General features: G+C 43.4%; 2 protein-coding genes across 2 annotated transcripts in view; both read left to right on the plus strand.

The window, feature by feature from the left end:
• LOC106573119 (caveolin-1) overlaps nucleotides 1–11,096 on the plus strand; it is a 15,255-nt gene extending 4,159 nt beyond the window's left edge. The window contains exon 3 of the mRNA XM_014147828.2: nucleotides 9,053–11,096. Within this exon, the coding sequence (XP_014003303.1) occupies nucleotides 9,053–9,394 (342 nt within the window). The 3' untranslated portion in view covers nucleotides 9,395–11,096. The remainder of the gene's footprint in view (nucleotides 1–9,052) is intronic.
• A 31,694-nt stretch (nucleotides 11,097–42,790) lies between these two features.
• On the plus strand, nucleotides 42,791–121,611 carry LOC106573120 (hepatocyte growth factor receptor). Its single transcript, XM_014147829.2, has 21 exons — nucleotides 42,791–43,102; nucleotides 46,915–48,157; nucleotides 68,944–69,135; nucleotides 72,908–73,069; nucleotides 74,677–74,853; nucleotides 75,962–76,122; nucleotides 76,713–76,818; nucleotides 77,102–77,238; nucleotides 79,014–79,178; nucleotides 80,664–80,766; nucleotides 102,687–102,905; nucleotides 105,452–105,601; nucleotides 106,706–106,862; nucleotides 107,308–107,448; nucleotides 108,244–108,510; nucleotides 111,208–111,288; nucleotides 112,767–112,948; nucleotides 113,141–113,250; nucleotides 113,497–113,662; nucleotides 117,256–117,392; nucleotides 119,372–121,611. The coding sequence occupies exons 2-21, from the start codon at nucleotides 46,916–46,918 to the stop codon at nucleotides 119,607–119,609; spliced, it is 4,293 nt and encodes a 1,430-aa protein (XP_014003304.1). The 5' UTR covers nucleotides 42,791–43,102; nucleotide 46,915; the 3' UTR covers nucleotides 119,610–121,611.
• Nucleotides 121,612–121,896: the final 285 nt, after the last annotated feature.

Here is a 121,896-nt window from a genome sequence, read left to right on the forward strand (position 1 = left end):
GAGTTTTTCAGGATAAAAAAACTAACAGAATAGAGCTAAGCACAGGGAAAAAAACTGATTAAGTCAGCTTTCCACCAGACACTCAGATGAATTCACCTTTCAGCAGGACAATAACCTATAACACGATGCCAAATCTACACTGGAGTTGCTTACCAAGAAGACCGTGAATGTCCCTGAGTGGCCGAGTTACAGTTTTGATTTAAATTTACTTGAAAATCTATGGTAAGACCTGAAAATTATTTTCTAGCAATGATCCATAACCAATTTGACAGAGCTTGAACATTTTTGAAAAGAATAATGGGCAAATGTTGCACAATCCATGTGTGGAAAGCTCGTAAAGACTTATCCAGAAGCTGTAATCGCTGCCAAATGTGCTTCTACAAAGTATTGACTCAGGGGTGTGAATACTTATATAAATTACATATTTCTGTATTTAATTTTCAATAAATATGCAAACAATTCTAAAAACATTTTTTTCACTTTGTCATTTTGGGGTATTGTATGTAGATGGATGAGAGAAAAAATCTATTTAATCCATTATGAATTCAGGCAGTAAGTCAAGGGGTATGACTATTTTGTGAAGGCACTGTATGTAACAGATTTGTTTGTTTAGAGAAAGCTTGGATGAAAGAGCGCTGATGTAGGCTATAGCTAAACCACCTGTCGTGTGTGGTGGGAACAGAACAGCAGCTGCCACAAAGACAGAGGTTGCTACCCAAATGGCACCCTATTCCCTATGGCCCTGGTCAAAAGTAGTGCACTGAATAGGGAATAAGGTGCCATTTTGGATGCAGTCACAGCCCATGTCCATCGCCATGTCCAGCTGGGTTATTTATTCATATGTAAGGGGTCACCATCCACTGGGAGAGGGTCAGGCATTTGAAGTAGTGAACTTTGATTCATAAAACATGAAAACACCCACATAGGTGAGGGATCTTATAGAGCTGAGGGATCTTCAGCATGCTTATAGAGAAGGGAACTCAACATGTACTGTACTGCATAGACACAAATGACGGATGATTGGTTGAAAGAAATTGATAATAAGAAGACGGGAGCTGTACTGTTATATTTCAGTGCAGCCTTTGATATTATTGACCCTATCCTGTTGTTGAGATCTTATGCGTTATGGCTTTTCAACCTCTGCCATATCATGGATTCAGCGCTATCTATCTAATAGAACTCAGAGGGTTTTCATTAATGGAAGCTTCTCTAATGTCAAACATGTAAAGTGTGGTGTACCGTAGGGCAGATCTCTAGGCCCTCTACTCTTTTCTATTTTTACCAATGACCTGCCGCTGGCATTAAACAAAGCATGATTCAACCATATACGCATCAGCAACCACAGCTAATAGTGGTGTAATGGACCGTAGTTGATCCGTGATCCGTACGGATCACCCCCCATGGTTCGGCATGCATGTGAACCGCGGATCAATTGTAAAGTTTAACCATCATAGTGTGAAATACAGTTTTACTGCCGCTGTTACTTTTTAAAGTAATAATTCCATAAATCTCGATGCAGAGTTGCAGTGAAAAGATAAAGACAAGACAGATGCGTGCTGTGTTTTACTCTGAAGCCTGAAGGTTGATTTGATAATTTTTTTAAAGCAGTTGTGTGTACTGTTCATGTGAACGGGCATGTTGAATCAATCCTGGATGCTCGCGTTGCAAAAAACAAAGAAGAAAAAAGAGCAGTGACAGCCATGGCTAGCTGAGGAGCTGAACAACTGGAAAAGCCTCCCGCTTCATTTAAGTCTCATGTATGGGAGCATTTTGGCTTCCCTGTCAAATATGATGAAGGTGGACAACACCATTACTGTGTGTAGGCATTGTGCCTCAAGAAATCCGTATGATCATGGAAATACATGGAGCATGACCGCACATTTAAAGCGTCATCACCCTGGTGTGTCAGTAACGAGAGCCAACTCAGCCAAGAGTTTCACGACTTCCACCGAAGTCGGTCCCTCTCCTTGTTCGGGCGGCGTTCGGCGGTCGACGTCACCGGCTTTCTAGCCACCGCCGATCCACTTTTCATTTTCCATTTGTTCTGTCTTTGTCTTATTACACCTGGCTTCACTCAACCAATTACTTGTTTATTATTTAACCCTCTGTTCCCCATGTTGTATTTGTGAGTGATTGTTATTTGTTACGTGGATATTTGTCAGGCACTGCACTTTTGTTTTAGACCGTGTTTTGGCACTAGTATGTGTTATGTGCTGTCATTTGTTAACCGGTATTAAAGTGCGCCTGTTTATTATACTCCATTCTCCTGCACTTGACTTCGCCTCCCATATACACGCATTACAAAGAGACACCAACTTCTCACCGCGGCATTTAAGCAGCCCTTTGCTGCAGAATCAGATCGGGCTAAAGCCATCACCAAATCTATTGGGATGTTTATCGCTGCAGACATGAGGCCATACTCTGTTGTGGAAAACAAAGGGTTTCAAAATATGGTGAAAGTGCTTGAGCCACGCTACGAAATCCCCTCGCGCACCCACTTCAGTATGAAGGTCGTGCCAGATCTTTATGAACAGGAAAAGATCAAAATTGTCGACTAATTATCCAAGCCATCCTCTGTTGCCCTCACCACATACGGGTGGACCTCCAGGGAAACGGAAAGCTATGTGACTGTGACTGCTCACTACACCACAGAGGAGTGGGAGATACGAAGTTCGGTGCTACAGACACGCCACCTCTATGAGAGTCACACAGGCACAAGTCTGGCGCAGGTACTGCTAGGAGCAGTAGCAGAGTGGAAGCTAGAGGCCCAAAAGCAATATCCCAATCACCACAGATAATGCCAAGTAAATGAAGTGATAGAAGCTGGACTGGGGCCACAGATAGCTTGCTTTGCACATGGGATCAATTTAGCATCCCAAAGGGGAATCTCAGTGAACCAGATGGACCGCCTCCTTGGGAGGATCAGGAAGGTAGTTTGCTTTTTCCACCGAAGCCCAACAGTCGCTCATGTGCTTAAGACCAAGCAAGAAATGTTACAGCTACCGACCCACAAGCTCATAAACCATGTCACAACAAGATGGAACTCCACTTATGACATGTTGGAGAGCTATCTTGAGCAGCATGCAGCTGTATACTCTGCACTGACAGCCAAGACCCTGAAAAAATATAAAGACATCATCACCTTGTCTGATGATGACGTGAAAGTGGCAGAGGAGGTCCTCCAGGTGCTAAAACCCCTCAAAACGGTTACAACCCTATTGAGCACTGAAACTGCACCGTCTGTGTCCGTGATCCTACCTCTGAAAACAAGGATTCTACAATCCATGGCCCCAAGTGAGGAAGACAGAACCATCACTAGAGATGTCAAGGCTGCCATTAGAGAGGACTTGAACCCCAGATACCCCCATAATGTACAGGACTACCTTCATAGATCTACTGCACTGGATCCAAGGTTCACCTAGACCCTGCCCTACGCCGGAGGACATACAGTGATCTCACCACTGACATTGTGGCCACTGAAGAGGTAAAAAAATAAATAACAGTGAATTACTTAAATAATAAATATACTGCAGTCTAATCTTAGTCTATGCTATTGCTATTAGAATCATCCATTTTTTTATTGCCACAATTATAGTTCTATGAAATATGAAAATAAATAATTAGTTTAATAGATCAAGTAATTTTTTCTGCAGGATCAAGCCACAGAGCTGACAGGAGCAGACTCAGAGGCATCTCCTCCACAAAATCATTTGGCCATGAAGGAGCTTTTCGGGGAGAGCTTTGCGAGCAAGGACACAGAGAAAACTTACACACAGCACTGACACACACACACTTAACCCACCAGACATGCCACCAAGGGTCTTTTCACAGTCCCCAGGTCCAGAACAAATTCAAGGAAGTATAGTATTATACACAGCCATGAGAGCACGGATCTCCCTTCCATCTTATACAGCACAAGTGAACAACAAACCTGGTTTCAGAAAACAAATAAAGCAACACCTCACAGCACAAACCCTCTTCCTCAGCGGACCTACTTGTTGTGTGTAAGAACTGACATGCACACTACTGGTCAAAAGTTTTAGAACACCTACTGATTCAAGGTTTTTTTTTGTAGAATAATAGTGAAGACGTCAAAACTATGAAATAACACATATGGAATCATGTAGTAACCAAAAGTGTTAAACAAATCAAAATATATTTTATACTTGAGATTCTTCAAGTAGCCACCCTTTGCCTTGATGACAGCTTTGCACACTTTGGCACCACACACACACACACACACACACACACACACACACACACACACACACACACACACACACACACACACACACACACACACACACATTCATGTTTTTAAATGTATGTCTATTGTAAAGTCTTTTGTCTGTAATGTCTTTTTCATTATGTGTCGGACCCCAGTAAGACTAGCTGTCGCCATTGGCGTCGGCTAATGGGGATCCTAATAAATCAAATCAAAACCCTCTCTCCTACTAGTCTTATGCCTTGTGTGCAGTATTTTCTATTTTATTACAATGGGTTCAGTCATATGAAAATAGAATCATATGGAAATATTATAACAGGGAACCCAACTCATGTGAGGAGAATAACATTATTCCAACCGTGGAGTTTTCTTACATGTGAACCTGCAAATTAGATTTTCACATGATTGATTTTCAAAGTTTTTCACATGTGAAACCGCACATTTGTGAAACTGCAATTCACATGTGAGGTGAAAACATGTTATTCTGCTCACGTGAAAAGGTGATGTTAACATGTTAATTCTAAATTAAATACACGTGAAAATATGGTTTCACGTGTGAAAGTTAAGCTCAACATGTGAAAACAGCTATTTCACATGTTTTTTTTTGTAAGGGACACACACACACACCAGACCTGCATACATACATACAGACATACAGTCACAAACACACACAACACACACAAACAACATACACTACTCTCTCTCTTTCTGCAGAACCAGTAGACTGTTGACTTTCTTTAGCAGTGATCTTATAGTTAGAATTTCAACAGCTGCATTCAATTGGCCACATCAGAGAATCAACATCCATGCAGAGTTTGCCTTGTGAATATATTTTCCTCTTGTAAAGCTGAGTTCTTTATATAGCCCAGTCAGTGGAGTGGAATGGCTCTAGCAGTGGCCCCAAAGCCACGCAGCCTTCTGTTAAACCACAATGGAGCTAAACTGGGCAGAGTAGACACACCCACAGCCACGCCGCATGGGCATCACAGCAGTGATCGGCTCGCTAACTAGCCGCTAGCTAACATCTCTCTACCAAATGCTCCAGTATCCTGGGAGGCGGGAGGCACATTATAGTAGGAAATTAATATGTTCAGGCTCAATGGAGTAGCTGAGGCAGGGATTCCCTTAACTTGTCCAGGCGGGGTGCAAACAAAGGCCCCAAATCAACATGATTTATTAAGTAACAAATTCAATTAAATAAATGAAAGACACATGAAACCCCTTTAGGTGGGAGGAAACAGAGCTAGGCAGGGGTTGTCCGCCACACCTATACAATAGTACAGGAAACACTGGACTGAGGCATTCTGCAATCTAGGGACAAAATGAAAAAAAATACATTACAGTTGTCACTCCAGATTGAAGCCAACCAGACTGGTCACATGTTGAACCTGAGAATGGGTAATGTTTGTTTTACTGTATGTCCAATCCCTAAAGGGGCGACAGGTACTGAGACGTACAGTTGAAGTCGGAAGTTTACATACACCTTAGCCAAATACATTTAAACTTAGTTTTTCACAATTCCTTACATTTAATCCTAGTAAACATTCCCTGTCTTAGGTCAGTTAGGATCACCACTTTATTTTAAGAATGTGAAATGTCAGAATAATAGTAGAGAGAATTATTTATTTTAGCTTTTATTTCTTTCATCACATTCCCAGTGGGTCAGAAGTTTACATGCACTCAATTAGTATTTGGTAACATTGCCTTTAAATTGTTTAACTTGGGTCAAACTTTTCGGGTAGCCTTCCACAAGCTTCCCACAATAAGTTGGGTGAATTTTGGCCCATTCCTCCTGACAGAGCTGGTGTAACAGTCAGGTTTGTAGGCCTCCTTGCTCGCACACGCTTTTACAGTTCTGCCCACAAATTGTCTATAGGATTGAGGTCAGGGCTTTGTGATGGCCACTCCAATACCTTGACTTTGTTGTCCTTAAGCCATTTTGCCACAACTTTGGAAGTAAGCTTGGGGTCATTGTCGATTTGGAAGACCCATTTGCAACCAAGCTTTAACTTCTTGACTGATGTCTTGAGATGTTGCTTCAATATATCCACAAAATTTTCCTACCTAATGATGCAATCTATTTTGTGAAGTGCACCAGTCCCTTCTGCAGCAAAGCACCCCCACAACATGATGCTGCCATCCCCGGTGCTTCACGGTTGGGATGGGGTTCTTCGGCTTGCAAGCCTCCCACTTTTTCCTCCAAACATAAAGATGGTCATTATGGTCAAACAGTTCTATTTTTGTGCCATCTTTGAAATGTAAGAGAAAGGCCATAATGTATTATTCCAGCCCAAGCGCAATTTCGATTTTGGCCACTACATGGCAGCAGTGTATGTGCAAAGTTTTAGACTGATCCAATGAACCATTGTATTTCTGTTCAAAATGTTGTATCAAGACTGCTCAAATGTCCCTAATTGGTTTATTAATACATTTTCAAGTTCATAATTGTGCACTGTCCTCAAATAATAGCATTGTATTATTTCATTGTAATAGCTACTGTGTGGCTCAGTTGGTAGAACATGGTGTTTGCAATGCCAGGGTTGTGGGTTCGATTCCCACGGGGGACCAGTACATAAAAAAACGTATGAAATGTATGCATTCACTACTGTAAGTCGCTCTGGATGAGAGCGTCTGCTAAATGACTAAAATGTCAAATGTAAATTAGACAGTGCAGTAAGATTAACAAGAATTTAAGCTTTCTGCCCATATCAGATATGTCCTGGGAATTCTTTTTTGTTACTTATAACCTCATGCCAATCACGTTAGCTCAAATTTTTAAAAGTTAACTCAAGTTAACTGATTAACTCTGACAGCTCTAATTCAAAATAATCTCTTTGTAGAAAAGAAAAGTATCTGTTTACATTCATTCCAATAGCAAACACATTTACATATTTTCAAATACATGAAAACACTTTTTTTTGGGGGGGGGGCTGTGTATTAAATGTAACAAAAACCAATGGACAGCTAACAATAAGAGAAACTAAAAATAGCTAGCTAGGACAAAATGGAAGGCTAGCTATCGCCTATCATTAAGCTAGCTAGCGATTTAGCAATTGTCATGCGAACATTAGATACAAATTTCATAAAAAGTAACCTTCTAAAATACATACCATTAATGTGGTTCATATCTACATGTAAATACACTTGATATGAGCCGTTGTTTGCAAAAATGAAACTATTTAATAGCCAAAACATTTATAACGGAAATAAAAAAAATCTTACAAAACGCCATCTTGTTCTCATTGACTTGTATACTTAGCTTGGATACAGTCATGTAAATGGTAAAATCTCACTTGTTTTTCACTCAGTCAAAACAATTAAATTATTCATCAAAATAACCCAAAAAACAAAACAGTTTAGTTAAACTGTTATCTCTAGGGTTTGAAAATGTAACCATGTGTACAACCTGGAAAAAAATATACAATTAAGGAGACATAAAGAGCTAGCTTCTCTGTTCTTTTCAATGGGCTTCTTCCAACAGTCACGGAGCGACATACAAAGAAGAGAGGCACGCGTCTGCAGCAGTAACACTCTGAATGCCTCCACCTAGTAGTAGTGCCAAGTATGCATATATGTCAATGCAACACCATAATAATGGAGTGGATGGCTCATAAATAATACATAATTATTTTTAACACACTTCAATTATCATACTCAGGTAGTCTAAGTAACCTTTTTGAAAACAACCATTTCACATGTGAAACTGCAACAAAAAAATTGTAAGGGTACATACAGCACTGTACTCAAGATGTACGCCTCTGGAAAATTAAATGGACGTTACTGGGTTTTGTGGCTTAAAATAATAATATGATTTATATTACAGGGCTGTACCACCAACTTTTATTTTATGCTATAAGTTTAGCATGTTCAGTTTAGGAACCCTTTTGTGTACACAATAAGAGCTGGTAGGAATGTCTTCTGAATAAAACGTTCAATTTGATATCAAAAATGCACTTTTACTCTGCACTAGATACAGGTGTTGTTAAACCCTCTGAGAGCAACACGTCTCTCGCAGACAAAACACACACGCAATTAAGTAACTGTTAAATAAATATTTGCTCTATCATGGGCCTGGTAGCGAAGGGGAGAGTGAAAGGGAAAGAGAGGTAGCGAGAGAGGGGTAGTGAGGTTGCGAGAGAGAGCAAGCGTGCTAGCATGCGTGTGTTTTTCCACTTCAGTCTGCACTAAAATGTCTATGTGGTCATGGGTACTTTGGAGGCACGTAGGAAACCCATCGATCACCTGAGAAGTCTTTTTTACACTGAAAATAAATACATTTCATCGTTTACCTGTGGCCCATCCGGCAACTCTTGACTAGTCTTCATGTAAAGATGTAGGATCTTCATTTGATCACCCTGTTGAGGCAGGACATTTCTTGATTTGATTTGAAAATGATCAACCCCTATAAAAATGTCCATGATTTATAATCCACACAATAATTCACATTTCCTTTTATTAATTTCCTGCAGTGAGAAATTGGTTAGTGTTGCACCATCTTGGGAATATGGCGCTGCCTATTTGCCCTCTGACTCAGACATTTCTGGCACTGTGGCTCTGTCTTTTGTATCAGCTCTGTCTGTCAGGAATTGTGAAAAGATAGTTTAGGAGGGTAGAGAGAGTACGGAGGATAAGGAGAGCATCAATAAAATGTTTGCTGGTTTGACCTTCCGTACCAGTCACTATGAAGAGACATAAATCTCTTGTAATACTTGTACCTTATGAACTCAAATGCACATTTTTAGAAATAGGTTATATTCTTTATCTATGTTAGTTGCTTTGGCTGTCTAATGAACCATTATTGATTCAGTGATTCTCTTCTCCCGTCAGGTGGAATTCGAGGATGTGATCGCGGAGCCTCCAGGGACATACAGCTTCGACGGCGTGTGGAAGGCTAGCTTCACCACCTTCACGGTGACCAAGTACTGGTGCTACCGTCTCCTTACCGCCCTGGTGGGAATCCCGCTGGCACTGGTCTGGGGCATCTTCTTCGCCATCCTGTCCTTCATCCACATCTGGGCGGTGGTGCCGTGCATCAAGAGCTATCTGATCGAGATCCACTGTGTCAGCCGTGTTTACTCCATCTGCATCCACACCTTCTGCGATCCTCTGTTTGAAGCCATGGGCAAGTGCTTCAGCAGCGTCCACATCAGCACCGCCAAGGGGGTGTAGAAAAGAGGAGGAAGAAGAGGAAAATTAATGGAGGATGAGGGGAGGATGGTGGGAATGAGGTGAGGGCTGGAAACCATAACCGATTTTAAAGGGAGAGAAGACACCTGAAGAAACTGAAAGAAAAGAGAGGGAGCAACCTTTTTTGATGAAAGAAGAGGTGAGACATTTCTAGAGCTGTGGGCGGGATGTTGGCGGTGAGGGGGCGGAGACACAGAGAGTACCTTGCCCCGCCTCTCTTTCTCCGTCTCCCTCGACGACAATCGTTTCTCTCTCCAGTGCTGGTTTAACCAACAGGGGCACATGATTATGTCAAGTCATTCCTTGGGGTCTTTGATTTTATTTTTTGTTAGTGTTGTTTATCATTGCAGGAGCACCACCACGCTAGCCTCCCTACCCCCACTCCCACTCCATTATTCCTAACATTGTCCCGAAATGTTGTGTGATCCTCTCTCTGATTATAGCTTGTTGAATGAAGGGTATGATTGATTGAATTATTGATTGATTGATTAGTTAGTTAATTGATTGACAGGCTCATATGATAGATGTTGGTCTCCTCTCTGCTGGGTTTGTGTTCCTCTTTTTGGGAGGGTAATGCTTTGGGTGCGGGGAAGGGATATCCCTGTGCCTGTCCCATTGCGTTGTTTGGAGAGAGTTGACAAATCCCAGCTGACACAGCACAAAATCCGAGAGCCAAAACCCTCTCAACACCCGTCTCAGTCCCACTACCCCCACCTGACCCCCTCACACACCCTCCACCCCACTATGCCTGCCATGACTCCTAGTCTGAAACACTGAACCTGCCCTTGTTTCTGCATGCACCACCACCTCTACAAAGCCACCGAGCCAACCAACACGCTGCTGTCAGTCTGCATGCCTTGACAGACAGACAGACAGACAGGCAGACACACAGGTATAAGACAACCACATGATGACATAATCACTCTGTCCATCAACACTCTGTTTTGTTCCAGCTCCAATCCAAGCAAGAGAGATGAAATTCTATGACAACAACCAAGTCTACGAACAATACAGCCTTCATGGTATATACCATTTTTCTATGTGACAGAGAATGTTTTTTTATGTTTGCCTTTGAATCTCAAAAAAATATCACTTGAACTTTGTCTCATTACATTCACACCTAGGGATCTTCTTTTAGACCATTTGAGGTCTCTTCCCTGTAGAGGGAGGATGTTGATGCACATTTGCTGTAGCCGTAGCTAAATAACCATGCTTTTTCTACACTTTATGAAGATGAAGAACTTTTGTTTTGAGCTTTGTTTGCCCAATGTATGCAACTTTTGAGTTGCATTGTCTTTTTATTTTAAATTTTTTTACTCCCCAATGAGTTTTGAGTTTATTCCCTGATTGAATAGTTTGGTCTGGTGTAGAGTTCTGCTTATTGACTGTCGACCACAGGAGGCTGCTTAGGGGAGGACAGCTCATAATGGCTGGAATGGAGTAAATGGAATGGTATCAAACACATGGAAACCATGTGTTTAATGTGTTCGATACCATTTAATCCGTTCCAGCCATTACTATGAGCCCGTCCTCCCTAATTAAAGTGCCACCAGCCACCTGTGCTGTCGGTAGCTCCAACCAAGGACTATCAGCTAATACAGTCCCCTCGGAAAGTATTCAGACCTCTTAACTTTTTCCACATTTTGTTACATTACAGCATTATTCTAAAATGGATTAAATTATTTAAAAAACCTCATCAATCATCAAAATGTCCTCATCAATCAACACAAAATACCCCATAAGGACAAAGCGAATACAGGTTGTTTGACATTTTTGCAAATGTATTAAAAATAAAAAACAGAAACACCTTATTTAAATAAGTATTCAGACCCTTTGCTATGAGACTCGAAATTGAGCTCAGGTGCATCCTGTTTCCATTGATCATCCTTGAGATGTTTCTACAACTTGATTGGAGTCCACCTGTGGTAAATTCAATTGATTGGACACGATTTGGAAAGGCACACACCTGTATATATAAGTTCCCACAGTTGACAGTGCATGTCAGAGCAAAAACCAAGCCATGAGGTTGAAGGAATTGTCCTTAGAGCTCCGAGACAGGATTGTATCGAGGCACAGATCTGGGAAGGGCACCAAATCATTTCTACAGCATTGAAGGTCACCAAGAACACAGTGACCTCCATCATTCTTAAAGGGAAGAAGTTTGGAACCAGCAAGACTCTTCCTAGAGCTGGCCGCCCAGCCAAACTGAGCCATCGGGGGAGAAGGGTCTTGGTCAGCGAGGTGACCAAGAACCCGATCGTCACTCTGACAGAGCTCCAGAGTTCCACTGTGGAGATGGGAGGACAACCATCTCTGCAGCACTCCACCTATCAGGCCTTTATGGTAGAGTGGCCAGATGGAAGCCACTCCTCAGTAAAAGGCACATGACCGTCCTCTTGGAGTTTGCCAAAAGACACCTAAATACTCTCAGACCAAACAAGATTCTCTGGTCTGATGAAAGCAAGATTGAACTCTTTGGCCTGAATGCCAAGCATCATGTCTGGAGGAAACTTGGCACCATCCCTACGGTGAAGCATGGTGGTGGTAGCATCATGCTGTGGGGATGTTTTTCAGCAACAGGGACTGTGGGAGACTAGTCAGGATTGATGGAAAGATGAATGGAGCAAAGTACAGAGATCTTTGATGAAATCCTGCTCCAGAGTGCTCAGGACTCTGGAGCAGGGGCGAAGGTTCACCTTCCAACAGGACAACGACCCTAAGCACACAGCCAAGACAATGCAGAAGTGGCTTTGGGACAAGTATTTGGATGTCCTTGAGTGGCCCAGCCAGAGGCACTTCTAGTACCCAAACGAACATCTCTGGAGAGACCTGAAAATAGCTGTGCAGCGACGCTTCCCATCCAACCTGACAGATCTTGTGGATCTGCAGAGAAGAATGGGAGGATCTCCCCAAATACAGGTGTGCCAAGCTTGTAGCGGCATACCCAAGAAGACTCGACACTGTAATCACTGCCTAAGGTGCTTCAACAAAGACCTGAGTAAAGTGTCTAAATACTTATGTGAATGTGATAATTAATTTTGATTGTATTTTTTATAAATTAGCAAAAATTTATAAAAAACTGTTTTTGCTTGGTCATTATGGGTGTGTAGATTGATGAGGGGAACAAACTATTTAATAAATCTTATAATAACGCTGTAACAATAACAAAATGTGGAAAAAGTCAAGTGGTCTGAATACTTTCCGAATGCACTGTAGGTCTCCCACCCCTGAAATCACTGCTGTTTGATAGCGAATGGGGGCATGTTTTTTAATATACTGACACGAAGCACACATTTTGTCTGTGTCCCAAATGCCCCCTATTCCCTATAAGCACATTCTGACTGTCACCTTTTTCCTACCTGCTCTCTGTGAGGATGGTAAATATTAGCACGTTGCTTGATTGAATGAAAAAGGTCATATGTATTTTTATATTAAAATGACATTTTCCTTCCCTTGCTTTTACTGTACAATCTCACATCACGCTGTGCACATTAAAATGTAATATAATCCCATCTGCTAGTGATGCTTGCTTGTTAGGTTTGTTTTGGTTTGGTTTGTAAATCAGTCTCTCATTTGGGAGAGGTGATTTGTTGTCATATGACTCTGACCTTCATTTGTCCATAGATAGAATGTGATATTTAGACTACATTGTGCAAATGCACCTACACTACCGTTCAAAAGTTGTGTCACTTAGAAATGTTCTTGTTTTTGAAAGAAAAGCACCTTCTTTTGTCCATTAAAATAACATCAAATTCATCAGAAATACAGTGTAGACATTGTTAATGTTGTAAACGACTATTGTAGCTGGAAAGGGATCATTTTTTATGGAATATCTACATAGGCGTACAGAGGCCCATTATCATCAACCATCACTCCTGTGTTCCAATGCCACGTTGTGTTAGCTAATCCAAGTTTATGATTTTAAAAGACTACTTGATCATTAGAAAACCCTTTTGCAATTATGTTAGCACAACTGAAAACTATTGTTCTGATTAAAGAAGCAATAAAACTGGCCTTCTTTAGACTAGTTGAGTATCTGGAGCATCATAATTTGTGGGTTCGATAACAGGCTTAATATGGCCAGAAACAAATAACTTTCTCCTGAAACTCATCAGTCTATTCTTGTTCTGAGAAATGAAAGCTATTCCAAGCGAGAAATTGTCAAGAAACTGAAGATCTCATACAACGCTGTGTACTGTGTACTCCCTTCACAGAACAGCGCAAAGTGGCTCGAACAAGAATATAAAGAGGAGTGGGAGGCCCCGGTGCACAACTGAGCAAGAGGACAAGTACATTAGTTTCTAGTTTGAGAAACCGACGCCTCACAAGTCCTCAACTGGCAGCTTCATTAAATAGTATCCGCAAAACACCAGTCTCAATGTCAACAGGGAAGCGGCGACTCCGGGATACTGGCCTTCTAGGCAGAGTTCCTCTGTCCTCTGTCCAGTGTCTGTGTTCTTTTGCCCATCTTAATATTTTATTTGTATTGGCCAGTCTGAGATATGGCTTTTTCTTTGCAGCTCTGTCTAGAAGGCCAGCATCCCGTAGTCGCCTCTTCACTGTTGACGTTGAGACTGGTGTTTTGCGGGTACTTTTAAAAAGACAACCATTTTATGTAGACCTCCTTGCTGCTCAAACTTGCAGACTGTTCCAAAGAGGAGCTTTGTCTGGGTCAGAAGACTATCCCTAAGGTAAAAACAATGGATGTTGAGGTTACCAGTGGCAGACTTACCATCAGGGGCCTCATGAACTGGGCATGATTTTTTAAATAATACAAGGGATGCATGGATGGAGTACTTCCAGCTAGATGGGGAGGCGTTCACCCGCATTGCCATGATGACCCAAAACCATAACCCAGTGAAATTGGGAATCAGCTCAGACCAAGGGCTGCACACTAAGTACACAGACTGGCCTCTGCCTGGGGCCTCCAAGTCACTAAGTGCTGTTGTAGCCTGGCTACAACATAATTCTTCACCTGTACTGTAAGATTGAGCAGTGTTTATGAATAGGATATACACACAGACTTCCACTCTATCACCCCACTTGTGTTGACAATACCTTTCAAAAAGCTGCAGTATTTGGCCATTTACTGACCTTTGCATTGACAGATATGTTTTGTAAAGAGGATGTTAGTCAGTCATACATCAATTACGTTAAAAAAAGTTTGCAAACAGGGAGACACCTCTCACACAGAAGCATAGAAAAATGTCTAACAGGCCCCTTGGGGACAGGCCCTTTATATTCTAATCTGACAGTACCTAATGTTCTGTAAAGACCAGTCCGAGAGGCTGGGAGGAAGACACAACATCAGCGTCCGGTTACAGAATAACACAGTGTCACAGATACATTATCAGCATGCCCTCAGCTCAGTGTGGCGTCAAACTTTAACCATAACATTCAACACTGGCAGACATTGACGCTGGCAATTAAACACATCAAAGGTAGGAACATCAGTACTTAGTTACATTAAATCAAATACAGGAGAGGAATCAATCAAATAATTCCCTATTACAGTACCTCATTATGGTTATTTTACATACCCATCAAAAGTGGCATGCAAATGACCATGTATCTATGCATTTTAAAATCTAAGATTACAACAAATTTCAGTGTGTAGACCGTTTAAAAAAGGTATAAGACACCGTGTTAAAAAAATTGGCAAGCCCAAATCAACTAATAGGATCTAAAAACATTGTTGAAAAAAGTACAAAAAGTTTGGATGCCATCTTATTCTCTTTTCTTACATATAAACCATTAGCAACCTAGCGAACCTCCATTACTTACAATGGGGAAAATACAACCCAGTTTCTCACTCGGTTAAAACTCCCTTCGATTGCCTTCAAACATCACCAAACTCATGTACTATGTAGTTAACCATGTTATCTCAATATTTTGTGAGTCATATTGCACTTTTGCATATTACATACCTGAATTAACAGGGTGGAATGATGAGACGGAGAAAAGTTAGCTAGTAGTGTTCAGTATTAGGCATTCTCCATGATTGAAGAAGCAACATAAAAGACCTCACGATCCCACTAACACTCCCCATTGATGTCACAGCTCCCCCTAGCGGCAGTAATCATATACATTACTTTCAATGCAAATACCTGGGAGGCCTAGATAATGACACAAGGGATAGCTCCATAAAATAACAAACAAAATAAAACATAAAAAAATTGACCATACATACAGTATTTGTGTCCGTCACATAGACATAGAAGACAGAGAAAAGCCAACCCCGATATGATTTGGGATTCTTTTAAGGCGTACATTAGGGGAATGATAATCTCATACTCAGCAAAAGTTAAATCTGAGTTAGTGATTTATTTGTATTTATTTATCTTAGAAAAAGAAAAATCTTTACAAGGTTAAGAAGAAAATACAATCCCTGAGTTTAAGAAGGAATATGATCTTTTACTTTTGAAGAGCCAACAAATACAGGTTAAACTCAACTAAAGCATACTACTTAATGGCAAATAAACCTGGTAAACATCTCGCAGTCCTCACAAAATGAATACACGTCAAAACAGTTATCATTTTTTAAAGATAAAGACACAAATGCGTTAATTAGAAACAACGCAATTATCAACCCTGAAGCAATTATCAGCAGACAAAAAAAATAACTAAAAAAAGAGATCACCAAAAAAGAAATGTTAGACACTGGTAAAACATTAGCACAGAGAAAGGCACCAGGAATGGACGGCCTTCCCATAGAATTCTATTTAACATTTTGGGACAAAGTATCACCCCTATTTATACAAATGACAACACACATCACTCAATTCAGTGCTTCCTAGTTCCATGTATCAAATAGTGATTTCAGTTATATTAAAACCAGGAAAATCTGGAGAGTCCCCTGCTGACTACAGACACATATGTTTAATAAATTGTGACAATAAAATAATAATAAAGCTCATAAGCAATGTCATTGCAAAAGTCTTACCAGACTTGACACATATCAATCATATAAAAATAGACACTTACAAGAACATGTTTCAGTTTAATACAATATGCTAAAAAACAAGATATGGATTTATCAATAATGGCTGTTGATGCCGAAAAGGCTTCAAATCATCTTGAATGGTCTTTTCTATTCAAAACTTTGGAAGCTTTCAACTTTCCAGTTGAAGTAATACATTTAATAAAAAACGTATATAAATGTCCTAAAGCAAACAATATACACAAGTAATACATTAACTGATGAAATTGCTTTAGAATAGGGGCACAAGACAGGAATGTCCTCTCTGCCACCTCCTGTTTGCACTGGCAATTGAACCGCTTGCAGAAAGAATTAGACAAGACCCAAACGTAACAGGTTTGGTAAACATGAATAGAAACTAAACTTATTTGCATACGATCTCCTGATATACCTAACCAATATTGAAAACTAAATGCTCTACTTGCTGAAAGTATTTTCCAAATACTCTAAAATCTCAGGATATACAATTAAAGTGGTAAAAAATTTAATAATGGCAATACAGTAACTCCTGATCTACAGCAATCAATAAAGTGGACCACAAAAAAAAACTTAGGATGTTTAATCAGTGACAACAACAAAAATATATAAAGATAACTTGATCCCATTACTCAACAATATGAAAGCAGATCTAATTAAATGGAACAAACATCCCAGAAATCTTACAGATGGAATAAACCTCTTCAGAATGGGATGGCTCCCAAAGTTTGTATATTTATTCTCTGTAATACCAATTACAGAGAATAATACACCGTAAGTAATACACCGAAGACATTCTTTAAAAAAGTATGCTCGGTCATAACAGACTTTATATGGGCAAATAAAACGTACAAGATAAAAAGAAAAGTTTTACATCTTCCTAAATCTGAGGGTGGTTTGAACCTTCCAGACTTGGAATTGTATCAACTCGCCACCTAAGGCCTTCACTTGCGACATATACAGTAATTAAATGCGCTAAAGAGGAACATTTTACATTTTAGTAATTTAGCAGACGCTCTTATCCAGAGCAACTTACAGTAGTGAATGCATACATTTCATATTTTTAATTTTTTTTTTTTTCCTACAATGGAACAATGGGAACATTTTGAAGATGCACATGTTCATCCCCAGAATCTTTTCACGTGGCTATTTTCAAAGGATAAAGCTAAGAACATTAACAACTTCGTAGTTCCAAACACTGTAACAATATGGAAGAAAATGAAATGTATTCTACAAGAACCAATATCACTCCCTAAAAACACAATCCTATGAAACAATCCTTGGATAACTTTTCAGAATTCACAGATAAATTGGTGCACATGTAAAACGAAAGGCATAGAAACCGTAAATGACTTGGTAATAGGAAATACATTTATTTCCATGTGTCACGTCCTGGCCAGTATAAGGGTTAATTGTTATTGTAGTTTGGTCAGGACGTGGCAGAGGGTATTTGTTTTATGTGGTTCAGGGTGGTGTGTTGGTAAGAGGGCGTTTGATTTAGTATTTCCGGGTTTTGGTTTATGATCTATGTTTATGTAATTCTATGTTGAGTCTAGTGTGTCTGTTTCTATGTTTGGGTTCATTGGGGTTGGGACTCTCAATTGAAGGCAGGTGTTGTCTATTTGCCTTTGATTGAGAGTCCCATATATGAGGGTGTGTTTGTGTTTGTCTGTTGTGGGAGATTGTTCTTGGATTGCTGTGGTGCCTTCAAGGCTGTCATTTTGTCGTTCATCGTTTTGTTTATTTTTGTATACGTGTTTGTTTGTTTTTTTCCTTCTTTTCCGGTAAATAAAGAAGATGAGTATACACATACCTGCTGCGTTTTGGTCCTCCATTTCTAACGACGAACGTGACAGAATCTCCCACCAACTAAGGACCAAGCAGCAGAAGAAAGGGGACTTCGAGTTGGACTGGCGGGAGAAATGGACCTGGGAGGAAGTTCTGGACGGGGCTGGACCTTGGCACCAGGCTGGGGATTATCGCCGCCCGCAGTGGGAAATTGAGGCAGCCAAGGCAGAGAGGCGGAGGTACGAGGCCATGGACGCGCTGAGGGAGAAGCACGAGAGGCACCCCCAATAATTTTTTTGGGGGGGCACACGGGTAGTTTGGCTAGGCCTAGGAAGAGCCGGAAGCCAGCTACCCGTGGTTATATGGAGGAGCGTATGAGGTGGAGAGCGCCATGTTTCGCTGAGGAGCGCACTATCTCACCCATACGCACGCACAGTCCGGTGCGCGTTATTCCAGCCCCTCGCAGGTGCCATGCTAGAGCGGGCATCCAGCCTGGTAGGAGGATGCCTGCGCAGCGCATCTGGTCGCCGGTACGCCTCCGAGGACCAGGCTACCCAACTCCCGCTCTACGCACGGCTACCATCAGGCCCCTGCACAGCCCAGTCTGCCCTGTACAAGCACCCCGCTCGTACAGGGCTACTAGTTCCATCCAGCCAAGACGGGTTGTGCAGGAGGTAAGATCAAGACCGACTGTGCGCCTCCATAGCCCTGGGTTTCCAACTCCTGTCTCTCGTGCGGACCCGGAAGTGCATCAACCCAGTCCGACTCGTCCTGTTCCCGCTCCCCGCACTAGCCCGGAGGTGCGTGTTCACAATCTGGTACGCCCAGTACCAGCACCACGCACCAGGCTTCAAGTGCGTAAACCCAGCCTCGCCAGTCAACAGTCACCAGAGCTGCCCGCCAGTCAACAGTCGCCGGAGCTGCCCGCCAGTCAACAGTCGCCGGAGCTGCCCGCCAGTCAACAGTCGCCGGAGCTGCCCGCCAGTCAACAGTCGCCGGAGCTGCCCGCCAGTCAACAGTCGCCGGAGCTGCCCGCCAGTCAACAGTCGCCGGAGCTGCCCGACCGCCCTGAACTGCCGGAGCAGCCCGACCGCCCTGATCTGCCGGAGCGGCCAGACCGCCCTGAACTGCCGGAGCGGCCAGACCGCCCTGAACTGCCGGAGCGGCCAGACCGCCCTGAACTGCCGGAGCGGCCAGACCGCCCTGAACTGCCGGAGCGGCCAGACCGCCCTGAACTGCCCCGAACTGCCAGTCCGCCCTGAACTGCCCCGATCGGCCAGTCTGCCCTGAACTGCCCCGAGCAGCCAGTCTGCCCAGAACTGCCCAGAGCGGCCAGTCTGCCCAGAACTGCCCCGAGCGGCCAGTCTGCCCTGAACTGCCCCGAGCGGCCAGTCTGCCCTGAACTGCCGGAGTGGCCAGTCTGCCCTGAACTGCCGGAGTGGCCAGTCTGCCCTGAACTGCCGGAGTGGCCAGTCTGCCCTGAACTGCCGGAGTGGCCAGTCTGCCCTGAACTGCCAGACTGGCCAGACTGCCCCGAGCTGCTAGAGTGGCCCGACTGCCTGGAACGGCCAGAACCGGAGCCACCTCCTGATATAGGTGGGTTGGGGAGGAGGGGTGTAGCACAGTGCCGTCGTTGACGGCAGCCACCCTCCCTTCCCTCCCTTTTAGTAGAGGGGAAATTTTGTTTTGTTGTTTGGGGTTATGTTTTTTTTTTTTTAAGGTGCTTCAAGGGTTAGCACCTTTAAGGGGGGGGGTACTGTCATGTCCTGGCCAGTATAAGGGTTCATTGTTATTGTAGTTTGGTCAGGACGTGGCAGAGGGTATTTGTTTTATGTGGTTCAGGGTGGTGTGTTGGTAAGAGGGCGTTTGATTTAGTATTTCCGGGTTTTGGTTTATGATCTATGTTTATGTAATTCTATGTTGAGTCTAGTGTGTCTGTTTCTATGTTTGGGTTCATTGGGGTTGGGGCTCTCAATTGAAGGCAGGTGTTGTCTATTTGCCTTTGATTGAGAGTCCCATATATGAGGGTGTGTTTGTGTTTGTCTGTTGTGGGAGATTGTTCTTGGATTGCTGTGGTGCCTTCATTTTGTCGTTCATCGTTTTGTTTATTTTTGTATACGTGTTTGTTTGGTTTTTTCCTTCTTTTCCGGTAAATAAAGAAAATGAGTATACACATATCTGCTGCGTTTTTGGTCCTCCATTTCTAACGACGAACGTGACACCATGAAAGAATCAAAAAGCAATTTTGGACTGAACAATGTACTGTAGATATTTTCAAATACATGCAACGTAAAATTTTCATATCACAAGATTTCAATTTGAAATATGCCCTTCACAAAGAAAAGAGAACACTCCCTGGGGCTCCTGCTAACTTCTCCGGGATCGGTCGCGTTACCGCACTGGATGCCTCGCGGCGCCCGTCTCCGCCAGCCCGTGGACATTCTGAAATTGGTTTGAGGTCAGTAGGTCACATGACCAAGGAGCTATTGAAATTGGAAAGTTAAAAAATGTATGTAAAAACGTGTGATGAAAATGGACAAACTAAAGGGTGTGCAATATAGAAGGCTAGTCAGTGAACATTCTGAGCCTTGTTTGAGGTCAGTAGGTCACATGGCCAAGGAGCTACTGAAATTAGAAACATTGAAAACATAGAAAATTCATGTAAAATTGTGTGAGACGAAAATTGACAAACTAAAGGGTGTGTATGTGTAGGCCCACTGAGTGTACATTCTGAACCTTGTTTGAAGCCAGTAGGTTACATGACCAAAGAGCTATTGCATTTTGAAAGTTTGAAAAATCATGTAAAAATGTGTGAGATGAAAATGGACACATTAAAGAGTGTTCAATGTATATGGCCACTGGTTGTACATTCTGAAAATGTTTGAAGTCAGTAGATTACATGACCAAGGAGCTATTTAAATTCAAAATAATAATTTAATATAGTGCAAGAAGTAAATCGACAAAAAAAAGTGTGTGCAATGTGTGTCTATGCCATCGGGTTAGCTAGAACCAGTTTTGAAAGTTTTAACAGTAATGGTTAAAGAGCTATTGAAATTTGAAAAATTTGATTTGTCACTATGTTGATGGTCCCTAACTGCTGTTGGTGGACGTAAGGAAAACTACAGGTGAATATTCGTTGAATATCTAACCTGAATCTGTCTTTACCTCGGTTCAACTCTCACACTCATTGTGTGACCACATTTTAAACATTAGTTTCAAATGACTAAGGAATGCATTAAGACCATCGATTTGTCGCGCACACATAGAGTTGAGAGCTCTATGTATTTCAATTATTTTACAAGCGTTTGCTTGGCTTCAGAATGATTTACCTTTTAAAAGTAGAGACTTCTCTAAAAAAGAAATTGTCCTTGGTATGTAATCCATTTGTACTTTTAAAGTAGAGTCCTTCCACAGCAATATCGAACTGTTTATTTTCATAAATTATTTATCAAGACACCCATTTAAAGATATACCGTATTTGTATTAAGAACTATACCGTCAACACTCTTGCCAAAAGTTTTGGGGTTAGCAATTACTAACTAAACTTCCAAAGTGTATTTTCAAAACGTCAACTGATGGACAATGAGTACCTTGAATCATGTCTCTATAAAAACATTTAGCTAGACATTTTTCTGGGCTATACGCCTTAGTCTTTTTTTACCAACCTAAGCTAAAGAAAGGAGACCATTTCACAGCTGTTGTATCTTATCTCTACGTTTGATATTATTGATTTGCTTTTTCCCCTGATTTAGAACCAGCTTAAACCCCCTTTTCATTAGATGTTGTATTTGTATATCTACTTCAGGATTACACTATGGACCATACAGTGGGGGAAAAAAAGTATTTGATCCCCTGCTGATTTTGTTCGTTTGCCCACTTACAAAGAAATGATCAGTCTATAATTTTAATGGTAGGTTTATTTGAACAGTGAGAGACAGAATAACAACAACAAAAATCCAGAAAAACGCATGTCAAAAATGTTATAAAATGATTTGCATTTTAATGAGGGAAATAAGTATTTGACCCCTCTGCAAAACATGACTTAGTACTTGGAGGCAAAACCCTTGTTGGCAATCACAGAGGTCAGACGTTTCTTGTAGTTGGCCACCAGGTTTGCACACATCTCAGGAGGGATTTTGTCCCACTCCTCTTTGCAGATCTTCTCCAAGTCATTAAGGTTTCGAGGCTGACGTTTGGCAACTTGAACCTTCATCTCCCTCCACAGATTTTCTATGGGATTAAGGTCTGGAGACTGGCTAGGCCACTCCAGGACCTTAATGTGCGTCTTCTTGAGCCACTCCTTTGTTGCCTTGGCCGTGTGTTTTGGGTCATTGTCATGCTGGAATACCCATCCACGACCCATTTTCAATGCCCTGGCTGAGGGAAGGAGGTTCTCACCCAAGATTTGACGGCACATGGCCCCGTCAAATGATGCGGTGAAGTTGTCCTGTCCCCTTAGCAGAAAAACACCCCCAAAGCATAATGTTTCCACCTCCATGTTTGACGGTGGAGATGGTGTTCTTGGGGTCATAGGCAGCATTCCTCCTCCTCCAAACACGGCGAGTTGAGTTGATGTCAAAGAGCTCCATTTTGGTCTCATCTGACCACAACAATTTCACCAGTTGTCCTCTGAATCATTCAGATGTTCATTGGCAAACTTCAAATGGGCATGTATATGTATTCTTGAGCAGGGGGACCTTGCGGGCGCTGCAGGATTTCAGTCCTTCACTGCGTAGTGTGTTACCAATTGTTTTCTTGGTGACTATGGTCCCAGTTGCCTTGAGATCATTGACAAGATCCTCCCGTGTAGTTCTGGGCTGATTCCTCACTGTTCTCATGATCATTGCAACTCCACGAGGTGAGATCTTGCATGGAGACCCAGGCCGAGGGATATTGACAGTTCTTTTGTGTTTCTTCCATTTGCGAATAATCGCACCAAATGTTGTCACTTTCTCACCAAGCTGCTTGGCGATGGTCTTGTAGCCCATTCCAGCCTTGTGTAGGTCTACAATCTTGTCCCTGACATCATTGGAGAGCTCTTTGGTCTTGGCCATGGTGGAGAGTTTGGAATCTGATTGAGTGATTGATTACTTCTGTGGACAGGTGTCTTTTATACAGGTAACAAGCTGTGGTTAGGAGCACTCCCTTTAAGAGTGTGCTCCTGATCTCAGCTCATTACCTGTATAAAAGACACCTGGGAGCCTGTCACGGCTGTCGTATTGTAGAGAGGACCAAGGCGCAGCGGGTTGCATGTTCATCATTATATTTTATTAAATAAATGTGAACACAGAAAAAACAAAGAACGACAGACCGACAGTTTCACAGGCTAATACTCACAGCAGTGCGAAATACAACTACCCACCAACTACAAACAAACACATACCTATATATAGGACTCTCAATCAGAGGCAACTAAAAACACCTGCCTCCAATTGAGAGTCCAACACCCAATTACCTAGACATAGAAATACAAAGAACTAGAATGAACCTAGAAATACAAAACATAGAACATAAACCAAAACCCGGAAATAATAAATCAACCACCCCATACTGACACAACCAGCCCGAACCACATAAAACAAATACCCTCTGCCACGTCCTGACCAAACTACAATAACAAATAACCCCTATGACTGGTCAGGACGTGACAAAGCCAGAAATCTTTCTGATTGAGAGGGGGTCAAATACTTATTTCCCTCATTAAAATGCAAATCAATTTATAACATTTTTAACATGCGTTTTTCTGGATTTTTTTGTTGTTATTCTGTCTCTCACTGTTCAAATAAACCTAACATTAGAATTATAGACTGATCATTTCTTTGTCAGTGGGCAAACATACAAAATCAGCAGGGGATTAAATACTTTTTTCCCTCACTGTATATTACCCTTTAAGTATGCAGCGCTGAGCTGTCATCTGTATTTTACCAAACAAAAAGTATTATCTACAATCCTGGCTTTGATATGTTTCAAAACTTGATCAAAACTGTAGGCTACTTTGATTTAATTATCGATATTCTTAAAAGATTAAACATTCCGTACCCCAGGATTGTAACGCGGGTCGTATAAAGGGGACCAAGGCGCAGTGTGTATAGTGCTCATATTCACTTTTATTATGAAGACACTAGAACAAAACAACCGACAACAGTTCCGTCAGGTGACATACACTAAACAGAAAACAACTACCCACAAAACCCAGGAAGAAAAAACCCTACTTAAATATGATCTCTAATCAGAGGCAACGAGGATCAGCTGCCTCCAATTAGAGATCAACCCAAACAATCCCAACATAGAAATAGAAAAACTAGAACTTAAACATAGAAATAGAAAACATAGAAAAGCACAGAAACACCCTGTCACGCCCTGACCTACTCTACTATAGAAAATGACATCTTACTAGGATCAGGACGTGACAAGGATTATCCAATCAGTGTTTCAAATTACACATACTCCTATTTTTATTTATTCTATAATGTGGAGCCCCAAGTGTGGCTCCCCCAAATTGTTATCTTATTTTTTAACAAAAATTATACTTTCTCCTTATTGGAAGGCATCGTTTGTTTTTTAGTCTTACTCTAAAGTTGTACTATATTTATTACTAATCTCCGTTGGATATTCTTAACTTGCTTTACGCTCCTTAATGTCTATTATTTTAAGATTAATATGTAATGTGTCCAAATTATGAAATACATTTGCCTTATACCAATGATCACGAAATTAAAACATAGTAACTGTATTGCTTGAACTACTCCATATAACTTTTCAAAACCAATCACAGTCATGCAATTTGTCAGACAACTCAAGAGCTTCACATTAAAAACAGCCAAGAGCATTGCGCTGTCAAATAAATTTCACATATCAACAGGATGCCTTCTTATTCTTTTGACCAAAAGCTTCAGCCATTCGCCCAGCTGGCCATTCACATCCCACTGTCCTTTCTCCATTTTGGCATATGTGTAAGTCGTGTTTTTCTACCGTGCCAAAAGGAGCAGACATCTAATACGGAAGACTGAGAGGCAATTCACAAATATAGTACCATAGTTACAAAAATAGACAGACCAACAAAAGCATGACACAGGCACAAATGAGGACAACATGAACAAACACAACACAGGCTCTACCCACCAAAGGTTATTCCTGACTTGTTCAATCTGAACAAGTTTTCACCACCCTGTTATACACAATACACACAGTAACACTATTGTATATAGCGGTATCAACAAGAAGATCCGGGGTTGGTAATCCCTGGTCCTGGAGAGCGAAAGTCACCGAATTCACAATTGTGACCCTCATTCATGAGATTAGAGAAAGAACCCAGCAGAGATTCCAGCTCTAGAGATGTAAATTAGTTGTGGGTAATCACAATTCTACCTTGCTCAGTGCTGGTGCTCCCCCTCGTCTGGTTTCACAGAACCAGATCGAGTGGTCGCGCCGCCCCGGGGCTTCTAAACCTTAGTCACAAAGTGAACCAACAGCATGACACTCAACAAAGGCTCTACCCACCAGAGGTTTATGCCTTACTTGTTCAAACTAATCTGAACAAGATTTCACTACCCTGCTACACACTGGTATATAAAAAAAAATGAAATGGGTTGCTAATCCCTGGTCCGGAGAGCTCCCACAATTGTGTGGTAAGTAATACAGTTTACTTACTACACTGGCCCGGTGTCGACCAGGTGGTTACTTTTCCACCTAGCCAAAACCGCCGAAGCAGATGCCACTCGAGATTTGATTTTATATGGTCTTAACTGGGAGCACACGTGCCTCAACTATGCTGTCGTACAGCTTTACAAGTACCTGATACCATGCAGACCCCGTATCGACAGACTACACTGCTGTACAGCTTTACAAGTACCTGATACCATGCAGACCCCGTATCGACAGACTACACTGCTGTACAGCTTTACAAGTACCTGATACCATGCAGACCCCGTATCGACAGACTACACTGCTGTACAGCTTTACAAGTACCTGATACCATGCAGACCCCGTATCGACAGACTACACTGCTGTACAGCTTTACAAGTGCTTGACACTGCAGATCCCTTACAGACAGGCTCGCCCGAATGCACACTTAGCGCCTCTCAAAATATGGACCACACACACAGCTGACTTGACTCTCCCTGAGAGACATGCTTTTCCCACCCCGCAGGCACCGTATTCACAGGCCAGGCTGTTGTACTGACTCAGAAGTGGCATATACTAGTATCCCATTTTATTATGTTGACCACAATGCAACCAAGATGGATCTGTTGACAATACAGCAACGCTCCTTTCACCAAAACACGTGGTAATCTTTAGATACCAAGGGAAGGCAACCTCTCAGTGAGAGAAACCACAGAAGGCTCCCCAACAGAGGAGTACACACGTTTGTTTGCCTCACCTCCAGAGAGATGATTCTGAAAGCTTCGCTCAACGAACACGGCTGAAAACCTTAGCACCCCGTCCTCGTTGCCAAACTGTGAAGGGGTTTTTCATGGGGAACAAAAGAGCAGAGCAGTAAATACCAGCCCGAGAGGCTGGGAGGAAGACATAACATCCTCGGTTGGTTACAGAATAACACAGTGTCACAGATACATTATCAGCATGCCCTTCGGCTCAGTGTGGCTGCAAACTCTAACCATAACATTCAACACGGGCAGAAATTACAGAGGAGGAATGAATCAAATAATTCCCCATTACAAGATTTTACTCACAAAGAATCCTAATATTTAGTTTTCATCATCATTGTAATAAAAAAAAAATCCAGACATGAACCGTCCTCATTCAGTTTGTTTGCATTCAAAGACATACCATGCTTTTCAGAACTATGATTTCAGATATCTATTCATAATAATCACGGCAAAGCAATTCATATTGGGGCTGGCCTCACTGCTTACATCTTATGTAACCACTGACAGTTCTAGGAACAACACTGACATTACTAGGAATCAGAAATTGTCAACAACAATGCATACAGAGGTTCACTTCAAATGGCTGGATGCCAGAGACTAATTGAACATGATGCATATATATGCTGAGCTGTTCCTGGCCCTCTCTCTGATACAACTCAGCCATATTGGACAGGAAAGTACTGGGAATAGAGATGTTCAAGTATAGTAGCTATGTGCTGGGGTCATTATGCACTCAAAGAATTCTGCCTCTCTCTCTCTCTGATCTATCTCTACCTTTCAATCCTTCACAATAAAGCAATAGCCCTTTCCTGCAGTGAAATTACCAAAAACTTGCAGAAAATCTGGTCCTTCTGTCAAATGGTTTTGCTATATTTCAGTATTTTGTGATGTACACTACCATTCAAAAGTTTGGGGTCACTTAGAAATGTCCTTGTTTTTGAAAGAAAAGCACATTTTTTGTCCATTAAAATAACATCAAATTGATCAGAAATACAGTGTAGACATTGTTAATGTTGTAAATGACTATTGTAGCTGGAAACGGCAGATTTTTTATGGAATATCTACATAGGTGTATTGAGGCCCATTATCAGCAACCGTCACTCCTGTGTTCCAATGGCACGTTGTGTTAGCTAATCCAAGTTTATCATTTTAAAAGGCTAACTGATCATTAGAAAACCCTTTTGCAATTATGTTAGCACAGCTGAAAACTGTTGTACTGATTAAGGAAGCAATAAAACTGGCCTTCTTTAGACTAGTTGAGTATCTGGAGCATCAGAAATTGTGGGTTCAATAACAGGCTCAAAATGGCCAGAAACAAACCTTTCTTCTGAAACTTGTCAGTCTATTCTTGTTTTGAGCAATGAAGGCTATTCCATGTGAGAAATTGCCAAGGAACTGAAGATCTCGTACAACACTGTGTACTACTCCCTTCACAGAACAGCGCAAACTGGCTCTAAACAGAATAGAAAGAGAAGTGGGAGGCCCCGGTGCACAACTGAGCAAGAGGACAAGTACATTAGAGTGTCTAGTTTGAGAAACAGACCCCTCACAAGTCCTCAACTGGCAGCTTCATTAAATAGTACCCGCAAAACACCAGTCTCAACGTCAACAGTGAAGAGACGACTACGGGATGCCGGCCTTCTAGGCAGAGTTCCTCTGTCCAGTGTCTGTGTTCTTTTGCCCATTTTAATATTTTATTTTTATTGGCCAGTCTTAGATATGGCTTTTTCTTTGCAACTCTGCCTAGAAGTCCAGCATCCCAGAGTCAGTTGCCTCTTCACTGTTGACATTGAGACAGGTGTTTTGCGGGTACATTTAATGAAGTTGCCAGTTGAGGACTTGTGACGCATCTGTTTCTCAAACTAGACACTCTAATGTACTTGTCCTCTTGCACAGTTGTGCACCGGGGCCTCCCATTTGTTTAACACTTTTTTGGTTATGTCACGACTTCCGCCGAAGTTGGTCCCTCTCCTTGTTCGGGCGGCGTTCGGCGGTCAACGTCACAGGTCTTCTAGCCATTGCCGATCCACTTTTCATTTTCCTTTTGTTTTGTCTTTGTTTTACACACCTGGTTTCAATTCCCCAATTACATGTTCATTATTTAACCCTCTGTTTTCCCCATGGTTTTTGTGCGTGTTTGTTCATTGTTAAGTGGTCAAGATTTCTGTGAGCTGGTGTGTTCTCCCTGCGTGGAATGATTTTGTTGTTTTATTCGAGTAAAGGACGTTTTTTACTCAGTTCTGTGTCCTGCGCCTGACTCCCTCCTACCCGCTGCACACTGACACTTGACAGAAACACGCACCTAATTATGGAGTCAGCAGGTGCACCCAGTCCTCCATTGCCGGTGGAGGACATCCTGGACCCGTCGTTACTGCAGGAATTTCACCATCTTCACCCGGGTCGTCCTGCCCCTCGTCCTCCGGGTCGTCCCCGAGGCCGGTGTCGGCGCACTGCTGGAGCCGCGCATTCTGTGTCCTGCTCCAGACTCCGTCCTACCTGCTGCACACTGACACTTGACAGGTTACTACATGATTCCATATGTGTTATTTAATAGTTTTGATGTCTTCACTATTATTCTACAATGTAGAAAATAGTAAAAATAAAGAAAAACCATTGAATGAGGTGTTCTAAAACTTTTGACCAGTAGTGTAGCTAGTCTAAGTTTCTGCACAATCAAATCAAATCAAATTGTATTTGTCACCTGCGCTGAACACAACAGACCTTACATACAAGCCCTAAACCAACAATGCAGTTTTAAGAAAAAATAAGTGTTAAGGAAAAAATAGATAACTAACAAATTTAAAATTCAAGTAACAAATAATTAAAGAGGGGTTATTGGTTATGGTAGTTTGGTCAGGACGTGGCAGAGGGTATTTGTTTTATATGGTTCGGGGCTTATGTGTATGTAGAGGGGTATTGTATTTATGTGTTCCGGGGTTTTTGGTGTATGTTCTTGTTTTGGGTTTCGACGTTTTCTAGGTTTTGTATTTTGCACTGCTGTTATTATAGCCTGTGAAACTGTCGGTCTGTTGTTCTTTGTTTCTTGTTTTCGTGTTCACTTTAATTAAATAAAATAATGATGAGCACGCAACCCGCTGCGCCTTGGTCCCCTTCTCTCTTCAACGACGGCCGTTACAGCGCAGCAGTAAAATAACAAAAGCAAGGCTATATATATGGGGTCTATATACACAGAGTCAATGTGTGGGGGCACCGGTTTGTCAAGGAAATTGAGGTAATATGTACATGTAGGTAGAGTTAAAGTGGCTATGCAAAGATAATAACAGAGAGTAGCAGCAGCGTAAAAGAGGGGAGGGAGGACAATGCAAATAGTCTGGGTAGCCATTTGATTAGCTGTTCAGGAGTATTTTGGACCTAGACTTGGTGCTCCGGTACCACTCGCCAGAGAGAACAGTCTATGACTAGGGTCACTGGAGTCTTTGACAATTTTTAGGGCCTTCCTCTGACACCGCCTGGTATAGAGGTCCTGGATGGCAGGAAGCTTGGACCCAGTGATGTACTGGACTGAGCCATACACACTACCCTCTGTAGTGCCTTGCGGTCGGAGGCCGATCAGTCATACTAGGCAGTGATGCAACCAGTCAGGATGCTCTCGATGGTGCAGCTGTATAACTTTTTGAGGATCTGAGGACCCATGACAAATCTTTTCAGTCTCCTGAGGTGGAATAGGCTTTGTCGTGCCCCCTTCACCACTCTCTTGCTGTTTTTGGACCATGATAGTTTTTGGTGATTTGGACACCAAGAAACTTGAAGCTCTCAACCTGCTCCACCACAGCCCCATCAATGAGAATGGGGGCGTGCTTGGTCCTCCTTTTCCTGTAGTCCACAATCATCTCCTTTGTCTTGATCACGCCGAGGGAGAGATTGTTGTTCTGGCACAACACGGCCAGCTCTCTGACCTCCTCCCTATAGGCTGTCTCATCGTTGTCGGTGATCAGGCCTACCACTGTTGTGTCATAGGCAAACTTAACGATGGTGTTGGAGACATGCCTGGCCATGCAGTCATGAGTGAACAAGGAGTACAGGAGGGGACTGAGCACACACCCCTGAGGGGCCCGTGTTGAGGATGGATCAGCGTGGGGGATGTGTTGTTTTCTACCCTTACCACCTGGGGGCAGCCCATTAGGAAGTCCAGGATCCAGTTGCAGAGGGAGGTGTTTAGTCCCAGGGTCCTTAGCTTAGTGATGAGCTTTGAGGGCACTATGGTGTTGAACGCTGAGCTGTAGTGAATGAATAGCATTCTCAAATAGATGTTTATTTTGTCCAGGTGGAAACGGGCGGTGTGGAGTGCAATAGAGATTGCATCATCTGTGGATCTATTGGGGCGGTATGCAAATTGGAGTGGGTCTAGGGTTTCTGGGATAATGGTGTTGATGTGAGCCATGACCAGCCTTTGAAATCACTTCATGGCTACAGACGTGAGTGCTACGGGTCGGTAGTCATTTGGCAGGTTCTCTTAGTGTTCTTGGGCACAGGGACTATGGTGGTCTACTTGAAACCTGTTGGTATTACAGACTCAGTCAGGAACAGGTTGAAAATGTCAGTGAAGACACTTGTCAGCGCATGCTCGGAGTACACGTCATGGTAATCCGTCTGGCCCTGCGGCCTTGTGAATGTTGACCTGTTCTTACTCACATCGGCTACGGAGAGCGTGATCACACAGTCGTCCGGAACAGCTGATGCTGTCATGCATGTTTCAGTGTTACTTGCCTGGAAGCAAGCATAGAAGTAATTTAGCTCGTCTGGTAGGCTTGTGTCACTGGGCAGCTCGCGGCTGTGCTTCCCTGTGTAGTCTGTAATAGTTTGCAAGCCCTGCCACATCTGACAAGCGTCGGAGCCCGTATAGTACGACTCAATCTTTGTCATGTATTGATGCTTTGCCTGTTTGATAGTTTGTCAGAGGGCATAGCGGGATTTCTTATAAGCTTCCGGGAAAGTGGCAGCTCTACCCTTTAGCTCAGTGTGGATGTTGCCTGTAATCCATGGTTTCTGGTGGGGTTATGTACGTACAGTCACTGCGGGGACGACATCATCGATGCATTTATTGATGAAGCCAGTTACTGATGTGGTATACTCCTCAATGCCATCGGAAGAATCCCGGGACATATTCCAGTCTGTGCTAGCAAAATAGTCCTGTAGCTTAGCATCTGCTTCATCTGACCACTTTTTTTTGACCGAGTCACTGGTGCTTCCTGCTTTAGTTTTTGCTTGTAAGCAGGAATCAAGAGGATAGAGTTATGGTCAGATTTGCCAAATGGAGGGCGAGGGAGAGCTTTGTACGTGTTTGTGTGTGGAGTAAAGGTGGTCTAGAGTTTTTTCCCTCTGGTTGCACATTTAACACTCTGGTCGAAATTAGGTTAAAAGGATTTAGGTTTCCCTGCATTAAAGTTTTCAGCCACTAGGAGCGGTGCCTCTGGATGAGCGTCTTCCTGTTTGCTTATGGCTGTATACAGCTCATTGAGTGCGGTCTTATAAGCATCGGTTTGTGGAGGTAAATAGACAGCTATGAAGAATATAGATGTAAACTCTCTTGGTAAATAGTGTGGTATACAGCTTATCATGAGATACTCTACATCAGGTGAGCAAAACCTCTAGACTTCATTAGATTTCGTGCACCAGCTTTTGTTTACAAATATACATAGACCCTCACCCCTTGTCTTACCAGAGGGGTTCTATCCTGCCGAAAAAGTGTAAATCCCGCCAGCTGTACAGTATGTTATTCATGTCGTTGTTCAGCCTCGACTCGGTGAAACATAAGATATTACAGTTTTTAATGTTCGTTGGTAGGATATACGTGCTCATAGTTCGTCTATTTTATTATCCAATGATTGCACGTTGGCTAATAGGACCGATGGTAAGGGCAGATTACCCACTCGCCGTCGGATCCTTACAAGGCACCCAGACCTACATCCCTGATATCTCCAACTCTTTCTCCTATGAATGACGGGGATGAGGGCCTTGTCGGGTGTCTGGAGTAAATCCTTAGTGTCCAACTTGTTAAAGAAAAAATCTTCTTCCACTATGGGATTAGCAATCGCTGTCCTAATATCTATAATGCAAAAAAAAACACACAATAGCACAATTGGTTAGGGGACCGTAAAATGGCAGCCATCTCCTCCGGCGCCATTATTAGAATCCTTCCTATTCAAGGTGTCCAAGCTGAAAATGTGAGGTGTATACTTTTGCTTCAAAGTAGATTTGTTTAAGACTACCAAGAAACCCTCTGTGTGACCCTGATTTAACCCACTGCAGTAGAAGGTTAAATCATACGAAAAGCTAAGGGAATTCCATTCTACTATTTAACGAGAGTAGACAGGAGAGTAAACATTTTTGCCACAGTGCCATCTGTCTCCACCCTGACTTGAATGTGGTAAGCAGTCATACTATATTACAAGCGTTATTTATCAATGAGGCCTTATGCCCATCTCTTCAACGTTGCTTATTTTTCCCCTGTAGGTTGCACAACATCACCATGGTAACCAGAAACAGTGAAACAAACAGTTGAGTAATACACTATAATGTTTGAGAAAACAGGATCTATCTCAGTCTTGATTTATACAAAAAACACGTAATTTACAGTAATTACAGGTTGAGGCAAGCAACTCCATACGCACTATATATACAAAAGTATGTGGACACCCCTTTGTGGAGGAGGAATAATGGTCAGTGGTTGTTTTTCATGGTTCTAGCTAGGCACCTTAGTTCCAGTGAAGGGAAATCTAATTGCTACATCGGTGTGGAAGAACTTGACTGGTCTGCACAGAGCTCTGACCTCAACCCCATCGAACACCTTTGGGATGAATTGGAACGCAGACTGCAAGTCAGGCCTAATTGTCCAACATCTGTGCCCGACCTCACTAATGCTCATGTGGCTGAATGGAAGCAAGTCCCCACAGCAATGTTCCAACATCTAATGGAAAGCCTTCCCAGAAGAGTGGAGGCTGTTATAGTAGCATAGTGGGGGAGGGCAACTCCATATTAACACCCATGATTTTGGAATGAGATGTTTGACAAGCAGGTGTCCACATACTTTTGGTCATGTAGTGTATCTGTTTAAACAGTATCTTGATTCACTGCCTCAATATCAGTAGCCTAATTACAGTTTAAAGGGATTTAAAGTTGCACTAAGGCTAGCTTCCTCTTTCACATTGTCCATCATGCTTATTGTCTGTTAGTTGCCAAATCCGCTAAGCAACCATTAGAATGACTAGAACACACAGACATTCACATTCAATGCAACGTTCTGTGATAGTGTGGTCTGTCCCTTCTAGCGATTCTAATTCTATGGCCAGGACAAGCCAACGGACCTCCCTGGACCTTTCAGAGAGGGTGTGGAACCACTGAAGCACACACAGCATAAACACAGCAGGCCAGGCCTGACTGGACCATGGTCCATTAAGCACAACACTGTCATTTTCACTAGGCACCAAACGGAAGACAACTGAATGAAACAGGGAGGAACTACTTGAACATGTCCAATAAGAAATGCTCATTTTCCATTTCCATTGCAAAACGTTTTATTACGTCTTGCTACGGTGTGACCTAATGAATACACGACCCAGAAAACTACTACTAGAGCTGTGGAGAGGTGGAGAAGGCTTCAGTCGGTCCAGACTCCAAGCCGCAGGTAGGTTACAGTAGTGAGGGGGAAAACCTCTCAGACTCCTCCAGGGGGGAAATTTCCATCCAGAGCTTCACACAGCAAGCCCAAAGGAGATATAACAGGAGGATGACAGAACACAAAGACATCAGTGTTACCTTGGCACAATGACCAACAGTCCTCACGCCATAGCCCTCTGGCATACATAGAGAATCAGACATCTAGTACTAGAGTTTGGATAAAGTTAAGAAAATGTGACGTTAAACACATTTTTCTGTTGGAGTGACTGTTAGGTGATTGGTCATGTAGCCTACCAATGAAACAGTACAGTGGCGCCATCAGGTGATAATAGATTAAACCTGCATAGAGTACACACATCTCTCCTTGGCTACAAATGGTTTCTGAGTAAATCCACTCAACTCAATGACATATTCCATTTCTGGGGAAAAAAATACTTGTTACGTCCTCATTTCATTGAACAAGACAATAAGTTGGTGCCTTGGAGGTGTCCTTCCTTCTCCCTGGGATGATTCATCCAATGATGGATTAGTCATCATACACAATGGAAAGATAAGGTAAGGTGACATAGACCTGTTTCCATTTTATTCTCTTTTTCTCTCTCTCTTTTTTCTCTTCCTCTCTTCTACACCTCTACAATGGGTCAGGGAGAACAGGTCTTGGACCCATGCTTTTTGGGGGCACAGTCCAGTCTAGATATCTTGGCTTGATCCACCATGAATAGTGATGATGGTGATGACACTGACATCACACAGGAAGACTGGCGGTGGGCCATCTCCTCCAGCCCCAGTGTCTAAGAACTACACCCCTTACAGATGTTCCCTGTAGCACACCAGGTTTCTCTTCTCCACACCACCAGTCATCCTCTCACATAGCTATTTGTCTTTAAGCGTTCCAGTTTTGTCTTTTTGACAACACAATTTTACTGCATGGTGGAAAACGAGTCAGGAAAGATATATATTCAGAGAAGTACTGACGTCCACATGTTCAATTGTACATACTGTATGTATGGATTTGTCATCCATTAAACAGAGCAGTCCTCCTCTCTATAACATATATGCTGTTAATCCACAGCTTGGGGAGAGAAGCCAGAAAGGAAGGAGGAAGAGTTCCATACCTTACAAATATGAAATTCTCATTGCAGGCAGGTCCTGAATTGTTACGGTCGTGCCCAGTCCCCTCTAGCCGCCCTGTAATCCGAACCATGACCTGGCTTCTCCCAGATGGGCAAGTGAGCCGGTAGAATAGTACTAGAGCTGCTCTGAGTCTGAAGAACCAGGCTCCACTTGAGCGTGATTTGTTTTGTGTCCGCTTCCTCGGGTAAACAAGCCAAGAGGATTTTTAATAGCTCTTTCAAGAAACCATGTAAACGTTTTAACTAGACTTGAGAGCATTCCGCTAAAAAATGTAATTTAAAATTCAACATATTGTAGTAAATGTTTTAATTTGGGACGGTTGATTAGAGAATGGGAATCTGGATCTATTGCTCCCCCTGAAACAAATTCAAGAAAAGTTTAAGAGAAGGTTTTATTTAAACGCTAAGTGAGGATTTATCTACCACAGCTAAATGTTATAGTATGCCTTTCTGAATTTGGATTCAGTTCATGTTTCCAATATTCCACAGATGACACCATTTTGTTTCATATTGCTTTTGTTACAGACGCTGTGCCGCAAATATGAACAATGACAATGAGATTTCATCCGATAATGGCCACACAAGGAGAGATTAGAGGATGCCAGAGTCTTATTGATTGACACTTTTTCACTCTCAGATGTAGTTATCTTATAGTACAACTCCCAGATTGGGATCTTTTGATTTCCTATTTTATTACGATCACGCTGATGACGCTACAAACAGACTGTCTCTGAGACGAGCACGTCCACCTGACCCTCACTCATCTTGACACAATGTACTCTTCCTCTGACCTCCATCTTGTGATATGACACATTTATGTCTCTCTTGTTACCAACCAAACATTGTGTTTTTATCGCCAAGATGGTTTATTATTGGACATGACTCTCGGTCACTGGCCTACAGGCCTCCATCTCCATCCAATTCATTGAGGATATGTGGTTAGTGACTGATTGATTGAGAGGAGAGGGGATCACTAAATCCCTGTCTATCGGTTTGTCTGTTACAGTGATCAACTTATGGAGCGACCCCCCCCCCTCCCCCAGCCCAGGCCACAGCAGGGTCAGGGCCACAGCAGGGTCAAGCATCAATCAGAGTTTACAGTAACAGAATGGAGGATAGATCTCTATGGTCCGCGGTTACTTCAGGTTTCTATTGACCTGCCAGGTGATAAATACACTATCTCTACTGGACTTACCACTGCTTGATGACTTGGGGACTGCTAAATGAAGATTGAGGAGATGAGGATTATCACTGTTCCACTCTCCACTCCACTCCACTCTGTGAGGTAAAAAAAGAGTCATGGTGGCTCAGAGGATTAAGTCAAGTAAGTCACTCTCTCTGTTTATTTCTCCCGTTTTTTTTTGTTTTGCCTTTCTCTTTTCTGCCTGTCATTCATTAGCCTCGGTTTATTCTGACTGCCACAATCTCTGTTCAAATTCCAGGAGGAAACAGTGCCTAGTTGTTCAAACTCTTCTCCACTAGATGGCAACAACAGTTATAGAACATTCATGGAACAGTCAAGCCTACGCTGGTCCGGATTACTTTTGGGACACATTATGTTCAATGAACGTAAAATGTTTATGCCGTAACCCATGAAATCTGTGGAAATCGGATCATTGCTATACATACAGGACGGCACTACAAATATCTCTGTTTATCAGAACTGTGGTGTAGTGGTGGATGAAGATCATTCTTGTAGCGAGTCATACAGTGAGTTTTTCACATACCAACAACAACAGTGACTACAGCGCGAGGATGTAAGCTTAACCAACCCGACCACCACCCAACTGAACTTTCCCTCCTCAGCTGCTGTTGAGGAAAAATGCCCCAGTTGGAATGGAGTCCACCGCCACAAGAGCCACGAGCCACCACCTCCACCCTTCAGGCACACACACACACACACCGTTCTGTCAGAGCAGACGCACCCCTTGGTTACTGCATTAGACATACTGTAGATGCCCTGAGGTACTGCAAAACAGAGCAAACAGACATGAGACACGCACTATAAAACCAACCAGGGAGGAGTAACAGGCGAGGATCCTCCACACTACGTAACGGTTGTTGACAGAATAAGGGTAGAGCTTTGACTCACAGAAACATGAGCAGGATCTATGTGCACTTGAACAGAACACTCTCAAATAGGCTACAACCAGATAATGTCTCTTGTGACAGATTATTACAACCACTGTTGCCAAGTGGGTTACTATGGTAAGGGTGCACATCGCCCAAACACATGGCACCTGATTCGCATGTTACATTCACCAGTTCACCAGTCGCTAGATTCAAGTCATACGAAGGGCACTTATGTTACTTGTTCTCGCGTACTGTTGTCACTTGTTCCAACTCACTCAACAGTCTCAAAGAAGTCTACCTCCCTCAGAATTCAAAGGTTACAGTCACTTTTGCAGTCACTGTAGAAAGTGAATAGTCTCCTACTGACCAGCGTGCCTGCTCATTTTATGTTCTCCAACGTTACACTATTATCTTGATTTCCAACTCCCTTTCACTTCAATAGCCTGGTTTCAGGAAGTGGGACAAAGTGATTATTGTGCTGAACACTGTGATTCATAGGTGACACACTCAGCTGGGTTAGGACCAGTTTGAAATTTACTGTGGTGGGGGGGGAGTCCAAAATAGGGGAGAGTTGTGTGGTGTTTTATTGGGCACAAGGGAGGGTAGTGTGTTTTATCCCTGTTTTACATTTGCTCTTTTGCAGGTTTTACTATATAATTTCTTTCATCCTAGCCACATTTCCTCAACTGCTTGAATGTGCCTCCCCATTATAAATGTGTTTTGTTACTTCCCTTACGCACTACGCTTTTCCATGTGCTAACTATACCACAGGTATATATATAGTAGAGTCTACCAGTCTAACTGTCTAACCTGTCCTCTATCCACCATTCATAGTGACAATAGTGGTGGGTGGATAGTTTGTACAGATCTTAGGCTAACTAAGAATCATATCACACATAAAACCATTCAAATGAGCATTCATTTTCAATATGAATCCACAAGAACCAATAGGACAGGCTGATAGGCAGCAGAGAAGCCAGGTGCATCATTGCTCATGAAAGAACAGTGAAAACATGAGGCACTCAGCTTAAAAAGCTCCCCTCTTGATCTTATTTAGGGACAATACAATTATCTACCTAAACTAGCCTACAACACCACAACGCAATGAATAATTGCGTTATTGTTTTCAAGTGAGTACAACATTCTATCCTAGGCTGCAGTGAAAGTGTCATTTGAATAATGGCGAAAAAGTGATTTGTGCCCTGTGATTTGAATGTTTCATTCCATTTGGATCAGTTGTGGATCCACTCTCAACAGTTTATAAGGTCTAGAAAAGCACAGTAGCAGGCCAGTCTGGCTGTAATTTTACGTCTGATACTGAGATGCGCTTTCTGTTGCATTTTATCATTCTCCCAAATCGTCCTATAATAATGGAGCCACATATGCTCTCGGCAGGCCCAGGTATTCAGGAAAGCTTAACATGCTCTGCCTCCTCTCCAATCCGAGCGGCAAGGAACGCTTCAATATAGCCTAAATATTTGTCATTTAACTTTAAAATTACCTTTTATATGTCACAATGGTTTGAATCTGATTAGGCTACTTCTAAAGTATCCTGTAGGCATTCACACGTTTGCCGAAAATAGAATTCCAGCATCCTCAAAATGGCTTGACATTAACCATGTTTCCATCCGACCTTTTTATGCGAGTAAAGATACATGTTGGGTAAAAAAATTACATGACATCATGGCAAAGCATTTACTTTATTAGGCCAGATGAAATATGTTATGATGAACTTCACAGGGTGGTGAAAGTGCACAGTGATGAGCTTGATGGTCCTTTCAATACATTCTGAGGGTCTTATTCTGGTGACATGACGATCAATACTTGGCTGCCGTTTGACAAATAAAAATACTCTCTCGCTTTTTGTCCATAATAATCTCATCGTGTAGGCTATACCTTGACTGTATCTCCAAGCATTTGGCTAGAGCGCAAGTACCAATACCAGAGTGCACTAATTCGCTATGCCTAGCAAATGTTTTTTGTGACAAAACCATCAGTAGGCCTAGAGTTGAAAATGAATGGAAACCCATTTAACTATGTATTTACGTATTTTACCCATAGAATTTGATGGAAACACAACTCTGACGGGAAAATGCGCATTTTGTTTTTATGCAGTTTTTTATATTTGCATGAAAATCTGGCAATTGGATGGAAACCTAGCTATAGACACCCTAAGGACTCTGGCAAGTGCGCTAGTCCAGTGTCACCTTGATTATGCCTGCACATCATGGTTCACCAGAAGCCCAAAGCATCGAAAGAATAAGCTACAGACCAGCTTATGAGAATTGTACTTAAATTTCCCCTTGCATACTCGTCTAGAGGTCGAGCATTTTAAGCAGCTAGCCTTGCTATCTTTGGAAAATATAGTCATATTAATTCAACTTAGTCTGGTCCACAGAATTATCACGGACTCAGCCCCCAGGTACCTATCCAACAATTTTTCATTTGTTTAAGATGTCCACCAGCATAATACCAGAGCCAGAGACTCTAATATTCACTGTTTTAAATATGAGTCTATCTGGTAAGAACACATTTTTACAGTACCAGTCAAAAGCTTGGACACACCTACTCATTGCAGGGTTTTTCTTTATTTTTAATATTTTCTACATTGTAGAATAATAGTGAATACATCAACACTATGAAACAACACATATGGAATCATGTAGTAGGTAAAAAAAGTGATAAATAAATATAAATATATTTTATGTTTGACATTCTTCAAAGTAGCCACCCTTTGCCTTGACGACAGCGTTGCACACTCTTGGCATTCTCTCAACCAGCTTCATGAGGTAACCTGGAATGCATTTCAATTAACAGGTGTGCCTTGTTAAAAGTTCTTTGTGGAATTTCTTTCCTTCTTAATGCATTTGAGACAGTCAGTTGTGTTGTGACAAGGTAGTGGTGGTATACAGAAGACAGCCCTATTTGGTAAAAGACCAAGTCCATATTATGGCAAGAACAGCTCAAACAAGCAAAGAGAAACAACTGTCCATCATTACTTTAAGACATGAAGGTCAGTCAATACGGAACATATCAATAACTTTTTTCTTCAAGTGCAGTCGCAAAAACCATCAACCGCTATGATGAAACTGACTCTCATGAGGACCGCCACAGGAAAGGAAGACCCAGAGTTACCTCTGCTGCAGAGGATAAATTCATGAGAGTTAACTGCACGTCAGATTGCAGCCCAAATAAATGCTTCACAGAGTTCAAGTAACAGACACATCTCAACATCAACTGTTCAGAGAAGACTGTGTGAATCAGCCCTTCATGGTTGAATTGCTGCAAAGAAACCACTACTAAAGGACACAAATAAGAAGGAGAGACTTGATTGGGACAAGAAGCACGAGCAATGGACACATTTGAGATTTTAAGTTCCAACCACCGTGTCTTAGTGAGACGCAGAGTAGTTGAACGGATGATCTCTGCATGTGTGGTTCCCACCGTGAAGCATGGAGGAGGATGGGTCTGTATCTATGTAATGTGTCTGTATCTATGTAATGTGTCTGTATCTATGTAATGTGTCTGTATCTATATAATGTGTCTGTATTTCTGTAATGTGTCTGTATCTCTGTAATGTGTCTGTATCTATGTAATCTGTCTCTATCTATGTAATGTGTCTGTATCTATGTAATGTGTCTCTATCTATGTAATGTGTCTGTATCTATGTAATGTGTCTGTATCTATGTAATGTGTCTGTTTCTATGTAATGTGTCTGTATCTATGTAATGTGTCTGTATCTATGTAATGTGTCTGTATCTATGTAATGTGTCTCTATCTATGTTATTGTATCTGTATCTATGTAATGTGTCTGTATCTCTGTAATGTGTCTGTATCTATATAATGTGTCTATGTCTCTGTAATGTGTCTGTTTCTATGTAATGTGTCTGTATCTATGTAATGTGTCTGTATCTATGTAATGTGTCTGTATCTATGTAATGTGTCTGTATCTCTGTAATGTGTCTATATCTCTGTAATGTGTCTGTATCTATGTAATGTGTCTGTATCTATGTAATGTCTCTGTATCTATGTAATGTGTCTGTTTCTATGTAATGTGTCTGTAGCTATGTAATGTGTCTGTATCTATGTAATGTGTCTGTATCTATATAATGTGTCTATATCTCTGTAATGTGTCTGTTTCTATGTAATGTCTCTGTATCTATGTAATGTCTCTGTATCTATGTAATGTGTCTGTTTCTATGTAATGTGTCTGTACCTATGTAATGTGTCTGTATCTATGTAATGTGTCTGTATCTATGTAATGTGTCTGTTTCTATGTAATGTGTCTGTACCTATGTAATGTGTCTGTATCTATGTAATGTGTCTGTACCTATGTAATGTGTCTGTATCTATGTAATGTGTCTGTTTCTATGTAATGTGTCTGTACCTATGTAATGTGTCTGTATCTATGTAATGTGTCTGTATCTATGTAATGTGTCTGTATCTCTGTAATGTGTCTGTATCTATGTAATGTGTCTGTATCTCTGTAATGTGTCTGTATCTATGTAATGTGTCTGTATCTATGTAATGTGTCTGTACCTATGTAATGTGTCTGTATCTATGTAATGTGTCTGTATCTATGTAATGTGTCTGTATCTCTGTAATGTGTCTGTATCTCTGTAATGTGTCTGTATCTATGTAATGTGTCTGTATCTATGTAATGTGTCTGTATCTATGTAATCATAAATCTATTTATGTAAAAAAAAAAAAATAGAGACCACAATGGAAATAAGTCCCCAACTTTATTGTGCGATCCCAGTCACTTTAAAACATCTTTGCACAAATGTCTTTACATCCCTGTTAGTGAGCATTTCTCCTTTGCCAAAATAATGAATCCACCTGACAGGTGTAGCATATCAAGAAGCCGATTAAACAGCATGATCATTACACAGGTGCCCCTTGTGCTGAGGACAATAAAAGGCCACTCTAAAATGTGCAGTTTTGTCACACAACACAATGCTACAGATGTCTCAAGTTTTGAAGGAGTGTGCAACTGGCATGTTGACTGCAGGAATGTCCACCAGAGCTGTTGCTAGAACTTGCCTCTTTATTTATGGCTAAGGGAGCCTTTTTAACTTGACAACCAATAATTAAGAATATACTGAGTCAGTGGTCTTTCTTGGGGGAAGTCAGGTGGAATGTTGGATAGTTTTTCTAGTGTGAAGGAAAGGTGCTTCTATAGCGAGTTATAGGCTATTTCATTTACTTGTTATGACACAGATAATTTTGAATTAACATTCAATGTTGGGACTAAGCTAAAGACTGAACGATACTGATAAAGGTTAGCGTTGCTATCGATGAAACCTGTAAACTCACCTGAGTGTAATCGCGCGCCTTCCAACCTCCCGCAGTACAGTAGTCGAGAGGAGGAGCGCTGCGCGCTAAAGGGGACAAACATACGCAGGGGGTTTGAATGCCAGTGTGTGTGACCTACACATCTACAGTGTCTCCTGAGTCACACAGGTCCGCAGCTTGTGAATCGGAGTCAGAAAGAGTCGAACTTTGTATGAGAAACGGGAAAACGGCTGTGTTCTTTGTGAAAAGAAAGGGAAAACGTCCGATAAGAGTATTCAAAGTCAAACATCTTCTGCGCATCAATTTGTTCTTTAGCCGTCAAACGTTGATGCATGCGTGAGGAATCCTGAGTTTTGTAGGCTACTATGATTTGAAAGAAGAAACCAAAACATAACTGAGATAGTTGCCTAACTGACAGGTAAGTTCTATTTTTGCCTTTCTATTATTTATGTTTGCTTTACTTTGAATGACTTTGTAGCCTTTGACTCATTCACGAAACACTCGTCAATGCTTTATAGGTCGTTTTCAGTACAACGTCGCAATAAGGTGTAGAGCGTTCGATTTACCTTCTTTGGGGCAAGACCCACAGCTCCGCTAATACCATTGACACCATTGCGTGCCGTTTTCAAGGGATTGATAAATAAATGGTTATTTGGTTATTTGGTTGAAATATCATCACCTCTTGTAGAGCATAATCAGACCTACACATGTCAGATTTTTCCATGCAAAAACAAAACAATTGCGCACAATGGCCATTGCTGAATACTTTCAATGATTAAAGAAAATAAGATTGTCCAAATAGCCTATGTTTTGCAATACATGCATTATAATATGCTAAGAATTTATAGCCTACGTTAACCAAAATCTCCAGAATAGTCTCACAGAAATGTCCGCGTGTTTCCGTCACAGAGCAATTTCTCCCATGAGTCATTTCCCTCTCTTTAAATCAAAATATATCGTCAAGTATTCTGTTTCTCAAAGCTGTATTTACTTAGGATAAGTAATTGTTCCTTGCAATAACACCTCTTATAGGGGATGAATTAGACTGGAGCAGGTGCGTGGTAGAATGGGGAGTCAAGAAAATGTGTTTTTGTTCCTCACTCTTACTCATCATTTTAAGTAAAAAACAAACTAGTCACTTGACCAGAATGCACACCTGCCACTTTGGCTCCCATCCATCCTTGAAAATAGTATAGTAGTCAGAACTGGACTGGTGATGGTCCATGTTAATTGCTTAATTTTGCACTTCCCACTGATTTATTTAGATTGTAATTTGCACGACTATGGCTGACCCCGTAAAACAACATATTTCACTGCACCTATCTGGTGTATGTGACAAGAAAACATTATTATTGTTTCGTTTTTTTACAATCTTGTAATGATTCTATGTTTTAGGGCAGTTAATATCCTAAAGAAATCCCAGAGGGTTAACCAATAACTTGTTTGCAGTAATTAAGCACATACTGTATCATTCATCATATAATAGAAACATCATTTCCATAGCCCATTACATGATGTCTGGGGAATCAACCATTTTATATGACAATGAGTTGGATAAATTGTCTGAAAATATCAACAACATAACTTTCTATACCAGTTACATTTATTAGGTTTTCTGAGAATCGACAATATAAGCTAAAAAAAAATAGTACTCTGAGGACATTAAGTGAATGCTGAGGGGTTCTGTTGGGCTTTCTCTCCTGCTGTTTTTGTTGTCTTGTTAAAAATGTGCTGAACCACCATCTCAGATATGATATGGATCATACTTGCAAATGATCTGATGACTATCATGCATGGGGTCTAAAATCTCTCTCTATTTCTCTCTCTATATTTCTCTCTCTCCATTTCTCTCTCTCTCTCTCTTCCACACTCCCTCTTTCTCTGACACTCTGACAGACCCTAAAAGCATTCCCCAGTGGATTGCCATTTAAGTGGCCTGCACCAACTATTTATCATTTTGTACAGCGCACCACTCACAGTCCCCCTGCATTGTTTTAATTGAGTTCTATCTACCACTCCCTTGGAGGCATTTTCTAAACTTAGCGCCGTGGTTGGTTGCATCGCCCTGCAGAGAGGGAGGGCTGCTGTGTCCACGACTCCACCATGATTCACCATGTTGGGTCGCACTGTGGATGGAATTTGGAACCACAGAAGTGGTGTTCAACAGTGTTTGGTGGTGCTCGGTCAACACAGCAGCACGCTACTTCAATAGCCTACAACTTTATTGTCCCTCAGTCAGCACATCAGCAACAATACTCCAGTCCCTCATGAGTGTCACTGATTGGCTTGTTCACAATAATAACGAGTCATAGTAGAAGTGCTGATGTGTTTGATATTGAAATGGGGCTCTGTAATGCTCCTATATCAGCTTTCAGCAACAGTGATATTACTAATGTGATGCTGTGGTGGAGTGAGTAAACCATGGCTTTAAACCCCAACACATAGTTCCATATGTATGCCGAGCTGGCAAGCAATTTGTCCCTCTCTCTTGTGTTTCTAATGGTCTCTATTTTTAGCAAGAGAATGGTCCTTTTTCTCCATATACAGTTGAAGTCAGAAGTTGACATACACCTTTGCCAAACACATTTGAACTCAGTTTTTCACAATTCCTGACATTTAATCCTAGTAAAAATTCCCTGTCTTAGGTCAGTTAGCATCACCACTTTATTTTAATAATGTGAGATGTCAGAATAATAGTAGAGAGAATGATTTATTTCAGCTTTTATTTCTTTCAGCACATTCCCAGTGGGTCAGAAGTTTACATACACTCAATTAGTATTTGGTAACATTGTCTTTAAATTGTTTACCTTGGGTCAAACTTTTCGGGTAGCCTTCCACAAACTTCCCACAATAAGTTGGGTGGATTTTGGCCCATTCCTCCAGACAGAGCTGGTGTAACTGAGTCAGGTTTGTAGGCCTCCTTGCTCGCACACGCTTTTTCAGTTCTGCCCACAAATCTTCTATAGGATTGAGGTCAGGGCTTTGTGATGGCCACTCCAATACCTTGACTTTGTTGTCCTTAAGCCATTTTGCCACAACTTTGGAAGTATGCTTGGGGTCATTGTCCATTTGGAAGACCCATTTGCGACCAAGCTTTAACTTCCTGACTGATGTCTTGAGATGTTGCTTCAATATATCCACATAATTTTCCATCCTCCTGATGCCATCTATTTGGTGAAGTGCATCAGTCCCTCCTGCAGCAAAGGTGTTCTTTTCCTTCAAACATAACGATGGTCATAATGGCCAAACAGTTCTATTTTTGTTTCATCAGACCAGAGGACATTTCTCCAAAAAGTACGATATTTGTCACGATGTGCAGTTGCAAACCGTAGTCTGGCTTTTCTATGGCGGTTTTGGAGCAGTGGCTTCTTCCTTGTTGAGCAGCCTTTCAGGTTATGTCGATATAGGACTTGTTTTACTGTGGAAATAGATACTTTTGTACCTGTTTCCTCCAGCATCTTCACAAGGTCCTTTGCTGTTGTTCTGGGATTGATTTTCACTTTTAGCACCAGAGTACGTTCATCTCTAGGAGACAGAACGAATCTCCTTCCTGAGCGGTATGATGGCTGCGTGGTTCCATGGTGTTTATACTTGCGTACTATTGTTTGTACAGATGAACGTGGTACCTTCAGGCGTTTGGAAATTGCTCCCAAGGATGAACCAGACTTTTCTTTCTGAGGTCTTGGCTGATTTCTTTTGATTTTCCCATGATGTCAAGCAAAGAGGCACTGCGTTTGAAGATAGGCCTTGAAATACATCCACAGGTACACCTCCAATTGACTCAAATGATGTCAATTAGCCTATCAGAAGCTTCTAAAGCCATGACATCATTTTCTGGAATTTTCCAAGCTGTTTAAAGGCACAGTCAACTTAGTGTATGTAAACTTCTGACCCACTGGAATTGTGATACAGTGCATTATAAGTGAAGTAATCTGTCTGTAAACAATTGTTGGAAAAACTACTTGTGCCATGCACAAAGTAGATGTCCTAACCGACTTGTCAAAACTATAGTTTGTTAATGAGAAATTTGTGGAGTGGTTGAAAAACGAGTTTTAATGACTCCAACCTAATTGTATGTAAATGTCCGACTTCAACTGTAGCTCTGTCTGATCAAGTATGGCAATCGAGGAAGACATTTAAAAAATGGATGGTGTTTTCTTTGTGTTAGTGACTGTTCTGAATAAGTCATTCCTAATTTTTAACTCATTGTTTTACTTATTTTTGGAACAGGATGAAGAATATCTGCTTGTTGGACATCGCTCATATTGTGATCATCGGCTGGGCTCTGTGTTTCTCTGGGTCAATGGTGATGGGTCAGTGTAATGAGGCAGCTGAGAACTCCAAGCTCAACCTGTCTGTGACCTACGACCTGCCCAGCTTTGAGGCCAACTCCGCCATTCAGAACCTGGTAACCTTCGAGGGGACCGTCTACATTGGTGCCGTGAACCGAATCTACGCGCTGTCAGAGAACCTGACCAAGCTGTCAGAGTACCGGACCGGGCCCGTGACTGAAGACGCTGTCAGAAGGCGGTGTGGTCCTAGTTGTCAGCATGGAGCCTGTGGTAAGACCAACGCTGTGGTGGACAACTATAACATGGCCCTGCTAGTGGAGCGTTATTATGATGATGAGCTGTTCAGCTGCGGCTCAGCGGATGCCGGTGTCTGCCGTCGCCACCTGCTGGAGGAGAGAAAGAAGGTGGATGGGGAGGTACAGTGCATGTATTCACCCAAGACAGATAATGGAGGACGGCACGGCTGCCCCGACTGCGTGACTAGCCCCCTGGGGTCCCGTGTGCTCAACGTGGAGAGCGGAGGCGTGGTGCGATTCTTCGTAGGAAACTCGGAGATCCCTGGAAGCCCATCCCGGATGATCTCCAGCCCCCAGGCCCAGCAGCCACAATACCACACCATCTCAGTGCGTCAGATGAAAGAAACCCAAGATGGTTTCCGCTTCTTCTCCGACCAGTCCTACATGAATTTGGCCCCGGCCCTCCGCGGCGACCACCACCTCCAGTATGTCTATTCCTTCCAGAGTGGCTACCACGCCTACTTCCTCACCGTGCAGCGCGAGGGCCACAGCTCGCAGGTTTACCACACCCGCATCGTCCGCATGTGCGGCACGGATCCGGAGCTGCGGCGCTATGTGGAGATGCCATTCGAGTGCATCCTGACGGAGAGGAGGAGGCGGCGGCGCTCAGCCAGCATCGAGGTGTTTAATGTCCTCCAGGCAGCCCATGTGGCCAAGGCGGGCCGCGAGCTGAGGCAGGAGATGGGGCTGAAGGAAGGGGAGGACGTGCTGTTCGCCGCCTTTGCCCGGTCCAAGCCAGACTCCCCGGAACCCAGTACAAACTCGGCCGTCTGCGTCATCTCACTGGCAGATGTCAACAACTTCTTCAAGGACTTCATCCAGAAGTGCCACACCAAGCAGCCATACCATTTCACCGGCTCCGAGGAGAAGCGCTGCTACAACGGGGTAAGAACTGAACAACAATGCACTATAAAAGTTCCGTGTTATAGAACTGACTGCACTGTAGATGTAGTGAGAGTACTCTTCAAGGGTATTACAGTTATTAGGTTATTTTCGGGATTTTAGAGTTAGAGAATTAGCTACTGCAGTAAATATGGTATGAAGTTGACTTGAATTAAACATGGATTAAGGAGATCTAGCGAGGCACAATAATTCAGGGATAAATCATTATGGGAGGGAGTCAACTGTCTGGCCTCACTGGCCTCACGCCTCTCCTCTTCTCTGTCTTCTCCATCCATCCGTCATCATTGATGGGATCAATCGGTTAAATCATCTGATCAATAGTGACATGAGTTTAACTGCTGACGACCTCTCCAGAGGTCCTGTCCATAGTCCTGTCAATATATGTAGCAGCACTAAAAATCCTCCCTTGACTTCATCAATACCTGGGTTCAAATACAATTTAAAAGAATTGCTTAAGCAAACATTCAATGTATATTTGAAAGATTTCAAGTAGTATTTGATTCCAGGTAGGCCTGACTGAATCATTACCTAACCTGCAGCCATATAACCTATAGGTCTGGTCACCATGTAATGTTGCGTCAGTATATAACTCAGGTCCACTCCCACAGAATAAGGATGTTAATAGGTTTTAACGATTATGTAGCTACAGTGCAGATACAGAGGGAGGAGAGAAGGGGAGGGGGCTGCAGAGAAGAATGCAGAGGGGACAAATGGAATCATGGAATGCATTTCTGACTCTTAGTGAGCCACGATGAATCTGTGGTAGAATAACAGGGTCTCAGCAGCTGCTGGGAGGAAGAGGATCCCATCCCTATGCCTGTCAGAGCAGAGGCAGCTAATGAGAATCTCTCTCTCTCTTTCTCTCTCTCACTCGCTCTTGAAAATAGTTTTGCATGAGGGTAAATTTCCTCTCCATCACAAGGATTGTATCTATTTTTCTGTGATACCCCCAAGTGTCTTAAAATAGAGAATCAGAACTCTGGACTACTGATGGTCAATGTTATCTCTTTGCTTTCCCTTTACATGCCCACCTACATCTGATTCCATCTGTGGGAAAGAGAAAACTGTGTTAGTCTAGATATAGCATGAAGCCAATCAATAACAGTGCACATCAAGCTACTTCTAAAGTTATATTTCTATTCTATTCTACACTGAAACACAACCCCGCCAAGCCGCACTGCTTCTTGACACAATGCACGCTTAACCCGGAAGCCAGCCGCACCAATGTGTCGGAGGAAACACAGTACACCTGGCGACTGTGTCAGCGTGCATGCGTCCGGCCCGCCACAGGAGTCGCTAGAGCGCGATGAGACAAGGACTTCCCGGCCGGCCGGCCAACCCCCCCACCCTAGACGACTCTGGCCAATTGTGCGTTGCCTCATGGGTCTCCCGGTCTCAGCCGGCTGCAACACAGCCCGGTATCTGCCCCTGGTATCGAACCAGGATCTGTAGTAATGCAGCTAGCACTGCGGTGCACAATCTTATCAGATAATATTTTTCCTTGACTAAGTACACTACTGACAGACAAGAGAGCGACGTCAGATGCCTTGAGGTGCAGGGTTCTCTACACTTATAAAGTGTAATAATGTGTAACACCTTTTAATAATTCCACAGTCAGAAGTAAGTAGGCTACATTTTTATAGCCTACATCATCTTTCTTGGCAGCTGTTGCGTGTCAGAAACCCCATTATTATTGTTTTGGGTTTAGTGGTGTACAGTCTCCCCTGCTCTTGTTCTCAGTCTCTCTTTCACTGACTCTGAACACTCTCAAACATTCATCACTCAAATCTGCTATTTCAAATATTTTGGTTTTGTGCGTGTATCTGCTTCAGACAATGTCATACAGTTGAATCCATCTAGTCGATTATCAAATGTTGTGTTGATTTGCTGCAGCCAAAAGAGCTTTTAACGTTACGCGACAGGTAAACGCTAAAAGGGTTTCTCTTTTTACGTATGACTTTAACAGTCATTCAAACATATTCCGTTGTGCTTTCGAGTCTAAACAACGAGTCATTTAAACTTTAAAGCACCACATTTTTTTTTATCTCGGGAAAGGCAGTAAAGAACTAATGAGCATGAACGTACAATAAATGACCAACCGTCCCAATGTTTTACCCTGTTTTTGTTTTAAAGCCTGAAGAAGGATCTCATCCCAGTTGTTGTCTAATGAATGTGTGGGTCGTATTCAGTGGCATATGTCAAGTAGGCCCTCTCTCTTATCGCATAGTTAGAGAACCAGATAATCTAGGCCATAAAACTACAGTAAAAAGTTGTAAACGTATGAGGCATGCTTCAGCGCACTTTACATAATTCTTTATCATCTGGTCAACTAAACTCCTGTAGTTCACCTGGAATATGAATTTAAAGGAGGGTTGGAGAAGTGAGCCGATGCAAGAGCATGTTTGATGATGTAAATGGTGGTTGTCAATTCCACCGAGCCTCTTAACTCCTGGCTATGGGCCCATAGGGCTCTGGTCAAAAGTAGTGGACTATGTAGGGCATAGGGGGCCATTTAGGATGTGCCCAAGTAGTGTAGGGAGCCAGATATGATAAATGATACAATGGTGTCTCTGTCGTCTCGTTCATGTGCTATAGGCTAGAGCCAGTCTCTTTTCAGTAGCTGCTCATTGCCTCTCTCACTGCAGGCTTATTATGGGTCTCATGGGGGCCGTTTGTTAGTTACCAGAAACACAAATCATCTAGAATACTAATGAAAGACTAATAACTTGTCCCCTCAATAGACTTACTGTATACACACAAAGTTCAACGAGCCTCTGGAAACTATTGATTGGATTAGACAGGAGATTTTGGCTTGACAATGTTATTGGCAACAAAAAGAAACACTACACATTTTGCTGTGTAATGGAAGAGAGTGAGAGATGGTTCAGACTTGGAACGTCACCAACAGGCTTTGTGACCATTATCATAAGTTGAGTCGAGAGAGAGAGAAAGAGAGAGAGAGAAAGAGAGAGAGAGAGAGAGAGGCAAGGGGGACAATTGGGCTCTAAAAATAACAAACAGCCACATTTAAAGTCAAAATTATTATTAGATTACCATTGATCTGTGAAAACCCACCCGACGCTGATTGCTTTTAAATTTAATCTGAAGCCTGATTGATTGTACGTATGTAATATAATTCCAATGGAAGAGCCTTTTGATTGACAGTCATTGTAATTAGCAGTACTGTTTAAATGAACAGGTTTTAAAGGGTGGCCTTAAGAACAAAAAATAAATAATAATTTCTGATTATGAAATGCAACAAGGATATATGTCCTTATATATCCAGCATTGAACACATCACTATATACTTTTAAAAAGTGTCCATTCAACAGTTGAGTGAGTGCTACGGTAAGGGGCTCCTGCTGCTGTTTGAGATGCACGCACTGTGTTTCCACACAGAATTTGGAATTAGAATACTAGAATGGCCATTAACCTTCTTATGATTGTATAAAGGTCAGCCATTTTGTTCAGGGAGTTGGTCAACCATTGTTTGCCAGTGCTGTCATAAGATATGGTGTAAAATAATGAATTTGAAGAATTTATCTGAACTGTATGTTTGTTTGCCTGGAAACCAGTCTCTTTAGCTAACCCACTCCATGTACTCCATGTTGTGTGCCAAAGAGACTGGCCTTTCCTCTTCAAATATGAACATTCTATCATTAAGGTGCTTAAGGATAATAGTGGATTTGATCCTTATTCGATCACCCTCACAGCTATCCTCTACTCACAACGATTATGCACATTTTGGGACTTTTTTCACTCCACAACCATTTTTTGTTTGTCCGGACGAAACCAGTCTGTCAAAAGTTGCTACCTCACCTCTACATTTTTAAATGTAATACATACTCCAATTCCAACCCCCAAATATCTTAGTCTTTCTTATAGATTCTAATTCTATTTTCGAGAAGGCACATATAAAATGTTTTCCACACACATACAGTTGAAGTTTGAAGTTTACATTCACCTTGGCCAAATACATTTAAATTCAGTTTTTCACAATTCCTGACATTGAATCCTAGTAAAAAGCCTTCCACAAGCTTCCCACAATAAGTTGGGTGAATTTTGGCCCATTCCTCCTGACAGAGCTGGTGTAACTGAGTCAGGTTTGTAGGCCTCCTTGCTCGCACACGCTTTTTCAGTTTTGCCCACAAATTTTCTATAGGATTGAAGTCAGGGATTTGTGTTGGCCACTCCAATACCTTGACTTTGAGGTCCTTAAGTAATTTTGCCACAACTTTGGAAGTATGCATGGGGTCATTGTCCATTTGGAAAACCCATTTGCGACCAAGGTTTAACTTCCTGACTGATGTCTTGAGATGTTGCTTCAATATATCCACATAATCTTCCCCCCTCATGGTACCATCTATTTTGTGAAGTGCACCAGTCCCTCCTGCAGCAAAGCACCCTCACAACATGATGCTGCCACCCCCCATGCTTCACGGTTGGGATGGTGTTCTTTGGCTTGCAAGCATCCCCCCTTTTCTTCCAAACATAACAATGGTCATTATGGCCAAACAGTTCTATTTTTGTTTCATCAGACCAGAGGACATTTCTCCAAAAGTATGATCTTTGTCCCTATGTGCAGTTGCAAACCGTAGTCTGGCTTTCTTATGGCGGTTTTGGAGCAGTGGCTTCTTCCTTGCTGAGCGGCCTTTAAGGTTATGTCGATATAGGACTCGTTTTACTGTGGATATAGATACTTTTGTCCCTGTTACCTCCAGCATCTTCACAAGGTCCTTTGCTGTTGTTCTGGGATTGATTTTCACTTTTTGTACCAAAGTACGTTCATCACTAGGAGACTGACGGCTGCGTGGTCCCATGGTGTTTATACTTGCGTACTATTGTTTGTACAGATGAACGTGGTACTCCCAAGGACCACGTCCCAAGGATGAACCAGACTTGTGGAGGTCTACAATATTTTTTCTGAGGTCTTGGCTGATTTCTTTTGATTTTCCCATGATGTCAAGCAAAGAGGCACTGCATTTGGAGGTAGGCCTTGAAATACATCCACAGGTACATCTCCAATTGACTCAAATTATGTCAATTAGCCTATCAGAAGCTTCTGAAATCATTTTCTGGAATTTTCCAAGCTGTTTAAAGGCACAGTCAACTTAGTGTATGTAAACTTCTGACTCACTGGAATTGTGATACAGTGAATTATAAGTGAAATAATCTGTCTGTAAACAATTGTTGGAAAAATTACTTGTGTCATGCACAAAGTAGATGTCCTAACCAACTTGCCAAAACTATAGTTTGTTAACAAGAAATTTGTGGAGTGGTTGAAAAACAAGTTTTAATGACTCCAACATAAGTGTATGTAAACTTCCGACTTCAACTGTAGCTAGCTACGTGTACCCTACTTGGACACCGGCTCCCCACAATTTCTCACTCTCCCACGCCAAATAGCCATTAAGCTAGGGCTCTTCGTAGGTCGCATTGTTTTTACCTGGTTGTAATAGCACTCACAGCTTTCTAAGAAAACTAACATTTGGACTTTTATGGTCTGTTTACATATATGTTATAGGCTATTTATACAGTAAATGCGTATAAAACCTGTATAAACTGTATTTAATTTAATAGGATCTCAATGGTCCCACGTGCCAGAGCATGTTGGTGCCCTGCCTGCCTGCTGTCACTAGGATGTTGTGGTAGAACCAACCCAGGGTTGTATTCACCAGACACCAAACAGAAGAAAACGGACCAAAACATTGAGGGACTAACCAAAATTGTCCAATAAGAATTTCTAGTTTTTGTTGCAAATCTCTAGTTTTTGTTGCAAAATGTTTTCCATTTTAACTACTGAATATGCCCCGGTGTTTTAGGTCACAGCTCGCCTGGTGGGAGGGAGAGGCTCAACATCACTTTACTGGTGAAATGAACAAAATAATGAAATACAGGATTGTTCCTGCCCTGTCCTGTTCAAATCCATAATAATCTCACAATATTGGGTTTTGATAAGGTAGGATAGGTGTGTATGCCTGCTGTATGTGTGAGTGTGCTAGTGATAGTAAGAGGAACTGAGAAAGGTATCAGATAAGTCAAGAACTGTGTGAGGTTTAGCTTGAGATTTTGTGGTTGTTTTCCTCAACCTGCATCTGTTTCACAAAACCACACACACTCACCAGCCTAACCCCTATGAATATGTGGTAAGAGTTGGGTGAGAGACCTTGCAGCTGCATACTCTCTCAGGCACCTCCACCTCCACCCCCTCAGCTCAGTGACTCCATCCCAGTATGAGCTCAGACCAGTACAGTGTGTCATGAATTGTCCGTGCCCAGACAGGCTCCATGCTTGAGGAAAGGCTGAGCAACAGCAGCTAGATACCACCAGGCACCAGAGACTGACTGACTGGCACGCTGGCCACCTGGCATCCAGCTGCTGACTGATTGCCTTCAGCACTTGTCTGTGGGGTAGAATAAATGTTATAGAAATAGAGAAGAAAATAATAGAAACAAAATAGAAACACTATGTCACGTAAACACTATGTTATAATGGCACAGTTCACTATTTCACATGATGTATTAGGTCCTTGCCCATAGAAAGTAATGGAAAACCTTACTTACTTTACCAGGCTGTAGGCTTATAAACTTGCATTGACCAACACTAACTGTGCAATATACAGAGAAGAGCAGTGGGTCAATATTCTGCGACTGAGTCGTGATTACATAAGATTGTCCTTTTGGTCAATCGATGATGACATTATCAAACTGGACTTTGATTCTCAATGAATGAAAACAGATATGTTTAAAAAGCTGATTATTTAAGACATTCTTCAAGGCGGGTATGTTTTCTGTTAGTTAGAAATTCTCCAAAGCTGGTGTGTTTGCAGTTTGCAGCATTGTCCGTTGATTGGTGAATACCTGGGGCGTGAGATAGTTGGAGTTGTCAACAAAGCAGCATGACAGAAACTACCGGTAGTTTCTTTGAGAATATATATAAAGCGATCTGTGCATTTGAACAACAGCATAAATACACCTTTGTCACTTTTGCATGTCAAAAACCAAATGACCAATGCTGCACATGCTGCCTCTGTTTTGAGCAGATCAGATTCTACTATTTAGAATAAGCAGCCAGCTCATGAACGAACAAGTGCACCAGGAAGAATGCAACAAACATACAAATGCAATAAGTGAAAACACATGATCTAACTGAGGATAGCTGGCTAACATAATGTGACAAAGTATGATGTGCTAGCTAGTAAACGTTCATTCTGAAATAACTTCATATTTCCGAGTAAGTCAGATATGAGTTTAGAAAGACTTGAAATTGGCATGGGAGCTAACTAGCTAGCAGGCACCCAGCTAGCTATATCAAAAGGTAGATAACTGGTTAGTTTTAGCTAAAAATGTACCAATCTATTTCTCAACGTTTCTCAAAATTACTGTACCTGGCTAAATAATTTGATCATGCTTTGTGATACACCCGGTTTTATGCTGTTTTAGTCCACACAACATGTCGCCCTGTCACCTAAAATAGAACCTGATAAACAACATTAGGGGCAAACAATCAAATTGCCCACGCTTTTATGTCCTACCAGATCCGCGATGAGAAGGTTCTAGCTAGTGTATCCCTCTGTCCTTCAACTCTTGTTGGATATAGTTGTCCGGTTTATCAGGTCCCAGGCTCCTGTGACTGTTACGATTATTTATTTGCAAGTTAATTACAATTAGCTTTTTACTTTAGAGCCATCTGTACCTGATAGAGAAGTTCTACTGTAGTCTCACAAGCTGTCTGGCGCAAGATACTTTTTGGGAGGAGGAGACTAGAGCAGACCCAGAAGATCTGACTGAACGGACGCACATTTGAACACCCCAGGACGGTCTATTTACTTTGTGCTGTTATAATTCATGCTATGAAATCCTTCTATTTCATTGGGGCTGTTCCCCCTCATAGAAAATAGCTGGCAACACAATCCAAGCAATGTTCGCACAATGTTGGCAGTCACTGTGGGGCAAGTAACTGAACATCTCGTTTTTAACAATATACTTTTGAAACAGGCAAATTACACATTTACTGCACTTTTATGAGCATTTAAAACATAATCCATATAAGGTCTTTTTTTGACCAATCACAAGTGTGGCGCTGCCCCTAACTCCCTAATGGGCGAGCCGCCTCCGGCTGTTTGTTCAAAATTTGCCAGGGTTAGCGTGTTTGCTGTTTGTTAGAAATTCTCCAGGGCTGGTGTGTTTTCTCAGTTTACATATGCAGGTATTTCCTGGTAATAATCGGGTTGTTTTCTATGGTAAATGATAGTTTATATTTTGCATTAAGTTAATCATTAGTGAGGGGTCTCCAGTCCCAGTTCTCTGGGAAAAAACAACATTGCGTAGTATAGGTGTGTGCTTCTTGTCTGTTTGTGAGGTTGGAATTGTGTGCACACCTTACCTTATCTAAGAGCAGTAACTAGTGGAAACGTCTCCCTCCGCTTGCAACCTGTCTGTCTCCCAGAGGGAAAGCACATACTGGAATTGCCATAGCCCTGACACTGATCTCTGCTGTCCACCGCTCCTGTCCTCGTCAATTTCTCTTTTCGACATGCTGTTACAAATTATATACATTCTCTTCAAATCACATATCTTCCATTTTGTCTTCCACACATCTAAGCAGGGATTTTACAAAAACTTGGCTACTTTAATGCTTCTAAGAGGTCTTTGCCAATAGTCCCTAAGACTCCACATGATACACTTGTTTAGTGTGTGATGTGGAGTAAAGGAGCTTTGCTCAGTTGAGCTTAGTTATGAGTCAAGGGCCCAGAGCGGTTTTCTAATCAGTCACTTGCCGTTCCCCCTACTCCTTTACTTCTCTGCCTCGACCTCCACACAGTGACATCCTGCTTCCTGGTGGAATAGGTGCTATGTGTACACACTCGTCTTTCAGCATGCACACACATACACGAGGCACCCTCCTGACCAGTGCCCTTACCTCAAACCCCCCCCCGCCTCCCCCCTCATCCCTTCTTAAAGCGTTGTCTCGCTACCAGTCTGAGCTGGCTTCATGGATGGCCCAGGTTTTAATCAACAAGGTCAGTGTAGGGGTGGAGCAGTGGAGCAGAAACAACCCTATGTGTTAGGCCAGCCGGTCTACTCCACCCTGTGGACACGGGAGCCCAGGCCAGCGCCCCAGCATGGACCTCAGACAGACTAACATGGTGGACTCTACAGACCTATGGACTTCTGGACTTCGCCATGCAGTTGCATATGTCTCTAGCACTTGATTTTAGGGGTCCGTAATAAACCATTTATAAAGGCATTTAGAAATTGTTTGTTCACCATTTATTAATAATAACTCCCACATTTAAAAAACATTCACTAAGTCTTTTTGCAGTCCCCAGTCTAAAGTGAGCACTATTTATACTTTATACATGTTTTGAGTGAGCAGTAAACAATAACAGTGAACAATACAATAACAGTGAACAATAAAGTATATACTTTATACTTTATACATGTTTTGAGTAAAAGAATAAGCGTGCCACGCAGTATGTGGAAATATATTAGGTTCTGGGAATTGCCAGGGACCTCCTGATACGATATTATCACAATACTTAGGAGCCAATACAATATGTATTGCAATTCTCACGATTCTACATGTATTGTGAGTCGATACTCAGATTTTATTGCGATTTCATGTTCCAAAAATATTTCTCACTTATATGTCTCCTCCAGAGAGAGAAGAAATGTCTGCTCCAGAGAAACACGTTGGCTCACTATTTAAAAAGAAGATGGAGAACAAGCTATAGGATGAACAATACCAGAGTTTTGGCGCAGTTACAACCAACTAGCACTAGCTAACACTACCTAGCAACAAAAAATCTCTCCATATATTTTTTTGGTACCTTTTACTGCAGACGACTAAATCAGGGTCACACAGAGTGTTTCATGGAAGTCTTAAATACATTTAATTAGAAACAAATGTATACACCTCACACACATAGTTATGCAACCTGGTCTCAGAGCATTTCGTATTATTCCGTACATAAATCCAAGACGACCCATCCACCATCCACCCCGACCAACCACCCTACTTTTTTTTTTTTTTTTTGTCTTAAGTAACCATCTGTCTTATGTAACCATACAAAACGTAACATTGGACTGCAGGAAAGCGCTACCAAGTCTAAACTACTAGTCAAGGTATCAATATCCAGTGCCTTAAGAAAGTATTCATACTCTTTGAGATATTGTGTTACAGCCTGAATTCAAAATGGAATTAAATAGATGTCACCCATCTACACACAATATCCCATAATGAGTGACAACATGTTTTTTGGTTTTGTTATAATTTTTTGGAAAATGAAAATGAAATATCTTATTTACATAATTATTCACACCCCTGAGTCAATACATGTTAGAATCACCTTTGGCAGTGATTACAGCTGTGAGTCTTTCTGGGTGTCTCTAAGAGTTTTTACACACCTGGATTGTACAGTGTTTGCTATTTTTTTATTGTTTTATTCTCCAAGATCTGTCAAGTTGGTTGTTGGTCATTGCTAGACAGACATTTTCAAGTCTTGCCATTTATTTTCAAGCCGATTTAAGTCAAAACTGTAAGTAGGCCACTTACCACAAAGAACATTCAATGTCGTTGTGGTAAGCAACTCCAGTGTAGATCTGGCCTTTATCAGCAATCGAGGTAAGACTCAAGTGCAGCCCGTGTGAAGTAACAATGTTTTAATGTAACAACGGGGGCAGGCAAACGACAGGTCAAGGCAGGCAGGGGTCGATAATCCAGAGTCGGAGCAAAGGTACAGGACGGCAGGCAGGCTCAGGGTCAGGGAGAGGCAGAGTTCAGTAATCCAGAGGTGGAGCAAAGGTACAGGATGGCAGGCAGGCTCAGGATCAGGGACAGGCAGAGTGGTCAGATGGGCGGGTACAGGGTCAGGACAGGCAAGGGTCAAAAACCAGGAGGACGAGAAAAAGAGAGGCTGGGAAAAGAGCTGACATGACAAACGCTGGTAAGCTTGACAAACAAGACGAACTGGCACAGACAGACAGAAAACACAGGTATAAATACCCAGAGGATAAGTGGGGAAGATGGACGACACCTGGAGGGGATGGAGACAAGCACAAGGACAGGTGAAACAGATCAGGGCTGATACTTGTGTTTTAGGTTATTGTCCTGCTGAAGTTGAATTTGTCTCCCAGTGTCTGTTGGAAAGCAGACTGAACCAGGTTTTCCTCTAGGATCTTTCCTGTACTTTATTTTTATCCTTCCCTGTAGCTCAGTTGGTAGCGTATGGTGTGTGCAACGCCAGGGTTGTGGGTTTGATTCCCATGGGGGGCCAGCACAGAAAAAAAAATATGTATGAAATGTATGCATTCACTAGTGTAAGTCGCTCTGGATAAGAGCGTCTGCTAAATGACTAAAATGTAAATGTAAAAAAAAAAATCCCTAGTCCTTGCTGATGGCAAGCATACACATAACATGATGCAGCCACCCCCATGCTTGAAAATATGAGGAGTGGTACTCAGTGTGAATAAATAGCTTACTAACATTTACAAATATGGGAATAAGGATTAATAAATGGTGAGCAAACTGTTTGTAAATGCATTATAAATGCCTTATAAAAGGTTTGTGTCCGTATAGTTGGTCCTGCCGTTAGCCATATGGACAAAAGCAGGCCTTGAGCCAGTCCACCATGCAGAGGATAAATTGACAGAAGTGTCCATGCACATCCAGACCGGTCAACAGTGAACTGATGATACATTGACAGAATGTGAGAGATTTTCTGTTTCAGGGTTAGGTTTAGATGAATCTTGAATACATCTAAACCTTAGTTGAGATAACTTGATGAAGTGGAAGGGGATTTAAAGTCCTTCCGGGCCAAGGCATGATCTGACTCTGGCATCAGCTGATGCTAAACCCCCGGCCATTCCATTCGGCTATACTAAGGCACACACAATGGAGCCAAGAGATTGTGTCTGAATGTGTACTCAAGTATGGAGGGGATAGAATAGAAAGACACCCCCCACCCTCCTACTCCAACGTCTCAATCCCTATCCTCTCAACGCTTGTGTGGTTTTTATCACCCTGTCGCGCTCCCATACAATGCACCAACAAACAGAGACCTAGGCTATCTAGCCAAATCCCCAGGACACCATTCAGATTGGGGCAGAAGGCTTTGATGTTATCCACCCCACTGGGGATTGGTGATCTCTGGCTGAATCATATTGTTGTCGGAGGAGGAAAAGGAAGGGAGGGCAAGCTCACACCTGAGTGAGCATGAGCTGTTTTTCTTGGAATTGAATGGTGTATTTTACGGTCAGAAAGCCCAGTATTTGGCCATGCAATCTAATGGACTATCCCAATTCACTGCCAAGGAAACTTAGTCTTTGTGCATCAGGGATTGTGTCAAAAGAGAAAGATTTTGTTTTTAAAGTTGGCTCCCGTGTTAGGGTTTGGCCGGGGTAGGCCGTCGTTGTAAATAAGAATTAGTTCTTAACAGACTTGCCTAGTTAAATAAAGGTTAAATAACAAATAAAAACAACCAGCAATGACTGGCTTGATGTATCCTACAATATTCTCCGACAATGAACCCTTGAGCTTTTTTTTGGCAGTCGTCATACCGGGACTGTGACAATGTTCAGTCATGTTTCAGAAGAAGAGTAAGAAGGTAGGTGATTCATTACACACAATTTCCTGTTTATATGTTGCTATAATACATTTACAGTCTAATACAAAAACCTATCCTGTTTGAAGATTTCTCCTCTGGCATTAACAGTACTGCCGGTCACAAAGTGTCCCAGAGAAGTGCTGATTTAGGATCACGTCCCCCCTTATTCATTATGATTCAAGGCAAAACGGATCCAAGATCAGCATTAACTGTGTTCCTGGATCTGTGCCCTGGAGAAATCAACCAGATGTACAGTATTTAGATCATCATGAATTATTCTCACATAATCTGTGTGTGTGTGTGTGTGTGTGTGTGTGTGTGTGTGTGTGTGTGTGTGTGTGTGTGTGTGTGTGTGTGTGTGTGTGTGTGTGTGTGTGTGTGTGTGTGTGTGTGTGTGTGTGGAGATGCCAACTTCCAGGAGTTTATGAGTGCGAAAAGGCAGTACAATGATGCATTGTTGCACTGCCGCCCATTTCTCTGGACTGGGGCTATGCCCATTGTTAGTTTGCCTTTTGTTGTGTGTTTTTTGTTTTACAGACGTTATAGTATTCAGCTGGTGCAGAAATCGTTACAACAAAAAAATACTAAAAGCCACCACCACCTGCAAGTTGTCATGAAATATATCGGAATATCATACGTATGATAAGGTTGTGTTTCTTCTCTCCAAGTTTGTGTTGATTTTTAAACCTGCGTTCTCGTTAAAACAAAAGTACACTATATATACAAAAGTATGTCAACACCCCTTCAAATGAGTGGATTCGGGCTATTTCAGCCACACCCGTTGCTGACAGGTGTATAAAATTGAGCACACAGCCATGCAATCTCCATAGACAAACATTGGCAGTCTTACTGAAGAGCTCAGTGACTTTCAAAGTGGCACTGTCATTGGATGTCACCTTTCCAACAAGTCAGTTTGTCAAATTTCTGCCCTGCTAGAGCTGCTCCTGTCAACTGTAAGTGCTGTTATTGTGAAGTGGAAACATCTAGGAGCAACAATGGCTCAGCCGCAAAGTGGTAGGCCACACAAGCTCACAGAAGGGAACCGCCGAGTGCTGAAGCACGTAGCGCGTAAAAATCGTCTGTCCTCGGTTGCAACACTCACTACCGAGTTCCAAACTGCCTCAGGAAGCAACGTCAGCACAAGAACTGTTCATCTGGAGTTTCATGAAATTGGTTTCCATGGTCAAGCAGCCACACACAAGCCTAAGATCACCATGCACAATGCCACGCGTATGCTGGAGTGGTGCAAAGCACGCCACAACTGGACGCTGGAGCAGTGGAAACACGTTCTATGGAGTGATGAATCACGCTTCACCATCTGGCAGTACGACAGACGAAAGAAGGGAAGAACTAGCTATGTTCAGATCCTGTGTCAATTAAGAAAACAAAGGTGATATGCACATCCCATACTTAAGATAAGATAACCAATGCTGGGAAAAAATAATACTTTAAAGGTCCAATGCAGATGTTTTTTTTAAATCTCAATATCAAATCATTTCTTGGTAACAATTAAGTACCTTACTGTGATTGTTTTCAATTAAAATGGTAAAATTAGAAACAAAAATAGCTTCTTAGCTAAGAGCAATTTCTCAAGCAAGAATTTTGTTATGACTGTCTGGGAGTGGTCTGAGTGGGGAGCAGAAAAAACATTTATTAGCTGTTATTAGCAGAGAGGTTTCAAACTCATTCTTATTGGTCTATTAACTAATGTATTGCATGGTGATGTCACCATGGAAGGCCAAAGCTCCATCCCACCAAAACAGCCTGACATTTCAGCCATTCTTTTCAAACAGCTCTTACACTAAAAGGGCATTATCATAATTTTTATAATTTCACAGTATTATTCCAACCTCATAGTGTGGAAAAACATGTTTTTGAGTCCACTGGGCCTTTAAGATAAATAAATTAGGCATGCACACAGAATATTGATGCTCCCCAGTGCTCCCCAGGCCCTGCGTCAATGTACACTGATAAGCAACGCTGTCAGACCCAGAGCCAAGATACAGTGTATAGTTTCCTGGCCCTGTTTACAACCTTTGGTTATCTGGTTCATCTAAAAGTCCCTACTGTTGGAACTGCTACTGGTACTGTGGTCCTTCTGTGTTTCCCCACCTTGTCTCATATACAGTTAGCTAAGGTCTTAATGGTTCGGTGTGTGGAAAATCCTTCTCCCTTTGCTCTGCGTTGGTCCTCCAAAAAAATAAAAAGAGAGAGCGAGAGAGACCAGACAGACAGACACACACTGAGAGCCCTAAACACACCATGCAAGTGGTAGCGGAATGGCCTGAAGGAAGGAGCAGGATTTCAGACTTTTAACTTCACTCACTGTGAAGTCGTCACTAAAAAGGCTCTGCCAAAGGTTTTGCTGCTCGCTGGCCCGGGTGGAATTGATTAGTCCAGACTACTACTGACTGAGAACCAGGAATTCCGTTTCAATTAGTTTGGCAGGAAAGGGCTTTAAAGCATGTCAGTTTGGATCTTGGATCTTTGAAAAGCAGTTACGCTCCTTTGGAATCGTGCATGTTCCCTATTCCAAGTTGGATATGTTTCCTTATTACTCATCAGGGAGCATTGGCCATTGACAACTCCTCTCCAGTGCACTCTGCTCTGGGCATTTCCTTTTCCTTATACCAGAGTCCATTACTGTAATGTAGTAGGAGACAGGGGGGTGGTTCATGGTGGAAAGGATTCCCCCTCGAAGCCCCTTCTGTCTGTCGGTGGTTGGTAATGAATACGAGTGGATAAGCGGTAATGCTAATAATGCATGGCGGGTAAATGATGGGCGCTAACTCCGCACGTCCCGCTGCCCCAACACTAAATTATCCTCAATTTGCGTTGGTCTGTTTGGTCTAATTGAATTAACATGCTAAGCTGGCGGCTGCCTGCCATGCAACAGTAAATATGTTGTATGGACTGGCTGGACTATCGGTCACAGAAAAGAGAAAGTCTTGGGCTAGTGAAGAATGTTCTATAGGTCCATGATGTTCCCTGTTTCCCTCCCATCGTCAGATATCAGTCATTGTTTAGATGATGGAGCGTAGCTACGTGCTGGAAAAAGAGCTCTGAGGATAGAAGTTCATCACAGTACGACCACAAATAATATCTTTGGCCCAAACTCTCTACATCTCTACACTGCACTCCTCTTGCTATACGAGATCAAGCTTAAGGAGCAAATTATTAGTAACTGCATTCTTCAGCTTAGGGAGAGCGGGAGAGAGGTGCTGGGTCATCGTTCACTCATCATTCATTCAGCCAGTGTGTTGTGTGTGACTATATAGAGTGTGGTACCCAAGGGTAGCTGCATTGTTCCCCAGCAGGATTCACAAAGGCCCCCACAGCTGCCCGGTCTGCGTTGACAGATCATTTGACTATTCAAATGAGCCACAGACACCAAGTTGTGCCTCAGTGACAGAGAGATAGAGAGAGGAAGAGAAAGAGAGAGAAAGAAAGAAAGAAAGAAAGAAAGAGAGAAGGGTGAGTGAGTGAGTGAGTGAGTGAGTGAGTGAGTGAGTGAGTGAGTGAGTGAGTGAGTGAGTGAGTGAGTGAGTGAGTGAGTGAGTGAGTGAGTGAGTGAGTGAGTGAGTGAGTGAGTGAGTGAGTGAGTGAGTGAGTGGAATGAGAGGAGAGAGAGAAGGGAAGGGAAGGGTGACAGGTGGAGAAGAGTGTGGACAGGGAGCGAGAGGGGAGGAAGAAACAATGGGAATGTTAAGGGTGAAGAGAGTGGGGAGAGACTGACGGGAAAGAGGAGGGGGGGTGAGAGAGGGAGGAAGGGAAAGAGGAAAGCGGGGTAAAGGGAGAGAGGGTTAGAGAGAAGTTTAGAGTGGGCCCTCTTACCAACAGGGGCTTTTAGACCCTGTACTTTTCTCCCTCAATGAACTGAAACGCTCGTTCCCAACGAAGGGTGGGTTTACACTCCGAAACAGAGGTGAATATTATTCAGCCTGACTGAGTTCCTCTGGCGTCTGTTTATATGACGTGTGAAGCTGTTATCTGTCCGTGCTCAATGCACCCATGCCAGCCTGGGTCACCATACCTAACCCATACACACACACTCACACACTAACCCCTAACTCTGCCTGGCATCTGGAGGGCACGCGTCGCCCCCAGACCAGCTGCCCTCGGAGCGCCAGGGTCTAATCCAACATTATTGTCAGCTTCTCTAATTCCCCTGACACACACACACATACCCATACACACATACACAAACACACACACGTGCCTTCCCTTAGCCCAGGTGTCCTCCGTGGGACTCTCAGAACATAAGTATGTGCCCCTACCCCATGCATACAAATATAATATAAACAAGCTACGTATATTGTGTGGGGGGCCTCCACACACACACAAACACACATATACGTACATGCGTAATTACTCGCACATAACCCATCAACACCCCTTCCAGACTCTACAAAACATACATATACACACACCCCCATTACAACCCAACCACACTTGCTCCCTAATAAGTACACACACAAGCAACAGTCAGTGCAAGCTGTCAGTGGGCAGAGTTGTGCTATTCTAGTAAAAGGCCAGCTGACTTTGTGGAGAGCTTTGCTGCCCCACTCAAGAAATCAGCAATAACAAAGTCTGTGTGTGTGTGTGTGTGTGTGTGTGTGTGTGTGTGTGTGTGTGTGTGTGTGTGTGTGTGTGTGTGTGTGTGTGTGTGTGTGTGTGTGTGTGTGTGTCTCTGCCTACTCTAAGCAGTAGCCCCCAGTGTATTTTAATGACTGAGTGAAGTAAGTGTGTAGGTGTGTGTCTACTATTAATAGTAACACAGCCCTGGGCCTCCCGAGTGGCGCAGCGGTCTGAGGCACTGCATCCCTGTACTTGCTGCATTACTACAGATCCGAGTTCGATACCGGGCTATGTCTCAGCCGGCCGCGTTAGGGAGACCCATGAGGCGACGCACAATTGACCCAGCGTCTTTCCGGGTTAGGGGAGGATTTGGCCGGCCGGGATGTCCTTGTCCCATCGCGGCCGGGCGCATGCACGCTGACACGGTTGACAGGTGTACGGTGTTTCCTCCGACACATTGGTGCGGCTGGCTTCCGGGTTAAGTGTGCATTGTATCAAGAAGCAGTGCGGCTTGGCGGGGTTGTGTTTCAGAGGACGATCGGCTCTCGACCTTCGCCTCTCCCGAGTACCTACGGGAGTTGCGGCGATGGGACAAGACTGTAACTACCAATTGGATATTACGAAAAAGGGGATACATTTTTTTAAATAATAAACTAAAATAATAAATAGTAACACAGCCCCAGCCCAGTGGTTTTGTGTTGCTAGAGCCACCGGTGTGTCTACTCTATGGGAGCGTGGCCCGAGGGTCAGAGTAGGAGTATGAAAAGGACATTGGACCTCTCTCTGCACCTTGTCTGTACCCAGCATGCAGATTACACACCCCTCTTGACTCTGGCAGGCCTCACACACACATACACACTCATGTAGACACACACACACTCACATGGGTCGCTAGCGGGCCCCGCGGAGCAGCTAAACACTGAGCCGCTGCTGCCATAGTAACTCTATCGCCTGGCCGTTGTGTTGCAGACAATGGCCGGTGGTTAAGTGTGGGGGGGGGGGGGAAAGGTGTACAGTGTCTCACATATCCCCTCGGCTTCTGTTTTACTGGACAAAAACATCTTCCTAAAACTTGGGAAAAGTTTGGAGACCAGAAACCAGTTGGGAGTTCACCTACCTTTTAAAATGTCTCTTTCAATTTCAAATCAGAGCAACAAAAAAAACGAGAGCTAGAGAGAGAGTAGAGAACATAGTTAACCTCGCTAAGGAAATGGTTTGCCATGACAACAGCGTGACTATTCTTCAAGACTGTCTTACTGTGTGCCAAAGAAAATCCCTAGTTCTCTAGGATAATAGCAATGGGGCTTCAAACACGACTTGTCAAAACACCCTTCCACTGTCCAATTACGTCCCCTTGATCCTCAGCGTTACCTTCACAGAGTTCCATGGAATGCTCCAGAACCCTTTCTCTTTCTTCGTCTCTCCTTCCTCCCGCTCAGCGTTGCTTTTACAAACACTCCATAGGACCCTGTTTGTTTGCTATCAAAATAATCTCCCCTGGACCTGTTTTTGCAGCGGTTCTGTGGTAATCTCCATAGTATCCTGGCTTGATGACACCTCAATCTCGGGGAATAGTAAGAGAGAGAGGTCCCAGACTTCGGACCACTTCCCATGGACTGTATCTCATGTGGTTTACTTGCGTGAGACTCGTATCTAGAGGTGCGGACAGCGGGAGTTATGATGGATCAAAGTTGTTGGCCTGGAGATTCCGGGCAAAAGTAAACACACACACACACACACACACACACTGTAGACACATGAAAGACGGTCCATCCGTCATCTGTGTCCCCCCCCCACACACACACACGCACACTATATCTTACCCAGCTGATCTATTTTCACTCTAGGTATTCAGTCCTCTCTCCTTCTCAGACGTCAGATATTATTCTTCTCTTCTGAAAGAAAGATGAGGTTCTTGTAGAGTGAATCAACTCCGGCATGACAGCTCAGCACCGCTGGCCCTCTGCAGTACAGCTGTGGCTTTTGGCATTACGTACATCCAGAGATGTTGGCCAGCCTGAGCCTTGAAGATTTTGTGGGGTTTTTTACCCTGGATTTCCCTCTGTAGTTGTCTCTCTATCTATTCTACCCTTGCTATAGCCTTGGAGCTAGTTGTAGCCAGTCCAACCTGGTTTGGCTTATGATACATACAGGTATATCGTAGCTTTGAAGCTGTACTATTATTTGTTTGTCTACCAGCCAGGACTGTCTTTTCACCTTGGAGCTAAACCTTGGTCTACTCTACTTTGTCTGTAATGGCTGCTAGAGAAAAGCTGCTTGCTTGATTTATTACTCTCCCATTGTTCTCCTCAGCTTCAAAGCTCACCTTTGAGGTTTACCCCAGACATTTCAGTGTTACACATCGCAAGCAAGTCACCCTGACATAGTCCTCACATGTAGTACTTCATTTACAGAGAGTCTCTCTTTGGGTGCTTAGTTAGTTGGCTATCCCTCCCTGATACACAGCTACCATCAGTCAGTGTGGTGAGTCAGTTGACACTAATTCCAACCAGGTTTTAAGATCATTTGAAAATAAATGACCCTCTTGACCTGCATCATTGTATACACTACTCTCTCTCTCTCTCTCCCTCTCTCTCATTCTCTCTCTCTTCCTCTCCCTCTCCTCCCATATGGGTTTTGGGCCAGTGTTGTGTTCCTTACTGAGTGTTGTGTCTGGGCCCTTTGGAGCGTACAGTGAAACAGTAGATGCTGCCAGGCCCGGCCAAGTGGAGTTAGTGTTAGGGGCCCCAGCCTGGATCTCTTAATCAGTAACCCTCTGCCTCTGTAGTCTGTAGCTGGCACCCTAAACTCTGTAGCTGGCCCCGCCTGTTTAGTCACGGCCCCCGCCTGCCAGCCTCGGGTTTCATAAACTATTGATGACCGACTGGGGGGAGCTTGTCTAGCTTGACCACTCCATCCCCTCTCACCCTACCCCAAGCTTTTTCCACTTTAATGGCTGGTGACCTCTTCTAATGGTTTAATGATGACGACTTAGGTTACTTTCAAAGCAGAGAGTAGGGTGGCCAAGTGAACACCTGCACAGGGTTGCCATTGCCAGACAGTGGTTCTGGAGAGTGGCCGAGTGAAAATAGGCCAGGCGAAAACACACTTACAGGGTGGACTTTTACTCTATTACTAATGGAGAAGACTCTTGCATGCCTATTGGGCGAGCTAGAGAGAGGGAGACAAATAGGGAGAGAGAAAAGCAAAAGGAGAGAGAGAGAGAGAGAGAGCAGGGAGCGTGTGTAACGTTATGGCAGCCACACTGGCATGCATTCCCAATGTGTTTCCCATGAATTCCTGCCACGCACACAAACACACACACACACTGTGCCAGCCACAACTCAGCTCTCCATTACGAGCAGGGTCCGATGAAAGAGCAGATGAGGAGGCTTAGGGAGCCCTGCTCTCCATCCCTCTCCCTCCCATTTACCCTCATCTGACAGGGGCATTGGGGGAGGTTAGGGGTCTTGGGAAGTACTGTGACATTCTGAATGTAATAAGTTAAAAACCACTGGCTGTATATGACGTATTTCATGTGATCCACATATCTTATGTTGTATGTGTTTTCCTCCTCGTGTAGAGTTCGTCAGACGACTCGTTTGGCTGTGGGAAGCATGAGGAGGGCTACCGTCTGGAGGTGACCAGTACCATGGCCAGACTAGACTACTTCAGCGGTCAGTTCAGCAACGTCCTGCTCACCTCCATTGTCGTGGCGACCGCACAGGAGCAGACCGTGGCCAGCCTGGGCACCGCAGACGGACGCCTCATACAGGTAGGGGGACAGGGGGCAAGAGGGAGTACTGGCAAAGAAAGGGGAACTGTAACACTTTACTTAAACCGTCTTACGAGAGGGAGAGCAGTGTGAGTGTGAAATCACACACTCACTCAATGCAAAGGAGGGAGCATGAATGAGCCCTTTTAGTCCAAAAAGTTCCATGAACAGCAAAGGGTTGGTGCTGTAACCTGCTTACCCAAGAAAAAGGAAGAGGAAGAAACCAAACCTAACTTTGAATTATTCATAAACAAAAAGTCAATTGAGCTCCTGAGTGTATACAGAAGGCTCAAACCTGCAAAACTGCCTGTTGGTGCCGTGGCCAGGCAGCACAGTCTCCCTTTCTTATTGTGCATGTAAATGGGGCAGGATGTTGGTACGTGACCAGTAAAACCAGACATTTTGGGAACACAAGGAGCCGAGACACAGGTGGCAACCAGTACAGGGGCAGGTTAGGAAACACCACAGCTGGGAGGAGGGCGGCTTCCTTCCTATTTGCTCAACACATGACCCCTGACCTTGCCTCGCCATGCTTCCACAAACCCTCCTGCTGCGTTCCGCCGTATGTACCATCTGAGCAAACAAACCACGTCTGGTTTTGCCTATCAATGACAAGTACAGCCAATGGTGGATTTCACTTTCCGCTTCCCATTTGTGTTTGTAGGCCCTCAGCAGCGGTCTCACTGTCTCCTATAGAGACAGGATTTACTCAGGAGATGGCTCAGTCTAGCCTGGTCCCAGATCAGCCAACATCCTGCCCAATTACATGCATAATGCATAACCGATCTTGGACCAGGCTAGGTTGAGTCAGGTCAGGTGGAAGTGGAACACTGACGGATAAGAGCTTTTGAGTGTTGCTCTGTCTTGCATGTCCCTGTAAAGGAAGCTCTGTTTGGCCTCAAACTCTCTCTGATGTTTTATGAGTACTTTCAGAAAAACTGTGTTAAAAAAGTCACGGAAGAACGATGGGAATGGGCGAAAAGGCGACGACAGCTGCGCGGAAGCAGGGTTATGAGCCGAACTGCCCGTTAATGGCAAGCGCCGAGCTTCGATGACACGTTCCCTCACACAGCATTTCTCTCTCTCTCTCTCCACCGAGTCCCCGCAGCTGTTGGCATGTTTTTTTTCTCACTCTTTTTTTGTTGGTGGTGAAATTTCTAACCTCATTGTCTCGGGATGGGGGTCTGGGAAGGAGAGAGCAGGAGACCAGCTGTCCTGAGAGAGGGATGCAGTGGACCTCATGGGGGGAGAGAGAGAGAGAGAGAGAGAGACTAAGAGACAAGGTGAAGGTAGGGAAAGATTGGTAGAATGGAAGAGTTGTAGCATGAGAGAGAAATATGGAACCGAGTGTAGAAAAAAGAGGGAGGGAGAGAGGTTGTAAGGTTGAACGATTGCTTCTAGCTTATTAGAATCCTAGGAAAGGCCTCTGTCAACTGCCTTTCTTTCTGTTTACCCTTTGTTCCCAAGGAAAAATGCTCTTAGCCCCAATGGAGAGAACAAAAGAGAGAGGATAGGAGAAAGAAAGAGAACGCTGTGCTGTGTTGTGCTGTGTCCCCGTGGTCTCTCCATTCTGGCTCAGGAAATCTCTCCCAATGGTTCAATATCACTGAGAATATAGCACAGTGGCTGTGTTTATAGGCTAACTTCCCCTGTCTAATACAATAAGCTGTAATTCACACCACTATTACCTCTGGAGAAAGAGACTAGGCCATTCAGTCTTTGGTTGTAGCTGAAGAGTGGAGCAGGAAATAGTGTTCCCTATGAGAAAGGAGACATGCCATTCATTGACTGGCTGAAGTCTGTCACAAAGAAGACATTGGTTTTCAGCGTCAGTGTTTCAATGCTCCAAGGTGCCTTGTCAACAAAGGACCTTGAAAGCAGGCGTTAGTGTCCTCATCTGACTATCTGACATTACTTAAGACTAAGAGGGTAGCAGCCCCCCTCATACTCTTTACGGAAATGCAATGGTCATTTAAAGTGAGTAAAGCTGACACGCATGTACACACCTTGCAGTCACATACCTGGCGGAGGACCATAGTCAATGAAGAGATAAGGGGAGATAGAAGGAGGGGTGGGTGGGTGATACAGTGGATGATATAACCAAAGTGTTCCTATGTCCACCAGGACATAACCACGCTCTATTACAGCCCACTGTTATGTTTCACCCCAACCCAACCGGTTCTGAGCTCCAAGCCTGTAATTGCAGCGTAACCACCGATGATGTATGTTACTCCAGGCGTGCGCTGCACTGCGTCTGTGTGTAGGAGTGTGTATGTCCGTGCATGCGTTTATGTGTGTGTATGTGTGTGCGTACGCGCGTGTGTGTGTATGTGTATGAATGCGTGCCTACGTCGGCGTGTGTGTGTGTGTGTGTGTGTGTGTGTGTGTGTGTGTGTGTGTGTGTGTGTGTGTGTGTGTGTGTGTGTGTGTGTGTGTGTGTGTGTGTGTGAATAAAACTTCTGAAACACCTCCTGACATGTCCAGGTACAAGATGCTCTCTTGCTGCTCTTTCTGCCTGCGGGCAATGTCTTTTGTCTCACTGTAGCTCCCTCCACCTCAATGGTGGTTAAGCTCTAATCTGCCAATCTGTCATCTCACTCTCAATATAGCAGCATTATTACCCTCCACACAGTAGTGGGAGTGGCTCGCCGGGCCCATACAATGCCAATGGAAAAAAACACACTTTGCATGTGAAGTGAGATATAGTTCAGTGTTACTGTGTTAATAGTCCCTTTTCACAACTAGATAACCTGGTCTGCAGCACGAGATTCCAGGACGTTACCGTATTCTATTCTATTGCAACCTTCAATCTTGTACGGCACCCGATTAGTAGAAACAACAGAAGATTGACTCAGCACTAAAAGGTCCTACGAAATCACCATGTCCAAGTTCATGTCAAGTTTTTTTCTGGATCAAAAAGGCTTGGAAGGGGCCGTGGTAGGGTCTGTAGTAGGGGCGCGGTCGGCCTGGCAGCCTGGCTGAATTTCAGATAACATTTTAGAGGCCGTTATCTTGGTGGTGTAGAGACGTTTTCGAATTTTTAAGCCAATTTCCTGCAATTTTACTAATTTCTCCATGGAGCTGAGAGAAATGTTTGCAGTTTGAAAGCTAATTTCCTGCAATTCTACACATTCTGCTGTGCTGCTGAGAGAAAATGTCTGCCTGTTTTGGTGGGATGGAGTTTTAGCCTGCCTGAGGACATCACCAGGTGGTAGATTAGTTAATTGACCAAAAAGAAAGAGAGTTCCAAACCTCTCCCAATAACAGATACTTTTCAGTTTTCCCCTCCCCACTCAGACCACTCCCAGACAGTCCTATCAACATTCTTGCTTTCAAAACTGCTCTTAGCTAACAAGCTATGTTTGTTTATTTTTGACAATTTTGATTGAAAACAATCACAGTAAGGTACTTCAGTGTTACCCAGAAATGATTTGATATTGAGATAAAAACTTCTGCGTTGGACCTTCAAAAATATCTAGGTCCATTATCTTTTCTACTTACTTTATATTTGGTTTTCGCCGTTTAAGTTTACACTGACAGAGTTTTTCACGAAAATGTCTTTCTACACTCTATGGACTTACGCAACCCGAAGAAACGCTTAGGCAGTCTGCCCAAGTACAGCACCCCACAGTGCCTTTCGACATTATTACATTGCTTTCTTAATAACTGAGGTATGTGTGGCATCTCCGGTAGACAGGGATGTGTTTTTTTCTTCTATTAAATGGTTTAACTCTGTGTTTTACTGAGCTGGCCAGGCCTCTGTCATACCCAGGTGGTAGTTTCCCGTTCCAAACGCAGCACGCCCCATGTGGACTTCCGTCTGGATGACTCGCGCCCCGTGTCCCCCGAGGTGGCTCTCCTGTCCCCCCAGCGCCACGACGGCTCCCCCCAGCGCAGCCAGGACGGCTCACTATTGTTGGTGACAGGAAATAAGGTGGGTAGACAGTAGACACAGGGGAGGGAGTATCAAAAGACATGAAGAAACACACACACACACACACACACACACACACACACACACACACACACACACACAAAGACACACAGTGTGTAATGATACACTCAAAGACACACACACACACACACACACACAAAGACACACAGTGTGTAATGATACACTCAAAGACACACACACACGCACACTGTATCGACACACACATACTTTATATTCATAGCAGACATTCTTTACATTACTGGTTTGATGGAAACAACAGCCCCCTGGCACTAAGACACAGTGTTCAACACTGACCAGAGCCAACAAATAGTTGGAAACGATGTCCTGAAAGCTTGACATCAATGTCCCACAACAGTTCAGCCAACAGTTGAAAATAAATGTTTTCCCCGTATTCCCACATTGATCAGAGAAATAAAAAAATGGATTTCATTTAGATTTTTTTTGTCACTGGCCTACGTACAATACCCCATAATGTGAAAGTGGAATTCTCTTTCTTTCAACGTTTTTACAATTATTATTTTTTTTTAAATGAAAAGCTGAAATGTCTCGAGTCAATAAGTATTGCCCTTTGTTATGGCAAGCCTAAATACTCTCAGGAGTAAAACATTGCTTAACAAGTCACATAATAAGTAGCATGGACATCCGCATATGTCGGCCTTCCACATCTGCGGTGTTTGTCAGACCTTGAAATTCCGAAAATAGTTATTCTTATGAAAATGTCTGTAGCTTCCGAATGGTTTAGCCTACAAACGAGTATGACCCCACTGTGGAAAGGGTAGACTCTCACGAACATGATGTTCTCTGTTTTGGATGTAGTTTTGTGCCACCAAAAATAAGAGGATAAATATTTGTCAAAAAAATATATATATATTTCCTGAGCTTTCTTCTATCTCGTAGATATAAGACAGATACTTCATAACCTTATTCTCTATTGTTTATTTTTTAACTATTTGACTTTTTTTTTACATTTATGAATGTGTTATTCAATGTGTTTCTATGGGCTATAGTAGTAAAGGCCAAATAAAAATAATATTAATTGATACCTAAAGGGGTCCTAAAATTCTAAATCAAATAGCTAAATGATCCATGGTAAGACCATCTTAAAACAATTCCATATGTCCGTTTAGTAGATATAAATAATGTACAATCCAGGTGTGCAAAGCTCTTAGAGACATGCAGAAAGACTCACAGCTGTAATCGCTACCAAAGATGGTTCTAATATGTATTGATTTGCAACATTTTTCAAAAAACATGTTTTCACTTTGTCATTGTGTAGATAGGTGAGAAAAAAATTACTTAATCAATGTTGAATTCAGGCTGTAACACAACACAATGTGGAATAAGTCAAGGGTACGAATACTTCCCGAAGGCACTGTACAGTATGATGTTTTTACAATGAAGTAATGCATAACTATATAATATTATAATAGTAATGATATGGTATTTTAGCTTAGCAGATGCTTTTATCCAAAGTGTCATATTGTTATGTGATCAATGCAGGAATCAAACCCACAGCATTCTTATGTACAAAACAAACTTATTTTTGTTTAGTCTGTATTCTGATTGGCTGTCATGTGTACGCCCAGATCACCAAGGTCCCTCTGATTGGTCCTGGCTGTGAGCAGCAGTGGATGTGTAGTTCCTGCCTGCTGGCGCCAGGTTTTATGGGATGTGGCTGGTGTGACGGTCGCTGCACCAGGGCAGCCCAGTGTCACCCAGCATCCCTCTGGACCCAGGACTCCTGCCCTCCCGTCATCACCACGGTAACTAGCCAGTTCAAGTTAAAAAAAAGCTTTGTTGTCCACAAGCACAACATTTCACAACACCCCCTATGTCACTCCCTCTGACCAAAATACTGGGACTGTGTTGTTGTTTTGGTCTTTATTGCGATACTGTGAGAGTGTATACATAAACAAAGACAAGCTGCTAGTGACTAGTGTCATCTGAGGCCATACCTTTAACTCCCAAAATAAAGGAAACACCAACATAAAGTGTCTTAATAGGGCGTTGGGCCACCAATTGCCAAAACAGCTTCAATGCACTTTGGCACAGATTCTACAAGTGTCTGGAAATCTATTGGAGGGATGCAACACCATTCTTCCACAATAAATTCCATAATTTGGTGTTTTGTTGATGGTAGTAGAAAACGCTGTCTGAGGCACCGCTTCAGAATCTCCGATAAGTGTTCAATTTGGTTGAGATCTGGTGACTGAGACAGCCTTGGCATGTGGTTTACATCGTTTTCATGCTAATCAAACCATTCAGTGACCCTGTGGATGAGCGCATTGTCATCCTATGGGGGCATAGCCATGGTAACCAGAATAATGTCAAAAATAATGGCCTATGCAGCGTTTTTAGACATGACCCTAAGCATTATGGGATGTTACTTGCTTAATTAACTCAGGAACCACACCTGTGTGGAAGCACCTACTTTCAATATACTTTGTATCCCTCATTTACACAAATTTGTACAATTATTTTGGCAGTTACCTGTAGCTAATTGTACAGTATACTATATGCCATATACCCTTTTGGCAAGTATGGAAACAAAGCTCCCACCAGTAACCTGGATACATTACACAGTGACAGAGTGGGATTTGGCTGTGAACAAGCTAGTCATGTTTTTACTGGAGAGCTTGTAAGCGACTCCTCCATTGTTGTTTAAAGGTTGTCTAAGGATAGTTTAAAGGTTGTCTGTATGGTCGCCTGTCGTTTCTCGTGTGTGGTTTTTACACTTGTTTTTGGATACTAGTTGTCTCTGCTAAAACCAGCACCTGAAACTAGAAGTACAGGGTTTTCTCTGTCTTTGTTATCTGATTAGTTTGGAGGTTGTTTGAAGGTTGTCTTCGGGTTGTTATTGTGTTCGTGTAGATCTCCCCAGCCAACGGCCCCCTGGGAGGGAGCACCAAGGTGACGGTGTGTGGGAGGAACTTTGGCTTCAACAAGACGGAGAGGTTTGACCACACGCTCATCAGCCTGGACGTGGCCGGAGCACCCTGTAAACTACTGAAACGAGAGAGCAACAGCAACAGGTGAGGGAGGACGAACTGGGATTGGGGTGTGTGTGTAGGCGGGGGGGAATAGTGCATGCATGCTTGTGGTTGAGTCAGTGGGTGGGGGTGTGGGGTTGTGTTTGTGTGTGTACTGTTTAATCATGCGTTGGGATAAGGGTGAGAGGGTTAGACAGTTGAATGAAGAATGTTAAGGAAATGGCGCCATAGAATGAGGACTCCAAGTGCCGGGGCGCATTCGCACATTGCATTGCATTCTGCTCATGATTTCACTAAGTGTTAAATTGGTGGGAGAATGGCTGTGTACAGAATTTCACTCTTTCCAATCCAAGAGGCCATGCCAGACAGCAGCGTTTAACTCAAAAGCCCATGTTACCAAACATCCCCCCCTCTTATAGTCAACTCATTGTGTAGAAGATTGAACCCCCCGAAAGATGGCCTCTTTGTGCTTTTCTGCAGCGTAGTAAAGTCATCATCAAATTAGGTTAACCTCTTGCTTACCCCAACAAGAGCGAGCACACAATGTTTGTTGTTGGTGTTCTTGTGCCTCTCTTGTGGGATAAATCATGTTTTATTGAATTGTGTGTGTGTACACGTCTCTGTGTGTGTAGGTTGGTGTGTGTTCCGGCGTCTCCTGTGAACTCGTCTCTGGCTAGTAGTGTGGTGAAGGTCCACAGTGGCAAGGAGATGTCCCAAGCACAGGGATTCACCTTTGTGGTAAGAACTGAATGCTGTCTCCACTCACAATCACAATATGAACTCAGTAGACAGTAGTCATTAACCCTGGTCCTGGAGAGCTAAAAATGCAGGCTTTGGTTCTCTCTCTAGCTCTCCACGACTACAGTTGGTGCCCACTGTCATAGGCACTGTAGGTACAGTATGTCAGATGGATGGACAGATTGATTACTTACAGTAACTGACTGATTTACATATGAACTGTAATTGTGGTTGTTGTTGGGTTTGAAGTGGTTTCTACTCCCCTCCTGCCTCGCTCACACAGATCCCAGTAATCAGGGAGATCTTCCCTGCATTCGGTCCTAAGTCAGGAGGCACCGTGCTCACCATCAGAGGCTCTTTCTTAGACAGTGGCAACACCAGACAGGTCACTGTTGGGAACGCAACCTGTGAGATCCTGAGGTGAGTACATAATGTTTCTGCTTCGAGTAAAAATGCTTGTGTGTGTGTGTGTACAGTGGGGGGAAAAAGTATTTGATCCCCTGCTGATTTTGTACGTTTGCCCACTTACAAAGAAATGATCAGTCTATAATTTTAATGGTAGGTTAATTTGAACAGTGAGAGACAGAATAACAACAAAAAAATCCAGAAAAACGCATGTCAAAAATGTTATAAAATGATTTGCATTTTAATGAGGGAAATAAGTATTTGACCCCTCTGCAAAACATGACTTAGTACTTGGTGGCAAAACCCTTGTTGGCAATCACAGAGGTCAGACGTTTCTTGTAGTTGGCCACCAGGTTTGCACACATCTCAGGAGGGATTTTGTCCCACTCCTCTTTGCAGATCTTCTCCAAGTCATTAAGGTTTCAAGGCTGACGTTTGGCAACTCGAACCTTCAGCTCCCTCCACAGATTTTCTACGGGATTAAGGTCTGGAGACTGGCTAGGCCACTCCAGGACCTTAATGTGCTTCTTCTTGAGCCACTCCTTTGTTGCCTTGACTGTGTGTTTGGGGTCATTGTCATGCTGGAATACCCATCCACAACCCATTTTCAATGCCCTGGCTGAGGGAAGGATGTTCTCACCCAAGATTTGACGGTACATGGCCCCGTCCATTATCCCTTTGATGCGGTGAAGTTGTCCTGTCCCCTTAGCAGAAAAATGCCCGCAAAGCATAATGTTTCCACCTCCATATTTGACGGTGGAGATGGTGTTCTTGGGGTCATAGGCAGCATTCCTCCTCCTCCAAACACGGCGAGTTGAGTTGATGCCAAGGAGCTCCATTTTGGTCTCATCTGACCACAACACTTTCACCAGTTGTCCTCTGAATCATTCAGATGTTCATTGGCAAACTTCAGATGGGCATGTAAATGTATTCTTGAGCCTTGGGACCTTGCAGGCGCTGCAGGATTTCAGTCCTTCACGGCGTAGTGTGTTACCAATTATTTTCTTGGTGACTATGGTCCCATCTGCCTTCAGATCATTGACAAGATCCTCCTGTGTAGTTCTCGGCTGATTCCTCACCGTTCTCATGATCATTGCAACCCCACGAGGTGAGAACTTGCATGGAGCCCCAGGCCGAGGGATATTGACAGTTCTTTTGTGTTTCTTCCATTTGCGAATAATCACACCAAATGTTGTCACTTTCTCACCAAGCTGCTTGGCGTTGGTCTTGTAGCCCATTCCAGCCTTGTGTAGGTCTACAATCTTGTCCCTGACATCCTTGGAGAGCTCTTTGGTCTTGGCCATGGTGGAGAGTTTGGAATCTGATTGATTGATTGCTTCTGTGGACAGATGTCTTTTTTACAGGTAACAAGCTGCGGTTAGGAGCACTCCCTTTAAGAGTGTGCTCCTAATCTCAGCTCCTTACCTGTATAAAAGACACCTGGGAGCCAGAAATCTTTCTGATTAAGAGGGGGTCAAGTACTTATTTCCCTCATTAAAATGCAAATCAATTTATAACATTTTTGACATGCGTTTTTCTGGATTTTTTGTTGTTATTCTGGCTCTCACTGTTCAAATAAACCTACCATTAAAATTATAGACTGATCCTTTCTTTATCAGTGGGCAAACGTACAAAATCAGCAGGGGATCAAATACTTTTTCCCCCCACTGTACATGCGGACAATACACACTGTATTTAACATGTTTGGGTAATTATCCAAATGTGAGGAATTGTGTTGTGTGTGTGTGTACTCTCATTAATATGCCGATGTGTATTCTGTCTCTCTCCAGTATGTCAGTTACCATGCTGATGTGCAGAACCCCTCCCCAGTCGGCCCCGTCCCTCCAGGCGGTGTATGTGAGGGTGGACTCTGTGGTCCGAGAGGCTCCTGTACTCTTCACCTACAACGAGGACCCTCTCATCTCCAGCATCCAGCCCACACGATCCTTCATCAGGTACTTGATATTCGTTTGCTAGTTCGTCCGTTAGTTAGGAGGAAGGCAGGCCGTAGAGCAATAACAGGAGTAATAAGGAGGTGTCGACAGAGGCAGCTAGGGAAATAGATATCGCTATTATTATCCATAGGAAGAGGTTCCATAGGACACAGGTGTCAGAGAAGAGAATGAAAGATTGTAGGGGGAGTTTATGGAAACAGAGAAGTCACAGAGAGAAAGAACAAGTAGCAGTGTGTGGTATATAGAGGAGAAGAGAAAGTGAGAGAGACATTCATAAAAGATAAGTGGGTGAAGAGGGACACATTAAATAAAAATCTGTTTGGCTGCTGGTGGGCAAAGAGACCCCCAGCTCCGCTAAAACCATTGACAACTATGTTTCGTTGTCAAGGTATTGTTAAATAAATGTTCTAACTATTTGGTTGGAATATCATCACCTCTCGAAGAGCATAGTCAGAACTACACATTTCCGATTATTCCACATCAATCATCAGAGTTATACAGTAAGTAACTGCATACTTTTTATGATCAGAAAACATCGATTGAGCGTGTATTTTCAGACAGGTGAGGGTAGCCTATCGATTTGGCATGTAGCTAGCTAAGCAAACAACATGTGCCATTTAGCTTGCTTCGTCAGAGACTAGGCTTTTGGAAAGAGCTTGACATCGGCATTTCTTTGACTTAGTAACATTGTCAGTCGGATTACTATCATCACCAGTATAGCAAGCAAATCAAACAATATTTGGATAGAGCCTTCTAGCTTTGTTAACTGTTATTAGCTAGCTAGCCAATTTGACGTGGTCCATCAATAAATGGAGCCTAAAATGTCTGTCAGCAGCAATCGTGATTAAACACTCTTAAAAACAAAATTGAAAAGGGGATCTTGTTAGCTAACTTCACTAGGAAGGCCTACGTTGGTTGGGGGGGAAAAGTACATTAGGTCTACTTACGTCTATGTCTAGCCAACCTTTACAGTTTATATCGTCAAATACGCCCTTCTGCTGCTTGACAGGCAGATCTCACAAAAGATGGGAAATGAACGTAAAACACTCATAGCCTACTTGTCACTTATACATTAGTTCACTTTTATTTGACTGTATATCACTCAAATATCCAATTAATGGTGGCCAATATTACAGGATGAATTGATTTTTAATGATCATTAAAAGCATGCAGGTACTTGCTGTATAACGCTGATTATAGAGCCAAATGTGCGCAATTGTTTTGCATGGAATACTAATGCATTTGTAGTTATGACTGTGTTCTTCAAGAGGTGATGATTTTTGTAGGACAGTTAACATTTATTTAACAATCCCTTGAAAACGGCATGCAGTTGAAAATTGTTTTAGATGTTTGCAGCAGGCAAATCTAACACTCTGCGCCTTATTGTGATGTTTTATTGATAGTGACTAATCCCTAGCATCCATTTTTTCCATGGAGACCACACTTTGTCATTATTCATGCCTACTTTCTCTGTGTCACCAATAGTGGAGGCAGCACGGTGGTGGCCCAGGGCTTCTACCTTCACTCGGCTTCCCCGCCTCAGATGGTGCTCATCCCCACAGCCCAGGACGGCAAGGTCTTCACTGTGGTGAGTGTCTGAACCTTTATTGAACTAGGATTGAGGTTTAGGAAGACCTCTTTCCCACTGAGTGTCTGTCCGTCTGTTGAGGCGACCAACCGGAGATCTTCCAGCCTGTGCAAAAACGAAATACCTCCAGGCGCCCGTCACACAAACCGTGTGGCTGTTATTGTCATTAAGCCCCCCTGAAAAGAGGAGAAATAAGTGAAATATTAGGGGAACAGTGCTAGATAGATTTGTACGAATGGATGGAGGGGAAATGGAAAATCTACGCTCCATATGCGATAGAGTCATCACCTCTGAGTCACACAGTAATGTTACGGTAGCTGACTTGGTTTATTATCTGGCTTCAATCTGCTCAATCTGGGTTGATTATCTTTTCTGCATCCCAAATAGCACCATAATCCCTATTTAGTGCACTACTTTTGACCAAAACTCTATGGGACACAACCATGGTTTATTATGCACTACAAAGGGAATAGGGTAACATTTGGGACACAACCATTGCCTCAATCTCTTCAATCTGTGTTGATTCTCCTTATTCTAAGAAAGCTGTGGTGCATACACATGTATTCAGGCACTATCATGGTTACCACAGCACTAAAGAAACCCTGACCTGACTCTCCGTTCGTTCCACTTTTATAAGGAACCCTTGATAACTAGATAGAAATGTAGGTTTCATTGCAGTTGTTTTTTAATGTTACCCTCTGTCTTGAAACAAACTGGTACACCTTAGTGTTGGGGTTGGTGGTTGCTTGACTTTGAGTTGGCCCACATTGTGACATGTTGTTCCCAAATCAAATCAAATGTTATTGGTCACATACACATGGTTAGCAGATGATATTGCGAGTGTAGAGATATGCTTGTGCTTCTAGGTCCGACAGTGCAGCAGTATGTAACAGGTAATACAGTATGTAACAATTCCATAACAAAACCAAAACAGACACAATCTAGTAAAGGAATGGGATGAGAATATATAAGTATAAAATATATGGATGAGCAGTGACAGAGCGGCTAAGATGCAATAGATAAAGAATAGATGGTGAAGGATACAGTATACAGTATATACATATGAGATGAGTAATGCGAGATGTAAACATTCTTAAAGTGGCATTATTAAAGTGATTAGGGTTCCATTTATTAAAGTGGCCAATGATATCAAGTCTGTAGGTAGGCAGCCGCCTCTCTGTGATAGTGGTGGCTGTTTAACAATCTGATGTTCTTGAGATAGAAGCTGTTTTTCAATCTCTTTGTCTCAGCTTTGATGCACCTGTACTGACCTCGCCTTCTGGATGGAAGTCAGGTGAACAGGTAGTGGCTTGGGTGGTTATTGTCCTTGATTATCTTTTTTGCCTTCCTGTGACATCGGGTTCTGTAGGTGTCCTGGAGGGCAGGTAGTTTGCCCCCGATGATGCGTTGTGCAGACCGTACCACCCTCTGGAGATACTTACGGTTATGGGTGGTGCAGTTGCCGTACCAGGCGGCGATACAGCCCGACAGGATGCTCTCAATTGTGCACCTGTAAAAATTAGTGAGGGTTTTGGTGACAAGCCAAATTGTTTCAGCCTCCTGAGGTTGAAGAGGCGCTGTTGCGCCTTCTTCACCACACTGTCTGTGTGCGTGGACCATTTTCAGTTTGTCGGTGATATGTACACAGAGGAACTTAAAACATTCCACTTTCTACACTGCTGGCCCGTCGATGTGGATAGGGGGGTGCTCCCTTTGCTGTTTCCTGAAGTCCACGATAATCTCTTTTGTTTTGCTGACATTGAGTGAGAGGTTATTTTCCTGACACCACACTCCGAGGGCCCTCACCTCCTCCCTGTAGGCTGTCTCGTCAATGTTGATAATCAAGCCTACCACTGTAGTGTCGTCTGCAAACTTGATGATTGAGTTGGAGGCATGCGTGGCCACTCAGTCATGGGTGAACAGGGAGTACAGGAGAGGGCTGAGAACGCACTCTTGTGGGGCCTCAGTGTTGAGGATCAGCAGAGTGGAGATGTTTCATACCTGTGATGGTGATTGCCTCATCTGTGGACCTATTGGGGCTGTAAGCAAATTTAAGTTGGACTAGGATAACAGGTAGGGTGGAGGCGATATGTTCCTGGACTAGTCTCTTAAAGCACTTCATGATGACAGAAGTGAGTGCTACAGGGCGATAGTCATTTTGTTCAGTTACCTTAGCTTTCTTGGGAACAGGAACAATGGTGGCCATCTTGAAGCATGTGGGGACAGCAGACTGGAATAGGGTTTGATTGAATATGTCTATAAACACACCAGCCAGCTGGTCTGCGCATGCTCTGAGGACGCGGCAAGGGATGCCGTCTGGGCCGGCAGCCTTGCGAGGGTTAACACGTTTAAATGTTTTACTCACGTCAGCCATGGAGAAGGAGATCCCACAGTCTTTGGTAGCGGGCTGTGTCGGTGGCACTGTATTGTCCCCAAAGCGTGCAAAGAAGTTGTTTAATTTGTCTGGGAGCAAGGCGTCAATGTTCGCGATGGGGCTGGTTTTCTTTTTGTAATGCGTGATTGTCTGTAGACCCTGCCACATATGTCTCGTGTTTTAGCCATTGATTTGCGATTCCACTTTGTCTCTACACTGATGCTTTGCTTGTTTGATTGCCTTACGCAGGGAATAACTACACTGTTTGTATTTGGTCTTGTTTCCAGTCGCCTTGTCATGATTAAATGCAGTGGTACGTGCTTTCAGTTTTGCGCGAATGCTGCCATCAATCCACGGTTTCTGGTTAGGGAAGGTTTTAATAGTCACAGTAGGTACAACATCTCCTATACACTTCCTTATAAACTTGCTCACCGAGTCAGCGTATATGTCAATGTTATTGTCTGAGGCTACCCGGAACATATCCCAGTCCACTTGATCAAAGCAATCTTAAAGCGTGGAATCCGATTGGTCAGACCAGCGTTGGATAGACCTAAGCACGGGCACTTCCTGTTTTAGTTTCTGCCTATAGGAGGGGAGCAACAAGATGGAGTCATGGTCAGATTTGCCAAAAGGAGTGTGGGGGAGGGCCTTGTATGCATCGCGGAAGTTAGAGTAGCAGTGGTCGAGTGTGTTACTCGCTCGTGTACTGCAATCGATATGCTGATAGAATTGAAGTAGCCTTGTTCTCAGATTAGCTTAGTTAAAATCCCTAGCTACAATAAATGCAGCCTCAGGATATATGGTTTCCAGTGTGCATAAAGATACCAAGACAGCCTTGATGGCTATCTTGGTATCCGCTTGCGGGGGGATACACACGGCTGTGACAATAACCCAAGGAGAGTTCCCTTGGGAGATAATACGGTCGGCATTTGATTGTCCCCCGCCCATCTTCTAACAGAGAGATGTGTGTTCCTGTCGGTGCGATGCACTGAAAATCCCGTTGGCTGTACAGATTCCGACAGCATGTCCCCAGCTAGCCATGTCTCTGTGAAACAGAGTATGTTACAATCCCGGATATCTCTTTGGAAAGCAACCCTTGCCCTAATTTTGTTGACTTTGTTAACTAGGGACTGGACATTAGCGAGTAATATACTCAGAAGTGGTGGGTGGTGTGCGAGCATCCGAAGCCTAGAAGACTGCTCCGGCACCCTCTCCTCCGACGGCGTTGTTTTGAGTCGGCCTCTGGAATCAGTTCAAATGCCCTGGGAGGTGCAGATAAAGGATCCGCTTTGGGAAAGTCGCATTCCTGGTCGTAGTGTTGGTTTTCTGAGTTAACAATGTAAGAAATAATACATTTAAAAAAACTAAATACTGCACAGTTTCCTAAGGACTTGAAGCGAAGCTTCCATCTTTATCGGCGCCATCTTGTCATCTCTATGAACCACAACAAATATGTTTTACACACAAGTGGCCTCTGATGTTATGTGGACAGGTAGTGCTTTGTTATGGTGTTATCTTTCAACGTGATAGCAAGGCACAGAGGTTTAGTCATGACTCCCTTTGGAGAAACGCACACTCAAGCAAAACACACACTGCTCTAACACTTTATCTCATATCTCAACCAAACAAAATCCCTCTCTATCCCTCTCCACCCCCTCTACACCAGACCACTGTATCTGTATCAGCTAAGCTACAACCAACCCCTACCCCCTGACATCAAGCGCACTCACGCACACACACACACACCAGCTCGCCTTTCAGTTTCCCTTTCACTGACCCCCTCCTGGTGTGACCTGTGATGAGGTTGGTGCTCTATAGAGCCTCAGGGAGGGCTAGGGTTAGAAGAGACAACAGGAGAGGAGGGATCAGATGGGGATGAGGAAGGAAAAAGGACACATGTAGAAGGTGTCCTCATAATATGCCTCAGTATCAATTCAACTACCAATAACATTGTTATACGTTTATGATTTGAAGGTTTCGATTTGGAGACTTTGAAAATGTTCCATGGAATTTATTGTGCTTAGAATTTCAGCGCATTTTCTCAATAGACTTGCATAGAAATGGGATCCACCTTGGTACAACTATAGATCAAATAAGCATGGTTCAACGCATGCACTGAGTTTGTCCCTTTTCAAACAATCTTATTTCCTTTCCATTCCAACCATTAATCTAATACCTAAAGCCCCAGAGAATACTGACTGGATGACAGTGCACCAGGCAAGACAAGACAGGGACTTGTACTGTGTTTAACCACATGGGGTATAATTTCTAATGATTTAGTATAGGGGATAATGCTCTAGTCCCCTAATGCTCCAGCTGTTGCCTCTTAAATTCTTTACAGTAACCAGGATGAGATGAGGCATTCTCTAGGAAGAGACAGTATGAGGCACAGTATTATCTTGACCCACAACATGGGGTCGCCGGAGAAGAGAGGGAGATAGAGAGAGAGGGATCACTGTTTCCAAAGAGAACACCCCTGGATATATGAATGCCCGAGCAGTAATTTGAGCGGGCCTGTCATCATCCACCACCACAGCAGCTCTGTGTTTGTTCAGTAGAGAAAAGGGAAAGAGGAAAATAAAACTTTGATCCGTGTACAATTTCATCTCCTGACTTTGGGTAACCTGACTGCACAGACCCCTAGCTGACTGTCAGCCAGTAAAATATAGTAGGACTGTGGTTGAAATAGGAGTCCATAATATACTCCACATATGCAGTATACTGTACACATACAGTACGCATGCTGACATGCACACATGCACAACCACACACTTGCAGGCACGTACAGTACAAACACACACACTCGTGATCCTCTTTCCATAGATTTCATACCAACAAGGTCTAGAAGAGAAGAAAAACAAATCTTCCATAGACCAACAATGTGATTTGGGGCCTCGACAACAGCATGAGAGAAAGGAGACAGAGAAGAAAAAAAATGTCCAGAATTGACTTGATATCTGTTTCTCAGATCTGGAGTAAAGCCGAGGCTCAAGTAATCTCAGCTTTCCCACAAACATGAAAGGAATGTTTTTTTTTCTTTTACGATCTGCAGGGAAAAGCTGGCATGGTCAGAAAGCCAAAGGAGCCGAGAAAAAAGAGGGATGGAGCAATAGATCTGAGTTAGTGTGAATTTTCACATTACTACGTCCAGGGCCCATTCACATCCAGTACAGGGGGCCAGGGAGCCGAGTGAGATTGCCAAGTGTTTGTGTGGAGAGGTTGATGGGGAAGTGGCGTTTGCGGTTGGACAGGGTTAGCTTGACTAGAGGATCCACTAGACTAGCCAGACACCGGTTGGTAAGGATTCATAAAGTTCCATGTCAACACAGCCCAGGTCTGCCTTTCCCATCCCCTGTGTTATAATGCAGTATACGTGTATCATAAGTATCATTATAAATACACTACGGTGTTATGTGTGTGCGCCTCATAGAAAGTGTTACCGATCCATAAACCAGCCAGACACATGTTGGAGGAATTCATACACGGGGGTGCTCCATGTCAACTGAAGACCTGGTCTGGTCTGCCTTTCCCATCTCTTACCCTTTTAGCAGCATGGCCAAAGCCCAGCTTGAGGGGATGCCTGAGAGGGGCAAGTATGAGGCCTTCCGTTTCCACCTGGCTAGTTAAAGATTTTTTTGTGACCCAATACAGCTACACTTGTCGGTGTTATCTTTCTATCTTAGCTAACATGTATGTACAGCTTGAGTCCTTAGCTTCTTGGTAACACTTAGTATCTTATAAGACAGCTTTGTTTGGCATTGTTAGCCCTTGGTCAGGATACTGAACACGTTCCAGAGAGTTTACAATTGTACAATTGCACTATGGTTGCTGTCTCCATCTTGGGAGTACAGGGTTGCCAGTTCAGTGATAATCAGAATAACTACCCACCTCTTCTGCTACCATATCAACTAACAAGTAATTGTATTCACAGTTGCTCCCTCCCAACCCACGGTCATTCAGATAAGTCTACCAACACAGGCCAAGCGAGAGGAGACATTTATGAAACAATGAATCTTTGCCATATAATGAGTAGTGGTTGACTGAGGTTTCCCCTAATTCACAGGATATTTGTCTAACCTCTCCAGGGCACCATTTTACCTTCTAGACCCATTTAGTTGCTCCCTGGCGAAAAGTGAACACACACACACACACACACACACACACACACACACACACACACACACACACACACACACACACACACACACACACACACACACACACACACACACACACACACACACACACACACACACACACACACACACACACACAGAGACACACTCGCCAGACTCAATTGTGATTGCTTGCTTTTGTTCGATCATCAAGTGCAGGTTGTGTGTGAGTGAACAGGGCCTGTGTATGTGTGTGCCTGTGTGTGCGTGACTGCATGCGAACATGCATTTGTGTGTGTAAACAAGGCCTGCAGGGTCAGAGTGTGTGTGTGTGTGTGTGCCTGTGTGTGCGTGACTGCATGCAAACGTGCATTTGTGTGTGTGTACATGCTTGCGTGTGTGTAAACAAGGCCTGCAGGGTCAGAGTGTGTGTGTGTGTGTGTGTGCCTGTGTGTGCGTGACTGCATGCGAACGTGCATTTGTGTGTGTCAGGCCTGCATGGTCAGAGTGTGTGTGTGTGTGTGTGCCTGTGTGTGCGTGACTGCATGCAAACGTGCATTTGTGTGTGTGTACATGCTTGCGTGTGTGTAAACAAGGCCTGCAGGGTCAGAGTGTGTGTGTGTGTGTGTGTGCCTGTGTGTGCGTGACTGCATGCGAATGTGCATTTGTGTGTGTGTGCATGCTTGCGTGTGTGTGTAAACAAGGCCTGCAGGGTCAGAGTGTGTGTGTGTGTGTGTGTGCGTGCGTGACTGCATGCAAACGTGCATTTGTGTGTGTGTGTACATGCTTGCGTATGTGTAAACAAGGCCTGCAGGGTCAGAGTGTGTGTGTGTGTGTGTGTGCCTGTGTGTGCGTGACTGCATGCGAATGTGCATTTGTGTGTGTGTGCATGCTTGCGTGTGTGTGTAAACAAGGCCTGCAGGGTCAGAGTGTGTGTGTGTGTGTGTGTGCGTGCGTGACTGCATGCAAACGTGCATTTGTGTGTGTGTGTACATGCTTGCGTATGTGTAAACAAGGCCTGCAGGGTCAGAGTGTGTGTGTGTGTGTGTGTGCCTGTGTGTGCGTGACTGCATGCGAATGTGCATTTGTGTGTGTGTGCATGCTTGCGTGTGTGTGTAAACAAGGCCTGCAGGGTCAGAGTGTGTGTGTGTGTGTGTGTGCGTGCGTGACTGCATGCAAACGTGCATTTGTGTGTGTGTGTACATGCTTGCGTATGTGTAAACAAGGCCTGCAGGGTCAGAGTGTGTGTGTGTGTGTGTGTGTGTGTGTGTGTGTGTGTGTGTGTGTGTGTGTGTGTGTGTGTGTAAACGAGGCCTGCAGGGCCAGAGTGTGTGTGTGTGTGTGTGTTTGCACTCCATCTGGGTTATTGCTCAACACGGACTAGAGTTTGGAAGTCTGTCCAGGGGAACTGAACTGCTAACAGGAAGTTTCTGTAACACTTAAAACCAGCCCTGCTATTCCACCCATGGCTACTGTGATTAGCAACAATGATGCTCATGGGAATTGGAGTTCAATCACTTTGTTAGAGCCAAAGTACTAACGAGTCATTGAAAGGTTTATTAAAACACTTCCAAGTTCCATAAAAGTTGAGCGTGGAGCAAAATAGTCTGGCCACTGTGCGTCTGCCTCTGCTCCTGCTTGCCCTTTGGGGTCCAGACCAGGTTACTGTAAATGCACGTTGTGACAACTGTACGATGTATTCCATCTGTACCCCCGTACATACAACTAATACCACTTGAAACTGCCGATGAAAATGGGCTTTATGAATACATTTCATTGATTGATATATATTCCACTCCTGCCGTGATATGTAAAAACCTGCCACCTAATAAAATGCTTTAGCAGAAAGGACATGTGACTGTGGTGCAGAAAGGCCACTAGAAACATGTGTTTAGGGTCATTTTTGGGGGCCATGGGTACTTTGGGCTTGATGTCTGTCTGTGTAGGATGTCTTTACTCAAGGATGTGTTTGCTTTAGTGGCCAACTAGATAAATATACAATATCAATGGCCCCTAAACACACAACAGACATTTACACTTGGCTGTCAACTCTGGGCAGAGTTAAACTGGTTTTGTCCATGCCACAGCTGTGTGTGCACCAGGAGGCTTCGAAGTATCTGCTGCCGGTGCACTTTCAGGAGGCCTTTGTTGAAAACACACAAAAAGTTCCGTAAGGAACACCAGATTGCTATATATAGGAAGCATGGGGACTGACTGACTCCATTATCACATCAAGAAACACTTCTAGAACTCGTTCGCACCACTTCCCAAATCTCCAGTTAGACGTGAAGAGCCGGAAATGACAACCATACCAGAAATCTGGGCCAGTTTCTCTCTACGCTAGTTGTGTTAGAGGACAGAAGTGCCATGTCGACGCCGAGAGGGGAAAGAGGAGAGAAAAAGAAGAGATGCCGGAGGATACAGGGACGGCATGTAGCCAAGTGGTTAGAGCGTTGGCCCAGTAACCGAAAGGTTGCTGGATTGAATCCCCGAGCACACTCAATCACTTTTCTGGAAATGCATCCTCCATCTTTTCTAGTCTGACATAATGGTAAACAGAGAGAAAAGAAGGGGCTGCATTCTAGTAGGAGTGAAACAAGGGCCCTCATCCAGAACAGAAGAATAAAGGTAAAGTCCCAAATGACACCCTATTCCCTATCTACTGTAGTGCACTACATTTGACCAGGGCCCATAGCGCACTATATAGGTGTAACAGTTCTACTTCCGTCCCTCTCCTCGCCCCTACCTGGGCTCGAACCAGGGACCCTCTGCACACATTGACAACAATCACCCTCGAAGCACCGTTACCCATCGCTCCACAAAAGCCACGGCCCTTCAAGGTCTCAAAGCAAGTGACGTCACCGATTGAAACACTATTAGCACGCACCCCGCTAACTAGCTAGCCATTTCACACCGGTTACACTCACCCCCCTTTTGACCTCCTCCCTTTCCGCAGCAACCAGTGATCTGGGTCAACAGCATCAATGTAACAGTATAGCTTCCGTCCCTCTCCTCACCCCTACCTGGGCTCAAACCAGGGACCCTCTGCACACATTGACAACAGTCACCCTCAAAGCACCGTCACCTATCGCACAAACGCCGCGGAAACAACTACTTCAAGTTCTTAGAGCAAGTGAAGTCACCAATTGAAGCGCTTTTAGCATGCACCCCACTAACCATTTCACAACAGTTATATAGGGAATAGGGTGCCATTTGGGACACAGTCTAAGAGCTAAAGTGGTGGAAGTTAGTTCAGGTATTTTAATTGTTTTTACATTTAACAAGGCAAGTCAATTAAGAACAAATTCTTATTTACAATGACAGCCTACGGGGGAACTGCCCCTGCCTTGTTCAGGGGCAGAACGACAAATTTTTACCTTGTCAGCTGAATGTATCTAAGTTTGTTTTTAGGGTAGTGGTACCCTTACAAAATAAAATGTGAAAAGAAACACATCTGGTTTTCGGACACATGCTTAATTTGAACATGTTTATCCCATCCCTGCTTAGCTTCAGAGGCTTCAGAGGCAAACTAGCAGTGGGATGCAGGGTGCTACAGTATGTTGCTTGAATAAATGTTCCAAAACCTGCAACTGGAAAAAAGGCAGCGAAAGCAAAGGCCAGGCTAACATAACCAAAGATAGGGAAAATTGCAGGAAAGAGGGAGGCGTTTTATTTATCATAAATGTTTCACTGAAAAATAAATAACATTTTGAAATTGTTTCCTTGCATTATTTGGTTTTGCTATCAATACCTTTGGGTTTATGTTTTGCTTTCAATATCATTATTATTCTTTTTGTTTGCAATACTAACAATTTTATTCTTGACGTCAGAAGTTTTTCTTGATATTTATGGCACAAAAGTACCTCACTCACTAGAGGATTACAACACATAAATACACTTACTCTCTTACACTGTTATTCCCTGCCACAGTTTCAGTAAAGATTTGAGGGATGGGGATGGGGATGGACAAATGCAGCCACTCTCAAGCTGGAGAAATGCAACCATTCTCAAATCTATAGACAACGCTGGATGCAAGGACTGACCATCCATAATATCAAATTAAAGTTTTAACCATGTTTTTAGTGGTTGTTCCTATTTACTTTCTTTACAAACATTGGAGTAAAACAAGATTATATTTTGGGTTCTGATGGGGTACGACAGTTTGAATTAAGCTCATGAGACATTTATACATTATATTCTTCAATAATAAATACATATCATTCATTTATAAGTCCAAAAATGGATGTAGCAACTAAGGATTTCCCCCAGTGACCTTCATACAGCAGAACTACATTATGTCGCCATTTGAACGTAATCCATTAACATTATTTCAACCCCACATTTGAATCTGCAATTCCACATGTGAAAGTGAGATTTTTACAGTTGGTGTTTTCGTACATGTGAAACTGGTAATTACATTTTCACGTGATTGTTTTTCACATGTTAACTTGCAATTCGACATGTTTAAATTAGATTTTCACATGTGGATTTTTCTTAAATGTGAAACGGAAAATGTGATTTTCACATGTCAAAGTTTTTAACATGTGAAACCGCAAATTGCACACGTGAAAATGCAATTCACTGTCACGACTTCCTCCGAAGTTGGTCCCTCTCCGTGTTCAGGCGACGTTCGGCGGTCGACGTCACTGGTCTTCTAACCATCGCCGATCCACCTTTCATTTTCCATTTGTTTTGTCTTGTCTTCCCACACACCTGGTTTCAATTCCATCAATTACATGTTGTGTATTTAACCCTCTGTTCCCCCCCATGCCCTTGTCCGGTATTGTTTATTGTAAGTGCTTGTGCATGTTATGTCTGGTGTGCGTCGGGTTTTGTACCCATTTATTGATTGTTCTGTTTTCCGGTGGTTTTATACATGTGAAAATATAGTTTCACGTGTGAAATTTAAGCTCAACATGTGAAAGGGACGTGCCATGAAGTCCGATATTGTTTAAATCTTCATCGGGGTAGGGGGCAGTATTTTGACGTCCGGATGAAAAGCGTGCCCGTAGTAAACTGCCTGCTACTCAGGCCCAGAAGGAAGGATATGCATATTATTAGTAATTATTAGTAATCCTTCTAACCCCCCCCCCCCAAAAAAAAAAGATTTAGATGCACTATTGTAAAGTGGTTGTTCCACTGCATATCATAAGGTGAATGCACCAATTTGTAAGTCGCTCTGGATAAGAGCGTCTGCTAAATGACTTAAATGTAAATGTAAATTATTAGTAGATTTGGACAGAAAACACTCTGAAGTTTCTAAAACTGTTTCAATGATGTCTGTGAGTATAACAGAACTTATATATTAAAAACCTGAGAAACAATCCAACCAGGAAGTGGGAAATCTGAGGTTTGTAGTTTTTCAAGTGATTGCCTATCCAGTATACAGTGTCTGTGGGGTCATTTTGCACTTCCTAAGGCTTCCACTAGATGTCAACAGTCTTTAGAACGTTGTTTCATGCTTCTACTGTGAATGGGGAGAGAATAAGAGCCATTGGAATCAGATGACTGAGAAAATGACATGAGCTCAGACAGGCGCGCGCCCGTGAGAGTTAGGTGTGTTCCTTTTCATTTCTGAAGACAATGGAATTGTCCGGTTGGAATATTATCGAAGATTTATGATAAAACATCCTAAAGATTGGTGCTATACATCGTTTGACATGTTTCTACGAACTGTAATATAACTTTTTGGACTTTTCGTCTGAACTTACTGTGAGAGCACAGTGCATTTGGAATGCTGGACTGAACGCGCGAACAAAAAGGAGGTATTTCGACATAAATATGGACTTTATCGAAACAAAACAAACATTTATTGTGGAACTGGGATTCCTGGGAGTGCATTCCGATGAAGATCATCAAAGGTAAGTGAATATTTATAATGTTATTTGTGACTTCTGTTGACTCCAAAATGGCAGGTATCTGTAGTAAAACTTTTTTGAAATCTGACACAGCGGTTGCATTAAGGAGAAGTGTATCTATAATTCTTTGAAAAACAGTTGTTTATTTTATCAACGTTTATGATGAGTATTTCTGTAAATTGATGTGCTCATTCACCGGAAGTTTTGGGAGGAAAAACATTTCTGAACATTACACGCCAATGTAAAAAAAAAATTGGATATACATATGAACTTTATCGAGCAAAACATACATGTATTGTGTAACATGATGTCCTATGAGTGCCATCTGATGAAGATCATCAAAGGTTAGTGATTCATTTTAGCTGTATTTCTGGTTTTTGTGACGCCTCTCCTTGCTTGGAAAATGGCTGTGTGGTTTTTCTTGTCTCGGCGCTGACCTAACATAATCTAATGTTATGCTTTCGCCGTAAAGCCTTTTTGAAATCGGACACTGTGGTTGGATTAACGAGAAGTGTATCTTTAAAACGCTAGCGTCCCACATACCCCAGAGAGGATAACAAACAAATGGAGAAATTACAGGAGGAAAAGTTACAGGTGTTGCACCTGACCCTGCCTTCACAGACTGGTTGAACTATCATGAGTAGGCTGGACAAAAATGTTATCTCTCAGTATGGAATGGTGTAAAACTGTCACTCAACCACCCTTTGTACCATATTCATTACTGGGTTGGATACAGTGCCTTGCGAAAGTATTCATCTCCTTGGCATTTTTCCAATTTTGTTGCATTACAACCTGTAATTTAAATTGATTTTTATTTGGATTTCACGTAATGGACATACACAAAATAGTCCGAATTGGTGAAGTGAAATGCAAAAAATATCTTAGAACAAATATAAAACAGAAAAGTTGTGCATGCATATGTATTCACCCCCTTTGCCCTTTGCTATGAAGCCCCTAAATAAGATCTGGTGCAACCAATTACCTTCAGAAGTCACATAATTAGTTAAATGAAGTCCACCTGTGTGCAATCTAAGTGTCACATGAACTGTCACATGATCTCAGTATATATACACCTGTTCTGAAACCACTAAGCAAGTGGCACCACCAAGCAAGCAGCGCCATGAAGACCAAGGAGCTCTCCAAACAGGTCAGGGACAAAGTTGTGGTTGGGTTATAAAAAAATATACAACACTTTGAACATCCCACAGAGCACCATTAAATCCATTATTTAAAAATGGAAAGAATATGGCACCACAACAAACCTGCCAAGAGAGGGCCACCCACCAAATCTCACGGACCAGGGCATTAATCAGAGAGTCAACAAAGAGACCAAAGATAACCCTGAAGGAGCTGCAAAGCTCCACAGCGGAGATTGGAGTATCTGTCCATAGGATCACTTTAAGCTGTACACTCCACAGAGCTGGGCTTTATGGAAGAGTGGCCAGAAAAAAAGACATTGCTTATAGAAAAAAATAAGCAAACATGTTTGGTATTCACCAAAAGGCATGTTCGAGACTCCCCAAACATATGGAAGAAGGTACTCTGGTCAGATGAGACTAAAATTGTGTTTTTTGGCCATCAAGAAAAACGCTATGGCTGGCGCAAACCCAACACCTCTCATCACCCCGAGAATACCATCCCCACAGTGAAGCATGGTGGTGGCAGCATCATGCTGTGGGGATGTTTTTCATTGGCAGGGACTGGGAAACTAATCAGAATTGAAGGAATGATGGATGGCGCTTAATACACGGAAATTCTTGAGGGAAACCTGTTTCAGTCTTCAAAAGATTTGAGACTGGGATGGAGGTTCACCTTCCAGCAGGACAATGACCCTAAGCATAATGCTAAAGCAACACTCAAGTGGTTTGGCCTAGTCAAAGTCCAGACCTCAATTCAATTGAGAATCTCACGTGTGACTTAAAGATTGCTGTACACCAGCAGAACCCATCCAACTGAAGGAGCTGGAGCAGTTTTGCCCAAAAATCCAGTAGCTAGATGTGCCAAGCTTATAGAGGCATACCCCAAGAGACTTGCAGCTGTAATTGCTGCAAAAGGTGGCTGTACAAAGTATTGACTTTGGGGGGATGAATAGATATGCACGCTTAAGTTTTCCGTTTTTTTGTCTTATTTCTTGTTTGTTTAACAATAAAAAATATTGTGGTAGGCATGTTGTGTAAATCAAATGATACAAACCCCCCAAAAATACATTTTTATTCCAGGTTGTAAGGCAAGGGGGTGAATACTTTCGCAAGCCACTGTAGATTGATTGATTTTATTTGACAGTAAAAAAAAAGACATACACACAGTACAGCATTTTCAAAACTTGTCAGGGATAACACAATAAAGTCAAGGACTTATTTCCATTGTGGTCCCTTCAAAATCAAATCAAATCCAATTTTATTTGTCACATGATTCGTAGACAACGTTGTAGACTAACAGTGAAATGCTTACAATTTCCAACAATTAAGAGTTAAAGATAGGATTAAAAAAAATATATAATAATAATATAAATAGTGAGACGAGGAATAAATACACAGTGAATAACAAATAATAATAATGAGTAAAAATTACATGGCTATGTACAGTATATAGGGAGTAGAAAATGACATGGCCATACACAGTATTTAGGTAGTAGAAAAGAACATGGCCATATACAGTATATAGGGAGTAGAAAATAACATGGCTATATACAGGGAGTACCAGTACCGAGTCAATATGCTGGGGTACGAGGTCATTGAGGTAGCTATGTACTGTACATATAGGTAAAGTGACTAGGCAACAGGATAGATAATAGACAGTAGAAGCTCTGTGTGTGTGTGTGTGTGTGTGTGTGTGTGTGTGTGTGTGTGTGTGTGTGTGTGTGTGTGTGTGTGTGTGTGTGTGTGTAAACGAGGCCTGCAGGGTATGTGTGGGATTGTGTGTAGAGTCCTGTGTGTTTGCATTAGTTAGTGCAAAAAAGGGTCAGTGCAGGTAGTCCAGGTAGCCATTTGATTATATATTTAGCAGTCTTGTTTAGAAGACTTATGACTTGGGGGTAGAAGCTGTTCAGGGTCCTGTTGGTTCCAGATTTAGTGCATTGATACCACTTGCCATGCAATAGCAAAGAGAACCGTCTTTGGCTTGGGGGGGTTGGAGTCTTTGACAATTTGTTTTGCCTTCCTCTGACACCGCCTGTTATAGAGGTCCTGGATGGCAGGGAGCTTGGCTCCAGTGATGTGCTGTGCCGTATGCACTACCCTCTGTAGTGCCTTGTGGTCGGATGCCAAGCAGTACCAAGTGGTGATGCAGCCAGTCAAGATGGTCCTGATGGTGCAGCCGTAAAACTTTTTGAGGATCTGAGGGCCCGTGCCAAATCTTTTCAGCCACCTGAGGGGGAAGAGTCGTTGTCAAGCCCCCTTCACGAACTGTGTTGGTGTGTTTGGACCATGATTCTTCCTTGGTAATGTGGACACCGAGGAGCTTGAAGCTCTCAACCCACTCCACTACAGCCCTGTTGATGTGAATGGGGGCGTGCTCGGCCCTCCGTTTTCCATAGTCAACGATCAGCTCCTTTGTCTTACTGGTGTTGAGGGAGAGGTTGTTGTCCTGCCAGGTCACTGACCTCCTCCCTATAGGCTGTCTCATCGTAGTAAGTGATCAGGCCTACCACCGTCGTGTCGTCTACAAACTTAATGATGGTGTTGGAGACATGTGCAGCCATGCAGTCGTGGGTGAACAGGGGAGTACAGGAGGGGACTAAGCACACACCCCTGAGGGGCCCCTGGGTTGAAGGACAGCGTTGCGGATATGTTGTTGCCTTCCCTCACCACCTGGGGTCATCCCGTCAAGAAGTCCAGGATCCAGTTGCAGAGGCAGGTGTTCAGTCCCAGGAACCTTAGCTTAGTGATGAGCTTTGAGGGCACTATGGTGTTGAACGTTGAGCTGAAGTCAATGAACAGCATTCTCACGTAGGTGTTCCTTTTGTCCAAGTGGGAAAGGGCAGTGTGGAGTGCAATAGAGATCGCGTAATCTGTGGATCTGTTGGGGTGGTATGCAAATTGGAATGGGTCCAGGGTGTCTAGGATGATGGTGTTGATGTGAGCCATGACCAGCCTTTCAAAGCATTTCATGGCTACAGATGTGAGTGCTACAGGGCGAGCTGGTCTGGTTGAAACATGTACAGTGGATTTAAAAAGTCTACACACCCCTGTTAAAATGCCAGGTTTTTGTGATGTAAAATAATGAGAAAGAGAAATCATGTCAGAACTTTTTCCACATTTAATGTGACCTATAACGTCAACAATTCAATTGAAAAACAAACTGAAATCTTTGAGGGGGAAAATAAAAAATAAAACTCACAATAGCCTGGTTGCATGTGTGCACACCCTTAAACTAATACTTTGTTGAAGCACCTTTTGATTTTATTACAGCACTCAGTCTTTTTGGGTAGGAGTCTATTAGCATGGCACATCTTGATGTGGCAATATTTGCCCACTCTTCTTTGCAAAAGCGCTCCAAATCTGTCAGATTGCGAGGACATCTCCTGTGCACAGCCCTCTTCAGATCACCCCAGAGATGTTCAATTGGATTCAGGTCTGGGCTCTGGCTGGGCCATTCCAAAACGTTAATCTTCTTCTGGTGAAGCCATGCTTTCGTGGATTTGGATGTGTGCGTTGAGTTGTTGTCGTGCTGAAAGGTGAACTTCCTCTTCATCGTCAGCTTTCTAACGGACGCCTGAAGGTTTTGTGCCAAAATTGCCTGGTATTTGGAACTGTTCATAATTCCCTCCACCCTGACTAAGGCCCCGGTTCCAGCTGAAGAAAAACAGCCCCAAAGTATGATGCTGCCACCACCATGCTTCACTGTGGGTATGGTGTTCTTTGGGTGATGTGCAGTGTTGTTTTGGCGCCAAACATACCTTTTGGAATTATGGCCAAAAAGTTCAACCTTGGTTTCATCAGACCATAACACATTTTCCCACGTGCTTTTGGGGGACTTGTTTGTTTTTGCAAACTTCAGCCGGGCTTGGATGTTTTTCATTGTAAGAAAAGGCTTCCGTCTTGCCACCCTACCCCATTCATATGAAGAATACGGGAGACTGTTGTCACATGTAGCACACAGCCAGTACTTGCCAGAAATTCCTGCAGTTCCTTTAATGTTGCTGTAGGCCTCTTGGAAGCCTCCCTGACCAGTTTTCTTCTCGTCTTTTCATACATTTTGGAGGGACGTCCAGTTCTTGGTAATGTCTCTGTGGTGCCATATTTTCTCCACTTGATGATGACTGTCTTCACTGTGTTCCATGGTATATGTAATGCTTTGGAAATTATTTTGTACCCTCCTCCTGACTGATATCTTTCAACAATGAGATCCCTCTGATGCTTTGGAAGATCTCTGCGGACCATGGCTTTTGCTCTGAGATGCAACTAAGAAAATGTCAGGAAAATCCTACTAGAACAGCTGAACTTTATTTGTGATTAATCAGAGTCACTTTAAATGATGGCAGGTGTGTAATGACTTCTATTTTAACATGAGTTTGAATGTGATTGGTTAATTCTGAACACAGCCACATCCCCAGTTATAAGAGGGTGTGCACACTTATGCAACCAGGTTATTGTAAGGTTTTTATTTTTCATTTTTCCCCCTCAAAGATTTCAGTTTGTTTTTCAATTGAATTGTTCACATTATAGGTCACATTAACAGTAGAAAAAGTTCTGACATGATTTATCTTTGTCTCATTCTTTTACATCACAAAAACCTGGCATTTTAACAGGGGTGTATAGACTTTTTATATCCACTGTAGGTATTATAGACTGGGTCAGAGAGAGGTTGAAAATGTCAGTGAAGACACTTGACAGCTGGTCAGTGCATGCTCTGAGTAGGCATCCTGGTAATCCGTCTGGCCTTGCCGTCTTGTGAATGTTAACCTGTTTAAAGGTCTTACTCACTTCGGCTACGGAGAGCGTGATCACACAGTCCTCCGGAATAGCTGGTGCTCTCACGCATGGTTCAGTGTTGCTTGCCTCGAAGCAAGCATAGAAGGCATTTAGCTCATCTGGTAGGCTTGTGTCACTGGGCAGCTTGTGGCTGGGTTTCCCTTTGTAATCAGTGATAGTTTGCTAGACCTGCCACATCCGACAAGCGTCAGAGCTGGTGTAATAGGATTCGATCTTAGTCCTGTATTGTTGCTTTGCCTGTTTTATGGTACGTCGGAGGGCATAGTGGGATTTGTTATAAGTGTCCAGGTTAGTGTCCCGCTCCTTGAAAGCGGCAGCTCTAGCCTTTAGCTCAGTGCGGATGTTGCTTCTGGTTGGGAAATGTACGAGCACTGTGGGGATGACGACGTCGATGCACTTATTAATGAAGCCGGTGACCGATGTGGTAAATTCCTCAATGTTATTAGATGAATCCCTGAACATATTCCAGTCTGTGCTAGTAAAAAAGTCCTGTAACTTAGCATCCACTTCATCGGACCACTTCCGAATTGAGCACATCACCGGTACTTCCTTAACTTCTATGGGCTACGTGGGACGCTAGCGTACCACCCGCGGTACACACTATCAACAGCCAGTGAAATATCAGGGCGGCAAATTCAAAACAACAAAATCTCATAATTCAAATTTCTCAAACATAGAACTATTTTACACCATTTTAAAGATACACTTCTCCTTAATCCAACCACATTGTCCGATTTCAAAAAGGCTTTACGGCGAAAGCATAAAGTTAGATTATGTTAGGACAGAGCCTAAACAAGAAAAACCACACAGACATTTTCCAAGCAGGAGAGGCGTCACAAAAACCAGAAATACAGCTAAAATGAAGCACTAACCTTTGACGATCTTCATCAGATGACACTTCTAGGACTCAATGTTACACAATACATGTATGTTTTGTTCGATAAAGTTCATAATTATATCCAAAATCCCCATTTTACATTGGCGCGTGATGTTCATAAAATATTTTGCCTCCAAAACTTCCGGTGAATGAGCACAACAATTGACAAAAATACTCATCATAAACGTTGATAAAATATTAAACTGTTATTCAAAGAATTATAGATAAACATCTCCTTAATGCAACCGCTGTGACAGATTTCAAAAAAGCTTCACGGGGAAAGCACACTTTGCAATTATCTGAGTACAGCGCTCAGAAAACCAAACCAGCAATACAGATACCCGCCATTTTGGAGTCATCTAAAATCATAAATAGCATTATAAATATTCACGTACCTTTGATGATCTTCATCAGAATGCACTCTCAGGAATCCCAGGTCCACAATAAATGTTGTTTTGTTCGATAAAGTCCATAATTTATGTCCAAATACCTCCTTGTTGTTTGCGCGTTCAGTAAGCTACTCCAAATGTAGGAAGTGCGCCAAAAATTTCACGACGAAAAGTCAAAAAAAGTTAGATTTACGTTCGTAGAAACATGTCAAACGTTGTATAGCATCAATCTTTAGGGCCTTTTTAACATAAAACTTCAATAATATTCCAACCGGACGATTCCAATGTCTTGAAAAATGTTATGGAACACAGCTACCTCATCACGTGAACGCGCGCCACTGAACTCATTTCAGTCACCAACTTCCCGGCCTTCTTGTTTGCTCTCTGTTCACTGCAAAAGCCTGAAACAAGGTTCTAAAGACTGTTGACATCTAGTGGAAGCCTTAGGAAGTGTAAAATGAACCCTAAGTCACTGTGTGTTAGATAGGCAATGACTTGAAAAGACTACAAGCATCAGATTTCACACTTCCTGGTTGGATTTCTCTCAGGTTTTTGCCTGCCATATGAGTTCTGTTATACTCACAGACATCATTCAAACAGTTTTAGAAACTTCAGAGTGTTTTCTATCTAAATCTACTAATAATATGCAAATATTTGACTCTGGGCCCGAGTATTAGGCAGTTTACTCTGGGCACGCTTTTCATCCGAAAGTGAAAATACTGCCCCCTATACCTTAAAAAGTTAAAGTGCATGTTACAATACATTACATATACTGAACAAAAATCATGTAAAATGTTGGTCCCATGTTTCATGAGCTGAAATAAAAGATCCCATAAATATTCCATACGCATATGTTAAGTGAGTATTTCTCCTTTGCCAAGATAATCCATCTACCTGATGGGTGTGGCATATTAAGAAGCTGATTAAACAGCATGATCATTACACAGGTGCGCCTTGTGCTGGGGACAATAAAAGGCCACTCTAAAATGTGCAGTTTTGTCACACAACACAATGCTCAAGTTTTGATGGAGCGTGCAATTGGCATGCTGACTGCAGGAATGTCCACCAGATCTGTTGCCAGAAAATGTAATGTTCATTTCTCTACCATATGCCAAAGTCGTTTTAGAGAATTTGGCAGTACGTCCAACTGGCCTCACAACCACAGACCACTGTTACCTCGCCAGCCCAGGTCCTCCACACTTGTGGGATCATCTAAGACCAGCCACCTGAACAACTGATGAAACTGAGGAGTATTTCTGTGTACAATAAAGCTCTTTTGTGGGGGAAAACTCATTCTGATTGGCTAGGCCTGGCTCCCCAGTGGGTGGACCTGGCTCCCAAGTGGGTGGACCTATGCCCTCTCAGGCCCACCCCTAACCAGTCATGTGAATTCCTTAGATTAGGGCCTAATTTATTTATTTCAATTGACTAATTTCCTTATATGAATTGTAACTCAGTAAAATCATTGAAATTGTTTCATGTTGCGTTTTATATTTTTGTTCAGTGGAGATTCAGACTTGAAAATGGTTATATGGTTCATTCATCAGCCAGCTTTTGACATTCTTTTTAAAATAAGTTCTGGTCGGTATAGTTTGTTCCACTCAGCACGCCGGTATATCTTACTGGATAGACTCTTACATTTGAAACAGTCAATATAATAGTAACAGGCACTGGTATTGCAGCAGATGCTGGTTTGGATTCTATACAGTATTTGATGTTCTGTCAATACTTTGGCTTATTATGACCTGCTGGAATCTGGAACTAATCATCTGCATGGAAGGGAATGTTTCAGGAAATGATTACATGTGCACATTCATTGTCTCTGAGCAGGTGCTGGATATATATATATATATATATTTTTTTTAAATAATACATTTCAAAAATAAGAGGTGAAAAGAGACTCATATAATGCTTTCTCTTATGTGTTTCTCAAGTTGGCGTCTAGCTCAATAGCACTTATGTTAAAGCACTAGTGATGGGAGGCTTTTTAGTTTGAATCCAGGGTGGTATACACACACTGCTGTTGTGCCCGGAGCAAGGCACTTAAACCCCACTGAAGCTGTATGGAGCAATAAATGGATAGTGTGTACAATTAGAAAGCGTATAATTAGCCCTGGGATGAAAGCATCTGCCATGTGACGGATTAGTATGTGTCCTTGTCATGTGACAGGGGAACAAGGGAAATGCTGAAGGAATTTGTAAGGAGCGTTTCTCCTTAAAACACAATTGCGGTGTGTGCGAGCATGTGTACATACGTACATGTGTGTGCACGTTGTAACTGCCATCGTTAATGCAGTAAAGGACAATGTCTTATGTGTGTGTGTGTGTGTGTGTGTGTGTGTTTACTTACGCTATGTGCGCGCTCTCTCTCCAGAGCTGTACGCAGGGTGAGGACAGGCTGACCATCCTGTGTACCACTCCCTCCCTGAAGGACCTGGGCCTGCAGCCTCCTGTGGTCACCAAGGTGGCGTTCGTCCTGGATGGTTTCACCGTGCCCCAGTTTGACCTACTCTATGTAGAGGACCCTCGCTTCGAGGACTTCCAGAGACCCACCGTCACATCCAAAGGCAACAAGAGCATCCTAGAGATTAAGGTGAGAGATGTCAGATCATTAAAAGTCATGGCACCTTTTTGTTCCCCAACTGGGTTTCAATTGAGCTCCTGAACTGGCTGAATTTAAGGGGAATTGACTCGGACAATATTAAGGTGAGACGTGAGGTCCTTTCTCCCACATCCCCATTCCCCCTCGTCCCTTTCCCCACCACCACCTCTCCATGCAAGGCTCTATGATTACCTTTTTGACAAGGACCACGTGTGTGCCTAAGTTGAAAAATGTACAGTAGTTGCACACAAAGAAATGTAAGAGCTCAATGAAAAAAATTTGAGGTAATAAAGCACAGAACAATATGAAGGCGCATATGCAAGTAAAAGGGTCGCACTGTAAAGCCCTGCCATGATAATAATTATTAAGGTTGGGGTCAGTGCAATTACCAATGCATCCATTCAGAAAATGAATTAAAATTGGAGAATTCCTCATTTAAAACAAATGGCGCTTGCAGTTTCTCTTCTGGAAGAGAGTTTCAGTTGACCTCCTGAATGGAAATGGAATTGAACCCTGATTGTAGCTTGTTGTACTTTGCTCTCCTCGACACCCTTCCACTGACTCACCCTCGCCGTCTGAGGTGGGAAGGAAACAATACTGGGGGCGGGGGGGGGGGGTTGTATACTGAAAGAAAACAGGAAAAGGAGTCCGTTTCCCATCGCTCACCCCCTACATTTCCCTCACTCACTCCTCCGATCCCTCTCCTCTGTGTATTCTCTCCATCTCACTGCATTGTCTCAGGTTCCCGAGGTCAAAGCCCTTGACATATTAATGGCGTGTTTCAAATGTGCAACCTAATTTTTCTGGGTAGAAAAACATATATTTTTTTTTACAATGAAAACAATTATAGCTTTTTTTTTTTTTTTTACTGAGGCGGCCCGATGGTTAGTGACAGCTGTGTGGAACAGGTCTCACAGGATCCTGGGTCGGCTTTTTTCCCAGGCATGACCTTGGCCCCATGGCTTAATCCAGCCCCTGCCCCTCCTTTCCCTCTCAGTAACCTTCCAACCCCCATCTAGGTCCCAGATGAGCTCCCATGAGCCCCCATTACCCCAGGGACACCGAAGGCCCTGGGTTGCACTGTTATAGGGTACATTTGGGGGCCATCTGATATCTTTACCCCAAAATGTCAGCCAATCAGTAAAGGCTACTGATAATGTTATTAGTCTTGGCTGGTGTAGAGCTCTTATCCCTACAGATCATTCCATGGGAAGGTAACAAGCATCTTAGCCCAGATTAGCACCACACACTCTGTTTGTTTTGATAGACTGTTTGATGCCTGGCAGAAATTGTATAGTTGTTCTCTTTATGGGATATGTTGCTTTCAATGACTCGTAACCACACATTAAATGTCACACACAACCTCAGAGTACAGACATGAGATGACACGTGTTGAGATGAGATGAGAGATTGTACATATTATGCAATATGCTTTGTATATGTTAAAATACTGTTGATATTAGAGTTTGTTATTGTCTCAGTGGTCGTGTGTGCGTATGCGGGGGGATTGTGAAACAAGGACCTTTTCCCTCGTGGTGACATTTCCCACATCCCCATGAGGACAAAGGCTATTTTAAGTTTAGGATTAGGGTAAGGGTTAGTGGTTGGGGTTAGGAGTTAGGTTTAGGGTTTTGGTTACGGGTTAGGGTTGTAGTAAGGGTTAAGTTTAGGGTTAAGGGTTAGAGAAAATAGGATTTTGAATGGAAATACATTTTATGTCCCCACGAGGATAAAAGAACATGCGTGTGTGCGTGTGTGCGTGTGTGTGTTCACATGCACTGCACTAGTTGACGCATATACACAGTGAGGTTTGGGAACAGGTGCGGCCCTCCACTCTGTGTCAAATCTGAAAATCCCAGGCTGTCACGCGAGGAATGTGATCATTCTTTTTATTGCCTTCTGCTATACTCATACAGCACAACCAGGCAGAGTGAGAGGCAACTGAGGTGTGTGTGTGTGTGTGTGTGTGTGTGTGTGTGTGTGTGTGTGTGTGTGTGTGTGTGTGTGTGTGTGTGTGTGTGTGTGTGTGTGTGTGTGTGTGTGTTTGTGTGTGTGTCAACCAAGCAGTTTGAGAATAAACCATCAGGCGACAGTGTTGAAGTTGAGACAGTAACATTAGAGACTGAAGGAACCAGACCATTTTACAGTCCTAGAGCCAAGTGAAATGTGTGTGAGGGAGGGAGTGTCAGAGCATGTGAGAGTAGCCAAGGCAGTCCGGGTGAGGGTGAGATTCCTTCCTTCAAAAATCCTCTCTTCCCGTCTGAAGAGCCCTCATCGACAAAAGGGTTAGTTATTTTGTATGCAGATGCAGAGAGGCTGTTGTCCCTGTCCTGGAGAGAGGGGTCACAATAACATTAGTGACACCACAACCAGTGCCTCAGTCACTTCCACTGGAACCAGTTTTTGAGCAAGCCTGCATGCATGTCTCTGTGTGGATATTGTAGGACTCACTGGGGATAATGTAGTACATAGGATTTTATACTGACTCCATTTATCCCTTTCCCCTTCTTTCTAAATCTCCATATCCCCATTTCCAGGTGCCAGGTCGTGTGGATGTGGAGGCGATGAAGGGGGAGTTGCTGAAGGTGTCGAACAGGACCTGTGAGAGTGTGACTGTGGTGGGTAACACCCTGGAGTGTACTGTCCCCATGGAGCTACGGGATGCCACCAATGAACTGGAGGTGGAGGTGAGGACAGGCACACACACACACACACACACACACACACACACACACACACACACACACACACACACACACATAGACAGAGAGAGACAGAGAGAAAGAGAGAGACCCAGTACAGACACATGGACAAAAATACACTCCCTTCCAGCTAAACTCTCAGTGAACATTTCCAAACTGGTTCCATTAGGTTTCCACTGAGTCCCCTCATCACCCCTAGTTAAACATTAGTGAGACCCCCCCCCCCCACCTTCCCTTGGATCGCTGAGCCCTCCACTTCAACCCTTCACTTGAAACAGCCCCTTGTCTACAGAGACCACTTCAGACCACCACAGACCCCCCCCCCAGTCTAGCAGCCCCCACTCCACAGCTCAATAAAGGCCTCGGTTGGGCTGCCACTGCATCCATAGAGAGGGCTCTGTGTGTGGTGTGTGCGTGCGTGCATGCGTGCATTTGTGTATGTGTCCATGACGACGGCGTTGTGCGTGCAAGCGTGTGTGCTTGAAGCATGTGTGTGTGTCGTGTGTGCATCCTGAGTGTTTGTATTGACAGTCCCTGCTTTGATAGATCATACAGTCATTTTTATCGTTCTGCTGTCTGGCATTTTATTACCACTAGGCGGGTAAATCCACGGATATCTCTGCATTTCTCCTGGCATTCTATCAACACCTCAACTTTTACTGGAATGTTCAACTCAGACTTCCAGTATCTCACAAAAAGTGGATCTCACTCAAATACTATTTATTTCACATATAAAATGCTTATGAATGTAATAACAATAGATTGTTAACCATAAACGTTTGACTTTCCACATGATTTAACCCTTAAACGTTACAGCAACATTGAGCTGGGGCCTCATTTGTAAACATTGTGTGCACACTAACAGTTTCTAATGGTTGAAGTCTCGCAGTAGTAGCTTTGTGCAAATGGGTAATATATGACTCATGTATCGCTCATAATCAAAACAGGTAGCCTAGTTAAATATAATAACAAAATGCAAACATTTGCCGTTAGTGATAAGAGTTTCTTATCTTTGCTTTCGAAAATAATAGTTGTACATCTCACTCACTGTTCTCCTCTCCTTTCTGTGTGTGTGTATTATGTGTGTAGTGGCGTCAGGCATCGTCTTCAGTGAGTCTGGGAAGAGTGATGTTGGCCCATGAACAGGATTACAGAGGTCTGATAGCTGGCTGTGTTTGTGTCAGCCTGTTACTTCTTCTGCTGCTCGCTCTATTCATCTGGAAAAGGAGGAACAAGCACATTGACGGTACGTGTGTAATTATATAAATGTGATATACAGGATTTACTGTGTTTTTGTTTGCGTGGGTTTTGTGTGCGCGTGTACGTTTGCATGTGTGTCCACCTCCTACCAGCTGTGTTGGGCTTTGGGGTTGGGATGGCTGTGGGGTTGTTGGAGATGTGCTGACTGGCTGGTCATGATGGGAGAAATGGTGGAGCGCTCTGTCCTTCTCCTTCAATGACTGTGTTCTCTCTCTCTCTCTCCCTCCACCACTCCCTCTCTCCCTTTCTCTGGTCCTACCTTCTCCCTCTACCTTTACCCCATCTTTCCCTATCTCTCACCTCTCTCTGCCACCCCTCTCTTCCCTACATCCCATCACATTCCCTACATCCAATCCTCTACCTACCTCCCTCCCTCTCTCTCTCACCCCCCCACCCCCTCCTCTCCCCCTCTCCATCTCTCTGGTCTCTAGATCTGGCTGAGGGTAAGGTTTGGTATGATGGCCGGGCTCACATTCAGCACTTGGACATGTTGGCAAACGCCCGAAGCGTCAGCCCTACTAACGAAATGGTGTCCCACGAGTCGGTGGACTATAGAACCACTCTGCTGGAGGGTACGTTTCCCGAACAAAACACCATGGTCCTAATCCTAACACTAACCCTGTCCTAACACTACCGCTGACCTTACAACCCTGTACTAACAATGCCCGCTTTCCTTTCCTAAACTTAAAGTGGCAATTTGTGTTTGAAACAATTCCAAATTGTACTCGACTGCCATTGTTTCGGTAAAAAGTTGAGGAATGGGGCTGGAGGAATGTAACGACTCTCAAGTTCATAGTCAGAGCTATGGATGCATTGGCAGACCATCCATGATCTCAACGTTACAGATGTAACCATGTTTTGAGGCTGTACAGTGTTTGTTTACATTTGCTTTGCTTATAAACACTGGAGTAAAACAAGTTTCTATTTTGGGTTATGACAGTTGAGCAAAGCTTATGAAGTATTTATACATTATATTCTTCAAGAATCAATAGGTACATATCATTCATTTATAACAAAACAAATGTGATGTAGCAACTGCAGATTGCCCCTTTAACTTCTAACTCGTAAGTTCATAACCCAGAGATGGGCTGCAACCTCTAAGGACTAGAGTTGTCCATCCCTGCATGAACCTCTTTCAGTATAACCCTAACTGTTTCCACTCATTCGAGCAACACTGACATAAAGGGAAAAAAGTAACGTAACTACCTTTCTCACTTTCCTCTGCATGTAATGGGCAGGGCTCAAGTTCTCCCTCGTCCGTTCTGTAACCATGACTCTCTCTGGCATCACTCTGTGATCATATGACCTAACGTTGACCTCTAACCCCCGACCCCTGTAGTAATTGACCTTTGGCTATATTGTTTCAGACCAGGGCGTGGAGAGGCCAGAGTCGTGCAGGGGGGCTCCCCCCATCTACGGGGGCCATGGGGAACTCCTGTCCCCCAGGCTGGGGCTGGGTGGAATGGGGATGGGGATAGGTCTGGGGGTGGAGAGGGAGCTGGTGTCCCCTCTCCTGTCGGCCTCGGTCCACATCGACACGTCCCAGCTGCACCCTGACCTGCTGAAGGAGGTTCAACATGTGGTCATCGCCAGGGAACACCTGCTGTTACACCTAAACCAGGTCATAGGCAGAGGTGAGTGGGATGATCATACATGTGTCTGGGATACATGGATAGACATGTACAGGGATACATGGATGGATGGATGGATGGATGGATGGATGGATGGATATGTCCAGGGGGCAGGAAGGGGACAGGGGGAGCAGGTAGCTGCCTAGTGGTGGCTATTCAGCAGTCTGATGGTCTGGGGGTAGAAACTATTGGCCACTCTGACAGTTTTTGTCATGATTCTCCTATACTGCCAACGTCTGAGTGATGGAAATGGGGAGAACAGGCCATGGCTCAGGTGGCTGGGGTCCTACCTCTTCCCTGTAGGCGTGTCATCATTTTGGGGAATCAGGCCTACTACTGTCATGTCGTCAGCGAACTTGATGATGGGGTTGGAACTGTGTCTACTATACATACCTTTGATACATGAAAAGACGCCCACATCCATGAACACACACACATTACCTTAACGTACACCAAATGGCCAAAAGTATCTGGTCACCCCTTCAAATGTTTTCAGCTGAAAGATTCCCTGAGCTTACCCATGATGTTGCCCAACGATTTAAGGCAATAAGTCATAGTTTAAGTCAAAGTACACTAGATATACAAAAGTATGTGGACAACCCTTCAAATGAGTGGATTCGGCTATTTTAGCCACACCTGTTGCTGACACGTGTATAAAATAGAGCACACAGCCATGCAGTCTCCATAGACAAATATTGGCAGCAGAGTGGCCTTACTGGAGAGCTCAGTGACTTTCAACGTGGCACCGTCATAGGATGCCACCTTTCCAACAAGTCAGTTTGTCAAATCAAATTTCTGCCCTGCTAGAGCTGCCCCGGTCAACTGTAAGTGCTGTTATTGTGAAGTGGAAATGTCTAGGAACATCAACGGCTCAGCCGTGAAGTGGTTGGCCACACAAGCTCACAGAATGGGACCACCGAGCGGTGAAGATCATAGCGTGTAAAAATCTGTCTGTCCTCAGTTGCAACACTCACTGCCGAGTTCCAAACTGCCTCAGGAAGCAAGGTCAGCACAAGAACTGTTCGTCGGAAGCTTCATGAAATGTGTTTCCATGGCCGAGCAGCCCCACACAAGCCTAAGATCACCATGCGCAATGCCAAGCGTCGGTTGGAGTGGTGTAAAGCTCGCCGCCATTGGACTCTGGAGCAGTGGAAACGCGTTCTCTGGAGGGATGAATCACGCTTCACCATCTGGCAGTCCGACTAACAAATCTGGGTTTGGCGGATGCCAGTAGAACGCTACCTGCCCGAATGCATTGTGCCAACCGTAACATTTGATGGAGGAGGAATAATGTTTTTCATGGTTTGGGCTAGGCCCCTTAGTTCCAGTGAAGGGAAATCTTAACGCTTCAGCATACAATGACATTCTAGACGATTCTGTTCTTCCAACTTTGTGGCAACAGTTTGAGGAAGGCCCTTTCCTGTTTCAGCAGGACAATGCCCCTGTGCACAAAGCGAGGTCCATACAGAAATGGTTAGTCGCGATCTGTGTGGAAGAACTTGACTGGCCTGAACAGAGCCCTGATCTCAACCCCATCGAACACCTTTGGGATGAATTGGAACACTGACTGTGTGCCAGGCCTAATCGCCCAACATCGGTCCCAGACTTCACTAATGCTCTTGTGGCCGAATGGAAGCAAGTCCCCGCAGCAATGTTCCAACATGTAGTGGAAAGCCTTCCCAGAAGAGGAGTGGAGGCTGTTATAGCAGCAAAGGGCGGACCAACTCCAAATGTATGCCCATGATTTTGGAATGTTCGACAAGCCAGTGTCCACATACTTTTGGCCAAGTAGTGTATACTCAGACACACTTATAAAGACTTTAGCGGATCTGTAGGTCTCAACCATGGTAATATCAGAATCCATCCCCATAGGGCATACACCTAAATACAGTATTCACCATGTTAGAGCTTATTGACCAACATTATCAAACCACCAGGTTTGACATTCAGATATAAAAACAGAAAAAGGAGAAAGGCCTTTCTCTGTTATTAACATCCGCACAATGTTCAAGGACAATGCTCCCCAAAAAATCCCCCCTCCCCCTTGACTCGGCCCTCAGGGAAGCCTGGAGATTCCGAAGCAGGATTATGGGGTGGCGTGGGATGATTTATTCCCGGGTAGAATTCCGAGCACCATTGTTTATCCGTGTGGTGTAACCCGAGCCCTCAGTGCATCTGCAAGGATCGTGATGGGAGAACACCTCAGAGTTCTCTACACTCCCTAGCTTTAATAGCCCAACACCCCTGCAAAGCTGCACTGAGCCCTCCAGACCACATATAATAAAGGCCACAGTAACTCAGATATGGGGAGATATAGCCTCTAATGAACCCTACTGAGCTAAACTGAATGAATGGGCACCTCAAGTAGAGGTTTATAGAAGTAATCTAGACTTCAACAAAGGGGAATCTAGCTTTTCAGCCTGCCTGACTCCCCTGAACAAGGCAGTTAACCCACTGTTCCTAGGCCGTCATTGTAAACAATAATTTGTTCTTAACTGACTTGCCCAGTTAAATAAAGGTTAAATTAAATAAATAAAAATTGCTCCATTGACTTACTGGTCTAAAGAAATATGTCCATAAACAAACAAGGGTTTCAGCATCAAGCATTCCTTTAACAGCGGGTACTCTTTTTCTAGCTTATTTTTGACCCCCAATTGAGCTTCATCTATTCTTATGTTTCTCTCTCTTTTTTCTTCACAGGTCACTTTGGCTGTGTGTTCCATGGGACCTTGTTAGAGGCTGACGGTCAGAAACAGCACTGTGCCATCAAGTCCCTCAACCGTGAGTACAGACCACAGCATGGCCAAAAGAACCACATCACAAAGTCACTTGACCAGGTTGTGTTTAGACACAAAACGAGAGAAAACCTTTTGAAGCTAAGGGGTTCCGACTTGGACGTGGTTGGATGATAAAAAACAAGAAAGGCCAGATCTTTGTCTTGAACATGGCCGAAGATACATTAATAATGCTAAGAGGAGCTACACCATGGATTCCATTTGAAACACACCTGACTAACCATGTCCACAATTCAACCATCTAAGCAGAATCCAACCTCAGCCATCCCCTATTCATTCATTCAAATCTCATAGCTATGATGTGATATGATATGATATCATAGCAACAACGCAATGCCACAATAACATTAGAGGGCCTTATCTCATTCCAGCTGGGCTGACACACAACACACACACACACACACACACACACACACACACACACACACACACACACACACACACACACACACACACACACACACACACACACACACAATGACACACACAATGACACACACAGCCACAGCGGTGTGGCCTGTGGAAGGATGATTGAGATGAATGGGCTCCTGGCGACGAGGATGACATTAGGGTCCCCCTGTCTCTAATCGTGTAACCTGTCACTTTACCCTGAGAGATTAATGTCCTTGATAAGGCTTTGGTGAGATCTGCCGCTGGACTGGTGGTAACCCATAGCGATTGAGGGCACTCGGCTGGTAACCCATAGCGATAGAGTTGCCTCTGCCTTTCGTTTAGACGTTGTTCTCTGAGCCTTGGCCTTCTCATTGAGTTTACAGTGACCTAAAGTTCCCCAGGGAACTTTAAAGTAAAAGAAGTTCCCTGGGGAACTTTGTCACTGTCATGGCAAAGACACAGTGCTTTCGGTGAATATTGTAGGTGATGTCACCATGTTGTTTCTGCAATACATAAAAGTGTAGATTAAACTCTTGCAGCTTAACAGCCTTATTGTCCTCTTTTTTTAACTCCGCATTAAATGGCAAGTCTTCTTTCTCCGTTTGAGTGTGTCGTCATCTGGTAGTTCCAGTGAAAGGGCAATCAGCTGTTTTATCTTAGCTAAATGAGATTCCGTTTTAAACGAGATTAGAAGAGAGGGGAGGGGGAAAGAGCAGTGACACCAGGAGCACTGATTCGATTGGGTAATGGGAGTGTTGCGTAGTGGTTGCCTATAGGTTTGGTTTAGGGTCACAGTCCCAATGCTCAGACAGCCTGAAGACTGGCTCCTCATGGGCTGCTAACAGCGGTAGATAACTAAGGTTTAGATGGCACGGTAAAGAGATTTAGGTTGATGGCTTCAGGGCCTGTTTTATTTGCATTTTTGTTGGTGGCCCATCAAGCAATGCATGATTATAATACAGACTTTAATGTCAGGATTTTGTAAAAGAGAATGTGTTCTCTTTTCAGTAACTTGGTTAAATAAAGGCAATAAGTAAACAAGTCATTCTGTAATATCTTGCCGGTTGTCAGGGATCACTGACCTGGAGGAGGTGTCTCAGTTCCTGAAGGAGGGGATCATCATGAAGGACTTCAGCCACCCCAACGTGTTGTCTCTCCTGGGGATCTGTCTGCCCACTGAGGGCTCTCCTCTGGTGGTGCTGCCATACATGAAGCACGGAGACCTCAGGAACTTCATACGGGACGAGACACATGTACGATACACACACACACACACACACACACACACACACAGGAATAAAGCGCAGAAGCAGTATTTTCCGTGTGTGAGCTTTTCTTTCTGTATTTGTGTGTTTTACTTCCTATATTAAGTATTTTTTCCCCCAACACCAGTGGATACATTTGGGATGTGTATCTCACCTCCACCCTCTTCCTTGTTTCTTTAGAACCCCACAGTGAAGGACCTGATGGGCTTTGGTCTTCAGGTGGCCCGGGGCATGGAGTATCTGGCCAGCAAGAAGTTTGTCCACAGAGACCTAGCCGCAAGGAACTGCATGTAAGATCTGGAACCAACTGTCAAATGCAATCTCAAACAGTCAGTGTGTGAAAGTGTACTCATCTTTGTAGTGAGAGAGGCATACAGTCATGCATACTTTGAGATTCCGCATTGTAAAAGACGCCACTTTGGCTCCAACCATTACAAGATAATATAAGAATGTTCGGATCCAACATGGCTGTCAGTTTCCCCAGCGCTGTTTGTATACTGTAAAGCTGTTGTTGACCCCATCCCTCTCTCTCCTAGGCTGGATGAAAGCTTCACAGTGAAGGTGGCAGACTTTGGCCTGGCCAGGGATGTGTACGATAAGGAGTACTACAGCATCCACAACAAGAGTGGAGTCAAACTACCTGTCAAGTGGATGGCCCTGGAGAGCCTGCAGACACACAAGTTCACCCCAAAGTCAGATGTGGTGAGAGACTACCCAAGCACACACATCAAATCAAAATCAAATCAAATGTCATTGGTCACATACACATATTTAGCAGATGTTATTGCGGGTGTGGCGAAATACACATAAATCCAAAAGTAAAATCATGGAATTAAGAAATATATAAATATTAAGACGTGCAATGACTAAATTACAGTAGAATAGAATACAGTACATACATATGAAATGAGTAAAGCAGTATGTAAACATTATTAAAGTGACTAGTGTTCCATTATTAAAGTGACCAGTGATTCCATGTCTATGTATATAGGGCAGCAAGAGCAAGGTGCAAGGTTGAGTAACCGGGTGGTAGCCGGCTAGTGATGGCTATTTAACAGTCTGATGGCCTTGAGATAGAAGCTGTTTTTCAGTCTCTCGGTCCCAGCTTTGATGCAGCTGTACTGACCTTGCCTTCTGGATGATAGCGGGGTGAACAGGCTCTGACTCGGGTGGTTGATGTCCTTGATGATCTTTTTGGCCTTCCTGTGACATCGGGTGCTGTAGGTGTCCTGGAGGGCAGGTAGTTTTCCCCCTGGTGATGCGTTGGGCAGATCGCACCACCCTCTGGAGAGCCCTGCAGTTGTGGGCGGTGCAGTTGCCGTACCAGGCGGTGATGCAGCCCACCAGGATGCTCTCAATTGTGCATCTGTAAAAGTTTGTGAGGGTCTTAGGGGCCAAGCCAAATTTCTTCAGCCTCCTGAGATTGAAAAGGCGCTATTGCGCCTTCTTCACCCCACTGTCTGTGTGGGTGGACCATTTCAGATCATCAGTGATGTGTATGCAAAGGAACTTGAAGCTTTCCATATTCTCCACTGCGGCCCGTCAATGTGGATAGGGGCGTGTTCCCTCTGCTTTTATATGTCCACAATCAGCTCCTTCGTTTTGTTGACGTTGAGGGAGACGTTATTTTCCTGGCACCACTCCGCCAGGGCACTGACCTCCTGCCTGTAGGCTGTCTCGTCCATGTTGGTAATCAGGCCTACTATAGTTGTGTCGTCTGCAAACTTGACAATTGAGTTGGAGGTGCGTGTGGCCATGCAGTCATGGGTGAACAGGAATCTGAGTACGCAACCTTGTGGGGCCCAGTGTTGAGGATCAGCGTAGTGGAGGTGTTGTTGCCTACCTTCACCACCGGGGTGTAGCCCGTCACGAAGTCCAAGACCCAGTTGCAAAGGACGAGGTTCAGACCCAGGGCCCCAAGCTTGATTATAAGCTTAGAGGGTACTATGGTGTTGAAGGTTGAGCTATAGTCAATGAACAGCATTCTTACATAGGTATTCCTCTTGTCCAGGTGGGATAGGGCAGCGTGCAGTGCAATGGCGATTGCATCGTCTGTAGAGCTATTGGGGCGGTAAGCAAATTGAAGTGGGTCTAGGGTGTCAGGTAAGGTAGAGGTGATATGATCCTTAAACAGCCTCTCAAAGCAATTCATGATGACAGAGGTGAGTGCTACGAGGCGATAGTCATGCACACACACTCAGGCACACACACTCAGGCACACACATGCATGTACCATACCAGTCAAAGGTTTGGACACACCTACTCATTCAAAGGTTTTCTTTATTTTTACTATTTTCTTCATTGTAGAATAATAGTGAAGACATCAAAATTATGAAATAACATAATAAATCATGTAGTAACCCACTTTTTTTAACAAATTAAAATATATTTTATATTTGAGATTCTTCAAAGTAGCCACCCTTTTTGACTTGATGACAGCTTTGCAGACTTTGGATTTTCTCAACAAGCTTAATGAGGTAGTTACCTGGAATGCATTTCAATTAACAGGTGTGCCTTGTAAAACGTAAATTTGAGGAATTTCTTTCCTTCTTTTTGCGTTTGAGCCAGTCAGTTGTGTTCTGACAGGGTAGGGGTGGTATATAGAATATAGCCCTATTTGGTAAAAGGCCATGTTCATATTATGGAAAGAACAGCTCAAATAAGCAAAGAGAAACGACAGTCCATCATTACTTTAAGACATGAAGGTCAGTCAATCAAGAACATTTCAAGAACTTTTGCAAAAACCATCAAGAACAGTTGCAAAAACCATCAAGCACAATGATGAAACTGGTGCTCATGAGGACTGCCACAGGAAAGGAAGACCCAGAGTTATCTATGCTGCAGAGGATAAATTCATGAGAGTTAACTGCACGTCAGATTGCAGCCCAAATAAATGCTTCACAGAGTTCAAGTAACAGACACATCTCAACATCAACTGTTCAGAGGAGACTGTGTGAATCAGCCCTTCATGGTCGAATTGCTGCAAAGAAACCATTACTAAAGGACACCAATAGGAAGAGACTTGCTTGGGCCAAGACACACGAGCAATGTACATTAGACTGGTGGAAATCTGTCTTTTGGTCTGATGAGTCCAAATTTGAGATTTTTGGTTCCAACCTCTGTGTCTTTGTGAGACGCAGAGTAGGTGAACGGATTATCTCCTATGTGTGGTTCCCACCGTGAAGCATGGAGGAGGAAGTGTGATGGTGTGGGGGTGCTTTGCTGGTGACACTGTCAGGGATTTATTTAGAATTAAAGGCACACTTAACCAGCATGGCTACCACAGCATTCTGCAGTGATTCGCCATCCCATCTGGTTTGCGGTTAGTGGGACAATTTGTTTTTCAACAGGCCAATGACGCAACACACCTCCAGGCTGTATAAGGGCTATTTGAACAAGAAGGAGAGTGATGGAGTGCTGCATCAGATGACCTGGCCTCCACAATCACCCGACCTCAAACCAATTGAGACAGTTCGGGATGAGATGGACTGCAGAATGAAGGAAAAGCAGCCAACAAGTGCTCATCATATGTGGGAACTTCTTCAAGACTGTTTGAAATGCATTCCAGGTGAAGCTGGTTGAGAGAATGCCAAGAGTGTGCAAAGCTGTCATCAAGGCAAAGGGTGGCTACTTTGAAGAATCTAAAATTAAAATATATTTTGATTTGTTTAACACTTTTTTGGTTAGTACATGATTCCATATGTGTTATTTCATAGTGTTGATGTCTTCACTTGTAGAAAATAGTAAAAAATAAAGAAAAAAATGAATGGGTAGTTGTGTCCAAACTTTTGACTGGTACTGTATATACGCTACTACTCACTCCTTCATTCACTTACAGTATTACGTAATCACTCTCCCGTCTATTCTAACACACACACGATGATAACCTGTGATAAATAAGTAGCAAACTTAATTCTTTGGAACTTAATCAGAGCTCCATCCTCTCAACCCCTCGAACTGCACTCTACCTTAACAAACCACCACTGTACTGTTCCCTCTCTGGTTGAGGTATATAGGTTTAGCTTGTCTCTCTCTGCTACAGTATCTGTCTGTTATCTCACTAAGGTTAGCTGATTTTAACACTCCTCCTGGCTGGCTGCTCTCTTCACTGAAGGCCAGAAATAATCTCATTAGGACTGACTTGGCCTGTGTTCGAAATGACACCCTATTCCCTATATGGTGCGCTTCTTTTGACCAGGACCCATAGGGAACAGAGTGCCATTTCAGATGCAGCCTGTGATGTACTGTGATGTGATCTGATGTGTAATTGGTCCAGCTGGTGTTCAATGTTTCAGTGGTCATTTGGCGTGTTGCTATGGGAACTGATGACCCGGGGAGCCCCGCCGTATTCTGACGTCAACTCTTTCGACATCACTGTGTTCCTACTGCAAGGGAGACGGCTGCTGCAGCCAGAGTTCTGCCCTGACCCACTGTGAGTGAACACACACACAAACACACATACATATACAGTACGCACGCACATCACGCATGCACGCTTGTACACACACAGACACACACACAAACACACAGGTAGTGCACACACACACACACTGTGAGTGGAAAGTGTGTATGTGTGTGTGTGTCCTGGTCACACACACACACTCATAAACAAACACACATATATACTTACACCCATCAAGCTAATACCCAACCACTCCCAAATATAATGTGCAGACAGATGCTTTCATTACTAATAAAAGTGTATTCATACGCACACATATGCCCACTCACACTCCTGTGTCTTTCACCTTGACCAATGTACATAGGGATGGCTCAGTGCTGCTTGTCCTTGACAGAGACATTGAGATGAACATAGGCCCATTGTTAACACTACCCTTACATACTGCATGATCTGCTTGAAGAAAAAGACTGAGACAGACAGACATGCAGACAGACATGCAGACAGACATGCAGACAGACATGCAGACAGACAGACATGCAGACAGACATGCAGACAGGGAGGGAGGGAGGGAGGGAGGGAGGGAGGGAGGGAGGGAGGGAGGGAGGGAGGGAGGGAGGGAGGGAGGGAGGGAGGGAGGGAGGGAGGGAGGAAACTATAAAGCATATATAACTACTGAATCAATCAGGTCACTACAGACATGAGATCCTCCTTAATCTCCCCCAATCTGTAAAACAACACGTTTCCAAATACGAACTACGATTATTTCGTGAAAATAAGTGAAAATAAAATACTATCTCCCTATTAATCTCCGCAAGTCAGGGGGAGATTTCAGGTGAGGGGTAAATCATAGTATAGATTCAGCCAAGCGGAGAGCAAAACGGAATGATCCATAACCATTCATATGAGTCTTTATTCATGAACATTCACTGACATACAGTATTTCCAGAATGAAAGGGGCCCTGTGGCAAAACGGTCAAAACTACACTGAACAAAAATATAAACGCAATGTGAAGTGTTGGTCCCATGTTTCATGAGCTGAAATAAAATATCCCCGAAATGTTCTACATGCACAAAAAATGTATTTCTCTCAAATGTTGTGCACAAATGGGTTTACATCCCTATTAGTATGCACTTCTCCTTTGCCAAGATAATCCATCCACCTGACAGATGTGGCTTATCAAGAAGCTGATTAAACAGCATGATCATAACACAGGTGCACCTTGTGCTGGGGAAAATTAAAAGACCACTTTAACATGTGCAGTTTTGTCACACAACACAATGCCACAGATGTCTCAAGTTTTGAAGGAGCGTTCAATTGGCATGCTGACTGCAGGAATGTCCACCAGAGCTGTTGCCAGAGAATTGAATGTTCATTTCTCTACGATAAGCCGCCTCCAACATCGTTTTAGAGAATTTGGCAGTATGTCCAACCAGCCTCACAACCACAGACCACGTGTAACCATGCCAGTCCAGGACCTCCAAATCCGGCTTCTTCACCTGCGGGATCGAGACCAGCCACCCGGACAGCTGATGAAACTGAGGAGTATTTCTGTCTGTAATAAAGCCTTTTTGTGGGAAAAAAAGCTCATTCCGATTAGCTTGGCTTGGCTCCCCAGTGGGCGGGCCTCGCTCTCATGTGGGTGGGCTTATGCCCTCCCAGGCCCACCCATGGCTGTGCCCCTGCCCAGTCATGTGAAATCCACAGATAAGGGCCTAATTTATTAATTTCAATTGGCTGATATCCTTATATCAAATCAAATTTGATTTGTCACATACACATATTTAGCACATGTAATTGCGGGTGTAACAAAATGTTATATGAACTGTAACTCAGTAAAATTGTTGAAATTGTTGCATATGACATTATATTTTTGTTCAGAATAAATTTGGCTACTAAATATCTAAGTGAGCAAAACCTATGTACATAACTGTATTTCACCTGCATATAGGCTTATCCATGCATCAACATTTAATCCTAACCACCTCCCCTCCCTTATCTCCCACCCCAGGTATAACGTGATGGTCGAGTGCTGGCACCCCAAGCCGGAGAGGAGGCCCACCTTCTCAGAGCTGGTGTCCCTTATCAACGCCATCTTCTCCAGCTTCAGCGGAGAGCACTACATCCTTCTCAACACCACCTATGTCAACATAGACAAGATGAGCCCCTACCCCTCCCTCATCTCCTCATCCTCCTCTTCCTGCTCCACCCCTCAGGACCACCCCCTGGAGCGAGACTGCTGCACCTGAGAGAGAGGGAGCGATGGAGGGAAAGAAAGAGAGAGAGAGGGAGAGATGAAAGAAAAATAGTTAAGTAGAAAAGGAGAGGGAATGGGGAGAGATTGAAGACAAGGGGGTGAAAGGAGGGTAGGAAAAGAATGAGCTTGACAGAGTAAGAAAGAGGGAGAAAAGAGTGGGCTTGAGGCGGCGAAGACGTTGGGTCGCTTGGGAACTGTATGTGACTGACAGATAGACACTGGACAAACTCTGTGTACGCTGGCTGAGAAAAGACAGTTTAAGGACACTGACTCGTGCCGTGCCTACTTCACGTGTGTGTAATGTATGTATACTGACCAATGACCAACCAAACAAACATCACTGTACGCCTGAGGCCTGTATGAACTGTTAGGTCGATCTTGGCCTCCCTCTGCTCTTAAACCTAGAACTTGCTCTAGACCCACCCATGACCTTTTACCCTGGTATGCCCTTGGAGCCTGACTTCAGGAGGTCAGGCTTCTCGTCTCTCTCTACCACATACAATTTGGAGAAATAGGAGAACCTTTTCAATGAACAAAGCCTATAGAATTCTATAGAAGCACATTGTGACTCGCCCAACATTTCAACAACTCCCGTGCCAAAGAGAGACCGGATGATTTTTGGAGACATTTCCGCTTGTTAATGGGTAGCATGTTTATGGCGATATGGTGAAGGGCCTCCAGGTTTTTTTCCCCCTCGGCATAAAATTCTTTACACCATCATCCGCACTGCCACTGAATTCCCCTCTCTTCCCACCTCTCCTCGCATGCATCCCTAAGCACTAGGACTGAATGAAGAAAGTCCCAGCTCCAGCCTCCAGGTGATGTTCTCACTAACCGAGGTGGCAGTGCAGATTGGCTGGCAGAAGGAACAATTTGCTGCCCGTGTGCAGTAGGCTACACTGGATACTTCTTTATGTGTGTAATTATCTTTGACGATTCTCTTTTGATGTGCTTCTTTCAAAACATCTCGCTGCTTCATTGCTGTGAGTGACTCACCTTTTAGGAATCTGCAGATGTTTCCCAGTTGTAAGGTGTTTTTTTTTGCCTTTCGGTTGGTAACACTTTGACTCGAACCGGCCTGTCATAATGTCTACATAGCATGTGTCGTAACAGTTCATGCAAGCTCAGCCTGAAAACAACTGACGTAATCATGTTTTAGACTTCAGAGAGTCAAGCGGGGGAAATTGGAGACATGTTGGAACATTTGATGGTTTTTGGCATCATAGTACTACGTCAGTTGGAACAAGTGTTTTTACTGTCAATCATGACTTCATCATGGCATTGTTGCATACTGCTACGTCGACATTTTGAAAGACCACTTCAAGTTAAAACGGGACCATTTTGCCTCTCCTTTGTGAAGCGTTTGTCTTTTTTACTATGGCTGCTGTTATGTTATAAATGATCAGGCCAGCAATGGACAGATATGAATGTTTGCTCAAATAAATGTTATAAGAGCTGTACTATATTTTTTATGATGCCTTTTATTATGAAAATGAGCCTAAATAAATGGTCGGTCCAATAGAATAATGCCCGAACTGAGCAGTGGTGCCACAACAACGACCAATCAACTTCAGTGACTGAACCACTGCCTTTTGTACAAAAATGATAAAGGTTAACACCTCTGTGGATGTGTCTTCTATATGTAGGATTTAACTGTGGTAAATGTGTGTGTATGTATACTGTATGACAGGTGATCGTTCTAGGTACAGCACAGTACAAACAATAGATACTGTACAGTCATTGAACACCTGGAGCTAGCAAGTTCACGTCCTTAACTATTAGACTGTTCTAGATGTTCCTATTGGTAACTAAATGGCTTGTAAATCCATGACTTTTGGCCATTAATATGCCATTGACCTCACTGTCAGTGCAGTGTGAGCGTATATATGAACCACTGTTTAGGGATCGTCCATGAAAATAGTGATGGTACATATGTTGTTACTATGTTATGTCATCTGACTGACTCAGTGTAATAAAACTATATTATCAGTGTGGACATGTCAAATACTGTAGCTTATTATCATTGTCTGTACATTCTTTATTTGACCAGGCAAAGGCCTTCGGAAAGTATTCAGACTCCTTGCCTTTTCCCACATTTTGTTACATTACAGACTTATTCTAAAATTGATTACTTTTTTTTTGTAATCATCAGCAGTCTACACACAATAGCCTATAATGACAAAGTAAAAACAGGTTTTTTGTATTTTTGCAAATATATTATAAATAAAAAACTTAAATACCTCATTTATATAAGTATTCAGACCCTTGCAATGAGACTC

Source organism: Salmo salar, chromosome ssa16, assembly GCF_905237065.1.
Source record: "Salmo salar chromosome ssa16, Ssal_v3.1, whole genome shotgun sequence".
NCBI lineage: Eukaryota > Metazoa > Chordata > Actinopteri > Salmoniformes > Salmonidae > Salmo > Salmo salar.

Excerpts from the sequence above, each read along its gene's own strand:
- LOC106573120 (XM_014147829.2), top strand. The coding sequence starts at position 46,916 with ATGAAGAATATCTGCTTGTTGGACATCGCTCATATTGTGATCATCGGC. Across the intron at positions 76,123-76,712 it reads CGAGAGAGCAACAGCAACAG|GTTGGTGTGTGTTCCGGCGT; the intron begins GTGAGGGAGGAC and ends CTGTGTGTGTAG. Across the intron at positions 107,449-108,243 it reads TAGAACCACTCTGCTGGAGG|ACCAGGGCGTGGAGAGGCCA; the intron begins GTACGTTTCCCG and ends ATATTGTTTCAG.